Source organism: Tenrec ecaudatus, chromosome 6 (assembly GCF_050624435.1).
Source record: "Tenrec ecaudatus isolate mTenEca1 chromosome 6, mTenEca1.hap1, whole genome shotgun sequence".
In the NCBI taxonomy this organism is placed as follows: domain Eukaryota; kingdom Metazoa; phylum Chordata; class Mammalia; order Afrosoricida; family Tenrecidae; genus Tenrec; species Tenrec ecaudatus.
In genome coordinates this window covers 73,680,661-73,816,391 of record NC_134535.1, presented here as the reverse complement: position 1 = coordinate 73,816,391, position 135,731 = coordinate 73,680,661, and the positions used below count along the sequence as shown (strand labels likewise).

The 135,731-nt window shown below is 52.5% G+C and overlaps 10 protein-coding genes and 1 pseudogene across 11 annotated transcripts in view; 5 read left to right on the top strand and 6 right to left on the bottom strand.

The window, feature by feature from the left end:
• Positions 1–12,353, bottom strand: part of AGAP2 (ArfGAP with GTPase domain, ankyrin repeat and PH domain 2) — a 13,696-nt gene extending 1,343 nt beyond the window's left edge. The window contains exons 1-17 of the mRNA XM_075551374.1: positions 10,545–12,353; positions 8,791–8,849; positions 7,930–8,017; positions 7,683–7,768; positions 7,405–7,552; positions 6,210–6,344; positions 5,850–5,959; positions 4,970–5,128; positions 4,730–4,816; positions 4,404–4,508; positions 3,488–3,650; positions 3,169–3,288; positions 2,126–2,254; positions 791–939; positions 587–677; positions 239–461; positions 1–103 (exon numbers count right to left, since the gene is read on the bottom strand). The exon at positions 1–103 is cut by the window's left edge and continues 153 nt beyond it. Coding sequence (XP_075407489.1) covers positions 1–103; positions 239–461; positions 587–677; positions 791–939; positions 2,126–2,254; positions 3,169–3,288; positions 3,488–3,650; positions 4,404–4,508; positions 4,730–4,816; positions 4,970–5,128; positions 5,850–5,959; positions 6,210–6,344; positions 7,405–7,552; positions 7,683–7,768; positions 7,930–8,017; positions 8,791–8,849; positions 10,545–11,706 — 3,117 coding nt within the window. The 5' untranslated portion in view covers positions 11,707–12,353. The remainder of the gene's footprint in view (positions 104–238; positions 462–586; positions 678–790; positions 940–2,125; positions 2,255–3,168; positions 3,289–3,487; positions 3,651–4,403; positions 4,509–4,729; positions 4,817–4,969; positions 5,129–5,849; positions 5,960–6,209; positions 6,345–7,404; positions 7,553–7,682; positions 7,769–7,929; positions 8,018–8,790; positions 8,850–10,544) is intronic.
• A 6,115-nt stretch (positions 12,354–18,468) lies between these two features.
• On the top strand, positions 18,469–21,298 carry TSPAN31 (tetraspanin 31). The gene is made up of 6 exons (XM_075551372.1): positions 18,469–18,641; positions 19,119–19,286; positions 19,497–19,577; positions 20,130–20,261; positions 20,587–20,700; positions 20,791–21,298. Exons 1-6 carry the CDS (start codon positions 18,579–18,581, stop codon positions 20,863–20,865), a joined length of 633 nt encoding a protein of 210 aa, XP_075407487.1. The 5' UTR covers positions 18,469–18,578; the 3' UTR covers positions 20,866–21,298.
• Positions 21,299–21,650: 352 nt separating this feature from the next.
• On the bottom strand, positions 21,651–24,425 carry CDK4 (cyclin dependent kinase 4). 2 transcript variants are annotated; one of them, XM_075551370.1, is made up of 9 exons: positions 24,234–24,425; positions 23,884–23,985; positions 23,560–23,796; positions 23,256–23,391; positions 22,981–23,148; positions 22,772–22,881; positions 22,566–22,616; positions 22,301–22,436; positions 21,651–22,105 (listed from the first exon to the last, which is right to left on the bottom strand). In XM_075551370.1, exons 2-9 carry the CDS (start codon positions 23,931–23,933, stop codon positions 21,944–21,946), a joined length of 1,050 nt encoding a protein of 349 aa, XP_075407485.1. In that variant the 5' UTR covers positions 23,934–23,985; positions 24,234–24,425; the 3' UTR covers positions 21,651–21,943. The 2 variants fall into 2 exon arrangements, with proteins under 2 accessions (XP_075407485.1, XP_075407486.1); XM_075551371.1 differs by lacking the exon at positions 23,884–23,985.
• A 2,912-nt stretch (positions 24,426–27,337) lies between these two features.
• MARCHF9 (membrane associated ring-CH-type finger 9) lies at positions 27,338–32,063 on the top strand. Its single transcript, XM_075551369.1, has 4 exons — positions 27,338–28,212; positions 29,111–29,266; positions 29,898–30,090; positions 30,350–32,063. The coding sequence occupies exons 1-4, from the start codon at positions 27,856–27,858 to the stop codon at positions 30,682–30,684; spliced, it is 1,041 nt and encodes a 346-aa protein (XP_075407484.1). The 5' UTR covers positions 27,338–27,855; the 3' UTR covers positions 30,685–32,063.
• Positions 32,064–34,828: 2,765 nt separating this feature from the next.
• Positions 34,829–39,166, bottom strand: CYP27B1 (cytochrome P450 family 27 subfamily B member 1). Its single transcript, XM_075552797.1, has 9 exons — positions 38,984–39,166; positions 38,238–38,428; positions 37,571–37,773; positions 37,295–37,495; positions 37,040–37,212; positions 36,716–36,885; positions 36,466–36,544; positions 35,970–36,167; positions 34,829–35,634 (listed from the first exon to the last, which is right to left on the bottom strand). The coding sequence occupies exons 1-9, from the start codon at positions 39,164–39,166 to the stop codon at positions 35,521–35,523; spliced, it is 1,512 nt and encodes a 503-aa protein (XP_075408912.1). The 3' UTR covers positions 34,829–35,520.
• Positions 39,167–41,018: 1,852 nt separating this feature from the next.
• On the bottom strand, positions 41,019–45,323 carry METTL1 (methyltransferase 1, tRNA methylguanosine). Its single transcript, XM_075551364.1, has 6 exons — positions 44,745–45,323; positions 43,626–43,789; positions 42,285–42,469; positions 42,077–42,190; positions 41,698–41,799; positions 41,019–41,537 (listed from the first exon to the last, which is right to left on the bottom strand). Exons 1-6 carry the CDS (start codon positions 45,083–45,085, stop codon positions 41,376–41,378), a joined length of 1,068 nt encoding a protein of 355 aa, XP_075407479.1. The 5' UTR covers positions 45,086–45,323; the 3' UTR covers positions 41,019–41,375.
• Positions 45,324–45,470: 147 nt separating this feature from the next.
• Positions 45,471–54,569, top strand: EEF1AKMT3 (EEF1A lysine methyltransferase 3). Its single transcript, XM_075551367.1, has 3 exons — positions 45,471–45,799; positions 45,928–46,039; positions 52,535–54,569. Exons 1-3 carry the CDS (start codon positions 45,623–45,625, stop codon positions 52,924–52,926), a joined length of 681 nt encoding a protein of 226 aa, XP_075407482.1. The 5' UTR covers positions 45,471–45,622; the 3' UTR covers positions 52,927–54,569.
• A 314-nt stretch (positions 54,570–54,883) lies between these two features.
• On the top strand, positions 54,884–62,287 carry TSFM (Ts translation elongation factor, mitochondrial). The gene is made up of 6 exons (XM_075551365.1): positions 54,884–55,012; positions 55,282–55,455; positions 56,191–56,319; positions 57,128–57,250; positions 59,907–59,994; positions 61,740–62,287. The coding sequence occupies exons 1-6, from the start codon at positions 54,956–54,958 to the stop codon at positions 62,144–62,146; spliced, it is 978 nt and encodes a 325-aa protein (XP_075407480.1). The 5' UTR covers positions 54,884–54,955; the 3' UTR covers positions 62,147–62,287.
• Positions 58,856–81,933, bottom strand: AVIL (advillin). Its single transcript, XM_075551368.1, has 19 exons — positions 80,059–81,933; positions 78,661–78,735; positions 77,994–78,190; positions 76,636–76,744; positions 76,436–76,546; positions 75,377–75,579; positions 74,854–74,932; positions 74,632–74,730; positions 73,394–73,547; positions 73,203–73,303; positions 72,583–72,720; positions 72,321–72,479; positions 71,271–71,450; positions 70,032–70,177; positions 69,084–69,228; positions 67,556–67,744; positions 66,862–66,930; positions 65,550–65,675; positions 58,856–63,511 (listed from the first exon to the last, which is right to left on the bottom strand). Exons 1-19 carry the CDS (start codon positions 80,122–80,124, stop codon positions 63,398–63,400), a joined length of 2,460 nt encoding a protein of 819 aa, XP_075407483.1. The 5' UTR covers positions 80,125–81,933; the 3' UTR covers positions 58,856–63,397.
• LOC142449976 (dynein light chain 1, cytoplasmic pseudogene) lies at positions 75,865–76,345 on the top strand (annotated as a pseudogene).
• Positions 81,934–83,053: 1,120 nt separating the features above from the next.
• Positions 83,054–106,733, bottom strand: CTDSP2 (CTD small phosphatase 2). The gene is made up of 8 exons (XM_075551363.1): positions 106,326–106,733; positions 92,113–92,261; positions 90,551–90,589; positions 90,106–90,207; positions 89,639–89,695; positions 87,162–87,254; positions 86,870–87,055; positions 83,054–86,732 (listed from the first exon to the last, which is right to left on the bottom strand). Exons 1-8 carry the CDS (start codon positions 106,387–106,389, stop codon positions 86,607–86,609), a joined length of 816 nt encoding a protein of 271 aa, XP_075407478.1. The 5' UTR covers positions 106,390–106,733; the 3' UTR covers positions 83,054–86,606.
• Between the last annotated feature and the right edge of the window lie 28,998 nt (positions 106,734–135,731).

Sequence of the window (135,731 nt, the reverse complement as noted above, 5' to 3'; positions counted from 1 at the left end):
CGCGGCCCACAGCTGGCGACCCAGAGGCGTCTCCGTGGTGCCCAGCGGCGCCAGGAACAGCAGCTGCTCGTACTTGGCCCGGATCCACGACTCTCGCTCCTCTCTGCAAGACCGGTGACCCACAGGAAGGCCTCTAGGGACCTCGGCACCCAGGGCTTCTGGTCCCTAACCAGGGCACCCTCTCAGGAGCCGCGCAATATTCCCCCTCCCCCGCGCGCCCTGGTTTCCTCGCACGCACCGGGAAGAGTCCCGCGTGGGCTTAACGCGGCCCCGAGTGTCACTCTCCCACACACGGTTGGCCATGTCGTTGCCAATGGCCGTCAGCACCAGGGTCAGCTCCCGAGGCCAGTCGTCTAAGTCCAGCGAGCGAACGCGGGACAGGTGTGTGCCCAAGTTCCGGTGGATGCCGGAGCACTCGATGCAGATGAGCGCGCCCAGGTTCAAGCTGGCCCACGTGGGGTCTGGGGAGGGAGTTTAGGGCTTACACCTAGCGCAAAGGGCTCCAGGGAACCACGCGCCCTAGGCCCGGCCACCACCTGGGGGGGATGGGGGGAGGGGACTCCCTCGGCTGCCCCCTTGTGCTCACTGGGGGCCCCGCAGTCCACGCAGATAGAGTTTCCCTTGGCGTTACGGATTGCCTGGATAGCCACGGCTTCGCTCTGGCTGTCTGTGCGCAGCTGTGGAGGGAGTGGGGTTAGTACTGCCCCTCCTCCGCTCCCAGCAAGCCCCTCCCACCACTCAGACACTTGCCCCGCTTCGCTCCACCCCTACCCTCCCCCCAACCGCTCACCTTGACTTTGCTGCTCTCACAGCACTGCAAGCTGGCGAGGATCTGGCTCTCGATGGCCTGGACCCAGGCGTCCCGCTCCTCAAAACTGGCGGCCTCAAAATGCCATGTCTGGCCAGTGCTGGACACAATCAGGAACTCAAAGTTTTCCTCTGGGGGGGGGGGACACAGGGCAGAGTCATGAAGCACAGGATTCACAGGTGGGGCTGACTTCCCCAAACCCTTCCTCCCTGATGTCCATCCATCCCTAGCCCCTGGGGATGGGGCTGTGGGGTGTGTGTGTAGGGGATGCAGAGGGTGGGGAAGAGCAGGAAGCCCCCAAGCACATGCAGGGAGAGGCAGGGGCCCCCACCCCTCTGCACCCCAGCTGAGCACCCCTCCCAGCTCCCCACTTGTTACCTGCTTTATAAATATTTCTTAAACTACCAAAGGATTTTAGTTTCCACATTTTGCGCTTGGCTGGTTTCCCGAAGCGAAGGAGATAGAGATAGGGTGAAGGACCAAAGAAAGAGAAGAGGAAGGAGGAGAAAAGAGAGGGGGGGCGGGGGGGGGGAGAAACAGTGGGCAGAGAGTGCCAGAGACAGAACAGGACAGGACAGATGGGGAGACAAAGCAGAACGAAAGTCAGTGTCCCCAGAGCAGAGTGGAGCAAAGCCAAGAGCCATGAGAGCAGGCAGATCTAGAAGCTGGGTCTGAGGACCCAGCAGAGAGCAGGGCCGGGGGGTGGGGAGGGCTCATGAGGACCAGTGAGGACCCAGGTCTCCCATAAGGGTAGGCAGGGTCAGGTCCAAGTGAATCAGGGAAGGGGACAAAAACTGGGTCCCAGGCTTGGGAGGAAGGGGCCCTAGGGTCCAAAAGGAGTCTCTGGGTTCTAGGTGTTCACTTGGGGTAGGAATGAGGATCACTGTGGTCACGGGGTTGGGTGGGGACTTGGTGATCACTGAAAGTTATTGGGAGCAGGGCCCCATTGGTCACAGAATCCAAGAACAGTCAATAGAAGACACTAAGGTCAGGGCTGAGTTATTAGGGGGTCATGGGACAGACTGGGATGGTCATTCGAACTGAGGACAGGGGCAGGACCTAGGGGGTCATTAGAGGAGGGAGCAAGAATTAGAGATTGATGGGGGTCCTTGAGGACATGGGGCTGGGGACCACTGGTGAGGAAGCCAGAGGCTGGGGAGCAGGAGAGGAAGGGCATTTAAGTTATAAGCAAAGTGGGGATGAGAGCCAAGCACTCAGCTCAGGCACTTCTCCTTCTGCAGGAGCTAGGCCAGGGGTCTGGAGTTAGGGGTGAGGGTGCAGGGGGTGGAAGGACTGAGACTGCCTCCAGGGCCTCACCTTCAGCCTGACCAGCAGAGCCTTCAGTCTTAGAAGGTGTTGTCAATTTCTTCCTCCTCTGCTTCTTCACCATGGGAGAAGGAGGAGGTTCCCGAGTCAGGGGGCTCAGGTCTCCAGATGGGGTACAGTCTTAGAGAAGGGGATACAGCTGCCTCAGTTGCCCCCTCCACAGCTTTCCTGATTTCTTGACAGGCTGTCCCCTCCCCTGAACTAGCACTGGCACCGATGAGGTACCCTTTGATCAACCCTGGGAAAGGGGGCTGATAAGTGGTTTAGAGTCAGACCTGCACTCAGATCCTGGCTCTGCCGCTTACTGGCCTTGAGACCCTGAGCAAGTCACTCAACCTGAGCCTCAGCTTCTTCATCTCTAAAATGGGGCTAAGAATCTTGGCCTGACAAGCGAGGTTATTGTGAGGTTTATTTATAACAATTTTATTTGCTATTTAAAAGTTTTATACAAGTGTGTGTCTGTGTGTGTCAATTTGAGCATTTGAGAAAAAAAAGTTTTTAAGTAAATGATACATGTGTCCAATTTAAAGAGTCACATCTTTCCAAATACAGTAAATCCGGAGAAGCTGAAACCTGTGAAAGGGAGAAGCCTGCTAGAGATGGAGAATGCAAATATGTTCCAATCAAATGTGTGACAGAAAAGTGATAAAGGTGCATGCATCAAAGGCAGAAAACTTGTGAGGCCCAGAAAAATAAGACCACCATGCCATTGCATTCCGTTTCTCACAGGTTGCCCTGGATTCCAGTCCCCGACTCTGCCTTGGTGTGAGCCCCAAAGCAACCCTATGAGATAGACTACCATTATCTCTAGCTCACAGATGAGGAAACCGAGGCAAGGAGTGGGCATGTAACTTGCCCCAGTGGCAAGCCAGGATTCAAGGCCAGGCAGTTTGGCTCTAGGTTGCTAGTACCCAATAGATGCTCAGTGTGCTCATGCATGCATTCATTCCAGCCTCTCTCGCTTCCACCCCTTCTCATCTCCCGCCCATCTGGAGTCAGGCAGACAGTAGACAGAGGGTGGATCCCTCACTGACCGGTGCTGAGGGCTCGGGCCAAATTCCTGTCTGGCTTCAGCAGGTGCTTAGATGTCTGGTCTGGTGGTGGCTGCAGAGAACTGGGGCTCGGGCTCGGGCTTGGGGTGGGAGTAGTAGCTTCTGTCAGAAGAGGGAGAAGATAAAAGCTCAGGGATGACTCCATCTCCTGGCTTCATTCCTGCTCTGGTCCCTCTTGATCACCCTCTTTCCTGCTTGTCTAGTCCCAGCACCCAATGCCCTACTCCCCTTTCTTTTCCCAGCTCTGGCTCCTCTGCTAACCCTTCATCGTGAATCCCCCCCCCCCCCCCGCCATACTTACCAGGGCCTTCGCCCATCTGGACAGTGCTCATGTCCTTCACCAGCCCATTGATGCTGGCTGAGGGGCCGAAAGCAGAAATTGCCCGTGGGGGCCGCTTGCCAGGGACCTTGACAGTTGTCCGTAGCAAGTCCATCTCCTTGCCATGGGTACTGTGGATGTAATCCTGGAGGGGCACAGGGGCCAATGGGTACAGGAAAGGGAGTCCTTGGTGGGTCTGGGAATCAGTCAGTAACATGAGATTGAGGGGTCTCTGTGAGCTGTTGGACATTGAATACAGAAGACTGAAGAACTGATGCATTTGAATTGTGGTGTGGGTGGAACATTGAAAGCACCTTGCTAAAAGGAGAGACACAGCTGTCCTGGAAAAAGGATGGTCAGAATGCTCCTTAGAGGAGGATGAGACTTTGTCTCTAGTGCTTTGGACATGTTGTCAGGAGACATCTGTCACTGGAAAGGGCAGAGGGGCAGCAAAAGAGAGGATGGCTCTCAAGGAGATGGACGGACACAGTGGCTGCAACAATGGGGTCAAGCACAGGACCAATTGTAAGGATGGTCCAGGACCGGGCAGTGTTTCCTTCTGTTGTGCATAAGGTCACTATGGGGCGGAACCAACTTGATGGCATCTCACAACAGCTGTGAGCTGTTGGGGTGGGACTGAGCTTCCAGAGGGCCCACCAGATTTGGCCAGCATCGCCTCCTCTGTGTGGAGGCCCCTCCTCTGCTTTCTCCCACTAGACCGCAAGTTGCTGAGGGGATGTATTTACTCCTGCATGGGCATGTGGCGGGTGCCCAATACCTGCTTGTTAGAGGGCAAGGATTTCTCAGAAACGATGCATTTGTCAGGGGCACAGACTGGCAGAGCTGGGAAGGGAATCCACGACCAGCCTGTGTGGCCCAGCCAGCCTCTGCTACTCACGTTAATGCTCGGGTGGTAGAGTAGGAAGCCATTACTGGACAGTGTCACATATTTCTTCTTCCACTCTTTGTTCAAGGAGTTGCCACTGCGTTTTAGGAGGAAGCTCTGGAGTATGGAAAGCCACTGGTTAGAGCAGCGGGTCGCCCGATTCATCACAGTAGCAAAATGACAGTGATGAAGTAGTAACGAAAACAATTTTATGGTCGGGGGAGGGGGGTCACCACAACATGAGGAACTGTATGAAAGGGTCTCAGCGTGAGGAAAACAGTGGACGGACAGACGAACTCGCTGCCCCCTGGCTTGCCCCCAGCCCCAGGGCTACCCACCTGTTTGATGGGAATGGCTCGACCGCTCCCTGTGGTTTCCCCTCGACTCTCCAAGCTCCGCTTCTCTGAGTCACTGCCCCGACGATTCTGGAATGATTAGTGGTATCAGAGAGTGGGTGGGAAACACTGATGGAAAGTCAGGGGTGAAAGATGAAGAAGAGCCCAACAGAGTGGTGTAGGGGTGAGGGAAGATGAGAAGGGAACAGGGGACAGGAGGCCAGGGGTCAGCGAGTGCAATACCGCGAAGAGGCTAGTCCTGCGCTTGGCGGCCCGGTGCAGGGAGCCCGGGGTACTCAATCCAGCCACTGCCGCTGCCTCCGCTCGGAGCTCCCGGTGACCAACATTGGGTGAGGATGGAAGGGAGGAAGAGTAATCGCTAGTGTGGCCCCCGTTGCTGGCCTGGGAATGGATAAATGGATAAAGGAGTCAGCCGAACGTCCGAGATGCCCGCACCCCACCAAGCTACAGTGCTAGCTGGTTATGAGACATCCACGAGAGACCTTCAGTTCATCACCATCAACTCAGACAAGCACTGTCAGAAAAATCCTCGCCAGCGCTGGTCTCTGGCTTTGCATTTTACGAAGGTCCCTCTCCCATGGGTTATACCATGCATCATAACAAATGCCCCTTGGAGGCAAGGATGGCGAGGCTTTATCTCATGTACTTTGGACATGTTGTCAGGAGACACCAGCCGCTGGAGAAGGACATCCCGCTCGGTAAAGTGGAAGGGCAGTGAAAAAGAGGAGGCCCTCGACGAGAGGGATTGACACCGTGGCGGCAATAACGGGCTCAAACATAATTGTGAGCAAGGATGGGGCAGGGCAGGGTGGTGTTTCCTTCTGCTACCCCTGGGGTCGCTATGTATCAGAACCGACCCCGTGACATTTAACAACCACAGGTCTTGCAACCGTCCTGATAACCTTGGGAAGTTAAATGACTAGTCTGACGTCGTGGAAGAGTATTTCTCCAACCTGGCTGACTCTCCACCTTTTCTCCTGAGAATGTCCCTGCCACTTCCGTTGTCCCCATCCTTTGGTGCCCTGTCCTACTCCTTGGGTCCTCGGCCACTCCTCCTTTGCGTCTTTCCAGACCCTCTGTAAGCTCTGAAGCCCCAGCTCACCTGCCCCGCTACAGGGGTGGACGCAGCGGAGTGACTTGGAGAGCTGGGTAGAGACTTGCAGGCAGCCAAAAGCTGTTGTTGTTTGCGGAAGGTCACTACCTTCTGGGCCACTAAGGGGAGGAAAGAGAGGCGTGAGCAGGGAAGACATCCCAGCTTTGAAACCCGCCCCCCCATGATGCTGGCCCCCCTCTGTGCCAGCTCCTCGAACCCAGGCAGCCTGTGAGACTGGTCTACAAACCTTTGACTTTCCCTCATTGCTTCTGCCCGGCAATGCTAGCTTCCAGCTACTCGGGGAATCGTGAATGCCTCGGCCAGTCTCAGGTCCCTAGGTCCCCACACACGGAGGGCCAGCACACTCACCCTCCTGGAAGACCCGGTCCACGTGGAGCCCGTAGGTAGCACATGTCTCATAGTAACTGCAGCGTTTCATTTCCGCACACAGAGCCCTGGCTCGAGCGTCCCCCACGACCCGAGGGGAGGTGGCACTGATTCTGTCTGGGGGAACAGGGAAGGGGCAGAATTGGACAAGCCTCCCCGCACCCCGCCTTCTCATGCTTCCCTTTCCCTTCCGCCCCAGTCTCAGCCTGGGTGGACTGGGGACAGGACAAGCGAGAGGTCGACAAAGACCCTATCTTTGCTTATGCTGCCCCAGGATTGTGCTGAAGGCCAGTGGAACTTCCTGACCAGGTCTGCCATGGCTGAGGCCCCCGAGTGACCATTGCCCTGCCCTGCACTCTGAGCCAGGGAGCGGATGCTGGGGAAAGGTTGACTGTCCAAAGGTAACAGGTGGGATGCTTGCTCTGTAGCGGGAAACCAGGAGGTAAGCCACAGGTGGGAGGCAGGCACCTGCAGCATGGGTAGCCAGGGACAGAGTCCTGCCAACTCCACACAGGTGAGTACTGGGAAAGTGCTCCCTGGGCTGAGAACCTCTGAACTGAATCACTGCTGTGGGGATGAAGAGGTTGTATGCGCTGTGTTTTCTCTTTATTTGGAGGCAGACTCCTTTAAAAGGAGGCGGGGAGAGTCTTTCTAACCACGCTGGACTCAGAACCACCAGGTAGACTCTGACTCAGGGGCGACAGGCAGTAGGTGTCACAGAGTAGGGAGGACTGCTCAGAGGCTCTTCACCACGGTGACCTTTCAGAAGCAGAGGGCCAGCCACCGGGCTCTGCTTTCCAGGAGCAGTAGTGGTCGAGGGCTCACTCTCTTAAAAGGGGCACATTAAGAGGGGCATGGGGAGCGGAGATGGGACTGGGAAACAGCAGTGGGCAGGCACAGATCAGTGGCATCTCAGGAGAGGAACTGAGACTGCTACTAAAGCTGTCCCATTCGCCCACCCTAGAGGATGCCCCTTTCTGAACTCAGGCCTTGGGACATTTGCATTTAGTGTAATGATTCCCTTCTTTGGAGATCTGGCTCCATCCAGAGGGTTGCTGGAATCACAGGCAGGAGCTATATGCACGGGTCCCCACACCCTCACTCTGGCTGCTTAATACCCTCCAGATGGCTTTCCTTGGGCTTTTTCTCAAAGCAGGATTTCCCCTGGCTCTCTTACCTTGTGTCCCCACCAGTGCCAGGGCGAGGCCTCCTCGGCCCTCCCCTCGAAGGGAGCTCAGCTGCCCATGGAGACAGCTCACAGCTTGGAAACTGTTCTCATCCTCTAGGCTGAAGACAAAGATGACCGCATCTGCCCAGCTTGAGAACTTGCAGGGGTGAGATAGCAGACAGAGGGTCAGACAAGTAGACTCCTCGGGACTCTGGGGCACCAGAGCCTTCCCCCTTGTCTAGTACTGATCCCTGCTAGGCTGCCCACTCCAACACTTTGCCCCTCACCTTGGCATCAGGTGCCCCAGCCTCCTCTCGAATCAGCACCAGATGAGTCTGTCCATCCACCAACATCTCTTTCTTGTGCTGCTCACCTGTACAGTGGGTTTGAAAGGTTACAGGTCACCTAAACCTCCTCATACTCCCTGAACCATAATTATCATGGGTTCAAGTCCTCGCTGATGGCCATACCTATCTAGCCAGTCATGGGTCCCTAATCCCAACCCTTAGCTTACGGTGCCTCCTGATAACTCACTCTCTGTCTTCTCCAGCACCTGGTATGAGCCAGTCAGGAAGCGGTGGATGAGTGATGACTTCCCACTGCGCACGTCACCCAGCACACCCTGAGGACGTGGAACCAAACATTAGGAGGATGCAGGACCCTTGGGTTCAGATGCACTCCAGAAAGCCCAAAGGAAATGATAGTGTTCAGTTATACAAGAAGGATCCTACAGTCAGGAGAGAACACTGGGGGAGGGGGGGCGTGGAGGCAGGGATCAGGGTATGAAAGTAGCAAGAATTGATCTCGAACTCCAAGTGGACCACCAGCCAAAGAATGTCAGTAACTCAGGACCAGATTACTTTGATTTGTTTAAGGTATATACTAGACGTGTGTGTGTGTGTGTGTGTGTGTGTGTGAGAGAGAGAGAGAGAGAGAGAGAGAGAGAGAGAGAGAGAGAGAGAGAGAGAGAGAGAGAGATCACAGCCGTCAGCGCAAGTTGGACAATTTTACCAAATTCTAGCTAACAGAACATGCAGGACCAAAGCAGAGATGCAAGCCACCAGAAGAGGACCATGAACAAACAGGCCCGAGGGGGAAGGGGAAGGAAGCACAGGGAGAAGAGAGAGTTGTGAACATGTTGGAAGCCCCAGGATGGTGCTAGGAAGGAGGGTTTCTTCGGCAGGAATCTTGTTAAAACGTATATTCTGATTTGGTACATCTGAGGAAATTTTCAAGAAGAGGCTTGAACCAGAATGAACCAGTCCAAACCCCTGCTATAAAAACAGACTCCCAGGAGAACTCTTTTGCACTCTGACACAGGAGAGGGGAGAGGGTCTGAGGAGGCTTGGGAGCACAAAGGTGGGAGGTTAGCTGGAGGGCAGTTAGAATACCTACCAGGCGCAGTTCAGGGATGGAGCGGCTCAAGGTCCACTCCTGGCTATTGACCACAGCCTCTGTAACAGGAGAGCAGTAGTGAGAGGGAAGCTCCGGCCCCCAAAGGACTCCCAGCCCTCACTCACGCCTGCACCCATGACAGCTTCCCCTAACCACCAGGACCAGCTAGACTGGAGAGGCATGTGGAAGGGATAGGCTTCAGGGTGAGTGGTCCCCAGTCCTCCCAGCCCAGCCTCTCTTCCCACAGCTGTTGCTGCCGCTCAGTGGTTGCTAAGCAACAAAACCAGCAAGACAAAAATACTTCAGTTGGCATCTCCCTTAAAACACATCCCCAAACGCGGGTCCCTGCCCCAGTCCAGAGGACCAGGACTCTGACAGTGGCTGGGTTCTCCCCTCTGAAGGAGATCACCAGCGGGGCTCCTCCCTGCACCCATTGACTCCCAGGGCAGGTCCTGGAAGGAGAGGGGCCAGGACACAGAGGCCAGCGAGTCCTCCTCAACCTCTGTAGCACTTGAGAGAAACTGAGGTGGAGGCTCTCGCTCCCCTTTTCAAGGTCAACTGCACCCCGGTGGTGACCCTGCGTTGTCCCCACAGCTCCAAGGATGGAGTTTGGATTTTCCTTTGCTTCCCTTTCCCACACTCTCCACGCTAGCGGCCTCCAAAAGAACTGCGAGGAAGGTCTACACTCCTCAGCCCAGAGATGCTACGGGGTGTGGGGGTGTGGCGGCAAGAAGGATGCTCCTTCCGCCCTCCGGGTGCAGCCCCCGCGCCTGACACCGGCCGGACGTTCCCGGGGCGCCGCAGCTGCGGCGGGAACTCTGGGATCCCGAGCCATCTGCTCCCGCCCGCTCCGGAGCCAAACCCCGGGGGCCGCCTCCGCCCTGGGACCCGCCCCCTCTCCAGGGAGTGCGAGCAGAACCAACTGAGTCCTCCGCCTCTCTCCTCCAGAAAAAAAATTAGACACCCTGGTTGGGGGGGGGGAGCAAAAGCCTTTCCCATACCCCTTTCAAGGGTAAAAAATTGCCTTTGCTGCAGTTCCACCCCTGACTCACTCGGGGCCAGCGCCCCCCGCCCCCCCCAGCGTGTCTCAGGGTCGCTCAGGGGCGGGGGTGGACCGTGGGGAAGTGAGGCTTCCTATCCACCCCCTTCCACTTTACATGGAAATATTCGGCACGCTCCAGCCCCCACGCACAGCCGACCGCCCACTCCGTCTTCTCTGCACCCAAAGCTGCAGCTACCCCACCTCCCCACTACTGCCTCACTAGCCTGCTCTCCGCCCTGAGCAGGACCAGCCCCCCAGGCCAGGAGCTGCCTGCAAGGTCACTGTCCTGCAGGCCACCTGCCCCAAGGGCCCAGGGGTAACTGAGGCCTCCGCAACACACACACACACACACACACACACACACACACACGCCCCCAGTGCCCCTCTGGACACAGCGAAGTCCTCCTGTCTATCTCTGTGCCCTGGCTGGAAGTGCAGTACTTGGGCCTCTCAGCAGCAAATCACTCTTTTCCCCCAGAATGGCCTGAGGCTCTCTGAGTCCCTCTCATACCAACTGGTCTCTGGCCCGTGCCTCAGTTGGGGTGACTTCTCACCACCCTTCAGGATCTTCTACTTTTTGCCCCTGATCTTGACAGATCCATACCCCTACCCATAAGAGAAGCTTCTCTGACCCCATCCTGCCCACCGCTCCCACCGCAGGCTGACCATTCCCAGGTGCCCTCCTTTCCCTGTCTGTAGGTCCGGAACTCACTAGGGGAGGCACGAAGCTCTGCACCCAGTAGCTCCCGGGACCCACTGACAGAAGACAGGCTCGGGGTTGCAGGAGGGGGCCCGGAACCAGGTGGTCCCCCGGTGCTCTTGGTAAAGATGCCGCTGATAAACTTGAGCATTTTTCGGTCACGAGTGGATGCTCGGCCCCCCTCCCGGCCCCGTTTCAGCCCCGGAGCGGGAGGTTCCAGAGTGATGGGAGGTGCAGGCCCGGGGAGCTGCACGGAGGCGGCGGCAGAGGCTGCAGCTGGAGGTGCTGGGACTGTGAGCGGAGGAGGAGAGCCGGCGGGTGGTCCAGGGTGCAAATCGCTGTTGTCCAGGGTCTTACTCTTGCCTTTCCGAGGAGACAGCTTTGCGCGGGCTCCCGGCCCAACCCCGACCATACCAGAGGTCGCGGCGGCAGCGCCCCCTCCTCCGGCGGCGGTGGCAGACGCGGCGGAGGCAGAGGCTCCAGTTCCCGCGCTGCTCTTTGACCCCTTGACCCTGGGTTTGCCCTCGCTTTCGGGCCATGACAGGCGACTACCCGCGCCCTTGCCCCCTCCGGCTTTGGCGCCACTCGTGGTCACGGTCTTGCAAGGCTTTGGAGCCGGCGGAGGAGGCGCCACCTTGAGCCTCCGGCTGCCAGTGCCCGGGTGTGGGGAGGACGAACCTGGAACGCCGCCTCCCGCACGGCCTTCAGGCTCTGGGCCCCCCCAGCTAGGGCTGCTGAGCAGGGGGCGCCGGGAGGAGGTGGGGGCTCCCCCAGGTTTCGGGTCCGGGCTCAGCCCCCCGGAGAGGGGAGGCGCTGGGGGGGCGGCCCAGAGGGAGAGGCGGCGGCCAGGAGCTGGGGACACCGGGCGGGCCGGACTGGCGGGAGCTGGGGACAGGCTGGGGGGCTCCGTGCCCCCGGCGCCCGCGCTGCTCGTGCTGATCCACAGCGCATCCTGCCGGTGGAAGAGACGCTCGTGCCGCTTCTTGCCCGGCTCCTCTGAGCCTCGGGGGCTGCCCGGATCCCCGGTCTCCGCGCCCCTGGCCCCGGGGGCGCCGGACGCGGCGGCTGCAGACGGGGAAGGCGGCGGCGGAGGCACCGACTCGAGCTTGACCAGTGTCAGCGAGATGAGGTAGGTCGTTGTCCGGCGCTGAAGCGCGCCCGCGCCCCGGCTCATGGGGCCCCGAGACCCCCGAGCTGGGGAGGAGAGGGGACTCCCCCGGACTGCTTCAGGGGGGCCCAGCCATGGGGCCGCCCTGCTCGCTGCCCCCAGCCCCCGGACCCCGCTGAGCCCCTGGCCAGGCTCCCCTGTCGCCGCCGCCTCCGCCGCCTCCGCTTGCGCCCCCCTCCCATCACACGGGGCGCCCCCTCCCCATGCTCCCCGCCTTGCGCCCCCACCCCCTTGGTGCCCCGGGACCTTGGTGCTGCTCCAAGGAGGCGCGCCCGGCAGTGGACCCCGGCCTGGGTGGGGGCGCAGAGATGGGCGAAGGAGGGCGGGGAGGACAGTAGTGGGGGCAAATGGGGGAGAGGGAGGGACAGGGGACGGAAAGGGGGAGACGGAGGCTGGGAGAGAAGAGGAGCCGGTGCGGGGGAGGCAACGATGAGGGAGGGAGGAAGGCTCCGGAGACCAGGGCCGCGGCTGGGGTCGGGGAAGGGGTCCTGAGGAGGGTGGGGAGAGAGTGGGGCTGGCCGTGCGGGGGATTCGCAGGGCGCAGGGAGGATGCTGGAGATGGAGGTACCGGCGGCAGCGGGGGAGGAAGGAGCGAAGCGGGAGGGAGGTGGAAACCCACGGGTCCGGGAGGGGAGGGGCGTGAATCCGGGTAAAGAGTCTGGGGGCTCGCCGGGGCTCGGCTCAGTCCGGATGCTCGCTGTGTCCGGGCGCTCCCCTTACATTGAGGAGGAGGCGGCCCCCACCCCCCCAACCCTATCTGCCCCCCCACCACCACCACCACCTCCTTTTCCAACAGCACGGCTGTCTGTGAGGGCGGCGCAAAACCCAGGACTGGATTCCCCTCCCCAAATCCTGGGCTGGATTTCCTGGGATTTGGACTCACCTACTCCAACAACCTAGCCCCCTCCTCTTTCATACCGGGGTTGGGGAGTGTCCCTGTGAATAGGACCTTTAGGGACAAGGGCGAAAAATCGACATGTGGAGGGACTGGCCGAAGAGAAAACGGGGCAGACTCGGGGTCACTGTCAATTCCGAGGCAGCTGAAGTGGGAAAGTAAGGGGCCTTGAACTCCCTTTTCCAGTACCCATGTCTCCCTCCTCAGGTCCTTGTATGGGTTCTTTTCCCAACACACACAAGTCATACACTATGGGGCTCCACTGGAGCTTGACTCTCCCAGAGTGAACTTGGAAAGTGGTCCCCTGGGATGAGCACAGGCTGAAATTTAGCAGGGTAAGAAGAAGGGGAGGAGTAGAGGGAAAAAAAAATCTGGGGACACCAGGAGCCCAGCCTGGGCGAGTCAAAGGCTCCTGTGGAGGGTGAGGGAGACAGGACGTGCCTACCCATTGACAGCACCCCCCCCATCCCAAAGTGCATCTGGTCTCCATAGCAACAGCAGCTCCAAGAGTGCCTCAGAAACAGCGGGGATAAGCAGAGAGCAGAGATCTCTCCTCCTGTGTGGTGGGTGGGGAACCCAGCAGAAGAAAATGTTAGGCTAGTGGAGACACCAACCTCACATCTCTCTGTCCATAGGGGGGCGGGGCTTAGCTCCCCCCACCCAGCTGAGGCAGCCAGACAGGGAGCCTGCTTCTCCTGAGGTCCCATTTAGTCTCCTGAGATTTGTGGGGTGGAATACTTTTAGAAGGTTAAGGAGAGGGTAGGCAGAGAGAATGGAAAACGTCTGCTGTGTCCCCCACCGCACTAGGGACGCTAGAGCTCATGCTGGCCACACCAACACTATGAGAGGGTGAAGGGGTTAGGCTGGCCACAAGATGCCTGGGAAGGGAGGCACTCTCCACAGCCTTAGAGACCCCTGGCCAGGACTCCAAGCGCTGCCTTGATTTGGCATCCCACCATCCTGAGGCAGCCTGAGACTAAAATAAGAGTGGCCGTGGGTGGCTTGGAGGCAGGAGCCAGCCAGCAGCATGCTGGCCTTGGGGGGTGGGGGGTGGGGCAAAACCTGGATGCAGGGCACTGGCTTTGTTATCCTAGAGGCCTGTACCCAATACCTAGGCCGTCCTGTCCCAGCGCCTTCGACTCACCACCATCCTTTACACTTTACACGTCTGTGGAACCCGAAGAACAACATGCCCAGGACAGGGTGTCCTTCAGGGGTCTGTTTAGATGATCAGAGTGAAGAATTGTGGGGCTCTGGCTTAATTTCCCTTCCTTTGGTGATTTCAGTTTCCCTTTATATTCAACGGGAACAAAAGGACTGAGATACATTGCTTATGAAGAGGGGAGTTTTCCGCCTTTGCTACCCCTTGCCCTTCCTTTTCCAGAGCTGAACAGCTCACCTGCACCCCAGTAACCGCCTACCAGCTCTTTCCTCTCTTTTGCCTACAGGGGTGGGTCCCTCCTTGGGATGCCACCCCACCCCTGCCCCCTTAGTGTAGGTCAGCCTTTCCAGCCCCTAATACTGTATGGAAAAGTGACTGACGTTCAGGGCAAAGAAGCAGTAGAGAAGCAGGTATGAGAAGTCACCAGCCTCAGATGAGCAAGGGCAGGAGGGGCCATGGGGAAGGGGTCAGTTAGATTGTTGTCTTAGGATCACAAACCGTTTCTGCTCCAAACCACGCTCTGGGGGCCTCTACCATTAGAGAGACCCAGGTCCCTAATGGGGAGAAATTCTCCTAACTCCCTAGGTAGGTAGCTAAGAATGGAGAGGCTCCAAGAAGCTCCAAGAGCTGACTGTGCCATGGAAGACATGCTTCTGACACCTTCCAGGAGTCCTGTTGTTTCTCTCACACGTCAGAGATGCCCAAGATGAACATAGGCTTGAGATGACTCCAGTTCCACCATTTCCCTAGTGGTGGGCCTTGTGAACGGAGAGAAACTGTCTTTGCCAGGGCCCCACCACAGGAGTGAAGGCTGGGGCTTGGGCAGGAGGATGTGGGGATGGTGTTGCCATGGCAGCACTTCCTCCCAGTGTTGTCATCTCTTGCTCTAATGGCACTAAGGAGGTAGAGCGGAAGGTGTGTGTGTGGGGGGGGGGGGAGGCAGGGGGAACAGGAACATGGGGAGGAGAGTTCTGGGGACTTCTCTGCCATTTGGATGTGCGGCACCTATGTGAGTGCCATGGTGGGCTTAGGAGCCCAAGAGTCTGAATGGTGTGTTTCAGTGTCTGTGTTGTTTTGTTTTGTGTTTTTTTCTCCTACAGCTGGAGAACAAGAGGTCACTGATTCTTAGTGGGTCCTGGGAATGAATACATTATCCAGTCCCAGAACCTCCTGGCCCGAATTGCTTCCTGTCTTGGACTCCCCCCACCCCACCCCACCCCTGCCGCCCCCACCAAAGCAGGGACCAAGTCCACAGGCCTCCTTCCCTTTGCTAGCCCACTTCTCCATTGCCAAGGGGTCAGCTCAGAGCCATCCTTTGTTGATCCCCTGGGGGACGGACCAGAGTCGGAGAAAGAGAAAATTCACCCCTCCCTTGCCGTTTTCCATCGTTCCCTAGAGCTCAGCTCCACGCATGGGGACTAGAAAGTGCTGACTGGGAAATGATGTATGGCCTGGCGGTCCTTCTACGTCCCAGCTGGTCCCCCAAACACTCACGTTGGAAACTGACCTTTCTCTTACCTTGTATGTTGTCCAGTGAGGCTTGGATGCTGTCCTGTAGTTCAGGGTCGGCCACTTTCTCAGCAAGCTTCCTGAGGCGGCTCAGAGCTCGCTTGGCCACCTCATGTCGTCTGACTTCTGCTCTCACTGCAGCTACAGCCAGCTGCCTCTGGGCATTCATGGTGACCAGACTTGTCTTGCCAGGCTAACAACCACCTCGGGACCCAAAGCCCATGGTCTCAAAGGTCCCAGCCCTTAGGAGGCCCTTTTTGCCTTACGTGCCCCAGAACTCCTGCTCCTGCCCACCCTTCCGTGTGTCAGCCGTCAGCCTCACTTCCTGACTGATGAGTTTCAAACTCATAGCTAGACACAGCACCACCTCCTTACCTCTCACCCCCTCTAGTGTTGGCCCATTGACCTTGCCAGCCTGTACCTATTATGATTCTCCCAACAGGTGGTTAGAGAGACCTCAGCAAATGTACTAGGGCCTTCTGTGAGGGGCAGCTAAGTAAGATGGGTGTTGGTTCTGGGAGAATGTGGCAAGTCAGGCCCAGGTGCAATCCTAAACTCTTACAGGAAGCCCATACACCCTTGGATTTTACAAATTCTAGTTTGCATTTGTAATCTCACCCATTCTTCAGATTCCCTGGAGCCCTGCATACTTACAACTGGCTAGGTAACATCTCCTTGGCCACCTGCTCCACTGACAACCTCCTGCTGCTTTAAGGGACCAAGTAAGTTTGAGGAGAATGAGTTCCAGAGGAGAACAATGAGCTATAATCAGACAAAACCACTATGCTCCATGTTCAATTACATTTTTCACAATAGCTAACAGGTCCATAACACTTAATAGTTTTAACCACACAACCGAGATTCTCACCACTTAGGTCCCCTTGCCCCTAACACCATTGTCTTGCCCTAGGTTTAGGATCTGAAAGAGAAGAGGTTAGATGAGGAGCTGAGGATAGGATGAAGGTAAGGAGGCTGGAGGTCAAGGTTGACCTAACCACTCACTGTTTCAAGACTCATGCATCTCTGGCTCAGGATAGAGTAATAGAACGATGTGATTATTTGTGTAGATAGAGATGGGAGGCCATTGGTATTGGAATTACCAAGCGGCATCTATAAAATGAACTGCATAATAGCTAGCATTGTGTATTTATTATATGCTAGGCATAGTGGTTACACATTGGGCTGTGGTGAGCAGTTCAAAACCACCAGCTGCTCCACAGCAGAAAGATGAAGCTTACTATTCCTGTAAAGTTACAGTAACAAAATAAACAATTTAAAAAAAGAGTTACAGTATCTGAAACCCACAAACTCACAGGAATAGTTTGACCCTGTCTCAGGTGCTGTCATGAATTAGAATTGACTTGATGGCAGTGAGTTTGTTTTATGAAGGGACTCTTCTAAGCATTCTACATATAAAAAGGCTTGAAAGAGCTCCTGGAAAAATGGACTTAAGAATATAGAATTCCCAGTTCTACCTTACAAATCCGGCTAGACCAAAGGATGTACACTGGTACAGATAAGAGCTGGAAACACAGGGAATTCAGGACAGATAAACCCCTCTGGACCAATAATGAGAGTAGCGATACCAGGAGGGTGAGGGGCAGGTGGGGAAGAAAGGGGGAACTGATCACAAAGATCTACATATAATCCCTTCCATGGGGGACGTACAACAGAAAAATGGGTGCAGGGAGACATCGGACAGTGTAAGACATGACAAAACAATAAAATCTATAAATTATCATGGGTTGAAGAGGGAGAGAGGGTGGGGAAGGGAGGAAAAAAATAAGGAGCTGATACCAAGGGCTCAAACAGAAAGAAAATGTTTTGAGAATGATGGCAACACATGTACAAATGTGCTTGACACATGGATGCATGCATGGATTGTGATTAGGGTTGTACGAGCCCCCAATAAAATGATTAAAAAGAAAAGAATATATAGTCAACTCCTTTTTAAAAACGTTTTATTAGGGGCTCATACAACTCTTATCACAATCCATACATACATCAAATAATTAACTCTTTTAATGTCCCTCCCTGCCCCCAACAACCCAAGTGACAGGCTGTTGTTATTGATCCTCATTTCACAGATGAGGAAATACGCAGAGTGAGAGCGAGCTTAAGTAACTGACCAAGGTTACTCAAGTAAGTGGTCAGGCTGGAAGTCATGCAGCGTGGCTCTTCATCAACAGGCCTTCATTGCTGACATCGTCTTAGGGCCGAGCGTACATATGTTTACATCATTCTGTGGGGCCAAGGCGAGGCTTTGCTTTGTTCCATCGAAAACGGCTTCTTTCTCCCAGAGAAAAAGAGGAACTATGCCTTAACCCACTCCCGTGAAAGGTGTGTCTTAACAGCACAGTCACTAATAAATATTTTTTGAAACTAATAAATATTTCTTGATCAACCATTATGCCCACCCTGCAGTGAAATTTGGAGGCTCCTCCTTCTCTTCCCATGTAGCCACATCCCTGACTCCTTTGCTCCTGTTTTGCAAGCCCTGGATCAGATAAGCATGCGCCCTGAAGACGCTGCGCACACCACTGTCCGCACCGGTGGCACTGTCACACACTGCGGTGCATCGCCCCGACCCGAGTCTGCAGCCTTTCTTCTGGCGCAGAGAATGGCATTAACTTTTAAGGAGGAAATATGGAACAGGGCAAATGCACTAGTGGACACATTTGCACACGTGAGGATTTGCTGGGTGTTGTTGTGCCTAGTTCGAAGCTCCCCTGGCCGCGCTAAATGTCTCAATATCTTGTTCCTTTGCGTGTTCTCTAGCGTGACGCAACAACAAAATAATGGCGTCATCATGAGGTCACTTCAGGGCAAGAGGAAGGGAGGGGCATTCCTTCAAGGGGAGGAGCCTTTAGGCGATGGTCTTGAAGCCCCACCTTCTCGCTCTTCTTTAGCAGAGCTTTCTCCCATGGATTAGCTCTCTTCCGCATCCGGCCACAAAAAAAAAAAACAACTCCGCTTTCAATCCGGGGTTTTGAAGTTTAGGATCTGAGCCCTATGGGAATCTCTGGAAGCCCTGTCCTCAGGGTTTCCCTTCCATCCAATGAAGAACCTACAGGAGCAGCTGGGAGGGCGGTTAGTGACGTGATGCAGAATGGTTGGCATTCAGGCCATCAGTGTACTGGATTAGCCCAGAGTTTCTCCAATCCAGAGGCAGGGTGGGACCGTGCAGGCGCAGAGGCTTGGGTTTGGCTGGACTCGATTTAAAGAGACAGAAGCTATCCGAGTCGTAGAACTCGGTCCCCCTAGACCCTCCCCCCTAGTCCCTGGGACTACCCAGCCCCCCGAGCTGGGACGATGGTTTGCGGGAGCTTTGCCTGTTTCAAGAATGCTCTGTGCGCCCTCAACGTGGTCTACATGGTGAGGTTTGGGAGTGGGGCGGTGGGGGGCGCTTCAGGGTGTTTAGTAGCGCCTCCAGGGGACTTCCGGTGGGGAGATGGGTGCTGGCAGTTCTGGGAAGATTCTCTTGGGAACTTCCGGCGAAGAGGGAATTCCTGGGTACTTCCGGCGATGAAGGGGTTCGTGGGGCCGAAAGGCAATGAGCAGAAGGTTGCGGGTTAAAGTCCCATTCACCCCTTCGGCCTGTGAACCTGTTTTTCCCCAAACACTAGTTTTTGTATTGACTCTCCTTTCCTTGCCACCCCAATGGCAGCCTAGTGAACATCAAGATGGGCACCCACAGGTGCTCCTGGTCCCATTAGCCCCCTCACTGTAACCTACATTCACACACAACTAACGTTTCCTTTCTGCCCAAATCCCTAACACCGGGTGGCCTTTGGCTGTCAGCACTCATTATTTTGAGACGTATCCTGCAGTAATTCTCTAAATGTCTCTTAGCTGGTGGGCTTGCTGCTCATTGGAGTGGCCGCTTGGGGAAGGGGCCTGGGACTGGTGTCCAGCATCCACATCATCGGAGGAGTCATTGCCGTGGGAGTCTTTCTTCTACTCATTGCCGTGGCGGGACTGGTGGGTGCTGTCAACCACCACCAAGTTCTGCTGTTCTTCGTATCCTGACCTGAAGTGAAGGGGGAACCTGGGCACTCTGGAGGGCCGAGTAGACTAAGGAGGAGCTAGAGGATAGGATCCCAGGGGTGCTCTGCCCCATACAAAAGTTGATTTTATTTCCAGCTGGCAGGATTGTAGTTCAGGGGACAGAGACTATCATGGGTGAAATAAAAAGGGATCTCGAGCTGTATTTCCCTAACTCACTCACAGTACATGATCATCCTTGGTTTGGTCTTCATCTTCCAGTTTGGAATCTCTTGCTCATGTTTGGCTATTAACAGAAGCAAACAGGTAAGTACCCTTTCAAGTACTTGCGTTTTTCTCGTTAAAAAAAAAAACCCCTCAAGATTGTAACTTCTTCAGACTCCAGTCACCTTAAATATTCTTAGGTTCCCTACTTTCAGGCTCCAAAGCCCCTTGCTTTATATGGTCTGCTTAATTTTTCATGAGCTGAAAAGGGCATGTCTAATTGTGACAACACACACTGCATGCCTCAGGGATGTCAATGCCCAGTGCTGAGATAACAGAACTGGAATAACTGGAGTCAGGATATTGGCCCTATATTGTAGGGCAGGGGTGGGAAACCTGTTTTCTGCCAAGGGCCATTTGGTATTTATAGCATTTTTCTCGGGTCCTACAAATTTAGCAACTTAAAAAAGGAGGCTGCTATGTTTGGTCAAGCCTTTAATTAACTCACCCCCCTAAAGTGATGGCTGGAACCGCTTCTTTGGTGAGGCTTGTGATGTTAGCTAGTATTGGAAGTTTTATAGGAGTTACATGGCCGGGGGGCCGGACATTCCCCAGTGTCCTGGGATAAGATCTCCCTTTGCCTGTATCCTCCAGACAGATTTCATCAGTGCTTCTTGGTGGGTCATGAGCAACACAACACGGAATGAACTGGAAAGAAGTTTCGATTGTTGTGGTTTGTTCAACCTCACAGACCAGAATCAACAGGATCACACATCATGCTATGCAGTGAGTCTGGGCAAGTGGGGAGTAGGAAACGGGGCTAGGGCAAGGTCAACAAAGGACTCAGAAAGACATTTGAATGTCACTGCCTGTCCCTCTAGCAATTCTCTCACCGGTGCTGGGTGCTAGCAGGGGGAGGGCACCGGTAGAACCTTGGGAATGGGCCACGTGGGGATTTCAGTCTGTAGAACATTGACCAAAGGTAATGTCCTACAGACTCAAATCCCACACAGCTGATTGACTTAGTCTGTAGAACATTCACTATAGGTACTGGGTGCAGATCGTTGAGCAACCCCATATCCTCCAAACGCACACATTGTTTAATCCTCAGATCTGCAAGAAGCGAAACCCCCCATGCCAGGTATGTGGAGAAAAGTTTCTTAACCATTCCGATGAAGCTTTGAAAATCCTGGGGGGTGTTGGACTCTTCTTCAGCTTCACAGAGGTAACGTTCTCCAGTTCCTCCATGCGCACCCTTTCTCAATGTCTTAGGGGATTCCAAGTGCTGATCTTTCTCCCTTTCTTTCTCTGGCAGATCCTTGGTATTTGGTTAGCGATGAGGTTTCGGAACCAGAAGGATCCTCGGGCCAACCCCAGTGCTTTTCTATGAGACTCTGGGCCCTTCGGGTTTCTCGCCTGCTCTTCCTAAAGCGTTTTCTTCCTCCCTTAAGGAAAACCTAGGGTCTACCACCCTTTGTGTTTTAAAAAAAAGGAAGGACCCTTTTCAACGTCCCTTAAAGTTGGCTGAACAGCTAGGCTTTAAACTTTCGACTTGTTTTGGTTGGATGGAGAATATAAGAAATAGAAAGCCTTTGCCTCTTCCTAAGTGGATGTGGGCAGGTCAAAGGAGTGCATGGGGTTGGGGTTATTCCAGGCTTTCTTAGGCTTGCACGTGGCGGACCACCTCAGCAAACCTTGGCCTGGCTCCAAAGGGAAATCCAGGACAGAGCCAGGAAACACACCACGGATTCTTTCTCATAACCAGGAGGATTGGATTTGAAACAGTTGAATGGAAATCAAAATAAAAGTCACTTTACCCTACATTCAAAGGAGTCCCTTTCTTCCCGGCCTTCTACAGAACTCTCCCCACTCACTGCCACTGCAGTGATTCTGATTCTGACTCCAAGTGCCCCAATAGGGCAGGGCAGACTACCCTGGTGGGGTCCCGAGGCTGTAACTCTTTACCAAAATAATAAGTTTTTCTCCCACAGAGCGGCTGCTGGTTTCGAACTGCTGACTTTATGGTTGGCAGCCCAATGCGGTACCCCTACCCTACAAGGGCTCCGGCTAGTCCCTGTGATTTAAGGAAAGCCTTTAAGGTTTAGCGAGGAAATCCTTCATTCCCAGTGGTTTCCCCAAGTCCCCCAAAGGCAAAGCCAGTCAGAGAAAGAAACATTTTGAAAAGACCGCACTTCCTTGTTTGTTTTTTTCCTGTATAAAAAAGGAGCCCATTATATCAAAGTAGGTAAGAGGGGAAGACAATACAGACCCTCTTGGGGTAGGAAAATTGGCAGGGAGGAGGTAGAAAGGAGAGGGAAATGCCTCAAAAGTAGGGGAAGAGGTGTATCATTAAGGCAGCAAAATATTCTCTGTAAAAAGATGAGGGAAGGGGTATACAAAGCCTCAGAGATGAAGGCAGAGGCTAAGGCACAAAATGCCTCCTCAGTGAGGAGGGGGATCCTCTTCACTCAAGTGTCCAGAGGAAGGGAAATGGTAGGTTCTCTTCCTTCTCTGGGTCCTGGTCCCGGTTCAGCCACTCCAATGCCTGATCCTTCTCCCTTATACAGATAAGGGTGCTGCAGGGCCCGGAAGGCAGAGATTCGCTTTTGTGGGTTAAAAATCAGCATTTCCTGAGGAGGGAGGCAAAGATCAGGAAACCTTGGAACAAAAGACTCAGACTCCCCTCCCCCGCCCCCACTACTTAGGATGACTACTCACAGCAGCAATAAAAACTTGCAGTTCATCTGACAACCAAATGTCAGGACCTACAATGGTTTGGGCCTCTTACAGCACTCCATTGCCCAGCCCAGCCCAGCCCCCAGTACCAGCAGCAGCTGTGCTCCGGACTCCTCCACCTCAGGGACCACCGACTGCACTGGGCGGGGCCCTCTGGGGGAAAAGGCTCCCCGGGGGAGAGAGACATCTCGGGGCCAGTCTTCCTCTGGGGGCAAGCCGATCAGGCTATGGGAGACAGAAAAACTGGGTTAGAAGGGTGCTTCTCCAGCCCCTACCTCTGGGGCAGAGCCAGTAGCCAAAGAGAAAGGCTCAGAATGGAAAATTCTCCCCCCGGCCCCCTTGCTGGTCACTTACTCAAAAATTTTGCCTAACTGGTCAGCTTCCGAGTTTCCACAGAAGAGAGGCCTAAGGTAAGAGAGTACAAGATAGCAGTCATTGTCAAAAGATGGGGCATGGAGACCAATAGGGCTTTAAGTGACAAGATAGGCTGGGAACAGAAGTGGCTTATGATTACGAGATTTGGGGCACTCGAGATGGTTCAGGGAACTTGGTTTCCTTACTTCCGACGAAACATCTCTGCAAAGATACAGCCAACACTCCACATGTCCACGGGTGTTGCATATGCAGATTGCAGAAGAACTTCAGGAGCCCTGTACCAGAGTGTAACAACCTAAAGGAAACAGGAAGAGTGGATGAGGGCCCAAAGGTTACAATGTGACTTCTCTGCTGTTAAGGGCAAACCCCCTCCGCAACCTATCTTTATACAGACCACAGGTGTAAGGGCCATCTGGTAGCTGTAGATTCTGGCCAAGCCAAAGTCGGCCAGCTTGACCGTCCCATTACTTGTCACCAGAATGTTCTCCGGTTTCAGGTCCCGGTGAACGATGCAATTGGCATGCAGGAAATCAAGGCCTCTTAGAAACTGTCGCATCAGATCCTGGAAGTACAGAGGCAATGGAAACAGCTGCACACATGAAAGCCCGGCAGGTGCTACCACAAAGGTGCCAATCCACTGCCCCCTCCAGTGGTGTCCGGTCCACTCACCTTGATGGTCTCCACTGGCAAGCCTGGTGAGGGGGCTTTATCTAAGTATGTCCGTAGGTCTTGGTCCACATGTTCGAACACCAGCGTCACTTTGGTTTCCCGGTCAGTTCGGGCTGTGGCACAGACGTCCATCAGCCTGGCCAAGACAAATGTTCATTCATGGGCCAATCCTTTTTTAACCCCACACGAATTCCCTGGTTTCTTTGAGGTCCCATTTTCCTCCCGACCACCACTCTCCACCTACAGGCTGCTTGGCTGCTTTTCCCTCATGCGACCCATTCCTAGGCCGCCACCATCTTCTCACCGGACAACATTGGGATGGTCGAATGCCTCCAGCCGTCTCAGTAGGGCCACCTCCCGAACAGTGCTGACAGGAAGGCCGCCGCCAGTGCCTTCTCCATTGGGGACTCTCACACTCTTGAGGGCCACAAAGTGGCCGCTGTGGGGATCACGGGCCTTGTACACCGTGCCATAGGCGCCCACACCAATCTCGGCCACTGGCTCATAGCGAGAGGTGGCCATTCTCGGATCAGAGGAGATCCTGCAATCAGAGGCGATCTCGTATCAAAACCCCCTTCTGGAGCTGGGAGTTCTGAGGGTAGGCGGCCACCGAGGGGATCCCACGTACAGGCTTTGTAAAAGCAGCTCCAGGACCCCCCTCCCTCCAGGGTCTTCCATGGGCCGGTCCCGCGGAGAACAATGACCAATTCCTCCAGCCACGTGAGGCTGTCTAAAAAAAAAAAAGAAAAGAAAAAAAAAGCCTCTTCCTTTGGGTCACCCCGCCGCGCAAGGAAGATCCCACGCGGGACGCCAACCCGCCACAAAGACCCGCCCCTCTCGCCCCCCCACGACCCCTCCCCACGAGCACAAAGGGCCACCTCGCAACGCCCCATCCCCCGAGCTACCTTGCCGTAACCCGCGAAATGCACGCGTGGAGGTCGCGGGGGGCGGGCACTCCTAGGAAGGGGCTGTGCTTACCTCAGTCCACAGCGAGAGCTGGGGGCGGCCCGTTAGCGGGCCCTCGGAGTCGAGTCCCGCGGCGCCATACGCCCCTGCGCGGTCCCCACAGCTGGACGCGGAGGGCCTGACCATAGACGCAGGCCGCCTGCTAGAGCGGCCCCCTCGCCCCCACCCTCACCATGTGACCTGCTGCCAGAGAGGCGCGCGGAAACCGGGTGGGCGGGGCGAACGCCGGACGTCGGGGGTCACGTGACCCCGCTGCCCATGCGCAAACGGGCGGCCCAAAAGAGCAGCTTGGAGGGGAAGGGAGCGGTCAGGGGAATGGGGCGGAGGCGCGGAGGCACCACGTGACCTGTTGCTATCACACGTGACCGCTTGACATTGCTCAGAGGAGCAGAGGTGTGGTTCCTGGGCCAGCCACGAGACTGACGGCTTTCCCCGAGGCTGGAAAGAGGGAGGCCGAGAGAGGGAGGGACCCAAGGCGGTGCCATGGCAACCTGGGCCACCCAGATCCCAACTCTGGGCTGAGGACCCAGCCCGAGTGCATCTCGAGCCTCACTCAGTGTCTCGCCGTCTCTCCATATTGTTGGGGGAGGGCGGGAACGGATAAGTGGGGCGGTCGCTTTTCAGCTCCAGGGCCAACCGGGCGGGGGTGGGGGGGATTTCATTTGCGTTTTTGTTTCATTCACTCATTCATTCAACATTTCTCCACCCCACCCCCGTGCTAGCTTCTTGGTTTTTTCTTGTTTGTTTTAGTTTCTTAGCCACACACCCTTTATAGTAGTGATTTTTCGGCTGGTCATAAATTGTAGCCAAAAGTGTGGTCGAATAAAATAGAAAGTAGACAATGCCCAATGGAAGGCAAATGTAGAATTAAAAAATAGAAGGCGGATTAACCAACAGTAGTAATCCAGTATAAAGTGGTTTTCAAAAAAAGCCAAGGTAATACTTTCCTCCCACACCTACCCTCAACTTGTCTTTCCCACCTCTTCCCCACCCTCACACCTGTTCCAACTTTCCACTCCTCCTCGGAGGTTAAGTTAGAAACCAGTGCCATCCTGCAGAGATTGATGGATGAGAGCGAAAAATACTGCCCCTTAAGGGTCTTTGCATCCGGAAGATCCCTTGATATGTGTGTGCAATATAGACAGGATTGAGCCTGTGCTAGGAAGTTAACACCTCCGCTCAGACCACCACAATGCTTGAAGATAAATAACTGCACACTTTTTTCCAAACTTGCTGACTCATTTGGGGTCATTTTGCTTCCGTCTTTCCCCCAGTGCATCTTTCTTAGCCCTTGCTCCAGCCCAGAACACAGATAGCTCATAACATAACTCAACTGTCAAGCCATCAAGTTGAGTCCTACTTACAGGAAGTGGGGACTCTGTGCCATCAAGTGGATTTATACTCATAGTGACTCATAGCAACCCTATAGGGCAGGGTAGAACTGCCCCTGTGGATTTCTGAGACTGTCACTCTTTACATAAGTTGTGTCTTTCTTCTGAACAGTGGCTGGTGGTTTGGAACTCCTGACCTTGGGGGTTAGCAGCCCCATGCATAACCACTATGCCTCCAGGGCTCCTTAAATAGAGGTACTTTCCCCTATTACCTCTCTCACAGGTCTAGGGAGAAAAGGTTTATCTGATTCCTTTGTCTTACAGACTTCGTTATTTCTCAGTCTTTTGTGGAGTAAGTAAAGAGATCAATGTCTCCTTTGTGAAAACTATCTGACCTCTTATTTTTGGCTAAGTCTCCCATCCTCCTTGACTGACTAGCCAAGGAAGTGAAAGTTCAGGCTTGAGGATGAATATCAACCTTGCTCTGGAGCAAAATGGAAGACAAGGGAGTGCAGGTTCTCCCTTTCCATTTTGAGACACGTGGCTCTGGACTTTCGTTGGCAAGAGCACTTGAGACACTAGTAGGAACAACCTGAAGGCCTCGGTTCACTGGATGGTTCTGTTGGTTCTGTTGGAGCTCCGAAGATGAATGATTCCTTGGCTGCTCTGGCAGGACTGGTTGGTTTATAAACCTTTTGGAAGTCTGAGATAAATGTCTGTGAGTTTGTAAAACTCCTTCTACCCGCAGTCTCCACTTCAGCCTTATCTTTTTAAAAGTTTTTATTTATTTTTTTACTTCAGCCTTATCTTGAACAGAAGTCCCCTCAGTTCATTGTGTTCAGAGTAGAAGCCATCCTTGACGCTATCTGCTTGGATCCCAGCTGATTTTCCTAATTCATTTATCCATCCATTTAAAACAATTGAGAATCTTTTTTACTTATCCTCTCTCCTCTATGGAGGATCCCTAGTTTGTTGGGGTTTTGCCTGGCTTCAGCCCATTCCTTCTTCCATTAATTATTCTTCTACTAATTATTTTATTCCCCAGTATGTTCTCCCGGAATTCCCTTTTCCTCAGATTTGGAAAGGGAAGGAGAGCGAGTATACCAGTGTAAGAGAACATGTGATGAGGGGGCAGAGCTGGTCCTCAGAATCAGGACTCCCATAAAAGTAAAGGTTAATTGTGTGTGTGTGTGTGTGTGTGTGTGCGTGTGGTGTTCACTCCAGCGTCTCGGTAGTGAGGGCAGAATACCAGGAAAGCCACTCCTGTTCTTTAGCATTCTTTTGCTCACTCACCTTCCTCCCGGATTACAGCCACACCCTCCCTCTGTTTCTCAGACAATGATTCCATGTCTTACACACTCACCTTTCCACAGCCCTACATCACACACACACCATCCACACAGTCTTTTGTGTAGAAGTGTTTATCGCTCAGATGCATTCCATGCTCACTCCTCTCCCACATCGCCTCGACCCTCACGGTCCTTCTAAACTCTTGCACACTCCCTCTTTGCACAAGCCTTTCCCTTCCGGGTGCACCTGCATGCTTGGATCACTCACCTTCTATCCTAACCCACAGGCCTTTCTGCGCCCTTAACCACACACACCTATTCTACCCGGGAGCACACTCCCCTTCCGTGGCCACTCCCCTCCCTCCACCCTCCCCCAGGCGCGTACGCTCGCCCCCGCCCCCGGGGACACCTGCTCGTGCGGGGCAGGGCGGGGATGCGCAGCCGCGGCCCCTTCTCCTCCGCTCCCCCTCCCCGCCCCGCCCCTCCCTCCAACCCTCACCGGCTCCGCGGCTCCCGCCCCGCCCGCCCCGCCCGCCCGCCGCTCCGGGGGGGTCTCCGCCGCCGCCGCCGCCGGAAGGAGCCGCCATTTGCCACCGCCGAGCGCACGGGCCGAGCCGAGCCGGATAAGGGAGCCGGAGCGGGACCGGGGCCGGGAGGACGGCGATGGGGGGCGGCCCCGCCGCTGGAGGAGCCCGGCGTGTAACCCCGGGCGCCCGGCCCGCTCCGGACCCGGACCCACGGGGCGCCGCACCCTGAGACCCCCCTCCCCGCCCCCTGCCCCAGCCATGGCCGACCGCCCCACCGCCCCCGGGCCGCCAGCCTGCTCGGGCCCGCGAGCCCCAGAGCCCCGGCGACAGCAGCTGTGAGCGGCGCTCGCAGGCCCCGAAGCCCCCGGCCCGGCTCGGCTCCCCGGCGCTCGCCCCCTTCTCGGCCTTGTCCTCACCCCGAACCTCCTGCCGCCCGAGAGCACCCCCTTGCACGCCGCCCCCCGTCCCCCTCCCCGGCGCCCGGACGATGCTCAAGTCTCGGCTCCGCATGTTCCTGAACGAGCTGAAGCTGCTGGTGCTGACGGGCGGGGGGCGGCCCCGGGCCGAGCCGCAGCCCCGGGGGGACGGGGGAGGCGGCTGCGGCTGGGCGCCCTTCGCCGGCTGCTCGACCCGGGACGGCGACGGCGACGAAGAGGAGTACTATGGGTCGGAACCGCGGGTCCGGGGTCTGGCCGGGGACAAGGAACCGCGGGCCGGACCGCCGCCGCCACCTGCGCCGCCGCCGCCGCCCCCGGGCGCGCTGGACGCCTTGTCTCTCAGCAGCAGCCTAGACAGTGGGCTTCGAACACCCCAGTGCAGGATCTGCTTCCAAGGCCCAGAGCAGGTCAGGCCTGGGGACCCAGCCGGGTGGGGAAGGGCGGGGGCGCGCACCTGGAGCTCCTAGGGAGACCGCTAGCAGGGGGCGGGGCCTGAAGAGGCAAGGTGGGACCCGGGGTACCAAGTATACCAGGAGTGGGGCCCTTGGAGTGGGGTGAGGGTTTTGTGGAGACTCTGGGAGCACAGCTCTAGATTGGGGGCAGGGGTCTCCAGGAAGAGGTGGGACTTTCTCTGGAGAAGCCTCCCAAATCCACCTACTAATTAGGAGACAGCCCTTCACCCCCTTCACCACTCACCCCAGGATCTGGGGGGAGTGGGGGGTTAGCTGAGAGGAGAGTTCTTGAAGGGAGGGCGCGGCATCCTGGCTTCGCCCACTATTTTATCCTGTGGGGTACTTTGCTTCATTTCCCAGCCTGCAACTTTGTTTCATTGCGAAGAGTTTTCTTTGTTTAAATGTTATGGGCAAAGTTGCCCTGGGATTGGGCCTGTGGGGTGGGCGTGGGGGGGTGTCTGTGTAGTGGGAAGAGCATTCCATTATCTTTCTCCTCATTTTGAGCTTTGGGAACTGAGGCCCATAACACATCCCAGCCTGGGCCAGATCTGTGAAATAGCTTAAGGGATGAGGTGGGAGGAGGAAGACATGGTGTGCTTGCTCCACAGCTCAAGACTACCCTCCCTAAATCCCAGGAAAAGGAGCCTCAACATCTCCCCTATCTCTCTGGTTCGGAGAAGTTTCTCTTGAGCTCTACCTTTAAAAAAATTTGTTTTTCCAACTGAAACCTCAGCATTTCATCTTGCTTTAGGTGTAAAGAATCGAGGTTGGTTGGTTGGTTTGAAGGTGGAAGTAGAGCCGTAAAAGGGTCAGGGTCCTGATGGCTAATGGCCCCTTCCCACTCTTCCTCCAGGGGGAGCTCCTGAGCCCTTGCCGCTGCGATGGCTCTGTGCGCTGCACACATCAGCCCTGCCTCATCCGATGGATCAGCGAGAGGGGCTCCTGGAGCTGTGAGCTTTGTTACTTCAAGTATCAGGTCCTGGCAATCAGCACCAAGAACCCGCTGCAGGTGAGAGGCTAGGGTCCTAAAGCCAGCAGCCTCTGGGACCCCAGGAAGCTTGTTTCTTCCTGCGTTCTTCTCTTCAAACTACCACAGACCTACATGTCTCTCCGTCATTGTTTATTCACAGAGAGGTTTCTTGGGTCCCAGCTGTGTCCTACATGCTGCTCCAGGCACTGGGAGGAAAAGGGAAAAGAGGATAATGTTGAGGAGGAGGAGGAGGATAGTGTGTATTCTGTATCGAGCTCGGAGTTTAACGCCTTTAGTCTTCGGACCTTTAGTCTATGAGGGTGGGGATCATGATTACTCCAAGTTTACAAAGGAGAACATGGAAGCACAAAAAGACGAGGAAACAACCATGCCCACGCTTACTCAGGCAGCAAATAACGGAGTTAGGATTTGAGAGGCCAACCTGGATGTTCTTCAGTCTACCCGCCTTAGGTGAAGTCAGACAAGAGATATTTCGCCATCTGAGAACTGCCACATTCCAGGTGTGATGAGAATACGAGCAGGTTAATCTTGCCTGAAGGGGCTGGGGGCGGCTCCTGCAAGTGTCCTCCTCTTCAGGTCCTTGCCCCCAACCCCTGCTGGTCCTCCTTTCCCATGTCTCTGACTTCCTGTGACCCTGTCTCCCGCACAGTGGCAAGCCATCTCCCTGACCGTCATCGAGAAGGTCCAGATCGCGGCCATCGTTCTGGGCTCTCTCTTCCTCGTTGCCAGCATCTCCTGGCTCATCTGGTCCTCTCTCAGCCCTTCAGCCAAGTGGCAACGGCAGGACTTGCTCTTTCAGATCTGCTACGGCATGTATGGCTTCATGGATGTCGTCTGCATAGGTGAGGGCGCCCTTTCCTCCCCTTCCCTGCTCAGCAGCTTCCTCAGACTCCCCTCTTTGACCTCTTTGCCTACCTCAACTCCATGCCCATGCTTTCCACCACCAGAGGCCTTTAAGGGTGGCATGCGTGTGGTCCTTCCATTCCTGCTACTTGAGTGCCCTTGAGGGCAGCCCTATGCCTTTCCTCTGGAGAGATGCTTGCTTAAGCTCCTCTGACCAAGGCAGTGGGTGACCCTCCATTCCTTGTTCCTCTTGCTCAGGTCTCATTGTCCACGAGGGCTCCTCAGTCTACCGCATCTTCAAGCGTTGGCAGGCAGTGAACCAGCAGTGGAAGGTCCTGAATTATGACAAGACTAAAGACATAGGAGGAGATGCAGGGGCAGGGACGGCAGGGAAGCCAGGCCCCAGGACCTCACGGACAGGCCCCCCCTCTGGGGCCACCAGCCGTCCCCCGGCAGCCCAGCGCATGCGGACGCTCTTGCCTCAGCGCTGTGGTTACACAATCCTGCACCTCCTTGGACAGCTGCGGCCACCAGATGCCCGCTCCAGCTCCCATTCTGGCCGTGAGGTGGTCATGAGGGTCACCACGGTCTGAAAGTGGACGCCAGAAGCAGGGACCTTGAGTCAGTGTGTCGGCCAGAGATGAGCTCTCCTGGCCTTGGACCGCACTCCTGGCTGCAGGTGCTGCCTGGACGGGGCGTCTGGGGCACGCATAGTACTCCCACTCCGGAGGGAGGATCTCTGCGGGCAGCCTCAAGCTGGAGACATTGCTGGGCCTCGACTGCGTACTGGATGCCATCCAGTTCTGACAGCTCTGCACACTCGGGCAGCCAGTGGGCAGGTGGGGAGAGCAGCTTTGCTTCCCTGGAGAAAACCATCCTTACCTCAGCTCCTAGGGCCTCCAGGCCCCCAGCTCTCTCGCGGCAACTTGGTGAAGGGGGGCCCATGCCAGAAGACCGGGGCTGTAGATCCCCCACTCCCCACCCCACGGCCACAGGGCATCTGGCAATAAGACTAGCATACATTGACCTCCCGTTCCCTGCATGAGGGCGGGGGGACTTCCCCCTGTCCCTCCCCCCATTGCATGGGGGGAGGGCATAAAGAATCATTTATATGCTCCTGGAGCCTCCTGCCTCATCTCGGGCTTTTCTCGAGGGCTGAGAGGTGTGGGGAGGTTTCTCAACACGGGTTGCAAATTCCAAATGTAGCGGTGGATGGGGTTCGGAGGTGGAGGTGTAACTCCCACTTGCTGGTGAGTAATTCACGTTGGCTGCTAGGTGGCAGTGCTTAGAAGTATCTGAGGGGTGGACCTGCCACCTCGAGTTGTGTGATTTAGAAGGGGGAAATACAGTCCTTAGCGGTTGGAATGAAGGTAAACAAGAGCCAGGTCAACATGCCATTATAAAGAACATTGGTAATGGTATAAGTAGATTTCTGGGCTACTTGATGGTCCATTTATTTCGAGTAGTCATGAGGATAGCAAATCCAAAATGAGATTTTCATTTGGAGTTGCACGGGGCCTTGGAATGGGGTGCAGAGTGGCTTAATAGCTCTGGACACATGAGGGGACTGACAGGGTAAATGGAAGGATGGTGGTTATCTAAGGCGATGAGGGTGACTCTGCCTTGGGAGTGAAGGGAGGCCTGAGTTCTTTATCTTGCTCTGGGAATTGTCAAGGTCCTTCTGGGGTCCTGGACTCACTCAGGGAAGTGGCAAGAAGTGAATTCATACTCACTTGGAGTGAGACAGAGGAGTTTCCAGTGTTAGAAGTCTGGAACCCCCAGTTGAAGCTGCTCCCACAGAATTTAGGATCACGGGCTTGAACCCAGTGGAGCTAATGAAAGGCATTGCGCTCGCAGGCAGCAACACAGAAGACCGCTGCTTATGGAGAAAAAGCTTTGGGGAGGACGAGGTAAAGTGCCAGAAGCCGAGCCCCTTTCTCCAGAGGGCTTGGGGATGTGTATTGTATGAATAACGGTGTCTTTTAAGTGAATTATTCATCAGAAACTAGAATAATTACTCCAGACATTGCTACAATCAGACCCAGAGACCGTTCTTCTTGGACTTTTCTTGGAAAGTTCTTTCTGCTCTGGCTCTTCTCCGTGGAGGGTCTAGAGAAAATGCGTCTCTATTTTAATCTGACGTGGAGTTGGCTTCTGACGTCTGGTGGCCATATATATCAGGAGGAAACACTTCTGAATGTGGCCTCTAGAGTTGCCGGCTGATTTTCAGCACTGGAATGCCAGGCTTTTCTTTGTATTTGTCTTCATCTGGAGGCATCATAGTAACAAACAGGCTTCTATAGCCAGTCAGGTGATGGCTGTGCATGTGGTGAGTTAACTGAGCAGTGAACCCAAGTCTCTTGCATGGAAGGCAAGAATATTACCAATGCCACATGCTTCTCCATTCAGAGGGCCCACCCATCTAGCTCCCAGGAAATGGTGATCTATCTCTAAAGTGGGCCTTGGCTGCTGTCCATGGTGCTGGCTCCGGATTAGCCTGACTGCAGGAACCCAAGCTGGACTAGGCTCGGAGTTACCTGGCAATAACAGAAGTGTGTCCACTTTTCATCTTTGAGGGCCTCAGAATACAGGTGGGGCTGTGGTTGAGCCTTCCGTCTTCCCAATAAGAAAGTTTCCCTAAGGGGATAACCCCACTGTTCTCCACCAGGGGAGGCAGAAGGGCCAATCTTAACTGATTTGCCATTCACAGAACTGATGGGTGTCAGAAAACTTAAACCCTAAACTCTGTCATTGAGGCAATTTTGACTCAATGCCCTGTGGGTTTCCAAGACTGAATTTTCATGGGAGTAGAAAGCCTCATCTTTCTCCTGCAGAATGGCTGGTGGTTTTGAACTGCTGACCTTGTGGTTAGCAGTCCAATGTGCTACCAGGGCTCCTGGTGGGATCAGAAGGGAGACAGAAAAACAGAGCGACTGCTGATACCTATACCAGCAGATAGGAACTCAGGTAGATGTGTATGCCAGAGGACTTTAGTAAGTTCATGGAAAAATGGAGTTAAAAGATAATGGAATTCTGCAAACTGTTAGAAGCCCTGTTGTGCATGTGGGTGTTTTGCCAAGCCTGGGCTGTCTCCTCATGATACCCCTACACGGAAGCTTAGACACACTCAAGAGCAAACGCACACAAACACGCTGCTTCCATTTCTGCCCTGGATCCTGAAACCAGGCCTAGTGAGACAGTGTATTGCCCTCACCCCACCCCCTTAACACCAGCAGGGGTCTTGTGTAGGAGTTGGGGCTACAAGTCAGTATGGTCCCTTCTCCTTTCTCCAACTTAAAGATATCCTTATTCAGGAAGAAGTCCTGGTAGTAAGTAATTAAACCTTTAACTGCTAACCGAAAGGTCAGTGGCTAGACCCCACCAGCTGTTTTGTGGGAGAAAGATGTAGCAGTCTGCTCCTATATAGATTTACAGCCTTGAAAACCCTATGGGCAGTTCTACTCTCCTATAGCGTCACTGTGAGTTGAGTCAACTCAATGGCAGTGGCTTTGTCTTTTATTCAGGAAAGGCGTCATGGGAACTGCTACTGCCCTACTGCCCCAGTGGGGAGTATGGGTGGGTAAAATTCTCATCACTGCTTCTAGGGGCAAAGGCCTGAGAGCAGGCTGGGATTTTGAACTTCCTCAAACCTCAAATTGCTCAAAACTCAGTCCCCTAGGTTCAAGTGGTGGCTAGTGGTAGGGGTGTTTGGGCAGAGGTGGAGCTGAGGAGGGACCATGAATTTTTCCAAGCCTTGGTTTCTGCACCAGGCTTTGGTGTGCCCTGCCTCCCTGTAGACCTGGCCCGAAGCCTGGCTGGCTAATGGGATTCCTACGCTCAGGAAGCCATGGCCAGGGCAAGGGGCTGAGGTGATGGGAGGAGGAAGCGTAAAGTAAAATTTCCATTGACACCCAGCTAATTGGTATTGGGGCGGGGGCAGAAGGAAAGGGGCAAGTCCCGACACAGGCAGGGTAATCTGGGATACAGAGGGAGCTTTGGGAGAGTGTTGAGGGATTTATTTGGGTGGAAGATGAGTTAATTTGTATACATCACAAGGGGAGAGCAGTGCCCAGCCTCTGGGGGGGCCAGAGAATGCTGACTCACGAGAACACGGATTCCTTCTGCCACCCCTTTCCTTGCCACAGTGCCCCAGGGTTTTTCTCCACCCCCACACTCAGCTTTATTCTTGTCTGCTTGGACCCCAGTCCTGTGAAGGGAATGGTCTCAGGATAGGACACATTTTCCAGAGAGAGAGTAGAGGGAGCATTCTAGGCTGTCCTATGGTTCTGGCAGTCCAGGTTCTAAAGGCGCTTCCCCTACCAACAAACTGGCCACCTCTGCCCATCTCGGCCAATCGCCAGCTCCCCGACCCATTTCTACAGCCCAGCCCTTGCAGTTATTTTTCATCACAGCCACTACCTGCCTTGACTCTTACTGAGAGTCAGGTTTGGCTGCTTGGCAGTTCTTTCTACAGACAGAAACAAGTCAGGTTTGTGATGCAAGTCACTCTTGAAAGCATCCAGACCTCCCATTGTGTGTGTGTGGGCTCACTCCGAAGCCTTGAGAAATCAAGGTGTGGGGGAGGAGGGTCAGGGTCTTGCACCCACTTCCAAGAAGTGGGAGTGGGCGATCAGTAAGTCAAAAGTCAAGGATGGAACTCTGGAAACTTAATTTCAAAACGGAATGTTTTCCAACTTTAATATATAAAAAAAGGCAGGCATAAGCCTCGGCAGGGAGGGACAGGCCCAGTGATCTCTCTTCCTGGTGATTAGTTGTCAGGACAAACTGGCAGAGGGCCAAAGAAAGCTTCAAAAGCTGTAAGTAACTAGGCTAGGACAGACCTACCTTCGTAGGGCCAAGATACTGAAGGAGGGAATGGAGGGCTGAGATGGAACCTGGTAAATTGCTGATCCTTTCTGCCACATGGTCCAGAGTCAATCTGACAATGTGTGTGGTGTCACTTAGTGAGAGAGAGGCCCTGGCAGGGGATATGGAGCCCAAATTAGACCTGATCCTTGATGTCCGAAAGTTCCCATGCAACGTGGAAGGATCAACCAGGTGCAGACCAGAAGCACAGTCCATCAACTCGTGGTGTGATACATGCTTAGCCAGCAGCACCGTGAGCAGCGGGGAAGCCCCCAAAGGGCAGTGATTGAGTGTTTTCTTGGGTCACCCAGCATTATTACTTAGGATCTGAGTTGGTGGTCCCTGAAGGCTGCATATGACAGGACCAGGGACAGAATTAAGCACATGTTTGTTTGCTTTTTTTCCCCTGGCTGCTGAGTCAGGTCCATAGCATACTTCACACCTTGGTCAGGGCAACCTCAAGCACTTTGCTATGATCCTTCTAACCAGTGTGAGCAGATAGGCCTCGAGAGAGACGCAGCTCTTGGTGGTGATGTGCCCAATAAGAGCCTGTGCAAACAGGGTTATCGGTCCACAAACTGTAGGTTGATGCTCCTCTCAGGCACTAGGACAGTCCGGGTCATCGGTCTGATTGGGGCCGCACCAGGTTCAGGCAGCACCTCAAAGTGGATCAAGATCTGGAAAGGTGCAAAGAAGATTATCACTGGGAGGGACGTGTAGTGGTGGGCTCCACTGGTCAGGGACATTTGTCAGGAGAGAATAGCCAGTGTTGAGGTGGCACCTGGGGTTGGGGGGTGACAACTTTGTGGTTATTGAGGGTAAGACATTATGGTAGGAAGAGAGAGCAAGAAGCCCTTGCTCATTCTTCAGGTCTAGCACAGTATTGCCCTATTCCAGAAGATCAGGCCTACCAAGTTGTATCTGTTTCTATGCTCATTAGAGAAGAGCCTACGGTGTTAGAAAGTGGGGCCTCTATCCTCTCTAGGGACAGTGTAAGGTCTACACCACTCACCTGGGCTAAAGCCATTTGCAGCTCCAGCTCTGCTAGGCGTCTTCCCATGCAGCTGCGCTTGCCAAAGCCAAAGGGGAGAGATGCAAATGGGTGAGGGCCTGGGTCCTCCCCAAGCCAGCGAGCTGGTCGGAAGGAGTCCGGCTCTGAGAACTGGGCAGGGTCCCGGGAAGTCGCATAGTGACACAGAGTGACCAGCGTCTGGTGCGAGAGGAACACAAACTTGTCAGTTTAGGCCTAGGACTGTGGAGAAGGGCGTGCAGGGGAGGGGAGAGGACACACTGATGAGGACAAAGGCAGGTTCTGGTAAGTGAATGGGGACATTTTTGGGTGTTTACTTTGGGAATGATTTCTCCACTGCCCATTACATCTGGCAGAAAGGCATTCCGGGCCTACAGGAGTGTTTGAAAGGCAGACAGGGAGTGGGGAGTGTTGGCTGAGGTCCAAGCTAATGAGGGATGGGCGCAGCAAAAGAGACAGACGGACAGGCTCTACTCACATTTTTGGGGAGAATGTAGTCACCCACACGAATGTCTTTGTCTGGGACACGGGAATTTCCAGGGACCACAGGGTACAGCCTGGGTTGTGGAGCATGAGAGGCAGCATGTGAGGCTGGGGCCTCCCACCCATCTTCGATGGTTACATCCATTTTTAGAGGAGAATGCCATCTTTCTCTGTTCTCCCCATTCTCTCCACCATCCCCTTCTCCATCATCTTCCTTAGCACTGCCTCTTTGCCTTCCCCCTCACCTCAGCACCTCCTTGACCACAGCCTTCAGCAGGGGCAGCTGGGATAGAGCTGCTGGGGAGTGGGTGCAGGAGCTGGGGCCCAGGGCGGCTGTGATCTCTGTGTGCAGGGCCCTCTGAACATCTGGGTGCCGTGCAAGCTCATACAGAGCCCAGGAGAGCGTGTTGGACACCTGAGGGCAGGAGTGAGAAGCCAGAGGGTTGGATGCGGGAATCCAGGGCAGGAGGCTGAATACAGGCAGTCTGGGACAAAGGGGGTGCCAAGCCTACTGCAGGTGACCCGCTAAATGCTGGAAAGGAGGCCCTAGCCACGAGGGAGACCCTCACCGTGTCCACCCCAGCCAGGAGCAGCTCGGTCACATTCCCCAGGATGGATGAGACTGGAAGTTTTTCTTGGAACAGGTGGTAGGTCAAATGAGAAACAGGTCCAGGGTCTCCCTCCAGCTGTCCCTGGTTCCTCGTGGTCATCTCCGCCACTCGCTGTTCCACGTGCTGCTGGGCTATGTGGGAAGAAGGCAGTGATAGGTCACCACTCCTGGGCGGGCTCTGGTCTCTAGCCCCACCTAGTCTCCCACGTCTTACCAAATTCAAACATCTGGTCCCAGTCCCGGCAGAGGCGACCCCAGGGTCCCGGCACTAGGCGGTGCAGCCATTTAGGCATCGCCATGGTAAGTAGCGTGGACACGAACACAGAGCCCACGGCACGGATGAAGGTCTCGGTGTCCGGCGGCACTTGGGCCTCGAGACAGCCCAGACGCGACCCCAGCAGCACGGCGGCTATGCCTGGCCGGGAGGGGGAGCCGTCAGGGCAAGGGGCGCCCGGGTTTCCAGCCCACTCCATCGGCCCCGGGGCCTCACCTTCTAGTCCGAACTTGTAGAACTCTCCCGCCACGTCCTGAACCAGGGTGGGCGGCCCGGCGCAAAGGCCCCGCTGGCGCCGCAGTCTACGAACCAAGTCACCGACCACGTTGTCCAAGGCCCCCGCATAGCGGGTCGCCGCTTGGGGACGAAGGAGGAGCGGGGCCAGGAGGCTGCGGAGCCGCTGCCATTCTTCCCCTTCCCTGCAGGGGTGGGGGTGCGCAGAGCGGGCCTCAGGGCGGGGGCGGGGCTTGACAGAGGCCCGACGGGGCGGCAGACCCGCTGGGTGGGCCAGAGAAACCACGGTCGGCTCCCTAAGGGCACGCAATCCCGCTCAGTCAGCGCCCGCCTGCCTTCCCATCTCCCCTCCGCCTTACTCATTTCCTGCCCCGGAGGGGGTCTGCGTTCCTGGGTAAGCTGAGTCACGGAATCTACCCCCGGGAGCCCTTCCACCCTCCCACCCCCCAGTTCCCAGCATTCTGGCTTCACCAGAAAAGAGGGCGGGTGGGGGGGGGAGGGCGGGGACGGGGCTTGACTCAAGTTTGGGTGAAACCGACTGGACTGGGAACCCCGAGGTGCCAGGCGGTTGGGGAAATGGCCGCTTTCACTCTGCGCTCCCACACTGGGGACCGGCCACCGGAGAGGGCCTGGTGCCGCGACGACTCACGCTGTGAGCAGTCCGCACGCCCGCTGTCGATGGCGCCGATGCTCCGTCCAGGGCGAGAAGCGGCAGCGCTCGGGCTGAGGTCCCTCTTGTCGCAGCAGCTGCTCCACGAGTGCTGGCGCGGCCACGTACACCGTGCGCACGGTCCCGAAGCTCGCCAGCCACACCGGGCCGAAGCGCGCAGCGCCCTGCACCTGGGGGAACGCGCCAAGTGGACCCTGGGGACGCGGGCCCCAAACTCCCAGTTTAACCAGTGCTAACGCCTAGGGACTGGTGGGCTTCTCAGGACTTCCAAATTCCTCTTCCCCCCATCTGGCATGCCGACGAAGTTTGGGTGGCTGGTGAGCCAAACCGAGAAACCTTGCGCTGAGCAGATAAGCAAGAACTCTTTGGTCGTCTGGCTGAGCTGGGGCGGAGAAATCCTTATGGGTTCCCATCTTGGTCTGTCCAGCTCAGGCTGTGCCCCCACCGAGTGAACTAGGAAGCCTACCGTAGCTTTAAACAGAACCCGCCTGCCTAGTACAGTGTGCCCTGAACTGGCTTCCAGTGCCCTGTGCTGGTGCTCAGGTTCCTGGATGGCGCTGTAAGAAGCTGCTTCTTGAGCCCACAATCCCGAGTTTCAACTTGCCTTCTCCAAAATTCACAGGCATCCGTCCTCACTGGCCCTCCCTGCATTTCTGTCTTTTCTGAAGTTGCCAGAACGAGCTTCCCCAGGTCCCAGCCCTGGAAATGGAGTGCCCCAGCCCTACCTGCAGTTCGTGTAGTCGGGACAGTCCCCCTTTGCAGAAGAGTTCCACCAGGAAGCCCGGCGTGGAGGGGCCTGGGATGTGGGCCAAGCTCCTGGGTGCTGAGTCGGCACCTCGCGAGCCCAGCTCGGGAGCCCAAAGGACACGATGGAACACCTTAGAGGCGAACTTGAGCGTCTGGGTCATGGTTTGGGTCAGAAAGCCGACCAAACAGAGGGCTTCTGAGCATTTTGCCTGCTTCCCCAGCCTCTATTTAAGCCCTGGGCGACGCCCCCTCTCCAAACTCTATAGCCAATCTCTTCTTCTTAGTGGTCCATGCTGGGGATCAGCAACCAAGCCTCACCCTTGAAGGACAGCAGGCGGGGCTTCCTTTTGCAATTCCCTTGGACCTCCTGTGGCACCCAGTGGGGAGTGGCCCCCTCAGCTTCTACTCTTGGTCTGATGGCCTAGACCAGCAGGGACACATCCTTTCCTGGGGAAGGCTAGTTGGACTCCACTTGAGGGTAATTGGCTCAATGCTGGGTGATTTGTGTCCTAATTTCAAACCTGTCTGCCTGTAAGTCATAATTTCATTTGGGTCTGAGTTGGAGGTCTGGTAGCATAGTGGTTCCTTGTCAAGTCATCAGCACAAAACTACCAGGCTCTCCCTGGGAGGGAGACAGGGCTTTCTACCCTCTAAAGAAGCCCAGAGGGACAGTTCTATCTGTCCTGTAGGGTCTTTCTAAGTTTAGATGGCGATGCGGGGTTTTGTTTGCTACATTAGTATGGTAGAATTAGCAAAGGTTGCTTTGATTTTTGAGATACAAAGACTACTGACGTACCAAAGCAGCTGAAAGGGATGGGGGCTTTCCTCTTGAGCACCCTGATTTTGGACTTCTAGCCACCTACAGGACATCATGCTCAGTGAAGTAAGTAGGGCATCAAAAATGATCCTCCATGAGATGCCCCGACAGAGGGGCTGCAACAGTGGCCCAAACATATCAATCGTGAGGATGGCATAGGACCAGGCAGGGTTCTCCTACCTGATTCACAATTTACAATGTATTTCAATAAATAAAGTATGGGCTCCCCCCAAAATCAAATAAAGATTGGACAGTGTTCCCTCCTCTTGCACATGGCGTTGCACGAAGTTGGAATTGATGGGAGGGCACTCAACAATAGCAGCCTCCTAACGGAGGCTTTCATTTCTAAAGTGAGGCATCTGCTCATGACAGTCCTGTTACAGCAGCGCGGGAGAACCAAGACAGTGACCCACAAGCTGTATGAGTCAGCCCTGGTATTCCCACCACTTTCCCAGGGAGCCAGGCCTTCGGGCTTATCCTCAGGAATTCCCCACCCTCCAGCTCCCCCAGGAAGAACAGCTGTAAATACCCCTAGTTCTCGGGTGGTTCATCTGGGCTACGTGGTGGGCTGCATGTTGTGGGGTGCAGAGTTGTCATCCTCCCCTCTCCTCTCCAGGCTGGGCAAGGGACTGGGTGTGTTCATGGGTTAAACTGCTCCTGAGGCGAGTGCTGCAGGGTTCTTGGTCAAAACATTGCGTCCCTCCAGCTCTGGGACTACGGGGCTTGAGGAAGAGAAATGTAGGAGCTTTTTGCAAATTAGCAAAGTTGGGTCCCTGGACCGAGGAAGAGAGGAATGCTTAGAACCCCCACTTGACTCTGTCCTCTCTTGGAGGGGTGTGGAACTTTCTGGTCAGCAGCTGCTGTTCAGCCTCGGAACCCTCCTTGGTTCAGCTGCTGCTCCTTGCTCTCCCACTCCCTACTCCCATCCCCGCTGGGCTCCGTGCTGTTCTGCCTGCAACTCAAGGTCAACATGAAGGAAAGGGTCTCTCCACCCCAAACCACTTAGGGACTCTCCAGAGTCAGCAAGGCGAGAGCAGATTGCCCAAGTCCAGGCCTGACCAAGGAGCGACCTAGAGGGGGTGCGTGACACATACTCCAGCCTTTCCCCCAAAGAACTGCAGCACGGACACATGCCCAAGGTACCCAAGGACCGTGCCTACCATGCATGAACTGCCCAGTAAACACAACGGGACAAGTGATTTTGGCCCAGCAGGCAGTTTAGAGGAATAGTACAGCTCCTCACTCCAGCTGAGGAGAGATCTCAGGTGAGAAGGCTGGGGGGTGGGGGTAATCCAGAACCCACACTGCCGAGATCCCCTCCAGTCCAAGGTCCTTTGACGCTCTCAGTCAGCTTCTTCTGCTTTCTGCCCTCAGTAAAGGGGCACGATGGGAAGGAGCCCGGAGTAATTGTGAAAACGACGGCTCTGCCTTGGCCACTTTCTTTGAGGTTCCCTGCCTCTTAACCCTGGCAGCCTGTGTTGGCAAGGCCCAGGGGGGATCTGCTCTTCTTTTTGGCCCCTTGAAAAGGGGGTCAAGCTAGGCAAGATGAGCAGTCAGTGAGCAGGCTGTGTGGGGCTGGTGGGGGGTGTCACTGCTGGGAGAGTGGGATCCTGTATTCTTCGGAAGATGGCTGGGAAATTCTTCCCTCCATTGCGTAGCACTTTCTTTCCTTCTTCGGTTGAAGTGCCCAGATGTCCCACAATAGGGTCTTCACTCTGGGAGAAGAAAGGCTCTAGGTAAGTCTTTGCACACCTTTCAGATCATCTCTGGCTTCTAAATTCCCACATCATCTTCCTGGTATGGAGCCGGTTCAAAGGATATAGATCCTTGGGAAAGGTGTGCATCACTGCACATTCTCTTAGGCCTCTGACTTACCAGCCCCTCCAGAGGCACACGCTCAAACAGAGGGTGTCCTTCAAAGTGGGTGCACATCCACTCGTGTAGTTCCAGCACGTCAGTTATGGTATATATCAGCCCCTGCATGGGCAAAGGGAGAAAATAGGGCTTTCTACTCCTGTAAACAGTTATGGTCTCACAGGGGCAGTTCTATGCTGTCCTCTCGGGTCCCTATGAGTCGGCGTCGACTCAATGGCAGTGAGAGAGCATAGGCAAAATCATTCTAGACAGAGGGGCTGCATGCCTCAGGGCGGGGGGATGCTGGGAGCGGTGACGTGAGCCCTGAAACCCACCCCCACTTAATTCTCAGGGAGGGCCTCTGAACAGACTATCCTACTCTCCTTCCCACTCAACTCACCCCGATTCTCAGCACGTAGGCATATTCTGCCAGCAGCGTGGGACTGATGATTCGCCACTTGTGCTTAGTTCGCTTGAAATGTGGGTCCGGGAAGAGGAAGAACATCTTTGACAACTGTGAGACAGACGTGCACAGGCAGGACGGTGAGGGCCTACCTTCCCCACCCGTCTGCCACACACCAGTCTAACCCACTGGGGCCCCTCCCTACCTGGCCCTTTTGGAAGAAGTTAGGAAGATGCTTCATGGCATTACTACGCAGACAAGCAATGTTCTGGAAGCCACCGCCGGGAGCTGCACGTAGGGCCCGAATCCGGTCTTGCACATAGTCTGAAACCTTCACCCGAATTTCCAGGCCCAGAATGAGTGTGTTTGGGAATAGTGGCGACAGCTCCACTAGGCACAGAAATAGAAATGGCATCAGTCCAGCCACGTGGGACATGCAAAGGGGCCAACACAAGAAAGGAAGCCTCACTCTGCACCTCACAAAGCCAGGAATGGCAGGTGGGAACAGGGAGATGTGTACAGTAAAACCTGCGACAGGCAGCACTCATATGAGGTGGGAACCTATTGAGTCTATTGAATTGTATAATACGTGAATTATATGCAATAAAATGGTTTAAAAAAAGGTGGAAACCAACAAGGGAAGGGAAGCTCAAACTGTTCCCATTAAATAGAGAGTAGCTGAAAAGTGGTAACTATGTTGTCAAAGGTGGAAAACCTGGGAGACCTGGAAGATGAAGGTAGTGCCATTGAATTCCAGCCCTCACAGGTTTCACTGCATATAAATGGATCTATGGTGGGGGTGGGGGTGGGGAGAGATACAGAAATTGTCACCAGAGCGGGGAAATGAGAGGAGCTAGTACCACGTGGACATATGCACGTACTTTAAGTTTTCACGCCTTGTTTCATGTATGCCTTAAGACACTATGACACATTATAAAGATGAGGAAACTGAGGGTGAGGCATGCCCATGGTCACAGAACTAAGAAGGGTTTGGAGGTGGAACTTGAACCAAAGTTTTATGATTCAAATACCACAGTCTTCCTGTCTGTCACACAGTTAGTTAGCTGTATGGCAAGATCTAAAAATAGGGAAGTGGTCCTGTATGTATGGTTGGGACAATACATAAGGGACCTGAGGAGCAGCAGGCATGCGTTCTGGTTGGGGGAGGGGGACAGAAGAAGGGAGGTGGTGGAATCCCTGAGTTCAGGATCACTGGCCACAGAGGCTAATCTCTGACGCTTGTGCTGACCGGCTCACTGACCCAGCACGTAGCAGGTGAAATGAGTCATGCAGAACAGGGTCTAGGGGTGGAGCCAGACAGGACAACCTGGGTTCTAAGAGGCATTTGAGGCAAGCCTCTCCTTTCACTCGACCAAAGTCCACAGACCCCGAGTAGAGGGACGCTGGAGGCATGCCACACTGATGTCACGGTGCCAGTGTTTGGTCCGAAGGGGAAAGGCCAATTTGGGGCCCCATCAAACCTGCTGAAATGGCAGAACCTAAGTCACTGCGTTGCCTTGTCCAGAAGAAAGGGGTCGAGTGTTACCTAACAGACCACCGTAGCCACAGCCTATGTCTGCAAACTCCACTTGGGCCTGCGGCCTTTTCTCTTTCTTATCCTCTGGGTCATCATGGCTCTGGTTTGGAGTTAGTGGAGCAAAGAACTCTGGGTATAGCTCAGACCAGTCCATCTCCTCTGGCTTCACTGGGCTATTGGATAGAAGACATGGAGAGCAGAGAATGTTGGTCATACACCGTGGGAAGTGGTACACTGTGTGGGTGGGAAGAAAGAGGCTTTCTTAAACATTCTGTAACAGTGGGCCCTGTGGCTTCTGGGGACCAAACTGGAAACCACTCTTATGCCCCAGTGTGAATCATAGGCCCATCATGAGGCCCACGTTGCTGCTGAGCAACCTGACCCATCTCCAGTTCTAGACATCAATAGGACCCTGGTGGGGACTACTTTATGGGTTAGGGATGGAGTAAGGTATGGGCAGGATTGAACATTGATAAAATAGTAATCATCCAACAAATGAAACTGAAAGAAGGAAATGACATGGTGCCTTTTTCACTTTGGTCTCAAGAAATTTATTTTTCCTTTCTAGCCGAGCTATGAAGACTCCTGGCGCCACAGTGCGTTAAGTGCTGGATTTGCTAACCACACAAACAGCAGCTGGAACCCATCAGTTGCTTCGTGGGAGAAATACGAGACTTTCTGCTCCCATACAGGCTTTCGTCTCGGAAACCCACGGCGCAGTTTTATCCTGTACTACAGGATCGCTATGGAGCCCTGGTGGGATGCTCACCTCAAAGTCCGCAGGTTGAAATGGGAGAAAGCCAGGGCTTTCTACTCAAAGAGTTATGTCTCAGAAACTCACAGGGGCAGTCCGACTCTGTCCTATAGGGTCACTGTGAGTTGACAGCGACTAGATCTGAGGGCAGTTTGGTTGAGTTGGAACGGACTCCTCCAGAATGCCACGCCCATTCCTTGTCAACCCCGCCCTCTGTCACACCTCCCGAACACACCCCTAACAACAAAGACGTCACCCAGCGGCCCTTGCCGGCTCTAGCTCAGATGTTCCCCACCCTCCTTCTGGTCCCTCTGCAGAGGCCCCCGCTGCTCCGGGCTGCCACCTTCCGCTCCCCCCGCGCCCTGCTCACGCACTAGCGCAGTGTGTGGTCCGCCATGGGGTTGGAGTGAGCACGTTGCCGGTAGTATCGCTTCTGAGGCTGCGGGGCCTCTGCTCCGGCCGAGTTCCCACTCTCGGCCCCCTCCATGATGTGCAGCACTTCGGGGCTTCTCCACGGGACCCACGTGGAGCCTAGGCAGGAGGCGCGTGATAATGACGCAGTCAGCCCGGCGGCGGGCAGGCCCCGCCCCTTAAAGTCCCAGGCGCGAATTCCGCCGCGCTCGGCGAGCAGGGTCGGGCGGGGGGCTGCCGAAGGGCTCCGCCGCTCGTTCTCTCCCTGGCTGCGCGGCGAGGCGAGAGCCAGAGCCCCAGCCATTTCCCCCTAAGCCTGCTTTTCCCGAGTCTGGTTGTTATTCTGGTCTCCCAAGCTCCTGGGCGCCCCACAGGTGAGGAGGGCCTGGGGACCTGGTCTCCTGTTGTAGAATTAACCCTGGCTCCTCCCTGCTCCAGGAGCCCAGGCGGCGCAGTGGGTGAAGTGTTGGGTTGCTAGCCGCAAGGTCAGTGGTTCACGTCCACTGCCCGCCCCGCAGGAGGAAGATGGGGAATGTGTGCTCCGGTAAGGAATTCTTCCGGAGCCTTTCTGCCCTGCCCTTTGGGGTCGCCATAGGTGGGAAGCCACTCCATGGCCTTTCCCTCCACCTGCGTCGGGTGTGCGCTGAGCTGGGGCCATGGCCTGGGAAGAGCAGCTCCTCGTTCTACCGCCAGGAAGTCAAACTGGAGGAGGGAGGGCGTTCTCAGGGAGGCGGGGCTCGGAGTCGGAGCCGGGACACCGCCACGGCCGGCCGCCCCCGCCCGCCCCGCTGCAGATCCGGGATCCGAGCGCGCGACGTGGCACCCGGGCGCGCTCGGCCGGATGGCGGACCCCGACCCACAGCCTGAATCCGAGGTGGAGTCTGTGTTCCCGCGCGAGGTCGGGCTCTTCGCAGATTCTTACTCGGAAAAGAGTCGGTTCTGCTTCTGTGGGCACGTGCTGAGCATCACGCAGAACTTCGGGGCCCGCCTCGGGGTGGCAGCGCGCGTGTGGGACGCGGTGAGGAGTGGGCTGCGCTGGGTGGGAGTGGGGGGCGGCGGACTCCTGTCTCGAACTCCCAGAGGGAACCAGCCCTGCCACAGTTTTTTAAAATTAAAAAAAAAATTCCTTTCTTTTTCCTCCGGTAGGCTTTGAGTCTGTGCAACTATTTCGAAAGGCAAAATGTGGATTTCCGAGGGAAGAAGGTGATCGAACTGGGCGCAGGGACTGGCATCGTGGGGATCCTGGCTGCGTTGCAGGGTGCGTGAACTGGGAGGAGCGAGGATGTGAAGGAATTGCCTTTGTGGGTTCTTGACTTGCCCCCGCCTGAGTCCTTACCCATATGTCGGCGCTGATTGGCTATCAGAGCACCCAGCGTGGCTGATTTAGTGTAGCAGGCGGTCATAGAAACAATAGCATCAGCCCTTCTGCCCTCTGTGATTTTATGGAGAATGCTCTTATTTGAAACCCTCTTCCCTTTGGACACGAGCCGTCTCTGGTCAAAATGACATATCTGGTGGGAGGGTGGGAGGACTTTGTAGGGGGAGCAAACCGAGGGAGCTGTGTTTATTATACTCACAAGTTACTTTGTAACTTCTTTATGAATGTGTTTTAGATAATTTGGGTTTTGATTGGAAGTTTGGGGGTTTCCGAGGGTTAAGATGTATTTTAGGGGAGGTAGGGGTCGTAATCAGCAGAGTTGGGAAAGGGAAAAGTAAGGAAAATTTCTTGTGTTTTATCAAGAACCTATGTTGGCATATCCCACCCCCCCACTACTCCCTGCATATAACCCACCCACATAAATAATACCCACATAGATAATGAATAGTGCTTATAGGGGGGAGATCGCAGGAGGTGGTGATTAGGTTTGTAAAAAATGTATAACATGAGTTGCTTGCAGTACAAACCTGATACAAAGGAAGTAGTTCCTTGGTTTGTCACCTAATGGGCACACAAAAAGCCAGAGCAAAAGCAAGAATGGGAATGGCCATCTTCCTAGGGAGCACATCTACATAGCCTTCTTCTTCTTCTTCTTCTTACTGAAATGAAAGAGTGTTAGTGACACAAGAGCAAAGATAACAGGCTGATATACTTTAATATTTATAACTTTTCTTTCTTTTAATTGTTTTATTAGGGCTCATACAACTCTTAGCACAATCCATACATACATCAATTGTGTAAAGCACCTTTGTACATTCATTGCCCTCATCATTCTCAAAACATTTGCTCTCTACTCAAGCCCCTGGCATCAACTCCTCATTTTCCCCTTCCCTGCCCGCTCCCTCATGAACCCTTGATACTTTATAAATTATTATTTTGTCATATTTTTCCCTGTCTGACGTCTCCCTTCACCCACTTTTCTGTTGTCCGTCCCCCAGGGAGGAGGTTACGTGTAGATCCTTGTAATCGGTTCCCTCTTTCCAACCCACCCTCCCTCCACCCTCCCAGTATCGCCACTCACACCACTGGTCCTGAAGGGATCATCGCCCTGGATTCCCTGTGTTTCCAGTTCCTATTTGTACCAGTGTACATCCTTTGGTCTAGCCAGACTTGCAAGGGAGAATTCGTATCATGATAGTGTGTGTGGGGGGGGAGAGGAAGCATTTAGGAACTAGAGGAAAGTTGTATTTTTCATTGTTGCTACATCGCACCCTGACTGGCTCCCACATATCCTTATTCTTTGGGAAGGCACTGGATCACATTCAGGGAAGTCTTCCCAGAGGTGAGCATTCATTTCTCTGTCTACTCAGCTAACATGTATTCTGAGTCTCATATGTGCCAAGAATTATGCTAGGTCATACCACAATGAGAGGTGGGGGAAGAAGTTAGAGTACAGGAATTATGGGGAGGTGATATGTATGGTTATGGATAGTTTCCCCTTTGCTCAGCTGGAATTCCTTGGGACTCCATCAAGAGGAAGACCTGTCAGAAAAGGTGAGAAGTGTGAACACAACAGGATCAGAGAGAACAGAAGTGTCAACAGCCTTTTTCCCCCTGAAGAGTGGGTGGATGAGAGGCAGGCAACCACAACCAACAACAAAAACCCACATTCACTGCCATCAAGTCGTGGGCCAACTCATAGGGACCCTATAGTGCAGGGTAGAACTACCTCTGTGAGTTTCTGAAACTGTAGCTTTTTTTTTTTTTTTGAAACTGTAACTCTTTACAGGAGTAGAAAGCCCTGTCTTTCTCTCAGTTATGCTACCAGGAAGAGAAAAGGCATGTGGTACAGACAACAGTGTCTCCCTTGCTTTCTTGTTCCCAGACAGGCTTCTTTTTTAGTCCCCTGTTCAATCTGCTGTGGCAGAAACCGTGATGTCATCTGGTCTCTTGCCCATTCCCCTCACATCCTGACAATCTGCCAGTCCTGTGAGTTGTACATCCTATTACTGCTTTGGTGGTCCACTTCTCTTCCGGCCAGTTTAGTTCAGGCCACTGCTGTCTCAGGCCTCATTTTCACAAGAGAGACCGGCAAGTCTTCCCACGGGGAAGTTTGGCATGCCCAAACTAGATTTTGTAATCTTCCCCAGTAAAGCTGTTTTTCCTTTAGGCTTCTCGACATTTCAGTGAACTCATCCACCCTCCACTCAGCGGGAAACCTAGCCGTCACCTTTTCTTCTGGCATGTTTTTTTCTTGCACCCTCCATATTCGCTCAAGTCCTATGGCTTTTTATCTCTGAGTTGCTCGTGAGTTTTTCTAATTCGTTGACAGCTCCCGTTGTCATCGTCAGTTCTGTGGACTGCTATAATTAGCCAAGCTGGACTTCCATCTTCTACACCTTGGCCCTACCTAGTCCTCCACCCACTCCACCAGGCAGAGTCATCTTTGAAAAATGCACCTGTCATCTTAACTCTCCACCCCTCATCTTTCAATGACTTCTCGATGCTTTCAGGATAGAACCAACACCTTGGGCGTGGCCCTGCCTCCCTCTCCAGCCTCTTTCTGTCTCTCCCCCTCCCGCACTCCTGCTCTAGCCACAGTGCCCCCTGTTAATCCCTCAAGGCTCCCTTGATGCTTGCTTCCCTGGCGCCTTCACAGAGTTGCACCTAGTCTGATACCCATTCGCCACGTGGTTAATGAGCATTGTATCAGAGCAGCGTTTTCTTCCTATCTGAACCTGTGTTGTTGCTCGGGATCGTTAGGGCAAGTTAGACTCAAAACGACCCTAAATGACAGAGTAGAACTGCCCCTTAGGGTTTTCTAGAGTGTCATCTTTGTGGGATAACACCCATAGACTTATAAGAAAGACCAGTTAATACACTGCTAGTCACATTTACGCACCAACCACTAATGCCAAAGATGAGGAGAACTGGAACATTGTTACCAACTTCTGCAACCTGAAGTTTAACATGTAAACAAGATGCAGATGTCACAACCTGGCTTGCTGAATGGGAGGAGGTCTTGAAGCGATTAGTCTTTGATGAAGATCAAAGCCTAAAGCCTTAAATACGGATTGATTACACCTGAACAGAAAACAAACGCCACAACTGGCTCAATAAGCTATAGCATGATAAATGGGGACACAATTGAAGTTGTCCAGGATTTTCTTTTGCCTGGAGCCACCGACAGTGCCCACAGAAGCAGCACTCAGGCAATCAGCGAAGCCTCTTTAGAATGTTAAAAAGTGAAGCTGTCACTTTGAGAACTAAGGTGCACCTGACCCAAGCCCTGGTCTTTTCACTCCCCTTATCTGCATGTGAAGGCTGCGCGACAGATCAAGAAGACCGAGGAGGGACGGATGCCTTTGACTTGTAGCTCTGGCTGGGAATATGAAATAGCCCTAGGACTGCCAGAGGGATGGACAAGCTTGCCTCAAGAACCACCACCAGAATAATCCTTAGCCCTATAGTGCCTAATTTTTTAATTTCAGGAATTAAACATTTTTGTTTTTATTCATTACTTTCATAGTTATATATAACAACCAAAATATATTTTAAAAATATAAAAATTGCCATGTTTTAAAAAATGTAACCAAATTGTCCCATTTGTCCATGGGTTTATAATAAATGTTATGGAAACGTCACGCTCAGGGTTATAGGGTTAGAAGTGAGGATGGCGCTCTATCTCACCTCCTTTGAACATGTTAGCATGACTAGTCCCTGGAGAAGGACCCCGTGCTCGTCAGTCAGCGGAAAAGAGGAAGCCCTTCGATGGGAGGGTGGGCCAGTGGCCTCCACAGTGGGTTCAAACACGGCAGCGATTGTGAAGGGAGTCCTCTCCAGCCTCCTTTCTCGGGACCCTTTCTCTGTCTCAAACACCTGCTCAAAGGGTCACTGCTGTTGTCTTGTCTCAGCCACTCCCAACATACCCTCTCCATTCCAGTTGTCAAGGTCACCAATGCCTTTCGTGTTAAATCCAACGGTCAGTATCGGCCCCTTATTGGACTTTGTAGACGTGACACTCGTTCTTCCTGAAACTTCCTCTGGCCTTTGGGGCACCACCCTTCTGGTTTCTCCCTCCCTCCTCCCTCTCTGCTTCTTCCGAGCTACTTTCCTTTTCAGCTTCACAACCAAAGCCTCCAGTGTCTTGGCCTTGAGGGCAGCCTTTTGACTCCTGGCATCTGTCAACCCTCATTCTCAAGCAGCCACATCTTTATCTGATGGCTTCCGATGCCCTCTCTGGACCGATGGCCTCCGACTCTCTCATGTCCATCTCCAGACTGGTGGGTGTGACCTACTCAGTGTCTCTCTTTGGTTGTCTGATGGGCACTTCAAACTTCACGTGTCCTTCGTGAACTCCCGGTCTGCACGTTCAGACCTGTGCCTCCTGCAGTCTTCCTTGTTGAAGTGGGTGGTCAATCTGCCTTCGAGTTGGCCAGGCCCAAGATGCTGGAGTCATCTCAACTTTTCTCCATCGTCTCAGTGAATCTGTCAGCAAGCTCCTGTTGGTTTTACCTTCAAAATATATTCAGGATCTGCCTGCTACTTAGTCATTGCTTCTGCCCTGGTTCAAAACACCATCATCTCTCATCTGCAGAGCTGCCGCCCAACTTCTCTCTGCTTCTGCCTCTGCCCCTCTGGAGGCCGTCACCAAAGCAGCTAGTGATCCTTTCATAGCAGCTAGGGGCCATTCTGTACATAATGTTCTCCAGTAGTTTCCCACCTTGTTCAGCCTAAAAGCCCAAATCTGCACATTAGTTCCTGGCTAGGGTCTGGCTCCTGCTCTAGCCCCAGGCCTTCCTGCTGGGCTTGCAGGCAGCATGTGCAAGCCTCAAGGTCTTTAACTCATCAGAGCTGCTTCAACCTGACGGATCTGAGTGTTAGCTCCATCATGCTCTACGGGTCTTTGCCCACACCCCCTATCTCATTGAAGCTTTCCCAGCAGTCTGATTTTAAATAGTTTGCATCTGCACTAAGCTCCCTTTCTGGTGGAGGCTTCACCTTAGCCCAGGCGTCTTCAAACTACAGCTCGTGGGCCACATGCGGCCCGCTGAAGACATTTATCCGGCCTGCCAGGTGTTTTTTTTAACTATAGTCCAGCCCTCCAATGGTTCTGAGGGACAGTGAACTGGCCCCCTGTTTAAGAAGTTTCAGGACCCCTGCTAGCCCCTAGGTAAAAGAACCCTGGTGGTTAACTGCGTGGGTGCTGACTGCTAGGGTGGCAGTTTGAAATCACCGAGTGGCTCCCTGGAGAAAGAGCTGGTGGTCTGCCCCTGTGAATGTCCTAGCCTAGAAAGCCCTGTGGGGCAGCAGTTCAACTCGGGCACGTAGGGCTGCAATGCGCCGAAAGCAATTCAAGCTGCATAACAACAATCGCTTAGGACCCTGTGATGTACAGCGTGTTAGAAAATCTTGTTTGTTAATGTTCATACATGTCACTGAATTGTAATATTCACGAGGGGAAGCATTTATTTTTCCCCTCTTTAACTTTTTATTGTGGATTAGGCACAGGTTTGCAGAGCAGATTATAGTATTACAGTCAACAGTTCCCTCATCCATTGCAATCCCTTCTATGTATGATCGGTGATCTTACTTCCTCTCTGTGCTGCCTTTCTCGTTCTTCCTGTTAGCATGATTATGATCAAAAGCATGCCCTTTGAAATACATGCTGCGCTGCCGCCTGGAGAATGACGCTCAAGAAGACTGAGGTTTTGTCCTAGTAGGTGCTCCATACATATGTATTTATTGGGTGCACGCAGCTTTCTGGAATGCCAATCTGATCATCTTTACCTCCTGTTCTGCTGCTCAAGCCCACTGCCCTCAGCATCGCATCTGGATTGCGTTAGCATGTTATAATCCCTCGCCTCAAATTTCATGACTTGAAGCTTCTCCTGTCCTCTTCTGCTTGCTCTCAAACTCAGCCTTCCTTGAATGCATGCGCTCCCTCACTGCCAGGCCTCTGGTCTTCCTTATCTCTGCATGGAAAGCTCGACCTGATGACCTCTTCCTGGTCCTTCAGGGCTCAGACGAGGTCACATCTTCTGGGAAGCTTCCCAGACCCCTGCAGACTGAGCTTGTGTCCGTGAGGTGGGTACACAGCCCTTCTGCAGCGTAGTCCTGCCCAGGCTTCTGCTGATGTCTCATCGGGGTGTGTTGGGCAGAGAGGCTCGGCAAGAATGCTGTTGTTGTGCAAAGGGGGTTCCCAAGAACGACAGTGGGTAAGGTAAAGAGTCAGAACGACTAGAACCCAAGCATGGGCTCGGGATTTTCAAGACATTGTCCTCTAGGTCTGGAGGTTTGGGGACCTTCTAGGCAGGAGTCAAAAGCCTTTGGTTGGTTCTCTGACGTGCATTTCTCCTTCTTCCTCTCTCTCAGGAGGGGATGTTACCATCACTGACCTGCCTCTGGCTCTAGAACAGATCCAGGGCAACGTCCAGGCCAACGTGCCAGCTGGAGGCCAGGCCCAGGTCCGCGCCTTAGCCTGGGGGATTGACCAGCATGTCTTCCCTGGCGACTATGACTTGGTGCTCGGGGCTGATATTGTGTACCTGGAGCCCACCTTCCCACTGCTGCTGGGGACCCTCCGACACCTGTGTGGGCCCCACGGCACCATCTATCTGGCTTCCAAGATGAGAGAGGAGCATGGGACAGAGAACTTTTTTCAGCACCTCCTTCCTCAGCACTTCCAACTGGAGCTGGCCGAGCGGGACGAGGACGTGAACATCAACATCTATAGGGCCAGCCACAGAGGGCCAAGACCTGCTTGATGTTACCCACTCTGCTCCTGGGTACCCCTTGTCCCAACGAAGGAACGGCCATATTTCAAAAGCCATAAATACAAGAACCCCCCCCAAAAAAGATGGATTTTCCTTCCCTCCTCCTCCTTTTCTCTCTGTTCCCCTAGATTTTCTCAGGAAAATGCCTGCTTGCTAAGAGTCCAAGACCCTAGCAGTACTCATCTTCGAACCCAAAGGATGTTCTCAGTTCCCGTTCTTGAGGAGTGTGTCCCTAGCGTATGTGGTATATGAGATCAGTGACTGCTGATAGACAAGACGCTTACCGCCTGCTTCCAGTCCTACTCTTGTCTCTGTGCTCTGTGGATTTCCCCCCCAGGTTCTTTGGTCTCTTTTCAAAGGAAGAGAAAGGGAGAAAGAGCATTTAAGATCTCTTCTGCCTCCAAAGAACTCAGGTTTCTGCCTTTGGGCCTGAGAAGAAAGAAAGTTTTTTTTTGTTTTTTTTTTAAATCTCCTCAAGGGAGGCAGAAGGCACCCGGGCTCTAACTGGATGAAGTTCTCCCCGTCTGACGGGAGGCACAGCCACCACACCAAGCCCTCCTCTGGCCAGTAGCTCCTTCGACCCTTTGTGGAGTTGGTGCCCTGATCACAGACCATCGCCATGCCCTGCAGAAGAACTCTGGACTGAGTTGTAGATTCCTCTCCTCCTTGAATTGTCTTTAGGCTTCTAGACCCCTTCATTTCTTCTTTCCCAGTACGCTCTGCCTTCACTTTCACCTCTTTTCTGTTCTCACGTTGGCCCTTCCGACAGGGCCATAGAGCCATGTCTAGACTACCATCCTCCACTCTCTTCAAACCATTCCGCAAGCTGTTGGTGAGCTTCCTAAAACCAGTTCTTGCTGCATCTGGAAGCAAGAACAGATTCCTCTGCTTGGGACTCAGTCTACCTCCATATGATTCCAAATACCCTTCTACTTCATGCCCTGCTCCTCACCTATATATTGGGACTTCTGGCCAGTCTACACAAGATGTTCAAACTTTGTTCTTTCTGGGGATCTCATGCCTGGAAGCCCTTTATCTCTCTGTCAAAGTCTCCATAGGTTTTCTTACATATCCCTTCTTTCCTGAAAAACGGTCTTTCCTGGTCTTCTCATTAGGATGTGCTTCCTTGCTCCCTGGGAACCCTTGTCTTTGTTCGGCCTGCACGATCTTCCTTGTCTTATATGGTCTGGTCATTTGTTTCCCTTTTGAATGATGAGTTTACCTCTGTGGCTAGGCCTGTTCTGGACCCCTCTCTAACTCTGGTGGTCAGATGGAACCCATCAGAGGCACCTAGGAGGACAGGCCTGGCGATTCATAGCCTTGAAAACCCTGTGCACACCCGGGGTTGCTGTGAATGGGAACTGACGTAACCGATGTGAACAGCAGCCTCCTAAAGCTGAGCACGGTTCCCGGCATGCAGTAGGTGCCCAACAAATCTTGCTTATTCAACAAAGATGAACTCTGCTTGTTGAAGAGTTTCCACCCCATTCTCCCTCAGGGACCGTGGACAAATTTCTGCCTACCTCACGGGTTTGCCCTAGATCATAAAGGATAGTAATGATGATGATGAAATTAATAATGGTGAATCACAATGTAAATAAAGAAATAGAAGGCTTTTCCTAAGTTTCTGGCTGCGTTTTCATTTTGTGACACATTCATCTCGTGCTTTCTACCATTTCACCTGTGGCAAGTGAATTCCCCGGGGAAATGTGGTCTCCCAGTGGTTCTCCGCCTTGCCGTGGCCCTTTCATGCAGTTCCTCATGTTGTGGTGACCCCCCTGCCCCCCAACCATAACATTATTTTCGGTGCTACTTCATCACTCTCATTTTGCCACCCAGGTAGCGACCCACAGGTTGAGAACTTGGTCTAGGCTAGCTCAAGTAGGAGGCGACTGTGCCTTCCGGCCAGTAGGTGGCGCTCTCGGCCGGGCGCGTTCTCCTGGGGAAGTTTGGCCCCGCTGCTACGCCGTCGCCCGTCGCCTCACTGGCCCGCGCCGGCCCGCGGAGCGAGACCTGCGACATGTTGCTGCTACGGTCGCTGCGCCTCGGCCAGGTTGCGCGCCCCGGAAGCCGCCCGGTGAGGAGCCCAGTCCTCGTCACCTGCTCGGCAGGCACACCTCCCTTCCCTGCCGCTCTCGCGTTCCCCGGGCCCCGGTTCGGCCCGGTAGCCCCCGGCTGCGGACGTCCTTTCTTCGCCGCCCGGAGCCGGTGCACTGCCACTCCCCTGCCGCCCGAGCCCCGGCCTCTCTAAGACCCCTCCTAGCCGTGCGCTCCCCACCCCCAAGAGCTGCCCGGGGCCCCCGGCGGACTCTCACGCGGTTCTCCTTGCCCGCCCTCCCTCTGCAGGCGGGGCCCCGTCTGCGAGAGCCGCCGCAGCCTTGGCCCTCGTTTCACAGCGGGCCCACGCCGGCCGCCTCGCCGTCCCGCAAGGAGCTGCTTGTGAAGCTGCGGCGGAAAACGGGCTACTCCTTTGTGAACTGCAAGAAAGCTCTGGACACGTGTGGTGGGGATCTCAAAGAGGTGTGTGGGCGGGGTGCCAGGCTGCACACTATTCCAGGGGACAGAAGTAAGGCCGCCTGCCCTTTGACCCCCAAAGCAGAGTCCTAGGTAGGGGTTCTGGCCGAACCGATGGAACCTCCTTGGCCTTTGATTGGGAAGCGATTGAGTCAGGATCCCACGGGTGACAAACCATTCCATGCGAGACTTTACCGACCCTTTCCCCCTACTTGGAGTGGAGAGGGTTTGTGTAAGCTAAGGAGTTAGGGACTAAACCCAAAGCCATCGGCTCACTCCTAGCAATCATATAGGACAGAGTAGAACTGCCCCTGGGTGTTTCCAAGGATGTCAATCTTCAGGGGAGCAAAACGCGCCTCCTCACGTGGAAGAACTGGCGGATTAGCATTTCCCACCTTGTGCTTAGCAGCCCAAGACACCACCAGGCTGGCTCTCAGATGGTGCCTGTCCTCACATGAGCTGCGAGATGTAGCCGTCTTCCTTAATCTTTCAGAGTCACAGCGTTCTTGTCAGTAAATGAAGATGCTACTATGCACCCCTGGGGCTGTTAGGAAGAACACGTTTACCCAAAGCACCAGGTACAATGACTGGCATTTGGCATGTAGTTATAGGCTGTAATAAATGTTAATTTTAGTTTCTACTGTAGCATTTAGGAGAGGCAGAAAGAATGGGGGAACCTGAGGCTCAGCTGGTTATGAACTCTGTAATTTGCCATCTGTCCCCTTTCTCCACAATGGGTAGGCAGAAAGTTGGCTCCACCAGGAGGCCCAGAAGGAGGGCTGGAGCAAAGCTATCAAGCTCCATGGGAGGAAGACCAAGGAAGGCTTGATTGGGCTGCTGCAGGAAGGCAACACAGCTGTATTAGTGGAGGTGAGTTGGCGGAATTCTCCATCCCAGGCTCAGCTCTCTGTGGGTAAGGCTTTGGGTAGTCTCTGCCTTCTAAAAGATGCCTGAGAACCATAAAGATAGACCTTAAAGCTGTGAGACCTCAGTTATTGGCTATAGATTTATGTTGAGACATGCACAGATGTGTTGATTTTAAAAGGCTTAGCAGTCTAGACAAAGGGTTGGCAAACTTTTTTGAGAGCAAGAGCCAATCCTGCCCCTTATAACAATTTAAAAAGTGTTCGAGAGCCATAAATATGGCTCAATTGCAAATGAAGTCACCATTCTCTGAATAATGCTCATTAATTTGCTTCAATTTTACTTCAGAGCCCACGTGGATGTACCAAAAGAGCCGCATATGGCTCCCTGCCGACCCCCTGCTCTAGACAGTTTCTGTCAAGTGGGAATAAGCTTTACATTTCCTGGAGCAGTTAGAACTTAACGCTAGGAATTACTATTTGGATGATGGGCAGAGAGTTACTGTTTTAGAGGAGGGTTAGGGCCATAATTGGTGAAAAATCAGTTATGATTAGCGTGCCTTGGAGTTGGGGGCGAATGGAGCCAGTCAGGAGGCCCACTTGTCGAGAGACCGTGAGGCACACAGTGGACCTGTCTGCTGGTGTACAGGTCTGTCTTACTCATAGCAGTAATTCAAGAAGAAGACTTACATCTTAGAAATTCCAGGGTCATTTATTTCTGTTAAGTCTGCAGCTTGTGTAACTGGGTTTACTCCTAAGGCTCTTCCCGAGACTTAGTAAACAGCTCTTACAGCAGCACTAATTTGTACCCACAGGTAAACTGTGAGACAGATTTTGTTTCCAGAAATTCAAAATTTCAACAGTTGGTCCAGCAAGTTGCTGTTGGGACCTTGCTGCACTGTCAGAGCCTCAAGGAGCAACTCCCCACATACAGCAAAGTGAGTTTGGGGGCTAATTTCTAACACTGTAACTTGGTTCCAGGTCTTTGACTTGCTGTTCCCAATTTTTTTCCACATAGTCTCATGTCTTGCTTTAGTCTTGCTTAAATGTTACTCCTTTCAAGAGGATTGTCCTTTCTCCTGTTGCTCTGTCTATCCCCTTATTCTTCATTTTTGTTACAGTGCTTCTCTACTGCATATTTATTTGTATTTTTCTGTTTTCCTCAGTAGGATGTAAACTTCATAAACACAATTTGCCTTCCTCACCATGTCCAGCACTCAGTGGGGGCTCTAGAACTCTCTGTTAGAGGAGTAGATGAATGCCAGTAGAATGGGGTCAGCCAGTCAGATGACACCATCTGAGGCTTTGTGTCCAGAAATCCTGAGGAATGTCCTGAGGAAAGGGCTTCTAGAGAGAGTGGCGTTAGGAGACTAAGCATTATCCATAGGAGAACCAAAGAAGGAATTAGAGCCCCAGAATGGGGCACCTTTCTAAGGAATGGGGGTGGGAAGTGGCATTAGAAATCAAATGGGTAGCTGACAGGCACCGTTGCTTCTTTGCTCTTTGAGCAGATAGGGTAAGGAAGTGTGTGTGTCCACGCTCAGTGTGTGGGAGTGTCTCTCCGTTTCTCACCCAGCACGATAGGGGGCTTCCGTCTCTTCTTTTCGAAATTCGTATCTTCCTTCTCTCCGTGAGAAGTTTGCTTTTAGCAACTTTACTGTGTTTGCTTGTTAACTTAGTGTTACAATATGCAGTTGCTTCAGAATTGCTACACCTTACTACTCCAAATGACAAACTTACTAATTGGAAAATTTCTTTGTAGTTCTTTTTGTATTTATCTTGAAGGTAAATGGTTAAAGGGCTCTGCTGAAAGTTATTTGGCTTAGGTGAATTTGTGTTTGTGTACACACACACACACACACACACACACACACACACACACACACGTTTAACCAGTGTCACCAGGGCTTCTTATGAGGTTATGTTATTTGTTGGAAATACAGTTTATGTGTTCCCCCATATGTGTTTATCAGTTTTAGTACTTCCTCCAAATCCTTATTGATTTCACTTTTGGATTAAGACATTAACAAGAATTAAGTAATTTTAAAAATGTAACCAGTGTCCCAGAGTTCAAGGTATAAAACAATACTTCATCCTAGTGTGTACCATGGTTTGTTTAACACATCTCCTCCTCTGAGCCTCTGGGTTGTTCCTGGTATTTTACAAGGAGAAATCATCCTTCATGAGTAACTTTGTGCTTATGTTTAGAAGCCCTGGTGGCATACAGTGCGTTACTCCTTGGGAGTTCAACCCACCAGCTGCTCTGAGTGAGAAAGATGAGGCTTTCTGCTCCCGTAAAGATTTATATCCAAAAGAGGCAGCTCGCCTCTGTCCTTAAAGGGCCCTTGTGAGTCAGCCTACTCCCTGGCACTGGGCTGGGCTGGGCTGGGCTTGGCTTGGTAGGCACACGTGTGTGTTGTTGGGAGTCGATGTAGGGTAAATCCCTAGAAACCAGTTGCAGGCCCAGGATAACTGGTTTTGTCAGACAGTGGGCCATTTCCCTCCACGGCGCTTGCATCCTCACTCATTCCAGCCACTCATCCACAAACCTTTTAGCGTTGGTATTTTTGAATATTCCTGATTTCTAGGAAATTGCATTATAAGAAGTTAGACTGAAGGATGGAAGTGGAACGGAATTGGGGATGGTTCAGTAATCAAATAAAATATTAGTGAAACTGGATCTGTTGACAAGTTTCAGCATCTTTGGTTTATTAACAGTACCACCCGTACAATCATTGGGGAAAGCAATGTGGCACTACCTCAGTCAACTGGGAATAGAAATCCCACATCATCCGGCAATACCTCTGTGGGGTGTGTACCCCAAAGAAGTAAGAGCCGGGACACAAACAGATGTGGGCCCCCTTGTGTTCATCCCAGCTCATGATTGCAAGAAGTTGGAAACAGCCCACATGTCCACGTGTAGAAGAGTGGTCAGATAAACCATGGTACACACACACACACAAACACACACACACAGAGACTGCTGTGTGTCACTGGAAAACAATGATGAAAGCACGAAGCACCTCACGACTTGGGGGACCTGGAGGAGGTTTTGCTGAGTGACGTCAGTCACAAGAGGCACATACTGGATGAGACCACTGCAGTAAGATAAAAACCAAGACACCGTCTTGACTACCGAAGGGACCAGACGGAGGGAGAGCAGGGTGGGAAGGTGGGCGGGTGTTGACCTGTGTGAAAGGGCGGGTGGAAGGAGAAGAGCATTCGGGAGAGGAGGGTGGGGCAGACTAGGAGGGGTGGTGGTTAACGAGTGGCCTGGACTGTTGAATGTCGTTGGTGATCTGAAATGTAAACACACCCCACTGCACCCTCACGTAATTCACAATTTAAAAAGTACACTAAAAGGGAAAGTACCAGCTGTGTGTAAAACCCCACTGCCATTGTCCATTCTGCCTGATGGTGACCATATAGCATAGACTGGAGTGCCTTCCTAGGGTTTCAAAGGCGGGAAATCTTTATGGAGAGACAGCCTCGTCCTTCTCTCATGAGGAATGGGAGTGGGTAGTTTTGCATGTTGTCTTGATAATTTGAGTAGTGCATATGGTTCATGTTTGCTTTCTCTGTCTGTGCACGCAGGGCTTTCTGAATTCCTCTGAGCTCTCTGAACTTCAAGCTGGGCCTGACAGACAAGGCTCGCTCAAGGATCAGTTGGCCCTAGCAATTGGTGAGTACTTGTGAGGATTTTAGAAACGAGTTAAAGACTGGATCCTTTGCTGTGTCTCGGTCTAGATCAAGAACGACACGCCTGGAAGGACCATACAGCGCCAGCGTGAGAAGCAGGCTTGGCGTTTGGTGCTAGAGCCCAGTGGGCGTCCTGCAGACAGGCAGCCACACCAAGCCCTTGTTAATGGTTATCTTGGCGGGAATGAACCCCCCTGTAGACTTGTGTGGGGAAATCTCCCAGTTTCTAGCTGATTGTAGCATGATTTTCAGCCGTGCTGGCCAAAGCATGTGTTTAGCCAGAGATGTGGAGAGAGCCTTCTGACTGCCGGCCCGCTGCCAGGCTGTGCGCTTCAGGAGAAACAATACATTACAGTGTCACCCACCTTCCTCGTAAAGGGGCCCGGGAGAACCTAAGACCACTGTGGTCAAGGGTTTGACCTTTTTAAAAAACCAAAACCAACACTGGGTCCTGGATTTGTGAAGGTCAGTGCTGTGAGAGCCTGCTGACCATAGGCACATCTGGCTGGTGATGGTGGGACTTGGGGTTTTCCTTTCTTCCGACGTGCCCTTGATGGATGAAGGGGGGGGGGGAGTAGGCCTGGGTTGGGGCTTGCTGGGAATCTAACTGCTTATCTGAAGCTTCCAAGCAAGGCATGACTTCGGTTTTTTTTTTATGAGGTCATGCAATATTTATGATGATTCAGTGAGGCTTATTAGGAAATTCTGGAAGAACGGGTGCTTCAGTTTTGTCAATTTCTGGGAATTAACTGTTGGGTCGATGCTTTGCATTGTTTCAAAATTCACTTTGGCTTCCACATATTCCTTTTTTCAGGACTTTGGTTTAACGATGACTAGTTCAGGGCCCTTTACTTATTCTCTCTTTTGTTTTCTTGGGCCTTCTGATAGAGGGAAAGAATAGCCAGGAGAGGGGGGACAAGGCGAGCTCATTTTGCTTCTTTAAAAATATATATATATGTATATATATAATATATTTTAGTTTTCTTTTTTTTCCCATTTTGGTTCTTACAATTCTGAAGGTGTTACCATCTTGTTTTTGAGGAGAGGAAGTTGAAACTCAGATGGCATGGGGGTTGGATTTTCTGGGGCTTTTTCGTGATATAGTGAATGATCAGGAGTTGTCTGTACCAGTTACTGTGGTATTGGGGAGGGGTAGGAATTTGGCGGGGAAAAGCGCTGGATTGTGTTGGAGTCCTGAGTAGCCGTGCCAGCTCCACTGCTCACTAGCTCGCTGAGCCGCACAGATTGCTGACTCCCTCTGCATTGAAGCACGAGTAAAGGCCAGCACCTGGCCCGTGTGTCGGACACTGTAATGGTGCTTTACCATACATGATCTTTATTTCTCCATTTTGCTGATGAGAACACGAAGCTTGTTAAGCTAGTGAGTAGCAGTATATAATTGAGTCACTTGCCCAAGGTCATGTAGCCAGAACTGACATTTCTGAGTCATAGGATCTGACAGCCCAGCTCAGGTGTTTTAAATCACAGAGAGCCTGGTGTACAGAGTTGGTGCCAGTAAAGGTGCTCTCCACCTCACCTACGCCATCGCCCACACACACACTTTGTTCTCTGGAAACATAAACTGAACATAGCATCGCTCTACCTAGTAGAACATCCAAGTGCAGAGGGCCGGTCTGTGTTAGGACTTGGCCTCCTCTGTGCGTTTTGGAGCTACCTGAGTCATCTTATCCAGCTGGTGTGTTGGTTGCTTGTTTTTGTTTCTTATAGGTAACCTGGGAGAGAACATGACTCTCAAACGCGCTGCGTGGGTGAAGGTGCCCTCTGGGTTCTATGTTGGCTCTTACATCCACGGAGCAACGCACAGCCCCTCGCTCCACAACCTGGTGCTGGGGAAATATGGGGCCCTGGTCGTCTGTGAGACATCTGAGCAGAAAGCGAACCTCGAAGACCTTGGCCGCCGCCTTGGGCAGCATGTAGTGGGCATGGCCCCACTCTCTGTTGGCTCCTTGGACGATGAGCCTGGGGGAGAGGCAGAGACCAAGATGCTCTCCCAGCCCTATTTGCTAGACCCCTCTATCACGTTGGGACAGTATGTGCAGCCCCAGGGGGTGTCTGTTGTGGACTTTGTGCGGTTTGAGTGTGGCGAAGGGGAAGAGGCGGTCGAGGCTGAGTAGGTCCCAAAGACTCGGGAGGAAGTGGGTGTTCTTAGCTGTGGACATCGAGGCACAAGGAAGCTGATTCCTAAGCCTCTTCAAACCCAGGATTCATTTTTTAGTTTATAAAACAATGTTAAATAAAATTGCTTATAGAACGAAGAGGGTAAAGCCCTTTTTCTTCCTTGTTTGGGTAACACTGGGTTTCGTTTTTGTGTACCTTAGGTGTGCCAGATTTGCTCTATTGAAGTAACTGGGAGAACAGGCATCAGCGGCCATGCTGCTGCTCCACGTACCCTAGACTGATTCTGGGCTCCCTAAATGTTCTCACTCATCCATTCTAGCATCCTCCTCCTGTGGCAGAGAGCTACCGTTTTCTGCTTTCACAGATTTGGGCCATAAAGGAGCCTCCCAGCAACATGACTGGGATTCCTGTGAAAGTGTTGAGAGATGTCTGGAGAATGTGGCCCACGTGCGGCTCCCTGTAACACGTGTCCGAGGCACTCTGCAGTGGTACACATGCTGGTTCTGACAGCATTATGGAAATTAACAGTGTGCGGCCCTCTCTGACTTTGGGGTAATGGGTTTTGGGTGGGTGGACCCGAGGTTTCCTGGAAGCTTCTGTAAGGCAGATTTTGACATCGTTTTGCCAGAAGAGGAATTGCAGTGGTCCACTTATCCAGAGCTCACTCAACATAGCCATTTTGCATCCCCAATGCTGGGACTTTGCTCCCAACCGAAGAGAGAGATCAGCCCCATCGAATTCACAACTGAAAAAATATTTTTTTAAAACTTCAACAAGCTAGTGATCAGAAGAGGCAAAACCCCCCATGCTGAAAAGCACTTGGCTTGCTCATCCAGGTCTCTTTATTCGAAAGTTCAAAACGGGGTGGCACAGACTGGGCTGCGCGAGTGCAGTCTGGTGTGAGTGTCTTTAAGGACTGTGAGTTAAGTCGGTTTGGGAAATGTTTAGCTTATTAAAACAAACATAGATCCTGGCAGCAGTATTACGAAATGCCTTTTTTGCTTAAACTTTTTTTCCTATCTACCTCTTTGCTTTTCAGATTCATGCAGTTTTAGTGCTTTCTGACTTAGCTGGAAACTCACGAACCCCCATTGAGCAGATAACATAGTAGATATAGGGTGAGAGAATACGGAGAGCAAGCTGTGATTTGCAAACCCTAGGCAAAAATTGGCAGAGAGAAATATTTTCCTGACTTGGCACTATCTGCTTTCTTTGGTGGTCTTGCAGTAGGCATATGCTCGCTCGCCTTAGAAAAGCCCCTTCTCTTTCTTCAGCTGGAGCTGTTTCCATCCAGGTAGGGTAACAAATTTCCCTCTTGTGATGCCAAACACAGAAACGAAGTCCTGTTCGGAGAGGTAATTCTGGAGGAGAACACAGGATTCTTGGTTAGAAGGGAGATACAGAATACTTCTTAGTGCCAATGGAGATGGAGGAGACAGGATGCGGGAGTCCTAGGTTGGTCTTTGGAGAGGTAGACAGACTCTACTAGACTTATACCTTATGAAGGCCCATTTTGGCCCATAGGAAAAACTGACTGGATTTCAAGCTCTCACAGTTGCCAGGAGGACATAAGATGGGCTATATGAAGGAATCTCAAAAAATTTGTGGAAAAATTGCTACCTTTTAACTCAATTTTTCCACAAACCTTTGTGTTCCCTGGTATACTAAGGTAAGAATTGGAGACATTAGATTTTGATGTAATGACTTGATACCCTTACCTACTTTTTTGGGGCACATGTTCAAATGCCCATCAGGTGGTTCTGGTTGGGAGGATAAAGTTTGTCTCAACATTTATATACTGATAGGGATATTTCACTTTCAAGTAACAGTTATTAAGCTAGAGCCCCTGCCTTCAAGAATGTTGTCGACCAGCTGCTTAAGAGTTGGTTGGATAAGACATTGTGGAAAACCCAGAGGCTCTTCTAGAATCAAGTCACTCAAAAGGAAAAATCATCCCATGAACATAGTTACTCAATGCAAACTTCGTGTCTGTTCTCTCGGGCACCGTTTGGGATGCTGAGAAGTGGAGCCTGTGATGGTGAGGAAGGCAGACAAGCTCTTTGCCCTTAAGCATTTCACTGGGGAGAGGAAGACAGTGCTGCAGGTGTAGTCAGAGAAGCCTCCCTGGGAAGGTGACATTGGAGCTTTCTGTGCTTGAGTGGCGAGAAGGAGCTGGCCTTGTCGACAGGGGAGAATGCTTTTCAGGCAGCAGTAAATGCAAGTGAAAAGGCTGTGGAGAGCGTATGTTCAAGAAACCACTGGCTGAAGGGCAGTTAGTGAAGAGAGTAGCAACAGATGAAAAGTCAGAGTGGACGGGAGCCAGATTGTAGGTTCTTAAGGGTCAGGAAAGGCTTATGGATTTTATTCTAAGTGGGAAGACATTATAAGTGTTTTAAAGTAGAAAGTCATCTTTTAAAAATGATCTCTTTGGCTGTTGTGTGGGGAATGGATTCTAGGGTAAAGCTCAGTTGGGACTACTGTGGGCGTTCCTGGTGGCTTGGCCCAGGAAGGCAGTAGAGAGCTAGAGAGGAGTGAAAGAGACTAATGGATTAATGTGGGAGGGGAGAGTCAAGGTCAAGCTCTGCAAAGTTATGAAAACTCAGACAAAACCAGACGCCGCCTTGAGGGAGTGAGTCATTCGGCTAGTATTAAGGGGCTCTTAAAAGCTCATGAGCAGCCATCTGTGCTGTAACTACTAGTCTCTCCATCCGGAACCAAGAAGAATGAAGGACATTGAAGACACATGGAAAAAATTTAGTCCAGTGAACTAATGGACAGCAAGAACAGCCGTCTCCATGATGACCCCGAGTCCAGAAGAACTAGATGGTTCCTGGCTACTACCAACGACTCTGAAAGGGATCCCATTAGGAAGATCTTGGAAAGTGGGAGGAAATGTGGGACACAAAACTCACAATCCTACAGGAAACCTGGCGTACTGATTGGAGAGAGACTGGTAGAAACCAAGACTATGGCCTTTAGTTACCCTTCCGCTTCCGAAACGAATGAACCCACATGGCTCGAATTTTTAGCCAAAACATCAGGCAGGTCTCTTAAAGGACAGTAACACTAGGGAGGCTGACACTCGTTAGAATAATCAACCATCTGAGATGAAAGGGTGGCATTTGCCCATGGACAGAGTTCAGAAGGGTTGGGAAGGAGGAGGAATGGAGGCAGGGACAGGAAGTGGGGCAAGTGACGTTACATTGTGGGACTTGCAACCAGTGACACAATGTGTTGTGTATGAGTTGTTGAAAACAGGTGTTTTTGTATACAAACATTAAAACAAAAGCTTTGGAATTTTGGCTTGAACTCCTGGGTAGCTCATGTGCTTATGGCACCGCTAAGGCCATCGACTGAGATGGGTGCTTGGCATCAGATGCATGTCCTTCAGCCACTCACCTCCTTTTTGGCAGGGTTCACATCCTCTGGCAGCTCCTGATTCTGATTTTTCAGTAGAACTTCAATAGGATAATATGTTGGCCCACTGTCAGCTGAACTCATCGAGAGGGTCGTGTTGCTCATGTCCTGTGAAATGGGATCGGAATGCAGACTCAGGGAAAGAAGATGGTTTAGTTTTGTGTGATTACAGTTCTACGTCGAATAGTGAACACTTCGGCATGTACCACTTTCCCCTCTGTAGTCACTTTCAGAACAGTGGACTGCAAACCTGATTGCATGATGGAATCCTCTGGGAATTAAAAAATGTCCTCTGTGGGAGGAGTTCCTTCTAGAGAACACTGATGCAGTAAACCTAAGGTAGGTCCTGGGGATGCTTTGTTAAACAGCTCCTGGGGCAGTGTAGACATAGAACTAGTTCAGCATAAAGGCTATGCTTCACTCGCATTGTAAAATTGGGACCACATACCTTCTCATGGAATTTTGACTTAGGCCTTAGATTCTCAGTCTTGAAATATCTCCAGTCATACTTTTCTTAAATACATTTTTACAAGCTGGTCACCGTTCTCGCAAGCACGTGAGTGTGTCGAGTGCAAGGACAGGATTGGCAGACGACTTGAACACCTGGCGCCAGGCACTCACCCTGATGTCCGCGAGCTTGAAGGTTCCTGGCTGAGACCCTGTGTCCCTCAGCCAGGAAACTAGGGACAGATGACTTAATTCTGTGCACTTCACTGGCAGGCACTGATACAAATGTCATTTGGGTTAGAAGCTTATTACTTCCGAAAAACAATACTGACAGTGACTTTGAATGGCATGTCTTTTAAATCCCAGGAGGTAATAAAACACAGAACTTGGCTCTGAGGCCTGCTTTTTCCACTGATTGAAAAAAAAAAAAAGACAATATAAAGGGCACGACAGGGCTTTGTCCATGCGGCACTGCTGCCCCTTGCTTTGGCTGCCCGTGTTACTTGCTGCTTCAGGAGCAGGCTGCTGCGGCAGAAACAGGAGCAGGGGCTTTAACACAGACGAATGGATTCTAGCACAGTCGAGGAGGTTGGAGGGCTGACTCTCAGGGAAGGTTTTCTCTCTCAGCTCTTGGGCCATCTTCTTGTGGCTTCACATCTCCCTGGCCCCCTTTGCTGGCTGACCCTGCTTAACAGCTCTTCTATCTCCACAGAGAGCAGGGTACCCCGTACACTAACCCTGGCTCATTAACATCTCCAAGAAAACTCATTTCCAAGTGGATTTTAACAGGGAGGTTAGGATTTACAATGTGATGGGGCACACAGTTCATTCCCTAGCACCAACTCACAGCTGTGATTCTCATGATGGCAGCAGTATCCCCCAGCTCTTCCTTTAACTGTTCGTATGATTTTCCCGCCTGAGGAGAGAGAGAGAACACAGGGTGAGGTGCTGATGGTAGGAGAGGGGCCTCTCCAGTGAGTCCGATCTGTCACGTCAGGAGAAGCAAAGGGGACAAACCCCAGGGAGTCAAGACCAGGCAGGGAGAGGCACAAAGGACAAGTTCCCACTTGTGGGCCCAGGCAGGACTGGAAGGTACTGAGATACAATCAGTATTCTTGAATGCCCCCCTCACTTCTTCCTGGGAGACGAGAGAGAGGCGCTGACTAAGAGTCCACCATTCTGGGGTTGTGGGTTGTCTTTAGCTCAGCTTTCTCATCTAGTACGTGGGAATTGAATACTGGGCCGACTGCTGGCTATCGTGCAGGGTACGTTGCAAAGGTCAAAAGTTAGGGATTTGTATGCACTTTATAAACCGGTGCTTATGTGCGCTGCTAGTTTTTGAGGTAGGCTGTGGGTTCTCCAGCTGGATTTACCAGTGGGATAGGTAGGAAGGAGAAGAAAGTGACATGGAAGGAGAGAGTGAGTGTGGAGGAAATGCCCTGGTTTCACTCAGCCCTCAAATCAGGCTTCCTACCAGTGCTCCCTGAGCCCTTAGCTAGAGGGGCCCAGCAGTGAGAGCGTCTTCTCAGCAATGTTCTTACGCTCCACATGTGAGGGTCCCAGGCCAGGAACCAGCCTGTGAAGATGGGCGGCTCCAAGCCCTGTTTAATGATTAGGATCGGGGTGTTGACATCTCGACCGCTGGGGTGGGTGTTCAGGTACTCCTGGGCGGTAGCAAGGGCTTTTTCCCTCTCGGTGGCATTTGCCTCAGCCCCAATCCACAAGGATACCTGTTGTGGGAGAAATGTAATGTTTGTAGTCTGCTTATACCAAGGATTTAAGTTCTAGATCATCCACACCACCTTATCTTTTCCCTTCAGTCACGAATAACCTTTATACTTTCCCAACCCATTGCTAGGCAGAGCGGAAGATTCTCCCAGAATTGGCATGCTATTTGGGATTGTAATTGCCACCCATGTGTATCTCCCACCTCTTTCTAGTCCTGAAGTCTCTTTTGAACTTCAGCTTCCTGAATCCAGGTGCAGAATACTTCCTCTTGCTACCTCCAAGCACCTAAAATACCCCAAATGTAACACTGCCTTTCTGCCTGAGTTATCTCTCTTGGTGAGTGGCACCCATGTAGCCAGTCAGCTAAGAGACCTGGGTAGGTCACCCTATATTCCCATGCCCCCAATCCAGTTAGTCCCCTAGGCCAGCCTGCAAATGCTGGCTCCTGGGTTTGTCAACTGTCATCATGCCTCTGTCTCTACTTCTTGCTGTTCTAATGCAGACCCACAGCAGCTCTTGCAAGCCTCCTCTAGGCTACTACCTGACCTGCCAGTGTACAGCCTGCCTTTCCCCTCCCCGCTCTGTCCGCACAGTTACTGAAGTGATGTACCTAAAGCCCTATCGCACCCTGTTGTTCCCTTGCTTTAACTTAGCAAGTGGCCAGGGTACATTTCAACTTTGGTAAGGCCCATACTTGTTTCTCCAGCTTCCTCGCTAGACCTTCCTTAACTCTGTTTGATGTCTCACAGGGTTTCTTAGTGTCCAGTTGTATTTCGCCCCATGCTTTCACTTGTCTGTGCCCGGAATGTCGTCTGCGCCTTTGCCTTGTGAAAGCCTCCTGAGGTGCACCTTAGGCGCCATCTCTGGGAAGATTCCCTCAGCGGTGGTGAGTGCCCCTAGTGTGTGCCCCGTGGCACCTCCCACTTGCCTCCATCACAGAAAGTGATGTGTTTCTATCTAGCTCCCCACTAGCCTGTTAACCCTGAGGGGAGGGCCCGTCACCTTAGTGACACCGCCCCTTGCACAGTGCCTGGCACAAAGGAAGGGAGTGCAGAGTTTGCTGAGCCAAATGGGAAAACATGGGATGTGAAGGGGTTGTCTTAGAAACATCCCTTTCATACCCTACTGTGGACTGGAATCTGCTGCTCTTGGTCCTAAGAGATGAGCAGGCATGATGACCGCTTGGCCTGCTCGTCCCAAAGCAAGGGGAGAATTTGAAACAACCTTCCCTCTTCCCAACCCCGGGGCAAAATAGACCACCGCTGACAAACATGTGACAGTGAATGGGTCAGTGCCACCCTGCTGTTGTCATGCAATTCAAGTCCTCTGGAAGTGACTTGCCTCATCCCAGGTATCCAGGAGCATCACATCCCCGGGGTTCAGGTCATCCTGGGTGAAGTCTGTGATCTCAGTGACAAGAAACCGACCCGTCTTATTGGAGCACTCAAAGAGGCGGGGCTGGACATCTAGAGTTTCCTGCTGTAGTCTGGAAGACAGTCCATTTGGAGGAAGTGAGGGGCTTTGAAATCTACCCCCCCCCACCCCGCCGCCGCCAACAGTTTTATTGGTATGTAATTCACATAGCATACACTTTGTAGTTCAGTCACATCAAGAAGAGTTGTACCATCATCAGTACATTTCCTTCACTTTTGTACTTGTTATTAGCTCCCTACTTCCCACCCCCCTCCTCTGCTATACTCCTAAGGAACCATTAATTCAGTTCCTGTCTCTAGATTTACTTATTCTGGATATTATATACAGGACAACATTAACAACAGTAAAATTTCAATAGGAAAAGAAAAGAAAAATTTAAAACCAGAACAAGTTTAAATGGATCATTAGGGAGATCAAATGGTAGGATGCTAAATTTTAGCTTTACTCTATCTGCAACCCTCTATTTTCCAATGCAGTCTGCATGTTAGCGAGGCTGTTCACCTCCCTGGTCAGAGGGCTTAATCCATGTGTGCTCCCCCCCCTTTTTTTTTAAAAAGCTGAAACAGTTTTAACATGGGTCAAAAGGGAGATCGATGATGAGATACTGCATCTGCCTTACTAGACTTTGCAGTGCTCCCCAATAATAGGGCAGTTCACACCCTCACCGCAGGCTTACTCCGTGTGAATGGATTTTGGGCTTCCACTGTCACCCATACCCTTCTGCAAACCAGGTGTTCACAATTTAATGCCATTCCCTCAGAAATTTTATTTTAAAAGTGAAAGGTGCCTAGAGTTTCTGCAGTTCATGAGACTGGGCGGCAGGGGGAGCCAAGAAGTCAGTGCCCGTTCCCGTACCTTTTGTCATTGGCATAGGGAGTTTTCCCTCCTAGCAGGTCCCAGAACTCAGCTGGCTCCTGGCCCTCGGCCACCGTGTCCTCAGCGCCGTCACAGAGGAGCCCTGCCAACTCCTTAGCCATGGCCCGCTCATCCCCGCTCGACCCCTGGGAGGGTGTGGGGAGCACAGATGGTTAGTCTCTCGTGGCACGGTGATGTGGAAGAGAAGCCTCTAAGACTAGCAGCTCTGTGCGGTGGGGACCAGCCCCCAAGCACAGTGCCTCTGAGGGGAAAGGGGCCTCCAGGGGCACGACTCGCCCGCCAACCCACAGTAGTGGCGAAACTCAGCGCCCATTGGGATTTTGGTGCCTACCTTTGATTCTTTTCTTTCCTCTTAGGAAATAAAACCCAATTAATAAAATTATATATAGTAAAATTCACTCTCTTAATGTACAGTCCTAGGAGTTCAGAAAAATGCCCAGGATCATGTTACCAATACCAGAGTCCAGATACAGACCAAGGTCCTTGCTGCCCAACCCCCTGCCCCACACCCCAGTGCTACTTCTCTGAAGTCAAACCCTGTTCCCTCCCCTTCCCCTAACTACTGAGTCCTCTGTCACTGGAGCTCTGCCTTTCCCAGGACGTCGTGTCAGTGGGATTATACAAGGAAGCTTCTGGGTCTGGCATCTTTCACTGAGAAATGCACTGAGATTGACCATGTTGTATATAGCAGGGGTTCTTCCCGCCTTATTGCTGGTAGCGTTCCCCTGGGCATGTGTGCATGTGTACCCCAGTTTGCCTGCCTAGCCATTCTCCAATTGGGTGATTTCCGGTTTTGGGCAATTGTGTATCACGTTGCCATAAATACTGGTATCCAGGTTGTTGTGTAAAACACAGGTATCTTGCCTTTGGGGAAAGACGTAGGAGTGGAACTGTCCAGTAATTGAGCATGTTTAAGAAACTGTCCAACTTTTCCTGAGGCTGTGAGTTCCTGTCCGCAGTGTGAGTACCTGTTTCTGCTTCCCCGCTGGGACTGGATATTATCAATGTTTTTGTTTTGCTTTAGTACCTGTTACAATCCACCAAATGGGTGTGGAAAGAGGGGCCTCCCCTGCCTCCCTCCCCTTAGAAGTCTGTGGGTGTCTCTCACTGGATGCCCGATTATGGGGGCTGCTTGGAGCTCCTGCAGAAAAAAAAAAAAAGCCTCATCTGGTGAGGACCCTGCTGGTGTAAGAGTGGGCCCAGGGCCCACCTGCCTACCTTGCCGTACCACAGGTAGTGCTCTGTCTGGCTGCGCAGCAGGAAGACGTCATTGGAGTTTAAGGAAGAGGCAAAGGCTGGAACCTCCACGGCTTTGGTGTTAGATTTGTCGTTTCCCTGAATTTGGAAGAGCCTGACCGGAGGATCAGGCTCCACATTTCCCTTCCTGGAAGTTCCACCCTAGGGAGGAGAAAAAGCCATGGCTGGGGCCCAACTGCCCAGTGTGTTTGCTAGCCTTCCCAGAGACTGAGGTGGTGTGGACACATCTGTGCCCCGAGAAGATCCCAGATCAGTGATCACCCAAAGTGGGCGACACTTTCTCCTGGGGGGCACTGGAGGGGGGAGGGGGATGCTGAAGGAGAAGAAAAATGAGGAAAACTGTTCTTGTGTCATCTGTTTTTCTGAAAAGGGGGTGGGAGGCCAACTCAATTAGAGACCTCTATTCTAGACTAGTGTAGAGGCTGGGCTAAGCAGGTGTTACAGTACCAATCATAATTGCTTTCACTCTGAGAACTTTGTTCTAGGCCAGGTTCTGTGACTTGCTGACATCAATTCATTGCTCCCCATAATAATAACCCTATGGATTAAGTGTTATTTCCCTGCAGTACAAATAAGGAAACTGAGGCTCAGACAGTGGCTTATGAATGAGTGAGCTGGCATCTGACGTAATGGTTGTGTGCTACCAAACACGTGACTCTCTATGGAGTGTTTCAGCCTGGAGCTCATGGAAGAAGTGGCACTTGAGGTAGCTGGAGTTGGGGAGCACAGGGCATCTTTGGGCGGAGGGGGGAGGAGGTAGGTGAGTTTGATGAGGGGAACTGCCTGACTAGAGTGTTAGGGAGTTGAGAGGAATGCACCTGCACAGGTAACGTTGTCATCAGGCAGTGATTTGGACTCGAAACCCTGGGTAGTCAGGATTCACTTACCTATGTTAATCTCTCTCTCTGGGTACCCACCCCTGCATTTCTGCACGTCCTGTACTGAGGCCCTCCTGCTGGCCCATTTTTTTCTGAGCATTCGTAGTCAGTAGTTTTATCGTGTGGTCCTCACCTCAAAGATAATCAGCTTCCCTTTGAAGATGGCCATGAAGTGGCGTGGCTCCTTTCCCATGGTGACCCGAACCTGCACTGGGGCGCCATCAAACTGCCCATCGACCTCCACCGCCTGGTATGCTGAGGCTGCTAGCTCATCCTGGGAGGCGTGGCGGCCCTGCGGAGTGATAGTGGGGAGTAGTGGGTCTCTCCACCTCCACCCTCGCCCAGGGCAAGGAGGAACATCAGGCTCCCAAGCCGAGAACCTGCTCTAGGCTTACCTGCCAGATGTATAAGATGTAGTGTGGCTTCCCGTTCACCTTGTATGTGTAGAGAATCAGATAGCAGTCTCCCCCGTAAAAGAAGCCGTACCACTGAGGCTCCACAGGGACCAGCTCTAGGTTTTCAATTCTCCAGACCTGGGTGCAGAGGAGGCCCAAGTCCCCAGAAATGAGCCAGCTTCCTGAAGGCACGCGGACCCAGCATAACAGAGAATCCAGGTGGCGAGCCGCCAACTTCCGCCTAAAGAAGCCCTCCCCCCTCGCGTTCTTCTTTCCCAGTGACAGGACCTCAGCCACGTATTTGCATAATATGACTCCCAAGAAGAAGTGGATTGTCTCCACAGCCCGGTCAGGAGCATCCCGTCAAGGCTCATTCTCTGCCTTCTGAGAGCATTTGAATATACTCGTGCCAGGTGAGTTACGATAGCTATTCGCCCCTCTGCTTCCTGAAGCACTGTGGGAGAGATGCAGGCATGGAAGCCTGCTGGAGACTACAACCAGTTGCCAAAGCGGAAAAGGGAAGCAAAGCCTTCAGAATCCCTTGCCACCGCCTCTCCAGCAAGAAGCACAGAGGGTGCTAGGAGCAGCTGCCTGCCCTGAGATGGATGCACTGGGCTTACCTGGACTTCCCCATTGCCATCATCAACCATTCTTTCCTGGGCGGCCGCCTTGGGCTTGTTGTACAGTGCAGTCACATCAGACTTGTCCTGGATGACTTTAGCTGAGGGAAGGGATTGGGGGAAGCCATGTGAGAAGATGCAGCGTGCCTGCTGTTGTAGAGATTGCTGGCAGTGAGGGTGATGGGGCTTACCAATCTTCCCAATGCTGAATGTTTTCCCCAGACCTGTGGTCTGGTCTTTCACTGCCCACTGCTGGAAGAGCTGCTTGAACATGGCTGACTCGGCACCGTCACTGACCGTCTCTATGTTGGTGCTACTGGGGTAGCCCTTCATCTTGATGAAGCTCTGCACACACCCCGGCCCCAAGAGCGGGCTCAGCTGAAGAATGGGCCGGGCTGCTTGCTTGCTTGAGGAGCCCCCCATGTGAAGCCTCTTGACAGGCTTGTTTCCTGGTGGGACTTAGTCAAATTCTGAATTACTGCTGCCTAGGGACCGGATGAACCTCCCTCAAGGAATGGACTGGATGGGGTGTCTTGGCATCTCTTCAACAGGAGGCCTCGATTGTGGTGGTAATTAATTTTTTGGAAGATCCGCTGCCCTGTGTTTTCTGTTTTCCATCACAGCCCTTTGTTCATTTCTCTGTAAGTGCACCTCTTTGGCCTGCCTGCATGGGTCTTCCTGCATCATAGACCCCTGAGGACAGGGCTGTGTTAACTTCCTCAATAACACCTAGGACCTCTTCTCCGGCAAGTGCAGTATGCCACGCCCTGTCCCAAGCGATTTATGAGCACTGTTTAATCTCACCACAGCCTCAGGAGGGGTGGGGGAGGTGACCGTGACCCTCTCCACATTCGAGACAGAGAAACCGAGACTCAGGGGTTAAGTAGTCTTCCTGAGACAACTCATTTGGAAGAGGCAAATTTGAATCTAGATTTGAATCTGTTTGTCTGTTTGAAGAGCTATGGTGGGACTGTCGGGTAAACATTAGGCTGCTAATTGCAAGGTCAGTAGTTCAAACCCACCAACCATTCCTTGGGAGAAAAAGGAGGCTATTTGCTTGTGTAAAGATTTCCAGCCTTGGAAATCCTCTATAGCAGCGTTAGCAACCTTCCTAATGCTGTGATCCTGTCATACAGTTCCTCATGTGGTGACCCCCCTACCATAAAACTATTTTCGTTGCTACTTCATCACTGTCATTTTGCTACTCTTATGAATTGGGCGACCCCTGTAAAAGGGTTGTTCGACCCCCAAAGGGGTCACGACCCACAGGTTGAAAACTGCTGTATACGGTCATTATGAGTTGGAATCGACTCAATGACACTGATTTTTTGGTTTGCCTGACTTGGAAGTAAGTCCATGGCTCTCCGAACTCACATGAAGTGTGACCAATGGACTCATCTGGACAAAAATGTACATTTGTAGTTCGTACCAGAGCTTTAGACATGGCCATCTGTTTCTCAACCTTGCTGGCTCCTTTTCCTTTCCACACATAGATCTTGGTTCCACTTTGGTCCAGGATATAGCAGTCCTAGAGTCAGGAGCAAATGTGGTTATTGCTGCTCAAGGTCATAAAGAAGGTCTTCCCACAGGCTCCACCACTGAAGCCAGGCCTGGCCACACCCCACATTCAGCCCACCCAAGCACTACTTACATCATGGCTCAGTAAGTCTTGGACCAGAGGCCTTGTGGCGACCTCTGTGACCGCCAGCTGCCCATCTGCGTCTGAGACACTGGAGAAGGGATGAAGTTAGCTCGTGCTTCAACGCATTTCAGTGAGTGTGTGTGTGTGTGTGTGTGTGTGAGACTGTGATTGTGTAGAGATCTGGGTCGAGTTGGGCTTCTTACAACAGGAATGGTGTGAATTACAGGTGGGAATGTGATGGACTTGATGCTCTGGGGGAGACTTTGCACTTTCCCACAGTCATTCCTCTTTCCTTCATCCTAGTGTGTGAAGAGCAGTGTAGGGAAGGCTCTGCCCATGCTAACAAGGGTGAAAGGTAGCTGCCTCCTTGAGTGAGGGAACAGCCAGGGCCTTCTAGGAGCGGCATTTGAGAACTTAGCAGAAAGCCAGATGGTTGCACCCAAAAGGCGGAGCCAGGCAGAGGCTCCTGGTTTCCTAGGGGACACCTTCCCCCACTTAAGCTTCCACCCAGCATCCAGGTTTCTCTACTCACTGGTACAGCATGATGTTTGATTTGTGCTGCTGATCTATGATCTCATCGGAGATTGCAGGCTTGATGATGGAGCGTCCGCCAAGGGTGCCCTGAAGGACCTTCAGCAGCTCCGGGCTGGCTGCCTCCCTGTCTCCCTCAATCACTCCTATTTCAGCACGGCCCCCTCGCTCCCTGTCGCGAATATCTTTTGCCAGAAGCATAGCCTGCCAAAAGAGCCCAAGGAAGCACTCAGCTCCGCCAACCCCCATTATGTCTGAGGGCTTTGCAAGGAGCAGCCCGGCCCCCAGGCACAGGAGTTACTCTGATGCTGAGCGCCCAGTGGTGGAGAGTCATAGGCTCACACACTCGGCCTGTTTTCAGGACAGTACTCAGATAGGGTCTAGAAAGGGTCCTGGGTTAGATGCGCCACGGCTTCGGTAGCGACGGCTCTCGCTGTGTTTGAGCCGCTCTAACCCCCTCCCCCAGGACCGTCGCAGTTGGCTAGTCCGCGCTTCACGGTAACAATGTGCGACCGAAAGGCCGTGATCAAAAATGTCGACATGTCGGAGGAGATGCAACAGGACTCGGTGGAGTGCGCGACTCAGGCGCTGGAGAAATACAACATAGAGAAGGACATTGCGGCCACATCAAGAAGGAGTTTGATAAGAAGTACAATCCCACTTGGCACTGCATTGTGGGCAGAAACTTTGGTAGTTATGTGACACATGAAACTAAGCACTTCATTTACTTCTACCTGGGCCAAGTGGCCATCCTTCTGTTCAAATCTGGTTAAAGCATGGATTGTGCCCACATACCCAGTGATCCATCCAAAACCAAGGACTGCCGCCTAAATTCCAAATACCAGAGACTGGACTCTTCAGCCTTGCTAAGGGAACACCTCCACCTTTGAACCTTTTTGTGTTGTTCGGTACAGGACCTCCTCTGTACTCCTTTGTGGTTATAAAGCAATTAGCAAAACGGAAAAAAAGAAAAAGAAAGAAAGGGTCCTGGGGAAGGGCCTCATGGAAGATGACTAACGGAGGGAGGGGAGAGAGGCCCGGAGAGGAGACATGGCCTTACCTTCAGGCGCTCCCCACTGTTGCTCTCTGGGCCATTCCATTGGATGATGGCCTTTCCAAGGTCCAACAAGAAGACATCCCCCTGGTTGAAGCTGTCCCAGCTCATTTCCACCTGCCAATGAGAGCCACATGTGGGTCAAGAGGGCTTCTTGGGTGCTAGATGGGGAGGTCCTGGACCAGGGCAGAGTGGGCAGCACTTACCTCAGTGGCCCTGATGTTTCTCTTCCCCTTCACATGGAGTAGCCGCTTGACCGCGTAGGTGTTCGTTTCCACGTGCTTCATCCCGGTGGCCACACCCCCCTTCTTGTAGCTGAGGGGGCATCCAATCATTTATTGAGCCCCTGAGCTGTGCTAGGTACCGAGGAGACAGTGCAGCCTCTGCCCGTGTGGGACAGGTGTTCCTACTGTCACAGATGTGGACTTGGTGACTGATTTCAGGGAAGGCTCTGAAGCAAGGTGCAAGGAAGCGTGCCCTGGGCAGCGGGGGCCCCAGTGACAACGGCCTGGGGCATGAAAGTGCATGCTTTGCTCCAGGAGTCTGCTGAATATTGGGAGGGGCCTGAGGGGGCAGCAGAAGTAGCAGCACCAATGACCCCACAAGGGCCACTCTGCTGGGAATCGCTATCGGACTAACTAGACCCTGTTTTCCTGTTGGTACCCTGCAGTAAGCACTGGGTTGGGGGATCCATTTGGCCAGAGAAAGACCTGGCAGTCCACTTCCATAAGGACTAGTAGCTTTGGAACCCCCTTGGGCAGTTCCGCTCTGTGCTGCAGGGTCACTGTGAGTCACACCCGTGATACCTGGCCTTTAGCCCCGCCCAGCTCCAAATCAGGTGAAGGCAGGAAGCAGTGAGGATGCCAGGGCCTTTGACTTAGGGTGTTCTTGGGAGGGGCTCTGTGGTGGCAGGACCTCAGATAAAGGGCCTGGAATGTCTTTGTTCCTCTGCCCCCTTTGTCTTTAATGTCAACTGCAAAACTGTTAATTGACTAAACTCAGTTTCAGACACATTACAAAAGCCTGCCCTTGTTCTGCGTAGCTTCTCCCTAACTGGACCAGCACCCCAACATGTGTAATGTCTCTGGAGCTGCTTACATCTGGTACAGCGGAGCCTCTGTTGTCTTGTTTGCATGAACCTCTTTAACGAGCAAATGGCTCTTCTGTTACCTGCCTGTTTCTTTCTTTCCTGTAAGATCCATGCGTATGCTGTGCGTATGCTGAGCCGCTGCTTTGGGCTGTTGCATCTTGGCTGCGGTCAGCCACACAGGGAGGGGCTGTGCTGCCACTAGCCCTCGTGACACTGCCAGGAGCACTCTGGTTTTGGGTGCTCTCGTGGATGTCTATACACAGAGGTGGCATTTGCCTAAGTGTTCTCTAGCCCACACTCCCCCCCAGGGTGGCCCAGGGCGGCCCAGGGCACCTGCTTCCTCACAACTTCGCCAACACAGGGTACTACCCGGCTCTCTAATGAGTGCTCCAGTAGGCAGGAGTGAGAGCTTTGTTCCGATTTGCTTATCTGCTTATCCGTGCTTTGGGTTTCTTCTGCAGTGCACCCACTCACATGATTCCCTGCTTGAAGTAGCCGCGGAAGGTGTCAGACTCATGGCCCTGGACCTCTCGGTGCTGCACGGGGCTGCCTCCCAGGTAGTCATCCAGTTGGGTGGTGTAGATGGCTGCACAGCTCTGCTCGTCCTGAGAGGACTCTTTCCCGATCCAGTAGTGGATGTCTTGAGAGAGGAGACTTCCTGCCCTCCGGGTCTAGAAGTGGGCCACAGAGAGCAAGTCCAGAGGCCAGTAGCCCCACACCCTTCCCTTTGCTGCTGCTGGGGAAGGTGGCAGCACTGTCGTCCCAGACACCATGCAGTCCCAGGACCTCTCCCTCTCTGCCGCACTCCGGCCCAGGGGCGGCCCTGCTGTGGGGCTCAAGTGCCGGTAGCCCACACTTCTCCCAATATTTCCGGACAGTGGACAGCTTGTTCCCCAAATAACTGAGGCACAGCAGGGATTTTGCGGGCTTTGTACCCGAGCCTCAGGTCTTCACTTCCTCTTTCATGTCATATGACTGTGCAGCCTGTCAGTGCCACTCAAGTGGGAAGCATTTCCTCCACTAGAGGGCGCGTCCAGGACCAGAGTTGGCTCTCTTGACTGGGCCCTCCTTACTGGCACATCTCCCTGCAGCCCCAGCTGGTCTCAGGGGTGGGGCTGGGGACTTGCGGGATGGCACTCACCGAGAGGACGACGTAGCAGTCCCCCTCATAGAAGTTGCCATGGGCACTCAGGGGCACCAGCGCCAGCTCCATGTTCTAGAGGGACAAGTACAGGCCGTATCCTCTAGCCCGCCCTCCCACACAAGCCGCCCCTCCTCCCCATCGTTTGGCACAAGCCATAGGGAGAGCTAAGTGCGCCATCCCGACTGGCCTTACAGGGTGTGGCGGTCACTCCCAGGGCCCATGTGGGCAGGTCTCTAGCTCCAGCAGAGCTCTGCCTGCATCACCCCAAGTCTGAACTGGGTTCCCATCCTGGCTTCCCCTCCCCCAAGCACTCCTGTGTTCTGCAGGGTCTCATCTTGCTATCTCAGGCAGCCTTGTGAGCCATGGGCAGGCCTTTGCAGGGAGAAGAGTTGGATATGAAGCATCGGGTAAACAAAACACACTGACGGAGCGGTTGTTTTAGTGGCCCCAGCTCTCTCCCCCTGGATCACTGCCGTGTGGCCATACCAGAAAGCCAGCCAGGACTTCACTGGGCTGTGCTAGGCTCTGCCAAATGTCCCACACTTGAGGTCAGTTGGTTGGGGCCCTGATTTGTCACCTGTGTGTATGGCTTGTCCTTGGAAGGCCACTCAGAGTCCCATCACCATTTCCAGGTGAGGAAACCTGCAGCTGAGTGTGTGAGATCTATGAGGGGGCTTCAGGATTCCTGGAAAATTACCTTCATCTTTTAATTCCATTTGCCCACACACTTTTTGAAGCCCCTTCTTATGAAATGAGTGTGAAATGTAGGAATATAAAGACAACGATTTTTGTCTGTTGTTTAGCTTTTTCATAATTGGGAGACTTAGAATATGCATGTACCTGGACACTCTAAGCTTTGAGCATCTGGCTAGGGAGCTGCGACTCCTTCTAACAGGACAGTGAAGCCAAGGGTCACCCTGGGGTTTTGTTTAACGGCAACTGATTCAGCTTGCGGTACAGGCACATCTGGCAGGGGGTGCTGCTCTGTTCAGGGTGGTCCCCAGCTACAGATCCCTGGAGCTCAGGGAAGGGAGGAACATGCCCTGAGTAGCCCCCACCCCCACCCCTCAACTTCACAGGAGCCAGCAAGCCCATGGAGAATGTGTTCCATTTCCCAGACCAAAGCAGCTGGGAGCCTGTTGGGTGGACCCACCCATCTCCTGGGACAGTCACTGGAAGTGCAGACTCACTGAGCAGATGGCTAGATAAAGGGTGTGTTCATTCAGCTTGGCACCCTGCTCCGCTGGATTGGGACCTGCCACCCACTTGCCTGTAACACCCAGGCCTAGCAAAGGATGGGAGGCTTTGCACTTTGAGGCTGCCTCTGCGAGCAGCCTGAGCGCTGAAGGTGGTCGTCTGCAGACCTGCGTGCTGGGTGCTGCCCTCCCCGCTCACCTCTATCCTCCAGGTGATGATCCCAGGGTCGTTGCCCACCGCCCGGAAGGCACTGCTCAGAGACATGGTGCTCGGGGTCCCAGGACTGAAACATCACAGAGCAAGAGGGGAGATGATGCCTCTCATGGCTTGCAGACATCTAACCTCCTCTCGAGTCACTTCCTCTCCTCTCCTCAGTGGCTGGCCCGGGTCCTCTCGGCACACCCTGCACCGCCTGACACATGATGGGGAAATGACTTGTCCAAGGTAACTGCAAGCCTGTGAGCCTAGTGGGCACCTGGTGCCTCCCTAGAAGTTCTACCTCCCGTCTGCTGCTTCCCTTGTAAAGAGCTCGGGTTCTGACCTCCATGCTGCCCGTGGCGGTGATAGCTTTCTAGGTGAGTGTGTTCTCTTCACTGTACACTGTATTACAGCTCAACGGGGCGAATGCTTGTGCCCTAAGTCACACACTGGAGGGAAATTCAGATCTGACTCTGGAACCTGTGCTGGCAGAGCCTTCCTAAGCTTTGCTAACTTCCGTGGCACATGGGGGTGAGGGGACCCAGTCGCCTTCGCTCCTCCTCTCATCCCATCGCTCCTGCCTGCGGAGTCTCCCCACAGCCACCATTCCAGGCTCCTCTCTGGACTTAGACTTTCTGCACTTCTCACACTAAACAACGCTTTCCGTTCATGTCATACGACTGATCTGTTCCCCGTGCCTTGCAGAAAGAGGGACAATGGCAGGGTTGGGTGGGGAAGAAGGGTCAGGGTGCTAGCCATGGAAGGAGGGTGTGCCTGGTCTGGCCTGTGGGCAGAGGCTTCTAAGTTCCTTCAGGGAGAAAACGCTGTGTGTGTGTAGTTTGGGTTAGACATCTACACAGTCATGGTCACGTAAGGTCAGTTTATAACTACAACACCCATCCCTGCCTGCTCTTAAGAGAGTTTGCAATCTGACAATCATACACACAGGAGATGAATTCTACTTTAGTTTCTCCCAAAAGGCAACAGAGAGAGGACAGGGCTGAAGAGCCTCAGATGTACCTGGGCCATGAAGCCTCTGGGCAAGGGCTGGGTGGGTGTTTGCGATCTGGAGGCTGGTCGTGCCTGTGAGGGGCATGGCTGACCATTCTTTCCTTGAGTCTCCGTGGGTGAAGCCAGGTTTGGATAATACAGTGATTATCTAATAGACTTTGGAAACACACACACATCTCCCTTTGTCTACGGCTGTAGTTGAACTAAAGCGAAGCGGTGACGCAGAGCAGCCAGTGGTGGAGGCTCTCGTTTGATAACTTGCACGCACGGCCCCACCCTTTGCTGCTCAGGATTACCAGGAAACACTTGATCAGGGTTTTTCAGAGCTTAGATTTTGGTTATTGAAGGCAAGTGGCATGACCCAACTACTAGGGGAAGGGACAAAGGCTAGTGAAGTCCTTTGTCGGAGATGGGGAAGTGTCCACCTGGCAAAAGCCAAAGCAAGCAGCATGAATTAGGGCTGTGGCTCTCAGGCCCAAAGCAGCCCGTTTCCCAGCAGGGGAGTGAGGAATCAGGGCTGGGTCAGGTTTCCCAAATGCAGCAGAGGCTCTGCTGGATGAACAGCCCAAAGCAGGAACTGACTGTGGCTCCAAAGCTCCAGAGCTAGGTTCCTCCCTCCTCCCCAAGCTCTGCTTTATTAATGCAAGGGCTGCAGAGTGCCTGAGGGTGGGGTGTCATTTGGAAATCCCAGGTTGTATTATGGAGGTTCCCAGTTCTTACAAAATACTCAGATAAGTGAACCTTAAGTAGAGGAAGCTGGTTTTAATTTCTGCTTGCTCTCCACCGTCTTTCTGACAGACAGAGAGAGAGAGAGAGAGAGAGAGAGAGAGAGAGAGAGAGAGAATATGAGAATTTCTACCTTTTGAAAATTAATCCTGTCTGCTCAGTGGTCCATGAAAAAGGATTTCTGGATTTTTCAGCTACAAGTTTGCAAAACTAGTCACAAACTTGATGCAATTCTTTCAAAGCCACATCCCTAAAGACAAAGCCATTTCAATTTCAATCTCATCCTTTTAGGTCTTCCTCAGGCAGCGGGATTGCTCTACTCATGCACCCATGCATCAGACAGCACTTACCTTGCCTTCTTTTCTGCCCGTCAGTCCTTGTTTTCTGGTGAGCAAGCAGCAGGGAACTGAAGAACCACCACCCCAAAAGTCGGAAGTGGGAGGTGCCCGGCCTGCTGCAGGCACTGGGTTATATTTGCTTGTGTTTGCATCTTAACCGCATTTTCCTAGTCCTGGCCAATCACAGCCAACCTAGCCTTGGGCTTGACTTATTCAAACCAGAGGGAAAGCTTTATCTGTCCTTATTCAAAACGGCAGAACCAAGAGCAGACTTTTAAAGGCTTCTTTTCTCTTAACCCCAGCGCCCCGCCCTGTTCTAATTGATTTTTTTAAAGTGCACAGGCTATCAATAATGCAGGGAAGGAGGACCTGAAATTTGCCATATTGTAGATATGGCTACATCATGAAGACAGGAGCGCAGGGGCTGGAGCTGTCTTCACAGCACACCCTGCGTGTTCCCCAGGAAGCTTTGAGGTGCTTCTCAAGAGGGGAGTTGTGAGGGGCCAGGGCCAAGAGAATGCTATGGGGTATCCAGTTTTGCTCTTTGGGGCTGCCCTGAGTCCCAGCTCAGTGTTGGGGTGACAGAAGTATGCAAGTGGCCTTGCTGGGCTCCAGGGCTGGGCTATCAGTGAAGAGCACAGAAGAACTGACTCTCTTGGAGCTTCTGGTTCCCCCCCCCAGAAGTGAACAAGGACCAAGTCCCTGCTTGTCAGGCACCTTGGTTGACATGGGAGCTGGATGTGGGGGCTGGGGAAGGGTAGATGGAGAGATTCCCGGTAACCTTGAAGGGAAAGTCACTCAGTGCCCAGCCAGGCAGCAGCCGCAGCTTGCTCAGCCTGGGGGCTCCTCTATCATCACCACCCAAAGGGCTGTGAAGGGGGAAGGGCAGCACTCCTTTGACAGTAGGGTCCAGAAGCAGCTCCCATTCTTGGGTGAGTTTTTCAAACCCGCTTTATTAAACTGTAAGTAATACAAATATTCCAAAAATATAAACAGACACTTAATGGCGTTCTGCATTTCAAGTTTTTGAATACAACAAATTTATCAAACCGTGAATCTGTAACCAAGGTAGTCAGAATCCCATATCCCAACACAGTGGGAAGCAGATCCCTACCCTCCAAATGGCACCCTGACAGAGAAAGCGTGAGATGGGCGGGGTCACGGGGAGTGGTGGCAGAGAGGCCTGGGGCCAGAGCAGGGTCAGCTCCAGGACAGGCGTACAGCAATAATGGGTTCATGTGGCTGGCCGGCACCTCAGACCACCCCTCCCCTGGCTGAGCATCCATATTGACCAACTCATTTAAGTGTAAAGAAAGGCAGACTAAACTAAAACCCCGTTTGTTTTACAAAAAGGTCAACGAGGGACACCAGTGCCAGCAACCAATCTCACCTCCCCGACTTGGCCTGGCTGGGGCCTGGCTAGTCTTCCAGGTGGGGTGGTCCCACCAGTGAGGGGTCGGCAGCAGCAGAAAAGAACAGGGCCCCAGGAATGACTGCCTGGACCTTCCGGGCTTCAAGCACAAAGCAGCTACCGGGCCAGTTAACCAGAGGTCAGTTTGCACATTTACAAAATGGTCAAAGTCTTTGGGAGGCAGGAGGGAGCGAAACAGAAGGTCTCGTGCTAACAAGGCAAATTTCCGATTTGTTCAGCAATTCCACACACACACACACACACACACACTTAAGAGTCCAGGGCACCTCTGTGCTCCTCTGGGAGCTAGGGACCCAGGGGTCTAATCCAGTGTCACCTCTACAATGTGCAGAGGGGGCACTCTTACCTGACCCTTTTCCAAACTGGTCCTGTGTTCAAAGCTCCCCCTATGAGAGGGACACGAACGTCAGGCTTTGATTTAGAAGCCCAATCAGAGAGACACCTGTGTCCCTGAAGAGGCACCTTAAAGAACTGAACCTGGCAGGCAGGCAAATTCTGGGCATGGCTTGAATTGGCGCTAACCAGGCACTGTGGCCCACTGCCTCCATAAGACCAGTCTCAACCAGGAAGGGCTTGTGGGATGCTATAGAACAGATGCCCGGACAAAATGGCTTGCTCTCCTCCAAAATTGAGGCCCATTCCTCCGAGGAGCTAGTTTTACATCCATCACTTGCCTCTAATCTAACACACTGTGTATATGAAACTGGAAGCTGCTCATCAAGTAATGACTTTAGGCTGGCTCTGGTCCCAAAGGACCCTTGTTATGCTTATTTAGCCAAGTTATTTCTCCAGGGAAGAGGAGATGGGGGCATGGGGTGACATTTGTGGGGAGGAACGGCAAGCAAGCAGGGCTGATGAAGCGGGCTTCATGCACAAGCAGCAGGGGCAGTCCCACCAAGCTGTCCTGGGCTCTGGTCCTGGCACACACTCTGGACACCTGGGCCTGGAGGTGTTTTTTTTTATTGGGGGTGGGGACGACATGTGTGGTATGTGTGGAAGGGTACAGGCTTTTCTTCCACCCATAAAAATATGGAAAGGGAGGCCAAGAAAGATCCCAGGAACTGGATCCAGTTCAGTGCCTTTTATTGCTTATTTAGTCAGAAAAATTTGGCTGGGCCCGAGGGCAGATGGCCCTAGGTTATCTACGGCATGAGAGAGGCCTGCTGCGTTCAGCTCTTGCTTTCCTGGGGCACACATCCTTCCGGGCTAGCACCTAGAGCCTCCTGCCCTTTTCCTGCACAGGACCAGGCAGCAGGGAGATAGATGACCACAGGAGTATGGGAGCACTCTGTGGCACCAAGGGAAAGACTGGCAAGGCCTTTGAACCTCAGGACAAGGAGGGGAGGTGGCACCACAATGCTAAGGAAGGACATCAGCTAGCTGGCACTCAGGACACCCAGCTCCTGTCCAGCCCATGGTTATGTTCTGAGGCCAGACTTATGGAAACTGCAGAGAGTAGGGGTGAGTCCTGAGCGGTAAGTATCCTGCACCGGAAGCAATTTACAAAGGTTGTGTGACTCCTGCATCCAAAGTCCTGGAACTCCTGACATCCCCTCCCTCCCTTACCTCCAAGGGAGGTAGAGAACCCCACCCAGCCCCAGGTGAGACCAAAATTAAGGCAGTGATGCTGAGAAGGGGCTCCCTTTGGGGGGTTTGAGGGGGGGGGGTCCTTGTGCTCCCAACTGCAGCACCTCCCCTTTTGTTTTCCATGCTGGGACTGTTTTAAAGCATTTACTGTTAAGAACCTTTGAAGGTGAGAGACACCCAAAGCACAATTAATGCTAGAGGCTCCTTTACACCTGAGCTCTTTGGGGCATTTGAGAACCCCACTTCCTTGGCCCCAGGACAACCAGGAGTGCCTCTGAGGCCCTGGAGGAAAGGTGTTGGCTGGACCTGACTGGGCTCAGCACAGGAAGCCCTGGGGGAAGACACAACAGGAAGCAGCTCAGCCCTGGGGGGGGGGGGGAGGGGGGCAGCCCAGTACCCAGCCCTTCCCGGCCTTTGGAACTGAGTGCTCTCCACAGCACCACAGAGAATCCCTGAAGAGCAGACTCGTGGAGGCAGTCCCAAACTTGGCTGTTCTACAAGCCAAGAACAGGGACACACACATTCATGCTTCGGGGATTTCCCTCTTTACTACACCTCAAGGCCTTCCACACACTCATCTCAGGCCCAGAATACAGCTTTGCCAGAAACAAACCAGGCCCAACACTCCCAAGTTTAGAAAGAGAATTTTAAAACAGACTCAAAAGAACGGAAATCACTTATGTGCCCTCTTCCAAGGCAAGGAAAAGACCTCCTTCCCCACAGGGTCAAGACTATGGCTAGGTGGTGAGGAAGGCAGGCCTGGCCCCAGCCAAGGGGGAGACACAAAGAGGGGCCGTGGCAGACACTTGGCTGCAGGCAAGTGCAGCTCTTGGGCCGCAGGACCCCATGGCCACTGGGGTACTGGTTCTGGAAATAAGTTCTCATCTTCCCAGAAGTGTTGTTTCTGTCTGCAGCAGCTGGCTGGAGAAAGGCTTCAGAAAGGCGTGTGTCCGGGGTGCCCGAAGGCAGCCTCCGACTCTTCCTTTCTCCTTGGCATGCGTCTTACAACACTGAGGAAGGCCAGGGGGTTGGCAGCTGCGCCTTCAATCGTCTTCAACCTACAGAGCTTCATAGCTCTAAGGGTGACTGGAGAGGAAACTTGGGGAGATTCTTGATCTTTCCACTTCTCACCCAACCTGAAACACTGTAGAGATCCTGTTGCCACAGTTCAAGGTAAGTCACACACACATACATACACACACACACACACACACACACACACATACACACATACCTTGAGAACCCAACTCCGGACGCAGGGAGCTCTGGGCATTGTTGGTCTGCTACTTGCCCACCTGGCATCACTAACTTGTCCTAAAGCTCTTTCCAACCACTTCTCTATCCAGGCCCCATCGGTGAGGCTCCTAGCTTTCCCTTCCCTGCATCTGGCTGATCATAAAGGCACAAAGTAGGAAAGTCCACACTGGGATGGCGTTGCTTGGAAGCAAGGAAGGCTACGGGGCCCGCAGCTGCCCAAGGCTGGTGTAGACATCCTCTGCTCCGCTCAGCTCCTCGAAGATGGGGATCAGATTCAGCAACTCAGTGTCTGCCATGTCATCAAACCAGGACTGCACAGGCACCTTGGGCAGGAAGAAGACAGGTCAATCCTGGTGAGCAGCCCTCCCACCTGGCCCCCAAGATCCTGTAAGCTGTGTGGGTGTGCTTCAGGCTCAGAGCTGCCACTCCTCCCCCTGGACAAGGACATCCAACCACTCACGGCGTTCTCTGGGTGGAAGATGTATGAAGCTGGCGAGTTGTCCAGGATGAGGGTTTTCCTCAGGTCCCTGCCCAGGCGGCTGAGATCCTTGACGTAGCAGCCCTGGTGGAACACACAGGACTCCCGGAACAGGCGGGCCCGGAACACCCCGCAGCGGTCCAGCAAGTCCGTGACAGGGTCGGCATACTGGTAGAGAGGGAGTAGTTTTGTTTGGAGGCATCGTGCAGACCAGCCAGGAGCTTTGGAACCCAGTGTTGGTCCCCGGCTCCTCTACCCTCCTGCCCCCAGGTACCTTGGCTAGGCTGGCAGTGAAGAGGACACATTCAAAGAGTTCCCCCATTCGCCTCAGGAACTCATCCACATAAGGCCTCTTGAGCACATACACCTGAGCAAAGGCAAGCAGAGTGGCTTGTGGGTGGCGTTACCCTCCATCACTTACTCACACAAAAGCAGCAAGACAAGGTTCAGAGACTGCTCTGTCCAGACTCCTACACTCCAGCCACACAGACTCCCTGGGCACAAGCCTCTGCCCCACAGACGGGCACCAGCTTCACCCTCTCCCTGGGCTTCTGTGACTTGTAACCGCAGCCTTGGTCCAGCTTAGGACCACACTCCTGCCCTAGGAGCCATCGCTGTTTCCAGTGGTGGATCATCAGCTGCCTCCAGAAACAAGTAATCAAGAACAGGCCTCCCCGATGGAAACAGCCTATCCTGGATTACTTGAATCCAGCCACAGCCACTGTGCAAGTGAGCTTTCCGGCCTTGGCTCTGACAGGACCTTCTGTCCAGGTCACCATGGGCGCAATGCAAACACCTTGAAACCTTGCATCCTCACAGGGCTGCTAGCACAGAAGCGACCCCCCCCCCCCCCGCCATGATCTTAGGCCAGGCATACGCAGCTTCTTGCTCTCATGCCCTCCATTCCATGCTTGCTCCTGCCACCCGCCTGGGTACCTTGTGCCCATTCATTGTTATCATGCACACTTTGGTCTTAAGCCCATCCCCGCCCCACCCTCTGGCTATCCCTAATGCAGAGAAGCCCTGCTTGATGGTTCCTGTCTGGTGAGGACTCCATCTGGGATGAAGCTGGACCACCCACCCACAGGTCAGTGCCCTGGGATCTGCTGCAGGATTCCTTCCCCCAGGCACTCACAGCTTAGTCCCTGTAGCCTGCCAGCTCCTCAGTCTTCCTACCCCACAGCTGTTCAAAGCGTGCCCTCTGCAGCTCCCCTTCCTGACTGTCAGCTCCCCCTGCCCTTCCATGTTAGCCAGGAGCCACAGCTCCCCAGCCCCATGAGTCTTGTGCAAGGACAAACAATCTGTCTCGAAAGAAGTACAGCCAGAATGAGAATGCTATCAGGAGGGGCCAGACCCTGGAGAAGGCCATCCAGAGCGGCCGAGGGTCAGTATGACAGAGGAAGGCCCTCAAGACAGAACGACACAGTGGCTACAACAACGAGTTCAAACACAGCAGCGATTATGAGGCTGGCACAGGTCTGGACAGTGTTTTGCTCAGTGTGCATGGGGTCACTGTGAGTGGAAGATGAACTGACGCCACCCAACAACAACATGCCCGCAAATAGACTGCACAGGGCTGGTGGGAAGGGTCCGTGCAGTTCAAGGGTTAAGTCTACTTCTGATCAGGGGATGCAGCTGTGGCTGGCAGAGCATTGAGGGAGAAGTCTCTAATGGACACCAGAGAGGACACCCCTTGGAAGCATACTGAGTAACTAACTCTACTACTGAGGTCACAAAACAAGTACTGAGACTACCAGGGCATCTGTTTCTCCTGTCTCTGGCTCTCGGGTGAGAAGCAGGTCTTCTCTTTTCACTGTCAGGGCTGAGTGATCCCTAACTCTGCATTGAGCAGGCATCCAAGTAGTGAAGCCTGATCTTGCTTAGACTCTTTCCTCCAACAGGCATGTGCCCAGCCCAGGTAGGTCCTGAGCCCATACTTAATGCAGAGTCCTGTGTAGGAACCCAGGGGGAGGGAGGCTGGGAGCTGGCCAGTCTAGGAAGATGGAATTGGCTAGCTAGATGGGGGCAGGAGTAGGGTGAGTTTGGGGAAGGGGGAGAGAGTATTCCATCAGGGAAACTACCTGTACTGGTTTTCTGCCTGTGGCAAGGTCAGAGACTAGGCAGGATTTGGGACTATGGCCCAGTGGTGACCAATAAATGATAGCTAGGATGACTGTTTAGGGAGTCCTACTGGGAGTAGGTTACACTACACGGTGGGTTACTAATTGCAAAGTCAGCAGTTTAAAACCACCAGTCTCTCCACAGCAGAAACACAAGGCTTTGCACTCCAGTAACCTCCCAAAGAAGTTCTACGCTGGCCCATAGGATTGCTATGGGTCAGAATACACTCAATGGCAGCATTTTTTTGGGTTGCTATTATGACTGTTAGCAAATTAAGTCAATAGTTCTTGCAGATAGGGTGGCTACAAAGAGGCAGGGGAAGTGACAATTAGAGGGGAATAGGAAGATAAAAATTGAGACCCAGGGGCACAACGCATTAAATATTGGGCTGCTGACTGCTAGGTCTGTTGCTCAAACCCACCAGCCACCCCCCAGGAAAGAGATGCGATTGCTCCTTTACAGATTTAAAGCTTCAGAAACCCTAAGCGGTAGTTCTACTCTGTCCAACAGAATTGGAATTGACCAGGAGTAATTAGTTTTATGACGCTGAAGCTGGGGTTTTTTGGTGTGTGTGTGGGGGATGTGAAACCACCAATCAAAGGAGAGGGGCTGAGGAGGCAGGCAGCTCACCTGGTGCGTGGTTCCCTCAATCTCCACAGGCACTATGAAATCAGCATTGTTGATGGGCTGGAAGGCAGATAAGTTAATGAGTGAGCACCATAGCTCCCCAGCCTCCTGGAGGTCCTCCCTGAGACTGTGAAGCTCCTCCCACCCCCTCCATACCTGGCGCTGCCCACCCCCCCAATTCTATGTGAACTGCAAGAGATTGGGGGCCCCTTCTTGAGTTAACAAAAATCCTGCCTTTGAAACCTCAGGGCCAAGTTCCAGGCTGCTTCAATGCCTCTCTGAGGCTCTTCTGTCTGGAGCCCCTAGTATGCCTGCATTCTTCAGTTTGCTCTCCAGAAGTATATGACACTAGAGTGGCCAAAATGCCAGACCTGTCCCAGGTCATCCTCTAGCATCAACTTCAGGCTACCTCCCAGTGCTGACAGGTGGGCTCATAAAGACACAGGGGGCTCTCTTTAAAAGGGGGTTACCTTAAAAGAGCTGTGCACCAGGGTTTCATCCAGGTCAATGACCACACATATCCTTCCTTGATCTTCTTCTGTCACCTCTGGGAGCAGGCAGGTCCCTGGGATCTGAAAGCAGAACCAGGCAGCTGAGATCTGCCCACCAACACAAGCCCAGCAGCTCCCTGCAGCAGGGCTCTGGGGAGAGCTGGGCTTGCCACGGACACATAAGACTGGCAACCTCACTCTCCTGGGAGTGGCACCCCTTGATGGTCAGGAGATAGGAGAGAGTGGCTGCCTGGTTTCCAGCCTCCCACTAGGCCAATGGAAGTGATGGCCAGGGCTTGGCTTGGCTGAGCAACAGGGTATACAGCTCCAACAAATCGAACATGCTCTGTACATACTGGGCACTCAGCAAATGCTGGGATCATTGGGCCCAGACTTCCAAGCACTCAGCCTGCCACTCACATACCTGATAGAACTGGTACTGGAGGCATTGAAGCAGGTCCGACTGGAAGAAAGATGGTGGTGGTCAGTGCCAATCTGCCAGTTTGCTGGGCCCAGCCCCCCACTGGAAGCTTCTAACACGACAATAGTGACCTTCCCCAGGAACTGGGCAGAAAAAGGGGCAGGGCCACTTTCCCCTAGGAGAGGGGAGTAGTCCAGTCCCCATCTGGAGCGGAATCATCAGCTGCTCAGAGGAAACACACTAAAACCCGAGATCCTGCCTCACCCTGGTGGTTTGCTCTCTCTCCGCCCTGGAGCCCAGGCTTCTTTTTGAGAACCTGTGTTGTCTATCCAACCCCCAACCCCCCAAGCGACCACAGGAGACAGTGAAGGAACACTGAGCCCCACACAACACAAATCACCATGAACATACACAGTGGGTACCCAAAGATCAGAAAGCCTACCTCCTCCCCTGCTAATAATCAAAACGTGATGACTGTAACAAGTATTAAGTATTCCTGCTGACAATCTTGAAGAGGAAGCCCTCTCTCTCAATGTGGGCATCTTAGTGTACCTTCTCTGCATGCGTCAGTTGCCCATGAGCTGATGCTGGCCATCAGGGTTCTAGAGCAGAGCACAACTATGGCTCTGTGTGGTTTGCAGGCCGCAGGCAGGTCTCCCAGGGCGTTAACCTTCCACATCCAGCTGGGAGCCAAGCACCCCACCACCAGTGACTTTGTTACTATGTTATTTCAATCTGCTTTTTGACAATGTTGCAACTCCATACTTTCCCCATATGATTGGAAAATTTTTAAATTTGTAAAAAGGAATCACTTAGTAACACCAAGTACTAAGTAACAATGCCCTTGATTCCTGGCCACCGCCACCCCTCTCCCCCTCGGGACAGGCTTTTCATTGATGTGCGTCTTTAGCATTGTTTTAAGAAAGAAAGGTGGGTTAGGCCTTGGCGTTTTGGTAAGGGGAGCTACTGGCATAGACCTTTTGGTCTTCAGATGCCAGAGCTATCTTCCGGGCATTGTGACAAATCAAACGTGTACACATTTACAACTGCCTCTCATAGGCAGAGAGGCTGATGTCAGGGTTGAAAAGAATGTGGTAGAATAGAAGGATTTTAAATTCCTTAGTTCTCTGAAAGTTGGGTAACCTAGAAGGTAGCCTTGTGTATAGTCAAAAGCAGCATTGAGCAACAAGGGCTTTATAGTCAAGATGGGAGTTCGAATCCTGACATCATCACGTTTTAACTTGCAGGAGTCTACTTAAACCCTTTGTGTCTAAAGTCTATGTCTGTGAAGTGGGAATCTGGGACTCTCCTTGCACTCTACTGTGTGGGTCATACAAAATGACATTCACGAACACACTCTGCACAGTTCCTGAGACCTAGAAGGATCTGGACCACAGGAGCCCTGGGAAATCACAGGAACATCTGAATGTAGTAGCTCAAGTGGGACACATTAGGAATGCCAGGGGCCAAAGCAAAAGGCCAGTGACAGGGCCTCTTCCGTGCCTGAGATCTCTGCTGTAGTCTGTGGGGGCCCACCAGCATCCTGGCCGCTGTGATACTGGTACCTTAGCAATGGTGTTGGTTTCCTCCTTGTACGCAGCAAGCTCAGTACAAGAGCTTGATTGGCCAACATGCTGGGCACGAAAACAGCAAAAGAGGGCCTTGAAGATGTTACGCCCACGAGGCTTCTTGGGAGAGGACTTGGAGACCAGGCCTAGAGCAGAGGGGATGACAGAGGCATTAGCTACAGGCACTTCGGGCCTTTATCCCCTTTAATTTGCGGGCTTCCCCAACTCGCCCAGTATGTGCTTTGTGAGTGACCAAGCAATACGATGCTGAAATACACCAAAGCAAGGCTTCTGAAGAATACCAGAAAATTAAATTGCCAAGCACACTGCTTCCATAGAAACAGAATTCCTTCTAAAGCAGAAACAGACGGAACCACAACCTTGTACGGTTTGGGAAATGAGATAGGAAATTTGAGCTGCCGCGGACAGGCCATAAAACCAGGGTCAGGTAGTGTCCAGGTGTTCTGCCACTCTGCTAACAACCCACTGGTGGTTCCCTCAAAATCAACTCTCAGAGACAAGGCTCCAACTTACACCAGGGAGTAACCCTGTCGGTTTCAAGTGGGAGCTAGTCTGTCCAATGTCAGTCTCCACAGCGCTGCTCAGTGGATACAAAACCAACCTGCCTAAAATTCCTCAGTAACCTCGGACCCCTGGAAGCTCAATGGTCATTTTACTCTTGTCCTTTTGCACTCCAGGCCCCTTTCTTTCATACTTCCACCCTTCAAGGACACATGGCCTGACTGGTGGCCGCAGGTGAACCACCCCTTTGGGACACCCACATCAGACCTCTGGTTCTCCGTCCTAGCCCTATGGTTTGGAGACACCACAGCCATTTAATGACAGGCTGGATAAGGTGGGCCTAGGAGAGGGCAGGCTGCCACACATGTGAGGGGCCACCCCGAAATGGATTTCAGCGTCGCCTTTTGTAACTGTTCCAACAATTGCGAGCACAGCGGGAAGACGCGATGGGTAACGCTGGCAGCAGGTGGCGCTGTACATCCACATGCAGGATGGTCCTTGGCCACTGGTCCCAAAGGACCCAGCTTCCCAGGCTTGAGCGGGATGTGGTGTGGAGGATTAAGCTTGAGCCATTCCATTGTGAAGTCTGGGGAACTACTACTTTCCAGGAAGATCACCGGCAAAGAAAGACTGTGTTTGTGGAGAGGGGTCAGAAAAACAAACAGAATGTGCAATTTAGGACAACTTCTGTGTTCCCTGGGGAGGGGGTGAAGGGAAGTGGGAGGCAATGCGGTGGGGCCACCCAGGAGGTACACTGAGCTCAGAGCACCGTGGCCCTTTCAGAAAGGGGTGACGGGAGTCATTTCATGCCAAGTTACTGGGCTGCCATGCCTTCGGAGAGGAGAAAGCAAGAGAAAACCAGTCTATTCTATTCTTAGGACCAGGGGTGGGGAAATATCTCCCAAGGAGCAGTCAGTCAAGTAAGTGGCAGTCAGCTCTGCCCCGAGGCCAACACGACTCACAGCTCTGACTCAACAGAAGGCCAAGAACTTCCGGCAGGTGCAGACAGAGGCCTTCCAGACCACAGCCGCTGCTTGCTTGCTTACTGGGCAGATCAGCCAGTCCAGAGAGCTCGCTCCACCCACCTGGGATGTAGGTTTGGCCAGCAGACATTGCATAGAAAATTACTGCCTCCTCTCTACACCCACTCCCCCCACTTCTCTGCCACATCAGTCTTAAAAAACCTTGGATATCTAATCTCTAGCTTTTGATCCTGATGGAAAAATCAAGATTTCCAGAGATTGAAGGAGGGGGAGCGGGGAAGGAGGAGAAGAATGAGGACCTGATAACAGGGGCTTAAGTGGAGAGCAAATGTTTTGAGAATGATGAGTATGTATGTACAATGTATTCATGTACAATGAATGAACAAATGTGCTTTACATAATTGATGTATGTATGGATTGTGATAAGAGTTGTATGAACCCCTAATAAAATGGTTTAAAAAGATTTCCAGAGACTGGGGATTTTGTCAGGAAGGGGGAAGGCCTCTGTGTTAGGAGACAGTCCAGTCTCCCACTTAGAGACATACAGATGGCAGAGTTAGCAGGAAAGGCCAGCCCCCACAGTTTACAGTCAATCTGAAGCCCGAGGAGCCAGGGCAGGAGCTAACGAAGCTCCAAGACCAAAGCTGAACCATAGTTTTCCCTCTGGTTTATGGTTTCTTCACACAGAACCACAATCGGAGGCTTAACCGGGGCACAGAGCTTTTCTTAAAAGGCCACACAGCCTGGGTTTTTCTTGGAGAGAGGCCATCAAGAAAGCACTGAGCATCTTAGTGACAGACGCTGTGAAGGCTGAGTAATCCCAAGAGGCAGGGGTGGGGGTGGGGGTAGGAGGGGTGAAGGGGCCACGCTGAGGCTTCTGGGCTACAGCCTTCTTCCACCACAGGAGGCTGGAGGGCAGAAATGCCTCAGCCCTAGGAGCTTGGGGGGTGGGGGTGCTCCTCTGTCAGTTTGGACTCTGCAGGAGACCAGGGTCTGTCTTCTCAAAGACACAATGTGACCAGGCAGCCCCTGGGCCTCAGAGATCACAAATGCCCGACTTCAGGGGCACAAAAGGGTTTGGTATTTGGAACAGAACTGCAGGGGCCATTGCCCCCTGGGGAGGGTTACCCAGATCCACAACAGCAAGGTCAATACCCCAGATGTCCCTCACTTCCCCCAGTCCTTCCCTGGGCGGCAGCTTATTCCCCTCACCTTGTAGACACTGCTTCTGAGCAGTATCAGGCAGGCCTCAGCCTCCCCAACATGGCTACCTTCTGGAGGGGCCTGCAATGGCCTTAGCCTGGCACATTCATCAGCCCCCGGCCCTCTGTGGCAGGAGCTCAATAACGCTGACTGACTGACTGAGTGGTTCTAAGCCTCCAGGGCTCCCCGGTCTACAAAGGCAGGCTGTGGAGAGCCACCCCTGGTCTGCAACAGCTCATGAGTGGAGGTAAGGTGGGCCCTTTCTGGGTCTCAGTATTGCTTACTGAGTGCCTGCCCTTGACACTACTTCACTTAGCCCTGACTGTATTTCCAGATGGGAAACTGAAGCACAGAGGTGAAGCAATGTGCTCAAGGCCACACAGCGAGTGTGAGAGTAGGGCCAGCATTTGAAACCCGGTGACCTTGAAAGCAGAGCCATGGTTCTCAGCCACCGCCGCCGCCACCACCATCATCATGGAAGGCCGTCTCACTCAGGCGCAGGCAGCATTTACTAGTTCAACAGCTCCCCCATCTCTTTCAGGGGTCTCTTCTCTTTTGCGTTACTCCTCAGATGGACTGGGGTAAAGAAATGGTTTGGGGTGCAGTCCCGTATTTTTGTTGTCCTCTCAGGCAGGCCACTAAAGGTGAAAGTGTGAGGATTCGGTTCCACCCCAGCCAGCCTGCACCTGCTGGGAGCACCAGATACCTCTGGGAGAGCAAGGGAACAATAGGGGAGGGGGAAGGGCTGGCGCCAGGAGCTTTGGTCCAAGACCTGCTTTGTTCTGGAGGTTTAAGGGTAGGGGGAGCCACACACCAGAGTGGGATCTGAAACTCCTGTCAAAGAGCCTTTCAAATGGCTTCTTTCATGCAGCACTTAGCATTGTGTCCTGACCGCCAGCCAGGTGCAGGCCACCCCCACTCCTCCAAGTGGTGGGGAGCAACCCCCGCCCCAGCCAGCGCCCACTGGAGAAGTACATGGGGCACAAGCCCTGCCAGCATTACAGGTGCCTGTGAATCTCACAGCAGTTTCCCCATGAGGGGCTGGAATTCCAGTGGGTGCCATGCCTTCATGCAGATACCCCAGTGCCCATCTACTCTCCCTACTGTTGGTGGCCTAGTTACTGACTGAGAACAAAGGGAGCAGCCACACACCTCTGTGAGCCTGTTTCCTTATGCTCCATAAACTGGGATCACAACAGTCCTCACTCATGATGGAAGCAAGAAACAGGACTACAGACCACGAGGGGCCGTGAGAACGCCAACGCTGAACACTGGGCCAGGTGAGCGGAGCGGAGCGGGCCGCCGCATTCTAGAAGGCCAGACATGGATCAGCTCACCCCAGCCCTGTCATCTGGTTGATGCTCAACAGACAGAAGATGAGGGGAGAGTCCTGGAACTAGAACTCTGATGGAAAACTCCCCCATCACTGCTGCTTCCCAAGTCCCCCCACCCCAGGTGGTTTTTAGTTCCCGACTTGCCAACTGGTGTTCTGGTTAGAAAGGGAAAGTCGGGCTGGCCTGGCCATCCATCCTCTACGGTGGGGCAAGCCCGCTGGTGCTGCCCTCCCCTGGGTCCACCTGCGGCCTCTACGAGGGCCCCCAGGACACGGCTGCCCCTACTTCAAAAGCACGTGGCTTGTGCGCATGCCTGCACAGATGAAGCCTGGCTTTGTCAGGACCACACTATTTTTAACCTCTTCCTGAAGGTCAGACCCAGGCAACACTGCCAATAACACCGCTTCATGTCCCAGCAAAGGAACTCCTCACACGCACCCAGGAGTCAGGAGGGCGAAGGCTGGCTCTGGGCTGCAGGGTCTGCACAGGTCCGTTCAGTAGCGGCTGCTGGCTTGGTTCAGTGCTCAGAGGTGCTGCCCCTCCCCCACAGCAAAGGCTTTCATCTGGAGATCACTATAAAATGGCCTCTCTAAGGGCCTCCCTCCGCAGCTATCAGAGGAAGGAGAGTATTCGGACCATTTCCGGCCTTTTTGGCAGGCTGCCTGGGCCCCGCGGCATCTGATTGGGGCTCTTCGAGGAGAAGAGAGAGTCCTCCTGGGGCCTCAGCAAGGGGCGTCTGTGCCTTGGCCACGGGCAAACCCCACAGTGCCAGGTGGACGGAAGCACGCCCCAGGCCAGCAGGTGAGTCAGCAGGGGAAGGAAAGGCGATGAGAACTGCCCAGACAACCCTTACAGAAGAGACTGGAAAGCGGGAGGGAGTACCTGTTTCTGTGATGGCCACCTGCTGACCCCACTCTCCCCAGGTGACAAGGGACGTGGGAGCAACACCTGCAACCACCGTTCCAAAGAGCAGCTGTGATTCTGACTGCAGGGACTCTCCAAGCACAGTTCAGCTACCCCGCTGCGTGGCTCATGCTGGATGGGGGTGTCAGGGGGCATAGGGCTCCCTCAGTGACCCCCCCCCCCCACCTGCACTCAATGTGCTGTGCTACCTGTGGGTGGGGCGGCAGTGGGGAGGTCAGTCCCCTGGCTCAGCACAGGCCCTGTTTTAGGAGTAGGAGATTCCTGGTAACTTCTAGGAGATCCAGATACTCTCCCTCCCTCGATTTCAGCATTGGCCTCTAAAGCAATCAGTGCCCCAACATCCCTGGGCAGCTCTGCTGTGGGCAGGGTGGGGTGGTGCATGGTGCCTGTCTCCCTCAGACTCCCAAGGGATTCATCACAGAAGGTGGAGCTGGTCTGGCCCAGGAGCCAGCTTTTCAAGGACCTGGTGACAGCAGCAGCCCAGCTGACCCCAGCCCCCACCCAGAGCACTCTGGGAGCATGTCCCTGGTATCTGATGGCTGCCAGTGGCAGCAGGAAGAGAATCAAGATGGCGCCAGCAAAGCCCAGAGGGCAGGATTCTCTCCTGGTGGGGAGGGCGTAAGGGGGGGCTGAGCAGCCACTGGGGGCCTCCTCCCCAGCAGCTCGCAAGCCTGCTTGGAGGGCACACTCTTGAGCGGGAGCTGAGGAGCAGCACAGGGCAGGGCCCTGCCTAGAGCCTCAAGTGCCTCTGCCCAGACCTGGAAGCAAAACAGTGCCTGTGAAAGGTGTTGACCCTTGACCTTCAGTTGAGGGGTGTGGCCTTGGGCCTCAGTTTCTTCACCTATAAATTGGGAATGCCACCATGGCCTGTAATATAAAGTCGTGAGAATGCCAGGCGCTCAGGGGTGGCCTGACCCTCATAAAAGCTCACAGAATCTTAGCTCCTACCAAGTGTAAAGGACTTTCATACCCTTACCTCCGCCTCAATCTCAAATGGTCACGCACAAAGGGACCGGAGGGATTGCTGTCAACTTATTTTGGACTCATTCAGAGGTCGCAGAACTTGATGGGCCAGACCTGGGACATGGCCTTTTCTAGAACCCCACGAACCAATCACAGACACAGACACGACTCTACAGTGGCTCTCAACCTTCTTAATGCTTCGACCCTTTAATACAGTTCCTCATGTGGTGGTGACTCCCAACCAAAACATTATTTTCATTGCTACTTCCTGTCATTTTGCAAAGGGGTCGTGACCCACAGGTTGAGAACCGCTGCTCTACCGGCTAGCACTAGTCCTTTACCTGGCTAGCCTCTGCCATCATACCTGCAGCCACCGAGTTGATTCTGACTCACACTGACTGTACTATAGTTTCCACGGCTGGGCATGTTCACAGTTGCAGACAGCCTCACCTTTCTCCCACAGAGCAGTTGGTGGGCTTGAACTGCCCACCATGCAGTGTGCAACCCAATGCCTAACCCCAGTGCCATCAGGCTCCTGGCTAGCCTCTACAGGAAGGCTGAAAAAGAACCCTGCCAAGGGAGCATCTGCCCTCGGGGACACACATCTGTTCCCACCCCACCCTCTACCTTCCACAGTCGTAGCTAGGGCTAGCCAACCAGTCCAGGTGTGTCCACCTGAGAGCCCTGAGCTCCAAGTCAGGAGGTCTGCCTAGCCTCTCGGCAGGTCTGCCTAAGCCACAACCTCCCTGGGGTGCTTTCCTTACCCGTCAATGGGAAATGAAAGGTCCCCCTGCCTGCTTGCTGCTCTACCCCTCACCGCACGTGACCTCAGACCACCTGGTGGCTGACTCACAGGCACTTTACCAAGGGGTGTAAATGCTAGGCCTCCTGGGACCACTCAGGCACCCTTGGGCAAGCACTTCAGGTCTCCAGTGACGTGGGCACAATTCTCATGCATAAGGGTGTCTATCATGAGGATTAAACTGGAGAGGAGAGGTAAAATGCTAGAACAGCATTTGCTAGTCTGTTGTAAACTCTATCAATATTGGCTGGAATCGCGACCAGATGAGTGAGTAGTACATCGGGGCACCAATAAGGGCTACTTGTGCTTGCTCACTAATCTGTAGTGAAACATTTCACATGAGTTTCATCATGTCTTGAGGAAAATACATGTGAAACTCTTCCCTACAGATTGGTAAATAGGCACAAGTTAGTCTGTGCTTACTACCTTGCTTACTGTATCCTCCATGCACACTCGGAAGATGTCAGGGCGTCCCTTGAGGAGCCCACAGAGCTTTCACAAACAGCAGAACTGGCCTCCTCAGGGGACTCTTGAAGCTCATGCGGAGCAGGCAGCTGCGACCACTGCCGCGCCTCCCTGGCTCTTCTCCAGGGACACCTGTCAGCATGACAGGGAGCATCTGAGCACACACATGCCTGACCCACCTGCCCAGACTCTGACTGCGTAGGCCTGGCCGTGTCTCTATTTTTAGCAAGTGTCACAGGAGATTCTGATGTGTGGCCTTAGCTGAGAGCCACTGACTAGAGGTGGCCATGGGTCTCTGAGGAACCCTTCTAGGTCTGGAGGTTGTTCCAGTCTGAATCCTTTGGACTGGCTCCCCACCATCACTGACTGACTCAGTGGCTCTGCAGACCCGGGAGGACTCCTCTTTAGGGTCTAGCTTCCCTCCCTAGTTGTAGCCTACCCACCCATCAAAAGCCCTGGGCTTGTAGGCCCACTGGGGGGTGGGCAGAGGGGCTCAAGGGCTAGGTGTACTGTCCCAGGAAGTTGCTTCTGCAGGCCTGAATTTAGGGTTTGAGCCTTCCCATGATCTTGGCTTGACTCTCTCTCACTGCCGTTGAAGCCACATTAATTCTCGAAACAGTGCAGACGGGAAAGAGCAGCTGGGTTCACAGGTCAGGAGAAATGGAGGTACAAGGTGAAAGGGGAGTCTGAGCAGAGCCTGCTTGGTTGTGGGCAGGGTTCTGGGAACGCCTGGGACAGGAGGGAACTGGAGATCCACTCCAAGGTCGGATTCAAAGCCAGCCCTTTCAACAGCTGGCCAGCAGAACTGGGCTGATCCACCTTGCACCCAGAAGTGGTCTGCTGTCCTGTCCATCCTGCAAGCACTGCTTCCGTGCCGCGCAGTCAGACCCGAGTAGCCGGCCGGGCACCTGGCCAGCCCAGGAAGCCCAGTTCCAGTGGGTCTCTGGTCAGAGAGGCTTCCAGTTCTAAGATCACCTCCACCTTGATTTCTGGTTGTTTCATAAGCAGGACTTCAAGGAGTTCATCCTGGGTGACCCCCTGCTCACAATTTGTTTTTCCCCTTATACTTAATCTGCCTGCATTTAAACAAATTCCCAGATGAAGCGAGACTTGATAAAACGTGGATTCTGATAGAGTAGATGGGAACAAAAAGCAAATTCTCAACACGGGGTCAGCCTCCTTCTTTGAGGCCCTGTTCCTAAAGAGATGTCTGTTACTGTATTCATCTGCATCCCAGCTGGGAGCTAACCCTTCACTTCAGGGGAGGGAGTCATGTCAGGGACACACCCAATCCCAGGTCCCCAAGACAAGTAAGTACATTCTGTGCTTCCAGAGGCTGGGCAGCCTAACCCAGGCAGGACAAAAGCCATTTTAATGCTGTTTTGGGGGCTTTCACAGTATTGGAACCCCAAAGCCAAAGTTGCAACAAGAGCTTATGAACAAGCTCTGCTCTTCAAAGCCTCAGTGTTTCCCCTGCTTTTCTGTGCTGTTTTTGGGTGTTGTTGAGTCAGGCCCAAATCACAGCGACCTTAAGTACAACCTGATGTACAACAGAAATCGTGAGAATTCCCTAAACCCCGAAGCTCACTGAGTTAATGTTATTAATTCTCAGAGCCAATGCAGATATGAAGAGCAGACAGACAGACAGACGTCTTGAGTATTCACCATTCCCATTTTGAGGAGTCTAGCAGCTGGGGTCACAGCGTCAGACTCCCCTCATTGCAACTAACATCATCAACCAACCACACACAACAGCCGGGGCCATTCAGAAACTCCAGAGACTGTGCAGAGGTGGGGCTTTAAGCTAACCAGAAGCCAGGCAGATCAAAAGCCCAAGGAAGTACTCCCCAACCCCCCTGCATCTAGTTGACTCCAATGGTAGAGGGTGTGAGAAGCTGTAAATCTTGATAGGAGCAGGCTGCCTCATCTTTCTCCAGTGGAGCACCTGGTGGGTTTGAACTGCCATGTGGGGCCTATGCTCACTTGACAGGACGGCTCATAACTCCTCCACAGCATTTTGGAAGCTGTAAAGCGTATTCTTCATGGAGATGAACTCCCTACTTTTCCTCCTGTGCAGAGGCTGGCGGGTTGGTGCTGCTGACTGTTGACTTCATCAACACTGCTGCCAAAGACGGGTCTGTGCAGCAAGGAGGGTTGCTTCTGAATGCCAGGCCCCCACATCAATGTCCCCTCTGACCCCAGCCACCTGTTGTGACCAATCAAACTCTCATGGCCTCATGCTGTGCGCTGTGTCCTGGGGTAGAGGGTGGATCATGGTCCAACTGTGTAAAATAGAAAGACACTAACCTTTCACATTCACCTACTAAGTGCCAGAAAGTACAGAAAGGTAAATATCATTACAGGTATTCTCCGATTTTCAACAGTTCCATTTACACTATTTAGGGTTCTTTTGTATACTACTCAGTTTTACCAAAGATCCACAGGAGTACCTGCTTTTGCTAACCTAAAGGAATGAAGAGACAACGTTGACTTTCATGAGAAATGGGCAGAGTGCAACTCAAGGGCCTTCTCCGTGGTTTTACAGCAGCTCTCATTAGAGAGGCAGTGTGAGAGTGGCCGTGCGATCTGCACTGTACACACGTTACTTCTATTCTAAATAGGCTGTGCACTTATCCACAGAGGCCCACGTGGCACAGTGGGTTACACGTTGGGCTGCTAACCACAAGGTCAGCAGTTCAAAACTGTCAGCCACTCTTCGGGAGAAAGACGAGGCTTTCTACTTCCATAAAGAGCTCCGGTCTGAGAAACTCACAAGGGCATTCTACCCTGGGCTACGGGGTCTCTGTGAGTTGGAGTTGACGCATGGCAGTGAGTCGCTGTGGGAAGGCTCAGATCACGTGCTGCTCGAGACAGAGGGGGCAGTCTGCACACAGATTCGAGGTCTGGGCCGCCTTACACGGGCGGCCGTGAGTCGGAATGGACTCCACGGCATGGATGGTCTTCGCTGTCCCAGCATTCCTGCTTTTACTCCATTAGTTCTCTTTCAGCCTCATGGGTTACTCGGTAGGTTCTTCTGATTATCCCGAGTCTGGGAATGTTCAGGATATTTCCCCATATAAAAGAACATTAATTGTCTCTCGGCTTTACACCATCTCTGCTTATGAAAGATTTCACAGGAATGTTCTACTTTTGAACAGACAGGAGCCTGTAGCCTCGTGGACAGAGAAGCCCCCCAGAGCACTTCTGCGATGTCACTCCTTGTGACCAGGGCAGGAAAAGCTGGGGCTTCAACACAGGGCCAAATCAATCAGTTTTGCTCTAGGAACAGTTCTGTCCCCCAGGTCCCTTACCCCACACTTCACCCAACCCAAGAGCCATACTTCTCAGGCTGGGGATAAAAGGCGAGACCCCAAGCTCCTCCAAAAGCTAGCAGGAAGAACTTAGAACCTGGAGGAAGGAAAGAGACGTGTGCACGCACATAGACATGTGTCCATTTATGTGTTGTCTTTCCACACTGAGCTATGAACGCTTGTACTCACATTCATTCCTCTGCAAGGCGGCCTCCCACCCCACACGACTGGGAACACCAATTCGTTTTGGCTGCAGATGTGTCTTCTACTTCTAGTAGTTAGAACTAGTGATTAAGAGAGATTTGGAAGGTCCCACTGGATGAAAATGGGCACCCCTTTGCGCCACCCCATTTCTTGAAGACCACTGTAGTTCAGAAGGGAGGCAAGCAGACCACCACTACCTCTGCCAATCCAAGGGGTTTTTTTCAGGGCAACTCTGAGGTATTGCTGTGCAAGTTAAACTTGGCCAAAGCAAATGCAAACCCCAGCCCCGGGATGCTGGGAGTCTACAATCTTGTTGCTGAGCTTGAAACACTTGGGTTCTTCAGGAATGAGCACAAGCCTAAATTGCCACACAGGCTCCCCTCACCCCCCTCCAACAAAGCCAGGGAAAACTCCGAGAGAGACACAAGGAGCAGGCAGAAGGGGAGCAAGGAGAGGTGAGGAACCAGAGGGGCAGAAGGACCACCCAAGCCCTGCAGACAGTGCCAATGAGCACCCCCTTAAATACACACAGCAAGCACACACCCTTAAACACAGTTCCCAGCAGGACTCATTTCTAAGCTTTTCAAGTGAAGGGCTTAACTACTGAAGAGAGCCAGAAAAACTTGCTACCAACCTAATTCCTAGGCACAGTCAGTCTGTCAGGAGAATCTTTATGATGAGCTAGCACATGTCCCAAGTGAAAGAAGAAACCAAGACGATGTCATCCCCCTTCCCTGCTTGGAAGGGGCATCAGACAGAACAGAAAACAGATAAACTAAATGTCCTGCCGACCTAACCGTACCACCCCTCCTCCAGGGTCCACAGGATCACTTGTGCTCTGAAATTTCCACAGTGGGGGTCCCTGCTTCCTTGCATTTCCCCCCAGGTAACCCCAAAGTCCACAGTCCAACATCCCAGCAAGTCAGTGATACCCTTGGTATGGGTTGTGGTAAATGGCCACTCTCCTGCCAACGAGAGCCTAACTTTTCTGTGTTTTGGATTTTGGATGTCTCACAAACCCTCCTCCTCAGGTACCAGGAAGTGATTTCACTCATCTGTCTAGGAAGATGATCCAATTCTGGTCCTTTTATCATCAATGCTTCCCGCAACTTTGTTCTACCTCCCCGACAGTAATTACTTTTCAATCATCAGCACACCCAAACAGTCCTAAAGCTCACAGAACAGAATGTTGAAAAAAGTTTTTTAAAGCTGCAGTGGCAAACAACTTTACTAAAGCCACCCAAACTAGCAGCAGTTTGTTCCTTTACAGAAACTGATGAATAAAAATGCCTGCTGTTCCTTTCCCCTTTCCAAAGGGGAGCTGAAGCAGCACATGGGAGGTGGGACAGAGCAGGCTGGTCTGGGTGCTGTGACCAGACAAGCAACTCCTATGAGCAAGTTCAAAATGACCCGCCTCATTTTGTTAAAGATGTAGGTCCCGTTTCTAAATTATGAGGCCCTCAGAAAGTGGGCTAGATAAAGTTGCTGGGTGCCCAAGAAGCCCCCAAAACACAAGCCCTTTCTAGAATGCAATCAAATTACGTGGGCAGGGGCTGCAGGTCTTGAGAATGGCCTCCAAGGCAGTGCATTTGAAGAAGGAACCATGAAAAATATACATCCAAAAGCCAGCCATCACCAGTAACCCAGCACTGCTGGGCTTTCTGCTGTGTGTGCATCTATCTATCCTGCTCCCTTCCATTTGGCCCAGGGATGGAGCTTCAGCTTTGCATGGAGACGCCCCTTCAGGAAGTCCAGCCAGCTCCAACAGCAGAGTGGAGGGCCTGGGTGGGCAAGCTCAGGGCAGGACTTCCTGTTTCTCCCCACCACTGCCCCTCAGGAATCCTTCCATACACAATCTCTCCACTTCCTGGGCCCTCAGGGTCCTTTCCTGGAGTGAGAGGTTAGGAGAAGTGGGGTGAGTTGGGCCTGAAATTTTGCCCCACAGGCAGCCTCCCCTTCCCTGCCTCAGCAGAGTAGGGCAGCCCACAGAGGCCTAGAAGTTGCTGTCTGGGTCGCACGGCCAGCCAGTGATGCAGCCCAGAGAGAGTAGCAGTCCTGCCAAGACTGAGGTCAAGGAGCCAGGGGCTTTTCCTGCGTTGGATTTTGAGCAGTCAAGGCTCTGCCGGCCTTGAGGACCAGCTTACTTTGGAGGAGGGCCAGTGACACAGAAGCATACACTGCCCTCTCCATTGAACTATGGGGGGGAGGGAGGCCTGGGACCGTGAACCCAAGGAATCAGTAACCTGTTGGCCTCTCAAATGTGCCCGGAGGATGGGGGTGAGGGTATGTGGTGGGGCACAGAGCTGCCCACCTCCAGGCTCGAGGCCTTCAGCACACTCCAGTGCAGCGCTGGCCCTTCACGCCCGGATCTCTGTGCGGGCGTACGAATGTGGGGATGTGGGGATGCTGGGGGACAGAGAAGCTCTGGATTTGGTCTCTTGAGTATATAGTCTTTCCAGCCTGGGGCCAGGTGGCCCAGTCCGGGGAGTTCTCCAGAAAAACAACCACCACCCAACGACGCCAATCCCTACTTCCCGTGGAAATTCTGCCCGCTATTTTGGCCACATTCCTCAAGGCCAGAAGGACGTGGGGGAGGGGAAGAGTTTTGGGGCCTCGACAGGGACCAAACTACCAGAGATTCCACCCTCAGGCCTCAGCCCTTCCTCCGCCCCTGGGCGGCCCGGCGCCCATCCTCGCATCCCCTCCGCTTAACCCTCGGCAGGCGGGGACCGCGGGCAGGCCGCTGCTGCCCACGGAGAATTCGCACTTTCTCCCGGCGGCGCGATTCAGAAGCAAGCTGCCATCCGGCGAATTATGTAACCAGGGACACGGCTCCCCGGCGAAACAAACGCGGCTCTGTGTGCGCCGCGGCCCCGCGGGAGCGCACCGGGCCGGGGAGGGGCTCCGGCCGGGCCTCGGTCGGGGTGTTTGCTCCGGAGGTGGCGGCGGCGGCCAGGCCCGGGCCCAGGGCTCAGCGGGTCCTTCCCCGCACCGCCCCCGCCTCCCGGCGGTGAACTTGGTCCTAAGTCCCACTGGACGCCGTCCCCGCGCCACTGGAGCCACGGCGGGCTGGGGGCCCGACGGGTAGGGGACTCCGGCCCCCTCGGCCCCCCGCCCCTCTCCAGGTGGCCTGGGGGCAGCCGCGCGCCGCGGGGCCGGGACGTGGCGACCCCAGCCCCCAACCCCGGGGGCGGCGGGCGCCAGCGGGTCCCGCTGGGCGCGCTGCCCTCGGTCGCCCCGCCGGGGGGAGGGGTGCGCGCGGTGACAGCTGCGCGGGGGCCGCCCCTCCCCCTCGGCGCCGGGAGCTGGGCCCGAGCAGCCCCCACGGGGTCTTCGCGGGTCAGGGCACGTGGGTGGAAGGACGAGGGGGCCCGGCCCGCGTCGCCGGACTCGTCCCTTTGAGCCCGGGGAGGCCTGGATGCGGGGCCCAGGTTCCGGCGGGTTCTCGCCCCCTCCCCGCCGGGGGCGACGCAAAGTTTTGGGAAGTTGCTGCCCCTACCTTGCTTGGTGAGCACCAGGGCGTCTTCCCTCCGCGCCTGGGTGATGATGGAGCCGTGTTCCATCTAACAATCCCGCGGGCCCGGGCTGGCTGGGCGGGAGGACGGGCGGCGCGCGCGCTGGGCTGGGCTGGGCTGGGCTGGGGGGCCTGGGCGGGGGCCGGCTCCGGCTCCCGAGACTCCGACTCCCGCAGCTGTTCACATGCCCTCTCGCGTTCCCTCCCGGGGCCGGGCAGGGAGGCGGCCTGTGCGGAGGGCGGGCGGCCGGGGCAGCGGCTCCCCCGGGTGCCCCCAGCCCCGATCCCCCGGCGGCAGCTCCGGGCTCCTCAGTTTGGGTCCAACATGGAGAATCCGGAGCGAAAACAAGAGGAGGAAATGGGACACGGGGCGGTTTCCAGGCTCCCCCCTCCCCTCCGTACTCCAGATAAACAACCCGCGGCTGCAGCGCCCACCCCCGCGCGTTCCTCGGCGCTGGACCCGGCCTCTCCCGGGCCGGCCGGCGCTTCGGGCTCAGGGCAGTGTCCTAGGCCCAGAGACCCTCCACCTGCGAACGGCCGGGGCTGCAGACCATCCCGAGCTGGGCTATTTTGTTACGGAAAAAGCGAATCCCCGAGGGGGGTGGGGTGGCGGGCGGGCAGGCTGGCTGGGGAGACTTGAAACTGCTCCGGCTTTCCGATTGGGCTGCTCGGAGAAAAGGGGCGTGGCCCCTCCTTACTATGCGTTGCGAGGACCCAACAACATTCCAGTCGCCGCAGCCACGCCTCCGGGCCACTCCCCCCCTCACCCGTGCTGCGTCCGCCTATATCCTCGGCCACGCCCCCTCCCTAACTACTTAAAAGGCCACTCCAAAGCTCACGGTTCCTTATTCCTTGGTGAGCCGTTAGTGCTCTTAGAGGGTGGCAAGATTCTGTCCTTCGGTTGACTGATGGAGCCATGCAAGGCTAACCCTGGCGAGGCCAGGCTGGAAGGATTTGGAGCAGTTTCCCTACTTCAGACTTGATCCTCCAATAGTGGCCCCACTGTTTCACGTAAAAGGGTTTTAACTATAGAATCTGGGAAGGGGGTGCAGGACCGGCAGCATTTCGTCGTTCTGCCATGCACGGGGTCCCTATGCCATAGGGTCAGAAGTGACTTAATGGCACCTAACAACAACTGTGAAATCTGGACTGGGGTATGTGGTGGCGGCCCTGGGACCCCAGAATGAAAGAGCAAAAACTGACCAGAGTGCCCTTATCCTCGAATGAAACCCCAACTCGCTGCCATCGAAGGGATTTCAACTCGTAGTCACCCTATAGGAAGCCCTGTGTGTTTCTGAGACTAAGTCTCCCCAGGAGGAGAAAACCTCATCTTTCTCAGGGGGGAACTGATGGTTTCAAACGGCTGACCTTGTTAGCAGCCAGCCCAACACAACCACGGCGCGAGGGCTCCTCTTGTTCCCACAGCTTAGCCTGAGCCCATATGGATAGAGGTCTCTCTGGAAGGAGCTTGGGCTCTGTGGATGCCTTCTGCCTTCCCTGTATGGTGTTTAGCCCTCAGGGCCCCTTCTGCTGGCTAACGACTCCTGAAGCAAAGGTCTTCCCGGCCTCCTGCCAAAGACTGTAGTTGAAGGGCGCAGCACCAGGGACGCAGGCAGCAGCTCACTCTCAGGTCCTTCGCAGTGGTCCACACCTGTCCACGGTGGCGGGGCTGTTTTGGAAGAGAGGGAACTAGCTGCTCTGCTCAGCGCTGAGTGGGGTGGTGTGATTGTTTGAGGTGACTTTTGATCCGTTTCTAACCGCAATATTCTCTGATTCAATGGAGCCCGCCATACGACCAGGACACTCCCAGAAAGGCCAGGTCTTCTCTTTACACGTGCATCTGTGTTTGGGGTGCGGGGTAGAGGACAGGGGCAAGGGGAAGAGTTGTAGACCCTGGCTGCGTTCCCCACTTCCCAATATACTTCAGGACTCCCAGTGATCCAAGACAAAGAGTATAAAATTCGCCAGGGAACTCTCGAATACCAGATTCCTTCTTCCTGGGGACAAGGGAGGTTATGCTATGGGTCTGCCTTAACAGTGCTCTTTCATGCTGCTTTTTGCTGTTCCTACACACACATCCAGGAAACCTTTTTATAGAACACCATTTTAATGGAAATTAAATGAAATAAAATTTTTCCAAAAGAACCTGACTGTTCCAGAAGCTTTGAATGATGCTTATATAACTTTTAAAACTTGGGTAGATTCTAATTCATTAACATGGAAATGGGGACATTCTGACATAGTTACCACCTGTCACGATCAAAAGGTCATTAGAGTTCTAGGAGTCTTACGGCAAATCTTAAGGTTATTAGGAGGCCCTCTGGGACCCTGCCCCAACTCTCTTGCAAGGTGCAGTGGGAACACTGAAACTCCTGAAGTCTAAGCTCTAGCTTAGAGCATAGGACTGAGGTCGGAGGAGTTGGGCCCCAGTGGAGGACCTGGCTCTTGTAGCACTGAGCAGGGCAAGTGATTTATCTAAACTTGTATTTCCTCATCTAGAGAACCAGTCCCTCCCCTCGTCTATAGCACTTTACAGTTTACTTTCACATGCATTAACTGTACCATCCACCACTTGTCTGTCATATTGTGTTTGCTTGCCAGCTGTCAATGATATTTCAAATACTGGTATGGTGAACAGATTCCAGTGGAGCTTCCAAACTGGGGCAGACTTGGAAGAAGGACTCAGTGCTGTACTCTAAAAGAATTGGCTAGTAAAAACTAGGATTAACAGCAAAACATTGTCTGAAACATGCTGGAAGATTAGCTCCTTAGGTTGGAAGGCACTTTAAATATGATTGGGGAAGAGCTTCCTCCTCAAAGTAGATTGATCTTAGTGACATGGATGGAATAGAGCTTTCAGGACCTCCATTTTCAGATGTGGCATGACTTAAAAGAAGCGACTACAAATATCAGTTAATAACTAGAATATAGGATGTGGGACGTATGAATGTAGGAAATTGGAAGTCATTAAAAATTAAGTAGAACACATTGATCAGTACCTTAAGTGATGTCATTTGGTGGGATAAAATGGACTGATATTGACAATCATATAGTCTATTGTGATGGGAATACTAAAGAGAAATGCCGTCACATTCATCGTCAGCAAGGACATTTCAGAATCCTAAAGTACACAACTCTCTTACTCACTGCCGTCAAGTTGATTCTGACTCACAGTGACCCAATAGGACAGAGCAAAACTGTCCCTATAGGTTTCCAAACCCGTACATCTTTACAAGAATAGAACAACTTTACCTTTCTCTCTTGGAACAGCTGGTGGTTTCAAAGTTCTGACCTGGAGGTAAGTAACCCAATTAGTAACGACTGAATGAAAACAATCAAAATGCAAAACTCAAGTTGCAGTATTAAAGGATTCTGTGGCTAAAATGTGCATCAAAAAGAAATAGCCAACTTCATTATTCTTGTTAACTTTTGTTCGATTTTAAATGTTGGTCAGTAGATGAAATCCTGGGTAGATAAGTCTATAAAGACAGTGATTGGATTACTGATTCCCTGGAGGAATGACAGGGGAGGTGGGAGGCAGTGGGGAGCTAATAATGAGTACAAAATTGATGAAAATGTTCCAAAACTGATTGTGGGGGTGATTGTACAACTTTTCTTGATATGCTCGAACTATTGTATGGTATGTGAATTATGTGTCAATAAAACTGTTGGGGGAAAAAAAGGCCTAAACAACAAGATTCCTCACAAATGGACCAATAAGCCACATCAAGAAAGACAGAGAAAAGACTGAAGTTGTCGAGGATTTCATTTTACTCAAATCTGCAAACAACATCCATGGGAGCAGCATTCAAGAAACAAAATGATGTACCACGTTGAGCAAATCTTGTTACCAAAGACTGCAAGTGCTCCGGTTGTGGTGTTTTCTATTGCGTCATAGGCGCGTGAAGGTAGGACAAAGCATAAAGAAGATCAAAGAAGAATTTTCGTGTTTGAATGATAGTGTACGTTAAGGATATGGAATACATCATGGATTGCCAGGAGAATGAACAAACCTGTCTCAGAAGTACAGCCAGACGGCTCCTTCCTTAGAAGCAAGGTTGGAAATAGGTAGCCTCACATACGTTGAACATGTTGTCAGGAGGAACCAGTCCCTGGAGAAGGACATCATGCGTGGTGAAGTATCAGGCCAATGAAAAAAGAGGAAGACCCTAGTGAGCCGGGTTGACACAGTGGCTGCAACAATGGGCTCAAACCCAGTCAGGCTTGTGAGGATGGCGCAGGACTGGACAGTGCCCCCCCCCCCCCGTACATAGGGTCGCTATGAGTAGAAACCCACTCGAAGGCACTTAATAATAACAACATCGGTACCGTTTGCTCCCCTACCTCTGCGGCATATAGAGCTGCTATTATGCACACGTTGTCAATGAGAAAACACTGTCCAGGGAACTTAACTGACACGGCTTAGTTCTCACAGCTTGTTGAGGAGCAGGGCAGGACTAGAAGTTGTGTCTTTAGAATCTAAGACTAGAAGTCGTGACACGTTACCATAACTCTTTTCCTATCTATAGCATGGAGGACGTGGTAGTTACATAATCTGTTGTCCGTTTGAGACTTGTGAGTGATGACGTGGAGTCTAGCCTGTCAATCAGGTTGTAGCTTGATGGCCTTATTTGGAGGTGTGAAGGAGATAAATAGCTCACTGGAGGCTAGACACTCACTCCCTCTCTGCGAGACATTTCTGATGAGAAGCCATATGAAGCCCCACTGATATATCCAGAGCCCTGGCAGCTGGAGGAGCCACGTGAAGTCCCCTGCCAGTGCTGAGATGATTACAAGGTCACTGGATCCATAAGACTTCCCACCCACTGGCCTGTGATCTTCCTGCATTCGGCATCATTGCATGTGAAGAGGAATTTATAGATTGCTATCGGTCATATGGGCTAATATCGAACTTAAGGACTTGATCTGGACTAGGCTGGGATGTTTTCTTAGCAATCAATTGCTCTTGTTTATAAAGCTCTTTCCTATACACATAAGTGTCTATGGATTTGTTTCTCTAGTCTCCCTGAACTAACACAGAGGAGATACTAGCATCTAGTCACTATCTGAACTTGCTAAGGCCTCTGACTGCATCACCTTTTCTCCAAAGCCCTCCGAGGAGCCCACTCATACACGGGGTTTTCAATCTCCTAGATACTGTCTCAGAGTTCCTGGGTGATGCAAACAAATAATGTGCCCAACTGCTACCTGAAAGGTTATAGGTTCAAGTCCACCAGATGTTCTTCGGAAGAACGTCTTGGTCATTGAGGTAGTTAGTTTATTGTGCCAACCTGGCCGATCAACACATGTGGGGTTAATTGAAGGGCGGAGGGATAAATGACTCAGTGAGCCTTGCCCTCTCGGGTCTCTTGCTTTGTGATGCTTGAACCAGGATGCAGCTGCCTTAGCCAGTTCCCTGCTTCAGCTGGCAAGGCTCACTTCCTGCAAGACATCCCTGAGGAGAAGCCGCATGGACCTAAACGGATGCAGCCGTGGGTGCTGGAGCAGCCGTGTGGAGACCCCTGCCAGTGCTGAGATGCTTACATGCGCACTGATTTGGCTTTCCTCCTGCATTCAGCATCATAGTGTATATGTTTTGTGAGATGGAGGAGGATTTTGTGGACTGGTGTTGGACATATGGGTTAATGTTGGACTTGTGGGCTTGGGCAGCACTGGGTTGGGATGTTTTCTTGATGTGCACTTCCCCTTTATATGAAACTCTCTCTTGTACCTGAGTTTCTGTGGATGTGTTTCTCTGAAGTCCCCCACTAGCACAGTCAGCTATTGAAAACCTTGTGGAACACAGTTCGACTCTGGATGGTCAATCAGGTTTAGTTCTATCATGTCTCAGCTTGCTTAGTACCCTGTCTGGCAACTGTCAGAAGGTGGACTGGTCAAAGGGCTGTCTTATTCCCGATGGGCTCTCTCGTAGCCCTTACATGACGAGGGGCTCCGTACATCTTGGCCCTGGCGTGGCCTGGCCTCTGTGGTCCAAGAGCTCTGTAGACATTTTTGACAGTAGGCCTCTAGGAAGAAACACAATATTTTGAGATAACTGAAACAAAAGTTTCACAGGGCAACACCTAACTCTGCTAGGTGCATGCACGCTATTTTCTATTGCGCTTATTGTAGTCCACTTTTTAAAAAAGTGCTGGTCATATCCGCTTCCTTTAACCACCCACTGTTGGACTGTGACCCTCAGTTGGGTCAGCGTTATTGTCATCTGTGTGCTGTGGATGCCCTCTTTGTATGGCTTCTGAGTGTCAGAGAGAGGCAGGCAACGGCCCTCAAGCGCCTCTGCATCTGAAGCGAAGGCTGGGTGTTATGCATCAGGAAACCGACTGCTGCGAGCACTGTGTTCTCCTAAGGAACTGTCTCCTCAGGAGCAAACTGACAACAGCTCCGGAGAGTGGAGAGGAAATGTAAGGGGCATTGGGAATTGATGCTAATTTGGAGAAGCGGGGGAGAGTGGCTGCGGTTTGTAGAATGTAAACCGATGTCTCTGGGTTGTACAAGTAGAAGCTGTGGAGTTGGTATGTGCTCTGCTCTCTGTATTCTCAACTACAATGAAAATAAACAATTAGAAACTACACCTACAGGAGACAGACAGAGGCCCTTCCAAGACCGGAGGCACAAGGGCTTGCAGAAGCACACAGTAAGGAGGGAATGCGTGAGGGCGGATGAGGGAAAGTTCTAGAGACGCCTGTGCCAGCAGAGACTACAAAGGCAGTGGTAGCCTTTGCTGGAGACTGGAACCCCCAAATACAAAACCAGGCAGGGCACAACCCTTTCTCCCTGCTCTGCCTCAGTTTACTGGCAATAGGTCCCATACCAGAAAGTTCGCTGGCAGCTCACTAGGCCTCGTTGCTAGTATTAAGGGGGTAAGGAGCAGGCACTCTACCTTCTGCCTTATGGATAACCCTTTGCCTGCAGGCCTTGACAGACAGTTGCTGGTTAGCGGACTTTAGACAGTCTAAGGAAGATCTGGTGAGGGACTGAAGGTAGGGTTCGCTAGGCCTCACAATTCTACAGAGAGATGTCCCACTATCGCTTTTGATTCCACCTACCCTTTCCCTTGTCTCCTGGTTGGTTTGGAGCAGGAGGTCCTCAAACTTTTTAAACAGGGGCCCAGTTCACTGTTCCCCAGACCCATTGCAGGGCCAGACTATAGTTTTTGTTTTTTTAAAAAAACAAACCTATGAACAAATTTCTATGCACACTGCACGTCTTATTTTTAAGTAAAAAACCAAACGGGGCAAAAACACCCGGCGGGCCGGATAAATGTCCTTGGTGGGCAGCATGTGGCCTGCGGGCCGTAGTTTGAGGAAGCCTGGTTTGGAGTATCTGCACTGTCCCCTAAGACAACCCCCCCCCCCCTCATTGGGGTGGTTGGCGGTGGGTTCCCAGGGAGGTCCTGTCTCGGTCAGTCTGTGAGGCTGTTGAGGTTCATCCGGATGTTCCAGAGCCAATGCTTTGGAAAGGGAGGAGGAGGCGGTGGCGTTTCCTTCCTGGGAGGGGCATGCTGAATCCAGGCCCTGCCCTGGCCTCACTCAGGGTAAGCCCATTGGGCCAAGGGCCACCTTTCCTGACCTTTTTTGATGTCAATGAAAAGTTACATTTGTCTTGTTTGGCTTGCGATTAGAATGGAACACATCCATTTTCTTGGCTCCCCTGATTGTTCCCGGATCTCACTTCCGTTTGTTTTGTATTGTAACTAGAAGGTGGGGTCTCAGTATCAGAGTTCTGGAGCCCTGTGCCCTCCTGTCACAAGGCTTGTGCTGTCCTCTCCTAGCTACCCGGGGCAGGGTCCTGGAGCGGAAGTGGAGGGAGGGGGTGAGGTGGGTCCAATGACTGAACAGCTGTGGAGGAGCAGTGGTTGGGGCCTGTGGGAGGGAGCTTGGCTTCTCCATAGCCCAGCCTGCACAGTGGGGGACAGGCATGCTCACCTTCCCAACTCTACCATGTAGTCAGTCTTGTAACTCAGTGGGGTTTTTTTTGCAGTACAATGGGGATAACAGTAGTCCCGCCCAGAGGAGGCTCACTGGTGCTGTTTTTATTTATTTACTTTCATTAGCTAAATGTTACTGCATCACCACATCCCAGACAGGTCTGAGGAAACATCTAGCCCAGCGGTTCTCAACCTGTGGGTTGCGCCCCCTTTGGGGGGCTCAAAAAACCCTTTCACAGGGGCCGCCCGATTCATAACAGTAGCGAAATGACAGTTATGAAGTAGCAATGAGAATCATTTTATGGTTGGGGGGTCACCACAACATGAACTGTATGAAAGGGTTGCGGCATGAGGAAAGTTGAGAACCACTGGTCTAGCCCATAAGCTGGACACATCTTCGATATTACTCCTCAGCCAGCTGACCTGTTCCTTTCTCAGAAAGATAGATATCACCCAAAGATTTCTGGATAGCCTTGTTTTTAGCTGTCATGGCTTACTTACTGAATTACAGCACCTGCATTTAAGACAAGTCCAATGTCTCCTTCAAGAATTAACTCATCTTTCTGTTCTTGAGACACACCTGTCTGCATCCGAACCCTCCGGATGTAATTTTCACCCAGAAGTTAGGGATAGCGACGTGGACGAGGCGGCGACGTACCCAGACCCCGTCTTGTGTGGAAGCGCAGTGTAACGCCCTCCATCACTTTCTGCACGTGACCACAGGCCGTGGGCTGTACCAGCCCCTTTCTAGTCCCCAGCACTCGTCAACTGAAGCCGCTTCTTGTTCTTCCCGAGGAGACTGAGTTCCCCGTTGACGGGACTCAAGTCCCTCCGCGGGTTCCTGTGGGGCCCCGTTAGGGAAACAGAAACAGTCTCTGGAATGTCGGTCTGGTTGCTGAGAATGGGCTTCATTCTCACAGTAGCTGCAACAAAGAATCTGGTGCTGGTTTCGGGTACAAAAGAAACCCCAAATCTCAAACATAATGAAAGGAGCGCATTTATGAAGTCCCCAAGAGCACAAGGACAACACAGAGCCACAGACACATCATCCCGAGGAGGAAGGCCACTAGCATGAGGTCACAGTCGTGTCCAAGGAGTCAGCCACACAACTGCTTCCATAGGGAATGGGAAACACAGGGAACGCACAACCTCGCGACTGGCAGCCGATCAGAACAGCACAGTTTCAGGTGGGACTGCAAAGGCGGAATGGACCACGTACGTTATGTTAGAAGAGTTTACCAGATTAGTCCAGGGCTTTCTGATTAAGGCAGTCTGGCCTTAACTCATGATTCTGTGGCCCCAGAAATGTCCAGGACAAACCCAGGTCATCCCTGAGGGAGACTGCCCCTCCCCAGCTGGCTGGAGAGGGAGTGGAAGTAATCCACTTTCTTTCTTTAAAAAAAAAAAAAAAAATTTTATTGGGGGCTCATACATGCAAACATGATTTTTTTATTCCACTTTCTAATGGACTCTCCCTGAGGTCAGGACTGTTCTCATCTCAAATCGAAGGAGGTTGAATCCCGGTGGGGACTCTGCACGTGGATTTGGGGCGTTCACTGTCATCCGCAACCTTCAGCACACGGGGTGCTCAGAAGGGAGCGCTGAGACAGTGCAATAGTTACGTGCTTGGCAGAAAGACCCGGCAATGCGCTCCTGTAAAGATCACAACCTGGGTAGCCTAATGGCACAGTTCCCTGTCCTACAGGACTCCACTCACCTGTACCCAACACCAAGCACACCCACTGCACAGGTGACAAAGGAGCACTTGTGGCGCGGTGGGTATGCATTGGGCTGCTAACTGCAAGGCCAGCAGTTCAAAACCACCAAGCTTTTCTGCTCCTGTTGCCTGTGTTCAGAAGCGCAGTTAAAATTCACACTCTCAGAAACTTACCAGGGCACTTCGAAGCAGTGTCCTGCAGGGTCACTATGAGTCGGCATGGACCGACTCGATGGCAGTGAATGGTCGAGTTGACCCAGGTGACTGGGGCGATTACATAAGCTCACAGAAAGTGCTGACTTCCTAGCTCACTATAAGTGCGCAATAAATATTAGTCCCACCATTATTAAGCTCCTTCAACCCTGTTCCTCTTGCGCCTACTTACCATCTGCTTAGTTCTCCAAGCCCACGCCCCGAGGTCACCCAAGTCCCTTCCTCTCCACTCATGCCCCCACCACTCCCCTCAGTCTGCAGGTGGGTGGACCCTGACCCCCCAAGGGCCCATGGGCCATTCCCTTCTCCCCATTTCCACTACCCCTCCAGCTCAACTCCTCCTCATTCCTTACAGAGGCTGGCCCCGATTCTCTCTGCCCCAGATCCACGCTCTGCCTTAACTCTTCCAGAAAAGGCATCCCTGAGCAGGTCCTACCCTGAGCTGGTCACAGGCAATGGGATCCCATGGACTTCCAGGAAGCTGCTGTACACCTTGCTGGATGCACCTGCTCCCAGGGGCTGGCTCCTGAGGCCTTGCCAGCCCTGTCCCCCATGCCTTCCTCACACCACCCTACTTCTGCCAGGAGGGTCTGATTCTTGGACACGGTGCGCAGGCAGGTGTCCAGTCTGGCGGCTCTTCCTCCTCTGTTGTGCGGAACTCCCTGTCCTATTCCTCCTGCGACAAGTCAAGGGCTACCTTTCTCCCCTCCTCCCCGACCCTAGTCTGAGTGGGATGCTTCTCTGCAGCTTCATGCGGGCTATGTGACCTTAAGCCCTTGGGACAGCCACTGCCGCTTTCCCACTCGCTAACGCCTCTTAGGGTGCCCGGGGCACCTGCCATTGCGGGGCTCCTTGGCACTGAGTCAGCCAGGCCTAGAGGCAGGGTGGCAGGCCCAGCAGAACCCAGCGTCACAGGCCCAGGGGAGCCAGCCTGCACCCTGACCGCGCTCTTTGCCAGGAGTTGGAGATGCCCCGAGGCTTTTAAAGAGGCCAAGAAGGCACCGAAGCTGCTTTAGATGTGGAGAAGTCAGCACTTCCTCCAAGCCAACCTCCCCTCACTGCCATCCAGCGATTCTGCCTCACAGCGACCAGAGAGGAGAGGAAGGACATGGTAAAACTGCCTCCGTGAGTCACAGAGACTGTACACTCTTCGCAGGAGAAGAAAGCCTGGTCTTTCTCCCGCGGAGCGGCTTGCAGTTTCGAACAGTTGGCCTGGCAGTTAGCAGCCAACGCAGACCATCACAAAGGGCGCGTGGGCTGGCGGAATCTGAGTGGCGCGGACCCAGACTTAGAGGACCCCACAGTCGGCACCCAAGAGTGCAGGGCGGGGGTCGGATGGGCACACCACCAGCGGCCTCACCACAAACTCAGGCGCCCCTGGCCGCACAGTCGCGCGCGCGCGCTGGTGCCTTTCTCCTAAATAGGGATGCGACTGGCGCAGATCGGGTTTCCCGCCAGGTACAGCCTGCCCGGCGGAGGAAAGAGGGGCCCCTCCTACGCCGAGCCCAGCCCCTGTGCAGGCGGCCCCTTGGCCCCCTCCATCCTCCGCTGCGTTCCAGAACCCAGGCGGCCTTTTGAGGTCACTTGGCGCGGGGGGAGTGGGGCCAGCGACCTTAAGGCCTTCTTCCCTGATGGGTTTTGGTCCAGGGGTGGGGGCAGCTTCGTGTGGGCTTCCCGCCCTTCCCATGAGTCCAGAAGCTCAGCCTCCTTATTCACAGGCAGCCCGCACCCCCAGCAGGGGCCCCATACCTGGACAGTGGCCGGGTCACCAGGCACGCCAGTGCAAAGGGCTAGAATCCTTGGCCGGCTTTGTGGACTGAGAGCAGAAGACTGCGTCGGGCAGGCTGCTCCGCGTAGGCCCAGCGCTGTCCTTGTGAGGCAGGCTGAAGTCAAGGCTATCGGAGCCCCTCCCTCCGGTCAGCCCCATAGCCTGGGCCCTGGACACTGACAGCTGTCCCATGGGTGTACTTTGGGCCTGGGCACGGAGAGGCTGTGAAAAGATTAAGCTAGTTCAGGGCTGGGCAGACAGACACTGGACCAATAAGCACCCCATTCCACCGTCACTGGAACCCGGGTAATAAGAAAGCTCTGCCTAGCAGCTGATCTCCTGGTGGAAGGGGCCCGGCTTCTTTGAGGAGCTGAAGCATCAGTCAGTATGCGCTTATAGGAAGGAGGGAGAGTAGGTCCCAACCCTGGTGGAATGGAAGCAAATGCTTATTATTTTAGATGTGAATCATTCATCTACTCACTCAGATTTGAATTGAGCTATATGAAATGGTCAGTTCTTCATTCACCCACTGGAAGAGAATTATACCTTTCTCACTTGCTGTGAAGTAGGCGTTGAGCTGCTAACACCCAAGAATCACTGGTTCAAAACTACAGGCTGCTCCGAGGGAGAAAGACGAGGCTGTCTGCTCCTGTAAAGATTTAGCCTTGCAAACCCTATGGGGCTGCACTGAGTTGAAATCGTAGTTTTGGGGTGTATTAGCAACCCTGGCGGCTATGTCGTGTAAGCGTTGGACTGCTACCCATCAGGAGGTTTAAACCCACCGACAGTTCTTTGGAGGAAAAATGAGGCTGTCTGTTCCCATCAAGATTTTCAGTCTCAGGAAAACACTGAAGAACAGTTGGGTCTGAAAGGGTTGCTGTCAGTCAGAATCAAGCTAATGGCAATGAGAGAGGGTGGTGTCAGGCATTAAGGTGACTGGGTGGTAGAAGTAGTGCTTGAGCACTAACTGAGAGGTCATTGCTTCAAATCCCCCCAGTGACGCCTCAGAAGCAAAGTGGCGGCCTGTGTGACCCCTGGATGACCACCCTCTAAAGCAGCTCTCGTCTGCAACTCTGGAGGATTGTCCGGAGTCAGACTCAACTGGTGGCAATGACTGACGTTGGTTTGGGTTTATCAAGCATTCGGCCCCCTTGTAGGGCTCTGGTGGACAAGACAGGGCGCCTGGGCCTCTAGTGGGAACGCCAAATAATGGAGGAGGGCAATTACAAGGCAGTGGCTAAGGGCCCTCATGAGGGAGCACAAATCTGCGAGAGCCTGGAGGAGGAGGCACTGGGAGGAAGGACATAGAGGAAACAGGAGCTAAACTGAGGCCCAGAATATAAATATAAAAGTAAGGGGCTGGGGTGGGAGTGGAAGAGGGAAAAAGAACCTCCTGATACAGGGCACAGTGCGTGCCAAGGCCCAGGGGCACATTCTGGAAACTGACAGTTCTGTAGGGCTGGAGTGCGGCTCCCAGACTGAAGGCGATTCAGAGGAGATGGAGCGATTGCTTTTGGGCAGCAAAGAGAGATGGCTTGTTGAATAATGTCCACCAAGAATGGAGCCCTGGTGGTGGGGTGGTCATGCTATGGACTGCTACCTCAAGGTTGGCACTTCAAAACCACCAGCTGCTCCAAGGGAGAAAGATGAGGCTCTCTACTCCCATAAAGAGTGACAGTAGTGGAAACCCACAAGGGTAGTTCTCCTCTGCTTTCTAGGCTCAGTATGAGCTGGAATTGGCTCAATGGCACAAGTAGTGAGAGGGATGGATGAAGGAGCCCCCTGGCCCCCGGTCCTTTGGTTCACGTAGCATCCTGCAGGCATGCTGTTGTGGAGGCTGCCACACCAGAGATAGTATTTTGATAAAACGAATATTTATTTTTATAAAGATAATTCCTTAAAAATCAAATCGTGCTAAAAGCCTTTGTAACAAAAGCAAAAGTATGCCTGGCCTTTCTCCCAACCCTTATTCTACTCCCCAGAGGAATTTTCCTCCTGATTTCTAAGTGTCGTCTACAGTATACTGACATTCTGGAATTCATCTATTTTAGGCATAATTTGCTGACTGCTTGTTTTGATAGGCAAAGATTTTAATTCTTTTATTTGATTCCCACCCCCACCCCCCGCCCATACCCTCATTATGTTTATATCATCTTTTATGGCTGTATCCCCCTGTTCCATGATTTCATTATTGACTTTGTAAATATTATTTACTCTTGAGGCAAGCATTCTGTTTACATTTCCTTTTCCGATATAATTATTTTCATGGTGTACTATGTTTATATTTCCTTTCTTATACAACTTTTTTCTTTTCCCTGGAGTTAATTGCCTCATTTTTCCTTTGCGTGGTTTTCTTTTAATCCCTGGCTCCGGCTTCCCACACCCTTCAACAGTTCTCTAAGACGCCCTCTCAGTACAATTTTGTGTATGACCAAACCTGTCATGTAATCTTACCGAGTCTATTTTTCTCCCCTTGGGGACATCGTCCTGGTGTGCTAGTCCCTCTACAGGGGCTACCGGAGGCATGCCCACCTGCCATTCCTGTTGTCACTAACCTTTCCCTTTTCTCTGTCCTGCCCCAGTGTCTTCCTCCGTCTTGTTTTACTCCCTCCTTTGATTGAAGTATGTTCTTCAGTGTCTGGGAGGTAACGTTTTAAGAGCCGTTTGCATGCCTGTTAGCTGCTGTTGATTGAATTGGCTCTAAATCACAGGGGCCTGTGCACCCAGAAGGGAGCCCAGCTGGGTCAGTCCTGCGCTCTCTCAGCCTTCTGTGGTGTGCTCGGTCCATTAGTGCCGCCACATGTTTAGGTGTGGCTCACCTTCCAGCACTACCCAGGTCAACATTCCATTGAGATCCATAGATGGCATTGGCTGCTTTTGAGAAATAGGCCATCAGAGCCTGCCTTCCGTTTTCTGAACCCTGCCCGACTCTGGGTGACCCTGCCTGCTGGCATCTGAAATGCTGGTGACACCGCTTCCTGCACCACAGCAACACAAGCCCCCGCAGTAAGAGAGGGCGCCGGCTCGCACCCCCGAAGTGGCTTTCTCCCCTCGCCACTGTTTGAACAGTGTTTGACTGTTTGAGCAGAAGTTTCCTTCTTTGTTTTCCATTTTCTAATTCTGCAGGGGAGAAGTCCCATGTCATTTTGATTCTTGAGACTTTGAGCTCACCTTTTCCTCTGACTTTAAGTTTTTCAAGATTTTTCATTTCCCCCTTCCTTACATTCCATCTGTGTTGAAATCATCGCTGTGGGCAATACTGCAGTCATTTCTTTTAGGCACTTGATACCTACTTACCCACTGCCATCGAGTCGATTCTGACTCACAGTGACCCAATTCAGGGCTTCTGAGGCTGTCAGTCCTTACAGGCATGGATCGCCTCATCTTTCTCCTGGGAAGCGGCTGGTGGGTGGGAACCACTGACCTTGTGGTTAGCAGCCCAACACTTACCTAACAGCACACTATAGGCTCTTTAAATATAACACCCACCCTACCCCAAGCCCACTGCCATCGAGTTGATTTTGACTCATAGTGACCCGCTATAGGGCTTTGGAGACTGTAAATCTTTACCGGTGGAGAGAGCCCGCTGAGCAGAGCACCTGGTGAGATTGAATTGCCAACTTTTCAATAAGTGGCACCAAGCTCAAACCAATGACTTTGGTTTGGGTTCATCAAGCATTAGGCCCGGAGCACTTTTTAATCGAACACGGAGTATGGTTCCCTGGACCTTCGACTTGAACGTCGCCCAGGGGACCATTTTTGAAAATGCCAATCCTGGAGTCCCATGCCAGCCTGACTGATTCGGGATCTCTGGAGGTAGGGCCCTGTGGCCTGCGTTCTAACAAAACACACCTTCCAGGTGGCTCGGACCCATGCGGGACATGTCTGCCCTAACAACGTCTAGCCTTTGCTTCTGGCAATTACTTTTTTCTCCTTTCCTTGAATTTGCCTGTTTTCTTACTTCCATGACATCTCTTCCCCAACCATTTTCCCATCCCCTTCTTTCTGCAACTCCTATTAGGTGGACACCAAGCTTGGATATCACTCATCTCTCCTTGGCCGACAACTTCTCTGTTAAAGACCATCTCTTTGTTGTAGTGTCTGGGTGATTTCTTCCAATTCATTTACTGAACGGTTTGTTGTGAGTTGTCCCCTCTCTCCTCCTTTCTATCTCTGAAGAGTGCGGTTCATGTCCCCTGGTGTTGGTTTGTTTTAGTGTTTTGTTTTTTTTTAACAGTTTCACATTTTCACCCTGGGTCTCCGAGTGTAGTATCGTATCTCCCCGATGACATTAATTTGAAATTAATGAGGCACACAGCCTCATTAATTAATTTGAAATTAATGAGGCACACAGCTTAGAATGCTGACTTACCCTCAGCTGTATATCCCACACTTTCTCTTCCACCACCCAACTGCCCAAATTCTCTTTCAATAACTCCAGAATAGATCTTCTTCTCACCTGCGTGAGTGGTTCCAGGCACATCTGGATTTCCTGAGAGTTGCATGCTCCTTAGACAGGTCTTCAAATGATCTCCCAGATTCCCAACCTTGCCTCACCACGGCCTTCTGCTTCACTCGACACTTCCACTTCCTGATGGGGCCCTTGTGGCATCGTGGTTACACGTTGGGCTGCAAACCGAAGGGTCCGGAGTTCAAAATCACCCACAGCTCCATGGGAGAAAGACGAGGCTATCTAATTTCCATAAAGACTTACAGTCCTACCCTTTCCCGTAGGGAACTGTGAGTTGGAATCGACTCATCCACTCGATGGCAGTGAGTTCAGTTTTCCTCCACTTCCTGCCTGAGCTTTTCTGGGGTTCTGAGGAGGAAAATCCACTTACATCTTGTTGGTATAGACTCCTGGATAGTTTGGACTTGTCTTTTGTGGGGTCATCTGCCATCCCAGAATCCACTTTGTTTCCAAAAGGCGTGGTTCAGAGTTCCACATGTCTTCCAGTTTGATTGAAGAGGGAGCTTGGGTTTCGGAAGGGTGCTTTGTCAGGGAGATGGGGGTGGGGGGCAGAAAGGTGTAGCTAGATGTCCTCCTGAGGGGCAGTGTGGCCACTCTTGCTCCCGCTGATAGCGGTAGGGGGGAGGCCTGTGAGGAGGAAGGCTGGGAGTGAGGGGAGGAAAGGGAGGAACTTAGTGGAGCTGAATGTGACCGGAGCTCCCCCAGGACAGTTTATTTGAAGTGGGGGGGTACTCTCTGTGGTGAGCAGAGAGTAAAACCACCCCCACTCCCTCCATCCCCTGCACACCCCTGTCAGAAGGGTGGTGAGAAGAGGGAAGGGCATTCTAGAGCTAGAGAGAGGGCAATAAAGCGACTGGCCTTGGGGCAAGCAATGAGGCAGAAGAAAGTCTTTTTAAAAATATTTTTTTGGGGGGGAAACTATCCCAGTATCACCTTTTATTTATTTATTTAAAGATAATTAAATTGAGGGCTCTTACAGCTTTTATAACATAAAATATGTCTATATATATATAGATAGATAGTTTGTTTTATTTTTGTTGTGAAGAATAAACACAGGAAAACGTACAGCAGGTCACCAGTTCCTACATGTTTAACTCAGTGGAATCTGTCAGATTCCCCAGGGTTTGTTTCTGAGTTGCTCCTCTGGGATTAGCATTCCCTCACTGCCCCCTAAGGTTTCCGGCTGATCTTTCAAATGGCTTGTGTCAGGTTGATCGCATGTAGATGAATCTTGAAAGGACATGCTATGAAGGGACTTTCTTTACTGTTGCTGTGGGGGCCCTGGGGTTGGTTCCAGTTCATAGCGACCTTAATGTCCTGCAGAAGGAAACCCCGCCCGGGCCTGCGCTGTCCTCACCGCCGTTCATGTGTCTGAGCCCATCGAGGCAGCCACTGCGTCCATCCGCCTTGTCCAAGGTCTTCCTCCTCATCGCTGCGCTGCTACCTTACCAAGCATGAAGTCCTTCTCCGGGCACTGGTCTCTCCTGGTAACATGTCCAAAGCAGGTGAGATAAAGTCTCGCCATCCCTGCTTCTAAGGCGCACTCTGACTGTACGGCTCCCAAGACAGGTCTGTGTGTTCTTTCGGCAGTCCACAGTACGTTTTTCTTCGCCAGCACCGCCATTCACGCGCTTCGCCTCTTCTTCGGCCTTCCTTTTTCACTGTCCAACTAGCACACGCACATTGCCACCGTCGTCTGTCAGTTTGTCATGCTGTGGTGGCTTGTACGATGCTGGAAGCTGTGCCTTTGGTATTTCAAATGCCAGCAGGGCCACCCCAGGTTTCGGCAGAGCGTCCAGACTAAGAACAGACTCCGAAGAAGAAATAGGCTGTGCACTTTGGAAGAGTTAGCCACTGAAAACCTTATGGACAGAACTGAAACTCCCTTTACTAGTTAAGCCAAACCGTGTCTGGTTCAAAGAAAACATCCAGGGACACTTGGGGTTCAAGGTTTGAAGATGATCTCAGGGCCATAGTTTCAGGGGTTCCCCAAGGGGATAAAGATTTACTGAGGTATCTGTGAGGAGAGCCTTGAGGTTGCAGCTTAAGGGAAGGTCTTTGGGGCCAGCAGAAGACTCAGCCCGCTGCTGGTCTCCCCGTGCCCCTCCAGTCTGGAGCGCCACCGTGGCCCTGTGGCAACGGCTCAGCGAATCCGTAAGCACTTTGGAAGTCTTTGTTCAGAGTGTAGCTTTTGCTGGTTCTGTGGATACCACAAGAGCAACAGAAAACAGTAAGCCCAAGCAAGCTTGTTGCTCAAAGGTTCAAGACCACTGGACTTGAAACAGAAAACAATTGATCAGCAGAAACTCAGGGGGCTAAACTGGGTTATAGTTCTGGACAGAGGATCTGAACCGCTCTCAGCCTACTGCCCTGTTCGAAACCGAAACCTCGGAAGGTATAGCACCAGCAGTCCACCATCTCTCCCCACCGACCTCCCCCATTCCTTCCCCTGCTGAGCCCATCAGATGCCTCCTCTCTGGGGGAGATTCACCAAGCGGGAGCCTGATGCATGATTGTAATTTCTGCCCATCCAGTGCTGCTTTCCTCATTTCCTGGTATGGGAAAGAGGGGGAGGCAGTGGATCGGAGCAGTCAGGGAGGGTGAGACTCCTTTGCCCAGAGTTGGGGCGGGGGGGGGGGCGGGGGGGTGTTCATCTTCAAAGGCAGATACTTTAAGGATCTGCCTGGCCCTGGTCCGAAGAGGTCCTAGGTTTGGGGGCCCTGTGGTAAAACAAATAGGAAAATATTGAGTGCTTAATCTTGTGACAGGTCCTATTGAAGAGTCAGACGGGTAACATGCCCTTGTATGTTATGTATATAAATCCACCCAACAATCATGTGTGTGTGTGCTTTTATGATTCCATATTCCAGCAGAGAAAACGAATGTACAGAGAGGTGAGGTCATGTACATGATGGGGCCAAGATTTGAACCCAAGCAGTGTGAGGCAGCCTCACTGGTGGAAACCAGTGTAGACGGTACTGTAGTGGCATGAGCAGCCGCCACCCTGAGAGCCAAGGAATCTCCCTGCCAGGACAAAGGAAGTGCTGAGCTAGAGGCCATTTTGAGCGCAGACCAGTGGAAGAGGGGCGATCCCAGAGCTGAGGGATCTGGATCCCAGGGATCCCAGAAGAGGCCCTGCTACTTTGGCAGCTATCCTTGCGGTTCCCCAACGGGGAGTGCTGGCTTTGGGATATGCCAGGGGTCTCTTTGTTCTTCCAATTAACTTCAGACTCAACCTGGAGCCTGAGCCAGGCCTATGGCTGGCGTCCCCAGCCCAGTGTCTCAAGAGCGAGAGCGAGCCCTTTGAGAGAGCCAGCTGGGGAGGACCGAGCTAGTCTGAGCTGGGGTGGAGTTTCCTGCGGTGCCGTGACGCTGCTCCCCTCGCCTGCCTCGTCTATAAAAAGCTCCACAATGATCTAATCCATCGCTGGTGCCGGCCAGGGTGGCAGAGCGGGCGGGAGGAGGCAGAATCAGCCTGAAACAGCTCTTTGCCTCCCTGGATTCTCTTCCAAAATGCTGTCAGCACTGACAGTTGGAAAACATTTTTCTCCCTCCCTTTGTCTTCTTTCTTATTTAAAAAAAAGAAAGAAAGGGGGGATGCCATCTGGTGTCAAATTCACTCCTGGCACATCAGAAAGGGTAGCACTAGAAATGTCCCTGGAGAACTCAAAGCAGAGCCATAGCAAGTCCACACGGGCTCATCTCTGACCCCCAGGAGGGGCTCGCGACCAAACCCTTCCCGGGCCAGGGGAGGGGACTGAGGCAAAGGGATTAGGTCATTCTTTCAGATATGAATGGGAGAAAAGATCTGGTGATGTGCCGCCCCAGGACAGATGACAGTGTACATCACCTCCGCGGTGTGGGGGCAGCGCTCCCCTGTCCCACAGGGTCCCTGTGAGTCGGAAAACGACTTTGCCACCCTCAACAACTGTATTCGAAGTTGCCCCGGGGTGGTGCGGCTCAACTCCTCTAGGAAGGGAAAGGAAGGTTGGCCTTCGAACCCGTGGTGCCTCGGAAGAAAGGCCTGGCGACCCACTTCTGAAAGATCACACCTGAAAACCCCGAAGGGCACCTCTTCTCGGACCACCCGGGGAACCTCTGAGTGGGCATAAACACCCGCAGACTCCGCTGGCAGCTTGTTTCACTTTGGTTGCAAACCTTTCGGGTTTTATTTTACTGTGATGGAGGGCAAGGATGTGGCCCAGGAGCGCACCCCTGAACCCAGCAGGCAGAAGGCCCGGCCTCCTCGGGCGTTTTCAGAGGGATGGGGGGTCTCTCTCCCAAGCCAGAGCCCTCGCGGAGCTGCTGTGGACTCCAGGGTGACCAGCCCACCCCACCCCAGCAGCAGGTTCCCGCCCGCCCATCCTCTCCTCTCCCGCCAGCGCCGCTCTGCATTCCTCGGCATTGAGCAACCACTTTCCTGCCCAAGGCGACTGGCCTGCGGCCGAGAAGGCGCCCTGCGTGCTGGGCCGGTAGCCAGGGCCGCCCTGGCACCCCAGGTCCTGAGCGGAGAAGCGGCGCCCCAGTCTTCCCCCAGAAGGCAGGCTGGAGCGCCCAGTGGCCCGGTGCTGGCCACAGACGCGGCTGGGGCGCGGCGCCCCGACTCACACGCACGGAGCCTGAGCGCAGCCTTGGCTTTGGGTTTGCACTTCAGTCCTGGGGGCTTTGCCCAGCAAAAATCGGAAAGTTTCCATCCTCCGGAAAAGAGGCCCTAAGCAAGTCCTTGGTCTGAATCTAAATATTTACCATAGTCACGTTAATCCAGGCTCTTTTATCCTCCCACACTCCCTGCCCACTGACCCGCAGGCAGCCGCTCTCAGGGGGAACGGGTCTTGCTCATCTGACAAACAGAACGGCCAGGAGTACCAGGGCCAGCCAGATGCCAACACGGAGCTGGTCCAACTCAAGCACCCAGCAGCCACCCCTGCCTCTCCCCTCCCTCTTGGGTAAGCAAAGCCCTTCCTTGACCCTGATGATGCTGGTCCCACTGTTGAGGGTCCCAGCCGGCCGGCGCAATGGAGTTCTGGCTGCCCAGGGTCGGTGTGACAGCAGAAGCAGTGATTTCCTCACAGTTAGGAGGTTGGAAGTCTCAGGTCAATGTCTGGCTCTGGAGAAGGTTTTCTCTCTGTGGATCCTGTTTCCCGGTTTCTTAGAGACCTGGGCATCTACCTTCGTGTCTTGGCTTCTATCTTACCCAATCTCTGCTTTCCCATGCTGCTTTAATCACTTTTATGTGGCAAAAGAGATGGACTTCAGATCCGCTCTGCATCAATCCTGTCTCATTAGCATAATAAGGGCAGCCGCTTTCCACGTGGGACAGTAACCACAGGCATAGAGGTCGCTCATGATTTACCACATATACCTTTTATATTTATGTGGGATCCCAGGTTGCATATCGGGTTGCTGTCCGGAGAAAGACAAAGCTTTCTACTCCCATAAAGAGTTCCAGATTTTCCAAGTCCACAGGGATGGTTTTACTCTGACGTATAGGGTCACGGCCCGATGGGATCTACTCTGTGGCAGTGAGTTTAGAGTTTGTACATTGCTGTATATATAAATGAGGTCTTTTAGATTGACCTTAAAAAAATACAAGGCTTGCTTTCCTTCTAAGCATAGCCACTTCAGAAACACAGGTGCAAAGTTCAGAGGGGGAAACGTCACCTCCTACATCTGAAGTCGTCCCTCAGTAACACTTGTGTACATTCTTACAGCCTTGTTGGTAGCTCAGGTCCACGTATTACAGGCATTTCCTCCCCTGCAGTTGCTTATCAAGTCATGCATTGGGGAAATTTGTGTTATTTTCCTCAGCTTTTTGTTAGACAGATTTCCCAATCTATAGAAAAACTAAGGGAAAAAACAGGGCAATACAATTTGTGTCCCCATCATTTCAGTTCCACTCTTGTCAGCGTTTACACTAGTCGGCAGCAATTTTCATGACTGTCTAGTACCTACCTGAGTAGGTGGGTGGCAGAACATGCCCCTCCCTCAGAAGCTCCGTGTCCCAGCTGAAATGGGGTCCAGAAAGCTTCTCTTTCTTTTAAGCTGTTTATTGTGACTTGAGTTAGGTTTACAGAGCAGACAATCAGTTCTTCACTTGACAATTCACACACACTTTGTGTCAACTCATCCATTGTGGTCCTCTGAACAACATGTATTTTTGAGGATGCAAACCAACTCTTAGAATACCAAGAGGAAAAACAAACAAACCCAAAATATGGAACCTCTACATGGACCAAAACGCAGTTATTCAAACAGAACAATGGAATATTAAAATCAGGGAAGAGGTGCATCAGGCTTGTGTCCCCTCACCATACTTATTCAATCTGTATTCTGAGCAATTCATCTGAGAAGCTGTACTATATGAAGCAGAATGTGACATCAGGATTGGAAGAAGGCTTATTAAGAACCTCTGATGTGCAGATAACACTGCCTACTGAAAGTGAGAAGGGCTTGAAGCACTTGCTGATGAGGACCAAGGAGTGCAGCCTTCAATCTGGATTATCACTCAATGTAAAGAAAATCAAAGTTCTCACAGCTGGACCAGGAGGTAACATCATGGTCAATGGAGAAAAGGTTGAAGCTGTCAAAGAATTCATCTTGCTTGGATCCACAATCAGTGCTCGTTGAAACAGCAGTCAAGAAGTCAAATGACACATTTGAAGAGTACAGATGTCATTTTGAGGACTAAGGTGAGCCTGGCCCAAGTCATGCTATTTTCAATGGCCTTGTATGCATGTGAAATGTGGACATTGAATCAGGAAGACTGAAGAACAGTGCATTTGAATGATGGCATTGGCAAAGAATGTTGGAAGTACCATGGACTGCCAAAAGAACCAACCAAGCTCGGAAGAAGTACAGCCCGATCTTCCCTGGAAGTAAGGATGGTGAGTGAGCCTTTGTCTCGCGTACTTTGGATATGTTATAACTGAAAGACTGGTCCCTGGAAAAGGACACAGGCTTGGTAAAGAGGAGGGTCAGAGAAAAAGTGGAAAGTCCTCTACAAGATGGACTGACACAATGGCTGAAGCAAAGGACTCAAAGTAACAATCAGTGTGAGGATGGCAGAGGATTGGGCAGCATTTTTGTTCTTTTGTGCAGAGGGTCGCTATGGGTTAGAACTGACTCCATGTCACCTAATGACAACAAATTCAACTCATAGCATCTTATCCTTTATAACTCAATGTCACCAAGCCTGCTCCGACCCTGAGCGACCCTCTGCACAACAGAAGGAAAAGCTGCACGGTCCTGGCCTTCCTCACCATTGTTCCTATGCCTGAGTCCCCTGACGCAGCCACTGCGTCAATCCATCTCATCGAGGGCCGTCCTCTTTGTCATTCCCCTTCCAGCTTGCCAAGCACGATGTCCTTCTCCAGGGACTGGTCTCTCCTGACAATGTCTCTAAAGTATATAAGAGGACGTCTTGCCATTCTTGCCTTGAAGGAGCACTCTGGTCTTACTTCTTCCAAGAGAGACCGGTGTGTCCTTTTAGCAGTCCATGGTCCTTTCAATATTCTCCAGCGCCACCATTCAAATGCATCTACTTCTAGGGTTTTCCTCGTTCAGTGCCCAACTTTCACATGTATATGATGCAACGGAGAATACCGTGACTTGGGTCAGGTGTACCTTAGTCCTCAAAGTAACATCTACGCTCTTCAGTGCTCTGAGGAGGGCTGGTGCAGCAGAGTTACGTAATGCCACATGTCTTTTGCACATTGCAGATTCCCACCCATAGTGACCCTATAGGATAGAGGAGGACCACCCCTGTGTGTTTCCAAAGGCTGTGACTGACCACTTCTCTGTTAGTTTCGACCCCTTGGCTTCCTAAAATGCATGTTCTTTACCCCATCGCAGCATCCCCAAAGTCATAAATAACCTTCAAGCTAAAATCTTATCTTTTGAATCATCTTAGTCAAATATGAGTAAGGCTTTGGACATATTTCTCTTCATCTACAAATCTATGAAATCTGGACTGTTCTCTGTTTATGAAATACAATGGTGGAACAAGACATAAGCTAGACATTTCCATTATGAATGGAAGAATTGGAGGGGAAGAAGGGATAATGGGCATCAAGTAAGTAAAAACAAGCAAACAAACACCAGCAGAGTAATCTAATTAGCTCTCAAGGTTCGGAAATCTTCCTGGGCTCTCAGACTCCTCTGTTGTCTGACTTCCCCTGGCCCTGGGCTCCAGCTTCACCTTCCAGGTTCAATGGGAAACTCTGCCTTATTGGCTCCATTCTTCCAGCCTGTCTGCATGGCACCCCCACCTCCTCAGCCCTAGAAAAGCCAAATGTTCTGTTCTTTGGACATGGCAGCCCTAGCTGCTCAGGTTTTCATGGTGGTCCTCTCACCTAGGCATATTTTAGTGAGAGTCCCACACTCCAGAGCTGGGTTGGTGAAGAACCGGGCCCTTAAAAACCCCACCCTTGAAGATTGAGCATGAGAGTGGGACAAGAGGAAAGTAAAAGGAAATAGAGGAAAGAACTAGGTGACCAAGGGTATTTATAGAGGTCCAAAGACTGGAATGTACATATGTAAATATATTTATATGAGTATGGGGAAACAGATCTACGCGCATATATTTAGAGGTTTAGTACTAAGGCAGCAGATGGACATTGGGCCTCCACTCAAGCACTTACTCAATGCAAGAACACGTTGTTCTATTAAATTGGCATTCCAGGATGCACACCTTCCCGACACGATTGCTGAAGAAAAATGTGTGCATAAGCAAATGTGGTGAAGAAAGATGACAGTGCCTGGCTACCAAAAGATATAGCGTCTGGGGTCTTAAAGGCTTGAAGATAAACAAGCGGCCATCTAGCTGAGAAACATCAAAGCCCACATGGAAGAAGCACATCAGCTTGGCTGACCACAAGGTGTAGAAGAGACCAGTTGTCAGACATCAAAGAGCTAAAAACCATATCAGTGGGTGCTCACCTTCCTGACACAACCACTGAAGACAAACGTGTGCATAAGCAAATGTGGTGGAGAAAGCTAATGGTGCCCGTCTATTAAAAGACATAGCGTCTAGGGTCTTAAAAGCTTGAAGATAAACAAGTGGCCATCTAGCTGAGAAGCATCAAAGCCCACATGGAACAAGCAAATGAGCTTGTCTGACCACAAGGTGCAGAAGGGACCAGTTATCAGACAGCAAAGCGCTAAAAATCATATCAGTGGGTGCCCACCTCCCTGACATGATCAATGAAGCCAAACGTGTGCATAAGCAAATGTGGTGAAGAAAGCAGATGGTGCCCAGCTATCAAAAGATATAGCGTCTGGGGTCTTAAAGGCTCAAAGATAAACAAGTGGCCAGATAGTTCAGAAGCAACAAAGCCCACATGGAAGAAACACACCAACCTGTGTGACCACGAGCTGCCGAAGAGATCAGGTATTAAGCATCAAGAACATAAAATCATATCATTGAAAAGGTAAGTGAGTGCAGAGTGAAGACTCAAAGCCCAAAGGTAGTCAACCGGACACCCCTTGCCGAGGGGCTGTGGGGAGGAGATGAACCAGGCAGGGTGCAGGGTAGCAACGATGAAACATGTAACTTTCCTCTAGTTCTTAAATACTCCCCCCCCCCCCACTATCATGGTCCCAATACTACCTTGCAAATCTGGCTAGCCCAGAGGATGTACATTGGTACAGATAGCAACTGGAAACACAGGGAATCCAGGACAGATGACTCCTCCAGAACCAGTGATGAGAGTGGCAGTGCCTGGAGGGTGGCAAGAATGTGGGGTAGAAAGGGGGAATTGATTACAGGCATCTACACATAGCCTCATCCCTGGGGGAGGGACAGCAGAGAAGAGGGCAGGGGGAGACGTCAGACAGTGTAATATATGACAAAAAATAATAATATATGAATGATGAAGGGTTCACGAGGTGGGGGAGAGGGTGAGGGAGGGGGAAAATGAGCAGCAGATATTAAGGGCTCAAGTAAAGGCAAATGTTTTGAGAATGATGTTGGCAACAAATGTACATATGTTTTTGACACAATGGATGTATGTATGGATTGTGATAATAATTGTTTGAGCCCCCAATAAAATGATTAAAAAAAAAACACCCACCCTTTGAGATTCAGGAGACAGTGACCCCGCCCTTTGAAAGCCAGAAGGCAGGCCCTGCTTCCTGTGCTCCTCCCAGAAGTCTGCTGACCTTTCAGCTGCCCTTCGGGTGGATGGTCTTTCCATTTCTTGACGGATAGTAGGTGTCACTCCTTTGTCCTTTTTCCTGCCTGTTGGATTCCAAGGGATGACAGCGTTCCCTGCTTTTTTCTTTTCTCTGTCTCATTTGGTCTAGACTGATGAGTTTGCATTTAAAAAAAAACAAAAACGTTTTATTAGGGGCTCATACAACTCATCACAATCCGTGCATACATCAATCGTGTAAAGCACATCTATACATTCATTGCCCTCATCATTTTCAAAGCATTTGCTCTCCACTTAAGCCCTTGGCATCAGATCCTCTTTTTTCTCCCTCCCTCCCCACACTCCCTCCCTTATGAGCCTTTGATAATTTATAAATTATTATTTTGTCATCTCTTGCCCTGTCCGATGTCTCCCTTCACCCCCTTTTCTGTTGTCCGTCCCCCAGGGAGGTGGTCACATGTAGATCCTTGTAATCGGTTCCCTCTTTCCAACCCACTTTCCCTCTACCCTCTCAGTATCGCCACTCACACTCCTGGTCCTGAAGGGATTATCCACCCTGGATTCCCTGTGCCTCCAGCTCCTATCTGCACCAGTGTACATCCTCTGCTCTATCCAGACTTGCAAAGTAGAATTCGGATGATGATAGTGGGGTTGGGGGAGTGGGGAGGAAGCATTTAGGAACTAGAGGAAAGCTGTATTCTTCATTGGTGCTACATTGCACCCTGACTGACTCATCTCCTCCCCTAGACCCCTCTGCAAGGGGATCTCCAGTGGCCAACAAATGAGCTTTGGGTCTCCACTCTGCACTTCCTCCTTCATTCACTATGGTAAGATTTTTTTTGGTTCTGATAATGCCTTATACCTGATCCCTTCGACACCTTGTGATCGCGCAGGCTGGTGTGCTTCTTCCATGTGGGCTTTGTTGCTTCTGAGCTAGATGGCTGCTTGTTTATCTTCAAGCCTTTAAGACCCCAGATGCTATATCTTTTGATAGCTGGGCACCATCAGATTTCTTCACCACATTTGCTTATTCACCCGCTTTGTCTTCAGTGATTGTGTTGGAAGGGTGAACATCATAGAATGCCAATTTAATAGAAGAAAATATTCTTGCATTGACGGAGTACTTGAGTGGAGGCCCAATGTCCTTCCGCCACCTTAATACTAAACCTATAAATATAGGTACATAGATCTAGTTTCCCATCTTCATTTATATATTTGCATGTATATGTATATGTACATGTCTTTGTCTAGACCTCTATAAATGCCCTTTGCCTCCCAGATCTTTCCTCTATTTCCCTTGACTTTCCTCCTGTCGCACTATCATGCTCCGTCCCCACCTGGGTTTCAGCAATACCTCTTCATTACATTACCCTTGATCATGCCCTACCAGAGGTCCCACACCACCTCACCACCAATTTGGATCATTTGTTGTTCCCTTGTCCCTGGGTTTACTAACACCGTTTCCTTACCTCTCACCTCCCCCTATCCCATTTCCCCCCGGAACTCTCGGTCCCGTTGTTTTTCCTCCAGAGTTTTCATTCAACAGATCTTATTTAGACAGACCTGCGGAGATAATAACATGCACAAAAACAAGACAGAGCAAAACCAAGCAACAATATACAACAAAACAACAACAACAAACCACTGACAAAGAACAAAACACAACAAGAAAGAAAAGCTTATAGTTAGTTCAAGGATCGTTTGTTGGCCTTTATGAATGCTTTCCAGTCCAGCCTGTTAGGGCACCACGCCCTGACCCCAAAGTCCACCTTCAGCATTCCCTGGGGACCTTGCCGCTCCATTCCCTTGCTGTTCTTCTGGAAGACCCCAGTGCTTTGCCTCTGTGTGGTGGGATCAGGTCCGGCGCAATTCCCACACTGTGTCTCTGGTGCTGTGCCCCGCAGGGCCATGGGTCAGTGAGGGACGTCATGTCTCATAGTGGGGCTGGCCATGTGGTCCTCTCTGTGGACTAGCTTCTCTAATTGAGGTCATTGTCCTCAAGGTCTGGTGGGCCAGGATGTGCTCCACTCTCTCCTCCTAGCCCCTTCATCTGCTCCCGTGTGCTCTGATCAGATATATCCCTCTCCTGGAGCTGCAGATTCAATGTCATCCTTTGAAACAAATTCTTCTGGGGGGAGGGGCAGGTGTCCACTTAGTATTTGGTACTGGGGCCAGTGCCCTAGACCTCTCAATTGGTTCCCTACTCCACGCTGGAATGTTGCATTCACACCTTGGGGCACTGGGTTGAAGTCTGGTCCTTCTTTCCCTGTGGAGATATAAACAATACCCTTCCCTTGGGTGTGTTAGTGCCCCTTGCCACTGCTCCCCTTTTCTTCCTTATTTTCGGCTGATGAGTTTTCTGCCGCGATAGTTGGTTAGACCTCAGTCACAGGCTTAAGCTCTTTAGCAAAAGATTATATAGCCATGTCCTCGGTGAACATTCTAGGACACAGATCCTTAGCTAGTAACTACTTTTCCAAATATTTAAGCTTTGCTTTTATTTAGCCTGCTTCACTAGGTTCATCTCTGCTCCTTCTCACATTTTACTATGAGAAGCAAGGAGAAACCATGCAACCTCTTTAAGGTATGGCTTAGACATTTTCAGCTATACATCCAAGTTCTTCACTTAAAAGTTCTGCATTCCACCAAGCATTTGCAAACATTTGAACGTATCCAGACAAGTTCTTTGCCACTACATTAAAAAAAAAAATCACCCTTTTCCTTTTATCCAATCACATGTTCATCTTTTTTTTTTTTTTAATCCTCACCAGAAGCACATTTAATGTCTACATTTCTAGCAACTTTCTGTGGCTGGTGCCAAGTGTACCCTCTAAGACAATAAAGCCTAACTCTAGCTTTCTCACTTCCTTCCAAGTCCTTATCAAACTTGTCTTTGACACCTATTGTCCACCCTAGCATTTGGAAACTCTGCTAGCCTCCACTTCCTACCCAACTTAAAACTATTTCCGTATTGTACGTATTTGCCAGAGGACCAACCCGACTTTTTGGTACCGAATTTGGTCTTAGATGCTTGCTGTTGTTGTGAGGCACTGACTAATAGTGACTCGGTCCACACCAGGAGGGAACACTGGCTGCCCGGCGCCAGCCTCACAATGGCTCTTA

Coding starts and splice junctions, on each gene's coding strand:
- TSPAN31 (XM_075551372.1), top strand. CDS start 18,579: ATGGTTTGCGGGAGCTTTGCCTGTTTCAAGAATGCTCTGTGCGCCCTC. Junction 20,262..20,586: donor ATCACACATCATGCTATGCA/GTGAGTCTGGGC, acceptor TTTAATCCTCAG/ATCTGCAAGAAGCGAAACCC. Junction 20,701..20,790: donor TCTTCTTCAGCTTCACAGAG/GTAACGTTCTCC, acceptor TTTCTCTGGCAG/ATCCTTGGTATTTGGTTAGC.
- CDK4 (XM_075551370.1), bottom strand. CDS start 23,933: ATGGAAGACCCTGGAGGGAGGGGGGTCCTGGAGCTGCTTTTACAAAGC. Junction 22,437..22,565: donor CAGTTAGGCAAAATTTTTGA/GTAAGTGACCAG, acceptor TGTCTCCCATAG/CCTGATCGGCTTGCCCCCAG. Junction 22,106..22,300: donor CCGGAGCACAGCTGCTGCTG/GTACTGGGGGCT, acceptor CTCCCTCCTCAG/GAAATGCTGATTTTTAACCC.
- MARCHF9 (XM_075551369.1), top strand. CDS start 27,856: ATGCTCAAGTCTCGGCTCCGCATGTTCCTGAACGAGCTGAAGCTGCTG. Junction 29,267..29,897: donor GCACCAAGAACCCGCTGCAG/GTGAGAGGCTAG, acceptor TCTCCCGCACAG/TGGCAAGCCATCTCCCTGAC. Junction 30,091..30,349: donor CATGGATGTCGTCTGCATAG/GTGAGGGCGCCC, acceptor CCTCTTGCTCAG/GTCTCATTGTCCACGAGGGC.
- CYP27B1 (XM_075552797.1), bottom strand. CDS start 39,166: ATGACCCAGACGCTCAAGTTCGCCTCTAAGGTGTTCCATCGTGTCCTT. Junction 37,774..38,237: donor GCGTGCGGACTGCTCACAGC/GTGAGTCGTCGC, acceptor CCACCCCTGCAG/GGAAGGGGAAGAATGGCAGC. Junction 36,168..36,465: donor ACTACATTCTCCCCAAAAAT/GTGAGTAGAGCC, acceptor CTCTCGCACCAG/ACGCTGGTCACTCTGTGTCA.
- METTL1 (XM_075551364.1), bottom strand. CDS start 45,085: ATGGCTGGGGCTCTGGCTCTCGCCTCGCCGCGCAGCCAGGGAGAGAAC. Junction 41,800..42,076: donor CCTACGTGCTGAGAATCGGG/GTGAGTTGAGTG, acceptor TTGCCCATGCAG/GGGCTGATATATACCATAAC. Junction 41,538..41,697: donor GTGTGCCTCTGGAGGGGCTG/GTAAGTCAGAGG, acceptor TTCTTCTCCCAG/AGTGAAGACCCTATTGTGGG.
- EEF1AKMT3 (XM_075551367.1), top strand. CDS start 45,623: ATGGCGGACCCCGACCCACAGCCTGAATCCGAGGTGGAGTCTGTGTTC. Junction 45,800..45,927: donor CAGCGCGCGTGTGGGACGCG/GTGAGGAGTGGG, acceptor TTCCTCCGGTAG/GCTTTGAGTCTGTGCAACTA. Junction 46,040..52,534: donor GATCCTGGCTGCGTTGCAGG/GTGCGTGAACTG, acceptor CCTCTCTCTCAG/GAGGGGATGTTACCATCACT.
- TSFM (XM_075551365.1), top strand. CDS start 54,956: ATGTTGCTGCTACGGTCGCTGCGCCTCGGCCAGGTTGCGCGCCCCGGA. Junction 57,251..59,906: donor AACTCCCCACATACAGCAAA/GTGAGTTTGGGG, acceptor CTGTGCACGCAG/GGCTTTCTGAATTCCTCTGA. Junction 59,995..61,739: donor TCAGTTGGCCCTAGCAATTG/GTGAGTACTTGT, acceptor TGTTTCTTATAG/GTAACCTGGGAGAGAACATG.
- AVIL (XM_075551368.1), bottom strand. CDS start 80,124: ATGTCTCTGAGCAGTGCCTTCCGGGCGGTGGGCAACGACCCTGGGATC. Junction 78,736..80,058: donor TCATCACCTGGAGGATAGAG/GTGAGCGGGGAG, acceptor TTGTCCCTCTAG/AACATGGAGCTGGCGCTGGT. Junction 74,731..74,853: donor AAGACTTACTGAGCCATGAT/GTAAGTAGTGCT, acceptor TCCTGACTCTAG/GACTGCTATATCCTGGACCA.
- CTDSP2 (XM_075551363.1), bottom strand. CDS start 106,389: ATGGAACACGGCTCCATCATCACCCAGGCGCGGAGGGAAGACGCCCTG. Junction 92,262..106,325: donor CCTGGTGCTCACCAAGCAAG/GTAGGGGCAGCA, acceptor CCTCTGCTCTAG/GCCTGGTCTCCAAGTCCTCT. Junction 87,255..89,638: donor TTGAGGGAACCACGCACCAG/GTGAGCTGCCTG, acceptor GCCTTTGCTCAG/GTGTATGTGCTCAAGAGGCC.